The sequence below is a fragment of the Nematostella vectensis genome, chromosome 6 (genome assembly GCF_932526225.1).
Source record: "Nematostella vectensis chromosome 6, jaNemVect1.1, whole genome shotgun sequence".
NCBI lineage: Eukaryota > Metazoa > Cnidaria > Anthozoa > Actiniaria > Edwardsiidae > Nematostella > Nematostella vectensis.
In genome coordinates, this window is record NC_064039.1 from 10,303,788 (window position 1) to 10,410,284 (window position 106,497).

Below are 106,497 nucleotides of genomic sequence, written 5' to 3' on the forward strand. Positions count from 1 at the left end.
TATTCAGGTCGTTTCTCAGTACACTCCAGGGCGGCGACATGATCTCCTCTGCATTTGAATTTAGATGTTCCCACTCATTTACAAACTCGGCTGCTTGTCCTTCGTCTAAAAACTGTTTTTTCTAAGGCCAGGGTACCCTTGCTCCCGAACATAATTAATCATCCTTTTCACACACTTTACGCCGAAGACTTCGTCAACAGCTCTTTTTACTACGACCTTTCTTGCAGGCGCTATGTTTTCCTTGTTTTCTTCTGTATAGTGGTCAATAATATCGTTTAATTGTGCAAAGCTCTTTTTGCTCTTCTCATAATTTAGCATGACCCTTCAATAGAAATATAGATATCAAAATGTGAATATAAATATTCAAAAGTGCTTGCACAGGTTCGCACCATGTAACTGAAATACGAGTTTGTAAAGAATCACTCTTACCATGTTTTCGCTCCAGTAAATTCCTTCACGACTTCAGCCTTTTTGGAAGTAGCGCTTAACGTTTATCGTTTTCATTAGATCGTAAGGCCGCCAAGAGGATTAAGTTTAGACATTTTTTGATAATAGACAAGCTCAGGTATCGATCAGCCCAACGGATGTTTTGGTCAATTTCGGCAGAGCGCGAAGTTTGCTCTCTTGGGTAGGGAGGGTAAAATAGTTTGCCCTAGTTCCCAGACCGGCCGAGCGCGACATTTCCCCACCTGGCAGGGAGGGTAATATAGTTTGCTCTCCTTCCCAGCGCGGTCAAGCGTAACTAATTGTCCAACGGCATCGGTCAAGGATAATTGTGGCTACTTTCTCGTTTTAAAATACGGCTAGCGGCCAGGGAAAATAGTTTAGCTCGGATGTTTTGCCACATATCGAATGTAAGTGTACCCTGGCATAGGTCTTCGAGATAAAAATATTTAGTTTGTTGTTTTTTCCTCTCGAATTTCGACGGTATATGAGTGCTACCGAAAATGGCGCCTCCAACCTTTTATCCTTCTTTAATAGGGAGAGAGAAGTCATAAATTCCGTTGAGAACCCCCCCCCCCCCCCCAAATCGTTTATTACACGTGAATTTGACAACAACATGGCATGTTCTAAGTTCTAAGGCAATTTTATTGACAACATTTCACACAAAAAACGCTTTACTCGACCGATCTCAGAACAGCCGAATTCCGATCTACGACAAGCAACCATTGCCTGGGCTACCTGTGGTGATACTGCACTCTGGCACTACTGGACATAATAACCGAAATTTCCATTTTCATTAATATTATATAAGAACTCTTTATCTTGACTTGACAAGTGTCAAAAGATTTTATCCAAGACTAAACATGGGATAAAAAAGTATAAGCTTTGCTAAATTTGGTCTAAGACATCGTACGTGATGTACGTATGTCATATTCTCTTGGAAACATACGTATATCCATTTCGACGTAATGAACAAAACAGGTAAGTGTTTATGTGAAGGCGAGGTTGATGCTATAATTATTACAGCTAGAAGCATTGGATATCTATAACATACAAGCTTTGATAGATGATTTCCGTCGACAAAGCATTGATCTATTGATTGCAAGGTTTTTTGTGATTGGTCCTCCAACAATACCCACCTAGAACGACGATGATAAAAAAGTAATTTGAGCTACTCTTTGAATAGTGCTAGACTCCTTCCACTGACGAATACAATTATGATGCGGACTGGAGTATATTGCTATAAAAAATAACAGTGTGTGTGTGCTGGGCGAAACCTCTTCCACTGCTTCCGGCCTCGCATGCTTCCGATACAGTTTGTCAAAACAAATAATTTCATAAAAATTACTTATTGACGATTATTTTTACTAATGGCTCTGTTTAGTGCAGGTAGTGCCGCAAGCAGGTTGCCCCGTAGGGTTTGTAATAAGATACTCGCTGGCACTACAGCATTTTTAAGTGCTGTCAGAACGAGTGTGGTATCAAAAATGTTAAAATAAATTAAAAACTGTCACCCAAATACTCTTAGGAAACGGCTGAGAATAGCCTTTATTTATGGCGACCTAACTTATAAAAATAATTGCCATGTCGTTCGTTCAAATAAATGGTTATTATCTCTCTCACTTTAATCTTCCTCACAGCGGAAGTATGAACCATGAAATTTAATCCTAATAATTGAGAATGAAAAAATAATTATTTTTTAAGCCTGACATCACTCTTATACAATCCGATAAGATCTCTTCTCAGTGCCAATAGCAATTAAAAATCAATTAGCAATTGAAAAAAAATGGATTATTTGTTAGTTGTAAGTTGCTGATCCCGCTTTTTTGTGTTGTTGTTCGGGAGCGCAAAAGCCTTTGAAGCACAGGATATGAAGTGGATGAGATGTTTCCGTTAAGGGAGTTAAAATGGGATTACGTATCCATAGGGACGCGAGGGCAGTAGGAAAGATGGAAGAAGTGGAGGGAAGGAGGCTACGAGGCGTTAAGTGGCGCTAAAACGTATGCATGACACTTTTCCTTGTAAAAAATTAAATAATGAATGGCGCAGGTGGATCAGAACGGCAAACATTATTACTCGCTTATCTTGGACAAAAGAAAATGAATTTAATTAGCTTCTGTTGCGGTAGATACTCTTCTGCAGTCCGCACAAAAGTCATTGTGTATTTCCAGAAAATATCCATAGCCTTTCCCCCACATATCAAACATATTCCCCACGGATAGTGTCCTTCGTTTGTTTTGCCTTATATGGTCAATGATGCCCATATTTAGAAGAGCTAAAGTTTTTCTGCTCCCTGATCTCCAGAAAACATGGTGAAAAATGCTGATTCCTGTCAATTCGAGACTCGCGGCAAGAATTTTTCAAGAAAAAAATTGATTGCTTGGTCAAATGTTTATGTCACTAATCTTGAAAAGCCCTGAGACCCAGGCCTCTAAGAAATTGACCGAGCAGGTTTGAAGGTCACCAAAATATTGATATGCCCCCCATGGAGAGGATTGGAAAGTCCGGGGGGGGGGGGGTGGTCAAACGCCCAGGAATTTCCATAGGGGAGGGGGAATGCCGCCCTTTTTCCTTAACAGTTACTGCATTTTTTTTTCCAGGGGGTTGGAAATTCCATGGGGGGGGGGGGGGTATGGATATTTTCTGGAACTACACATGGTAAGAGGTAATGCAATCAAAAGGAAAAATAAAAAAGTGAAAACTCTGGTCCCTTTAAATCACCCAAAGATTGCTTGTATACTTTGGGAAAGACTAGCCTTCCCCCACCCTTGTTCAATCTAGCTTAGACCTCATTCAGGGAATTGCTGACAATTTCTTCCTGTTCAGGCGCGTAGTCCGTCCCCCGTGCTTTTCTCAAGTTCGCGCGTGCTGTTCGTAAAAAACGTTTTAAACTATCATGGAATCTAACTTATGGAGCATATGTGCCCTTATTATTACCTGGAAAAGACTGGTAGTGTGGAAAAACAAGCTTGCCGTATAGGGTGGTTTTTACTTCCGTCCTACAGGTGCTCATTTAGCTAATAAACTTGTACTTCAATACTGGACGGCGATCATGTTTATACGGAACGAAGTTCAGATAATTGTGTTTTAGAATGCGAGATAAGCGAACGGTGTAATTCGTTTTATTTTCCGGCTAGTTGACGAAGACTTGTCAGAAACTGAAAGAATAACCATTAAAATAAACTGTCCGATTCGTATGACTTCCGAAAGCAAAAACCATAATGTTTGTACTACTTGACATCTTGGCGAATAACATTTGAATACAAGGGCATCTGTATTTATTCAACGAAATTGGAATAGCTCTGAGTCCAAGATTGCCCCTCTTCAAATCCACAAAGCACTAATTTAAAGCATACGTCGTAGAATTGTTGTTTTGTTTTTGGTAGTCACACTTCGCCCGGAAGAAAAAATAACAAAGGGAGAAGTTTAATTTTTATATTCATTGTCTTTTTGGAACTCAAGGAAAAGCATGGTGCAATGATAAAGCCGAATATGAAGACATTATGGTAAAGTTTGCTAAGAGGAAGGAAATGGATCATTACTCATTTACTAGATAGAAACGGAATTGTTCACCGTGGGACCATTTCTTACAAGTAACATCAATTTGCTTGCCTTTGGGACAGAGGACTAAATCATTCCTGTGGATTTTAACGAGCCCCTAAGGACCTCCAGCATATTGATACCACTGTTGCAAAGGTGAGAGTTTTCTTATTATAGGGTACCTACTTAAATGAAAATAGAAAAAAAAATACCATAAGCTTCATTGTGAAAAAATAAAATGTGTCACTTATTTCGATAATTTGCAACTGTTTCGAAATTTTGGAAAAGGCGGGCAGGCGTAGGCCAATATCCAATCTAATATTTTTGTTCACTGTAGCTTTCGGCACTGTCCTATTGCGAGGCCTCAATAAAGTGGAATTACCTCAGGCTAATGGAACTGACTATTTATTAAACATTTTTTAAAAGGCAATCGTGCTGAGCGGAGGGAATAGCAAGCTATGCAGTTCCTTATGTGATAATTTTTCAAGTTCTCACCTTTGTTGGACACTATGGGAAACATTGTACATATATAAATAGCAATGAAAATGAAAGTTTTGGGCCAACAGCAAAATTCAAAATCAGTCTCCTTCAAACAATAAAAACTAGATAGAGCAATGCGCTATTATGCCGTATTTGCGGTGTTTCAAGGTTGGTTAGTAAAATTACTCACTGATTTAATTAAATGTAGTTCTGTTAGTTCCGCAGAGATAATTTGTTTCTATGAAAAAAGGTGTGAAGCCGACGAACAAGTAATATGCTCGCTAATGCAAGTGTATTGTGAGTACATTCATGAGGAAAAACATTGTGTTCATTTTTCCCTTTGTTTTGTGACAGAAAATGCAGTAGATGGTATCTCAATAACAAGTCAAAGGTAAAATTTATGGATATTACATATATAGACTTTTATTCTAAAAGAATAGAAGAAATGAAAATATTCAAGCAATTTTAATTGTCCTAGATCCTGCATTATTTCTTTTTCTATGTGGGAAATATCTGCTCTCTTTACATTAGCCTTTGAAATCTGTTTGATTTCGTGTATTTTCACTTTCAACAAACTATTTGCTAAACAATAAATTATACAAATGTACAAAAACTAAATTTAAACCCTGCTGAAAGGTAGATCTACTTGGCTATAAATATCGACATTTTAGTCTCGTTGGCACGAAAATCATTTGAAATTTGACTTTTTATTGTGAATGACAACTTTTCGCCAAGCCACCTGCAAACTTACAGACGATAAAATAGAACCTACCAGGGTGGGGGTGTGGGGGGATTTCGCCTGTACCGTTTATCAGAGAAGGGTTAACAAATACTACCCCATAAAAGTCAAAACAAAATGATAAATTGAAAATCAAACTTTGAAATTGACTTTTGACGACCTTATAATTTGAACTTGCCATTTGGGGGAAAAGGAGCAATTACCATTACTTCCTCTAAGCAATAACGTGTTTACAGACAAGCTATTTAGGTTAACATTTAGAGGAAGATGATATCCCCTGATGGCTTCGCTTGTCAAATTTAGGGCACGATGGCAATAACTAAATAGTAAAAAATTGTTTTGCTACTAGCAGGGCCGTAATAGGGGGTCGGGGAATGGGGGCACGGTGCCACCCAATATTTTCTTAAGGTTTCTGATTTATTCAGTTTTATCAATCATTAATTCTATTTTTTCTTGACTATCACGGACTTATATGTATTGTATCCTTTAAGAATAATGCTAAGCAATTAAACGGAACTCAAGTGTTTATTTGTAGTCTTACTGACAGTCATGTCCAGTATTCTGACATCTGATATGGTAGCAACGCATGCAGTGAGCTCCGACATTAAAAAACCCCATTGTTCACTAGCCAAAATGCTACTATAAGTGCACTAGGAAACAACAAAACACAAAATAACATTAAAACCGAAATATATTTTGAAAGAGGAAGTAGAACCCTTGCTGTTACGCGTCAGAGCAGGTTCAAGATCCGCAAACACTGAGACTTGATGAATAAATAGCAGATCAACTGACCTTCCGCTTTTTATAGTGCAGGCCTCGGTGCGACCGGTGCGCTTGGAGCTTTGACTATGAAGTCTTGCACCTTGTCCTGCGCTGTGGTTTTCGCGGTTTTTATAGTGGCAAATAGCGGAGAGTTTGTATCTGAAATCGAAGGTAAGAAACCGTTTCCTGTTTTTTTTTTTTTTTTTTTTTTTTTACAGCATCTCTGGTCATTATTTTCATAAATGTCTATGCAATTCCTTGCATAGAGAAAGAGATTATACCTCGATATCGCGATACATCAAAACGGCTTTTGAGGATTTATCTTTGCTGACCAAGCTGTCATCCTAATCTGTCTTTTTAATACGGGTAACATGATATTAAGTTTATTAAAAAAAATATTAAATTTTTCTAACCCAAGATTCATTATTAATCGAAAAAAGGCTTGACACCTAATAAAAATCTTGTTCATCGGCGTTCATCCTGGTTGTACCGAATTGGTTCGGTTCTCATGGCCCCGAAGCTCAAGACCCGGAAGCAACCTTCTAATAATTTCTAGAGACTTCTTATTCTTATGAGGTCTTATGCCAAGGTCTGTGGCGGAAACATGAAAACACATGTTTCAGACCAATCGATCTTTCCTATTATTGGATTTGTTTAGCCTGTTTTAAAGGGGATGAATGAGAATAGCACACATGCACATACACACAGTCGAGGGCCTTGGACCCGGGAAATTTCCAATTTTCTCGTATAATTCGAAAAAGGCTTGAGTGTTAATGGCTCAAAGCCTTCCTCGACCGCCAACAAAATGCGAACGAATTATCACGTCTATTTATGTAGCGTCTGACCCGCTATTCAACTCTAATGATACTGTTTAGAAATCTCTCCCTCTGAAAAGCTATGCTGTAGTGCTAGCTATTATTATCAGTTCAAAGCCAATATTAGACTTTCGCAGTCTCTCTCTGGTCGCTTTGCGACCGTCTGGAACTCTGAGAGCGGCTTTGAGCAATTGTTAGCTAGTATGGACCTCTGATCTAAAAAAAAGACGCCAGTAATCTGCTTCAAACCATCGTGCATTTCATTTATTCTTGTCTTGAAAGCCATGATAACGCTAATTTTTTTTAAACCAAACAGCCTCGGTTAGCAGCCATTTTGTCATTCTGAAAAAGACAATGCCATAATTTCGACAGAAGTTGGTGTATCGGCATGACGGAAAAACCTGCAAAACGCGCAATTCCAGATAGAGAGAGTAGACACAGTTTCTTACAATGGCTATAGGTTCCTTGTATTACGGACTGATTTTCAAAACACAAATAACGTGAGGCCGAAGTGCAGATAACCAGATTTTGGCTTTATTTTTTCCTTGATCATCATTGCCCTGTGTATCAGTTCAGGGACGAAAAGCTCAAATTTCAATTACACTTTAAAAAAAGTCGCATCAATTTAAAAAAAAGTCGCACTTGATATTTTGTTTGCTAAAAGTTGCTAAGTACTCAGAGAAATTCTTCGCCTTATTCGATGTGAAATGGGCTTATTTGAAGCGTCACGTCATGTTTTTTCGTTATGTCTGGTGTATCAGGTATTAAAGTTTGTTTCTTCCAATATTAAATGAAAACAATAACAAAGGCGTTCCTGAAAAGTGCGCTTTAATATTGCATAAATATCATATTATTATAGACTTGGACAAGAGCGGCAGAAAGTATTAATAAACTATGTGATTTTTAACGTTGCGGATTTCCACAGATAACCGAGGTCCCATTGTACTCGAAGGTGACGTCATCCTGGGCGGTCTCTTTAACGTCCATAGCCGATCCACGACGACCGAAAACGGCTGTGGGTCCATAGACCTCAACCCTGGGTTCCAGTATTACGCAGCTGCTGTCTTCGCCATCGACGAAATCAACAAGAACCCAAACATCCTTCCAGGCGTCAAGCTCGGCGCGCGCATTTACGACACGTGTCGAAGCCAAACGATCGGCGGCGACGACGCTATGGAGATCATCAAATACACATTACTGGACAGAACGAATAGCACCCCTCCCCTGGCGGGCGTGATAGGGCCGTTTCGTAGCGATGTAGCGGTTGCCGTCGCGAATCTCCTCGGGGTATTCAATATTCCCCAGGTCAGCTTTGGCGCCACTACCACCAAGCTGAGCAACAAGCAGATCTACAAGTACTTTTTCCGGACGGTCCCGCCAAATTCATTCCAAGGCCGAGCGCTTGTAGACGTGGTGCGGTATTTCAAATGGTCGTATGTGATGACAGTGCATTCCCATGGGGATTACGGAGAGCCCGGCATGGACGAAGTCAAGAGCGCCGCGGCAAAACATGGAGTGTGTATAGCCGGAGACTATAAACTCCCGCCATTTCCAAAGGAGGAGGATTTTGAAGCAACAATCAAAAGTCTACTTGGTAAGAAGGTTATTAGAATTTTTCCCTTTCCATATGTTTTAGCTTCAAATCTCAAATGCAACTCGACAACCAGATTGTTTATTCATCTTTACAGGCGCGCGTTTTTTCCTACCTTTCATTTTGCGGCAAACATTCTTTGTGGTGGTCTGTTAAAGCGCTTTAAAAGGATGTCTCTACAATCTGTGTTTTTCTATGCGTATATCTGTGTGTTTGTTTGGTCTGTGTTTCTTTCTCAGTGTTTGCCCATGTGTCTGTCCGCCCGCGTGTATGTCTGTGTGATTGTCCGTATTCTGTTTGTGTGTCTTTCAGCCTGTGTGTGTTCGTGTCTGTCCGCTGGCGTGTATGTCTGAGTGTCTGTCCTCCCGTGTGTATGTCTGTGTGTCTGTCATGTCTCTTTCTACCTCTGTGTGTGTCTGACCATTTCTCTTTCTGTCTGTATGTGTGTCTGTCCATGTCTCTTTCTGCCTGTGTGTGTGTCTGTCATGTCTCTTTCCGCCTGTATGTGTGTCTGTCATGTCTCTGTTTGCCTGTATGTGTGTCTGTCATGTCTCTTTCTGCCTGTGTTTGTCTGCCATGTCTCTTGCTGCCTATGTGTGTGTCTGTCATGTTTTGTTCTGCCTGTGTGTGTCTGTCATGTCTCTTTCTGTTTGTGTGGGTGTCTGTCATGTCTATGTCTGCCTGTATGTGTGTCTGTCATGTCTCTGTCTGCCTGTGAGTGTGTCCGTCATGTCTCTGTCTGCCTGTGTGTGTTTTGTTCTGCCTGTGTGTGTGTCCGTCCATGTCTCTTTCTGCCTGTGTTTGTCCGTCCAGGTCCTTTTCTGCCTGTGTGTGTCTGTCCATGTCTATTTTTTGCTGTGTGTGTGTGTCTGTCCATAACTCTTTCTGCCTGTGTGTGTCCGTCCATGTCTCTTTCTGCCTGTGTGTGTGTCTGTCCATGTCTCTTTTTTTGCTGTGGGTGTGTCTGTCATGTTTTGTTCTGCCTGTGTGTGTGTCCGTCCATGTCTCTTTCTGCCTGTGTTTGTCCGTCCAGGTCCTTTTCTGCCTGTGTGTGTCTGTCCATGTCTCTTTCTGCTTATGTGTGTGTCTGTCCATGTCTCTTTTTTCCTGTGTGTGTCCGTCCATGTCTCTTTCTGCCTGTGTGTGTGTCTGTCCATGTCTCTTTCTGCCCGTGTGTGTCTCTCCGTGTCTGAGTGTGAATTCTTTCTTCTGAATTCTTCCGTCTTTCCAGACCTAAGCAAGAAGCACTCTGACACCGTTCATGTCGTCGTCATGTTTTGCATACAGCGCGACAACACAGGTCTCGTCAGGGCCGCCAAAAAGCTCCTCAACGAGAACAACCGCTTCATCTTCGTCGCTAGTAATTCATGGGGCGAGAGACATCCCGTGACAAACAACAACGAGGAGGGAGGGGAGGGTGCGTTGACATTAAACTTCATCGATGGCAATGTCAAACGCTTTAAAGACCATCTCCTAAGCCTCACACCACTCGACGATAACTCAACATGGTTCCATGAATTCTGGCAAATTTCCATGAACTGTAAACTCAGCTTTGCAAAATGGCAATTCAACACGACAAAAGAGTGCAGATTAAATGAAATGCTACCTCGGGATTTCGGAATCGCTCCCGTCCGCGTTTCAATAAACGCGGTCTACGCCGCGGCGCATGCTCTTCACAACATGTACACAAATCTGTGTCCCAAACAATCAGGTATGTGTGACGAGTTTCGCAACCTCAAGCGCGAAAACTACCTCAAGTTTCTGAGAAATGTCACGTTCCCAGACGCAGCATCGAACGTGACCGTCAGATTCAACCGAAATGGAGAAGTCGATGGTAACTACAGCGTCGTGAATTTCCGTAAAGTCGATGGCAAGTACACGTACTTGAAGGTGGGATCATGGGGTGGCGTCCTCAAGCCGGACGATTCCATCGAGGGTGATGCTACTATTAATGAGAGTCGCATATCGTGGAAGCCACGGTGGAATATCGCACCAGACTCATACTGTAGCAGCCCTTGCAGCATTCGCCAGATCACTGCTCCCGCCATCGCGAACCCGACATGTTGCTGGCAGTGTGTGGACTGCAAGCACAAACAGTACATTTCTAACGACACGTGCCTTTTTTGTCCGGACGGACACACACCGGACGCTAATCTGACCAGCTGCTATAAACTCCCCGTGGTTTATGCGACCCCGTTTAATGGCAACACTGCACAGATAGTAACATTCGTGGTGGTGCTCCTAGGCTCTATTTCGACTATCTGCACCGGGGTTTTCTTCTTGAAGAACAAAGACAACCGCGTGATAAAGGCATCTGGGCGTGAGCTTAGCGCGATTCTGTTCATAGCCACCCTCTGCTGCTATCTCTCCGCCATTTCCTACATGACACGTCCAACCGATTTCCTTTGCGGAATGAGGCGGTTCTCCGGGAGTGTTTCCTTGACAGCCTGCTACGCACCCGTTCTACTCCGGACAAACCGGATTCACCGCATCTTCACCGCCGCCCAGAAATCCGTGACGCGTCCATCTTTCACGAGCCCAATGTCGCAGGTCATGTTCTGCCTGGGTATCATCGCGGTGCAGGTACTCATTACGTGCGTGTGGTTCCTGTCGGACCCACCACGAGCCGTAATGAGTTATTACGATGAGCGCACCTTGCTAGAGTGTGGCATGAGCGACACAAGCGTAGCCATGAACCTCTGCTACAACATCTTCCTCATGCTCGTAGCTACGGTCTACGCCTTCAAGACCAGGAATTTCCCGCGAAATTTTAACGAGGCAAAGTACATCGGGATCACCATGTACATCTCTTGCGCCGTCTGGATTATTTTCCTTCCCTGTTACTTGAATGCTGCCAACAGCATCTGGAAGAGTACCATGAAGGCTGTGGCTCTTGTTGCTATAGCGACTGTGACGTTGCTAGGGTTACTGGTACCGAGGATGTATCTAGTGATACATGGAGCTACCGTCGGCCCAGAGACACTAACTATGACTATGTCCCAGAATAGCAAGGGTCATGAGTTGCATTCTAATCTGTCCGGCTCAGGCAGGGCCGGGCGGTACCAGACACAAGCAGAAGAGGGTACGGTGAAGGAGGAGGTTTCTCCTCGTCCTAGGGCGAATTCTATACACCACCAAGTAGTAGACCCATCAGTATCTTTGTAAGGGAGACTTGGCCAAAATTGGCATTCTTTATACTGGCTCTGTTTTAAGAGCCTTGAATAGAAAGTGAAGTAAGGCCCGATTTCCAACTTGTTTCTACGAGCCCTTAATCTGGTAAGTGGGGCCGATAAGGCCTAGCGACAGCTGGAAAAGAGGAGTTACATAAGTTTATAAAAAATATGAATATTTTTTTGTTGATTGGAACCCGAGAGCGATAGGTAACTTACTTGTAGCTTGTAGAACAGCAGCATTGCGGTTATGCTTCAGTGCCTCAAATATTTCTCAATATACATCTATTTTCTATTTTTTTAAACAAACTTCATGCATGTTAAACCACAGGTATCCCAGGCTCAGTGCGTGATCATCAAAATATGGGGAAAACTCAACAGCGTAACTCTCAAATCACTCACCCAAATAGCTTCGAATTTCATCCAGACAACATTGAAGACACAACAATCAAGGAAGAATGTTATTGAGATTTTTAAGATTTTATTTCATATTAGTATGAACGGCTCACATTTGAACTCTATATGTTCATTATAAACTAAGTCACAACGTAGTGTGATAACACATTGCGAGCTTAGGATACCTGTGGTACAACAAAGAAAAATGATATTCTTTCTCTGGATCAGAGGAGACGAAGGGGGCGTGTCTAGAGAAAAACGCCGGGTGGGGTAAAGAGTAATAATTCACTGACCATGGATCAATTTGGTTCAATCAGCATTCTAAGGTCAGGTAAAAGGTCACTAGATCCATAACTAGAAACTTTTTCTATACAAATTCAGAGATAAAATTGACCATCAACTTAACTACCAACAAAGGGGTCAACTGGAGTCGAACCCATTTTGTCAAATGAGCAGGGTGGGGTCCGGACTCAGACACGCCCCTGAGACGACTAGGCCGAAAACAAGCTGCAAACCTTGGCTGTTTTAGATTACACGTTGACTGTCTTTGGGTTAGAATGTTATGTAAATTGTCTTTTGCTACAATGGGATGAGGAAAATATATGAGCACAAATACAGCAATCAAGCAACCAAAGGATAAACAGGCTTCTCTGTTTTCCCTGTATCAAGTGCTTACTTGCTTTTTTAAACTGTTAAATACTTTATAAATCAAAGAAAGATGGAGGAAGCATTGGTTATTTTAATAAAAGGTCTATTGTTTCTCCTGCAGGTTGCTTCGTAAAAACTGTTGTGTAGGATATTCCTTTGTGTAAGCTTGTTAGCACATAGACACCTCAACCAGCACGATCCGACTTTGAGAAGTACCCACAACCAAAAAATATCATAAATGCAAGATAAACACAACGAGATGAAGATACTCAGGCTTGTCTAAGGGATAAATGGTCTTGAAGATATAAGTCCATCCAAGGTGATGGCGACTACTCATCAAGCCAAATAATAGCACAGGTTCTTTGCAAATTACAAATCGAACAAGGAAAAACAGCAGAACCAGCCCTCTCAACAAAACGCGCAAAATTCCACACAAGAGAAAGAGATACCTTTTTTCTGATTCTCCAGGTCCATTTCCATGGCCTCAAAACACAATGTGCCTCCGTGAAGGTTTCTGAAAACATCTTTGTTGACATTACAGATCACAAAGCATTCTGGGAACTCCCTGGAAAAATTCACGAGTGGAGGGCAAGTCAACACTTCTCTCCCACAATCAGACAGCTTTTTTTTCATCCCAAAGCCAAACAAATCAATTCCAGGTCATACAGCCCCAGAATAGCAATAGTGTGAGTAAACAATTTTGGAATCATTGATCTTAAAAAAGAAAGAAAATTATTTTCTCGTCCAGGCAATGTCAAACAAGAAACAAATCCCCATAAGCCACCTTTGCTTGCAAATATCTATAAGCAAAGCACTCAATTATGCCCCAATAGACTTAATGATGTCCTAAGGCACCCTCCCAATATGCTCATATCTGTATTTTTTTATTAAAAAAAACAACCATACACCAACTTGTGCCCACATTAGCACAGCGACCAGGAATTAGAGATGGGACCACAAGGCACTGTTGGAAAGCTTGGATACAAGTGCAGCAGTGTTTGACTTTGATGGGCTGTGAAAAACACCTGGTGGTCCTCCCTGAAGATATTTTTGTTTGTCAATAAAGGATGACACAAGGCCTCAGGAAAGGAATGCTATGGTATCAATTTATGCAAACAGAGAATGTAGTATCCTTGAGAATCCAGCATTTCCAGGAAATGACCATGCAGACTGCTGGGTTTTCAAGTATGAGAAAACAGCATATCTTATATACTTCTATTTTATCAATTTCTTTATAACTTGTAATAAAAAATAAATAAATAAAAACATGTAAACAAAGCAAACAAATAAAGTTAAAAAGTTAAAATTTATAAGACTGTTTATTTAAAAAATGAAACAGAGTAAGTAGCAGTTGTCTGTGTGCTCTATGTGAATGCCACCAATCTAAAAGTCATCAAAGCAATGTACAGACAGCTGATTTAGATTTACTTAGTGTTTGTCTCTCCAGATTCTCATTCTGCTCACTTATTCTAGTGATAATTCTATCCTTTTTTTGACATTCAGTTTTTAGAGATTCGTTCTCCATCTGCAATACTTTAACGTGAGAATCACTGGCATTCTGCCGTAGCCACTCCTGGATTTCACTGGCACGCAGGCGTTGTATACTGCCATCTCTCCTGATGTAGACTACACCCTCTTCATTCTCATACAAAGAAGGGCACTTCTTAGGCTTGTCAACCTTAAGTTCAATCACTTTTAGGCTGGTCAGTTCTAGAATGACACCATTTCTATTGTTCAAACCACTAGGACCAGGCACACTTTCATTGTTGCTTCCAGGAAACATCGACTCTGTTAAAACCGGTGCTCCATTTTCAACTGTAACATCTGACAGGGATTTGTAAACAGACTTGAAGTTGACTCTGTACATGTTTGGTAGAACTGGGGGTTTGAATCGTTTGATGACACTGTCCAACTCCTGCCTCAACTGGTCCTCCATTTGATCGCTACACTCCACCCCACACACCTTGCAGTCGTCTTCAACACCAATGAGGAGTCTTCCTCCTGTGAGAAATATCGACTCATGTTTAATTTGTGTGTCTTTGTGAGTGCGTTGGCTCCAAAAAATTTATAATATATACTTTTATATTTCTTCACAAGACCATACATTCTTTTCTTGAAAAAAAAAACAACCAACCAAATAAAAAAAACACTATTATTTATTAACTGTAAAAAAATATACTATGATAATTATTTAAAAGAATTTGTATTTTTTAAGAACCAAATTCCTTCAGATTGTGTCCTTTGATTGGCTAGACTGAGGTGACCTGATCTTTTCTCAAGTAAGAAAAGAAGCTAGAGGTCACCCCACCCACCCATCCCCCTGTATCCACACAACCATATAATTTTAATGCGTCAGCAATAACGTACTACCATCTTGCATAAAATGTAGTAATTTTTTTCCAATAATCTTATTTGTTGCCCAGTTGGTCCTTGACCCACCCACTCCCGAAGTTTGATGCACATACATTTTTGGTTATATAAAAATCATAGATGTCAACCCAATTTGGACAGAAATGTTGTGATTTAAGGGTGAAATACAGGAAATATGTAAAAAAAAAACAAGAGAGCCAATGCAGGTGAATACAGAGAATGTATGAACATTCTCATTTGTGACACCAATAAAATATAATACAATACAATAAACTTTATTTAACGAGGGTTTCATATTAACCTTTTACAGTTTTATAATATATGGCCCTCCCTATATCTAAGGACCTATGATAATAATAAAAAAACTATGTTAGACATTTACGGAAATACAAAGGGGAAACTTGGAAATTAAACTATACAAGACACTAATACTACATCTTGATAAAGCAACTAAAAACTTGATAAAGCAACTAAAAACTACAAAACTAACGACAAAACAGGCAGACGTCAACATAGAAACAACTACAAACAGACAAACATTAAAATTAGCATGCAATAACAATTAACATGAGAATGGATAACCGGTTTTAGGAAAAGTAGCAGCGGCAGTCTATATAAAAACGGCATGTATGACAAAAAAGTTGTTCTAAGTGGGATACCGAGTTAAAGCCACATTGTCACCAGTTTACTTCCGGAGGTCCGACGGAAACCTCAACCGTTAAAAGACAAAAGAATCTATTAAAATCCGAGATATCAAACAGGCCATCCGATCTAAATTATCAATCACATCCTCAAAGAAACTTTTAATAAACACACTGCTTTCAATATTTTGAAATATTTTTCGCGTTTTCCGTTAAAAATCATCGGAGATTGTTACGTAATCGACCGGAAGTAAACTGGTGACAATGCGGCTTTAAGGTGAGAGTGGAAAATATCACGGACTTTTGCAGGTGACTAATGCAGGTGAGTTAACAGCTATAAAAAATGTACTTCAACCTCTGGTAACATGAGAACTCACCTTCACTATTCAAGAAGGCACAGACATATTCATTGATATATGACCTCATTCTCTTGACCAGATAATTTCCTCCTCCTCTTTTGTATTCCGTGAGCCTGTCTTCAGTCCCAAGCTTTTGACCAATAATATACCCTTCGCCATTATCTACTTTATTTGAATGCTTATGTTGAAGATACGGGGAAGTGTTTTGGCTAACGATTGGAGGAGGTTTATTACCACTTGGGTTATGTAGTGACATCATTTTTCTAGTACCAATAGATTGTACTTTGAGCTTTCCTTTTTGTTTTCCTTTGTTCCTGAATTTTTGCCTCTCTTTTGCCGCATCTTGGGCGTCACTGCCTTTCTGATCTCTTGGAGCTACTCGGATGATCTTGCCGTCAAAGACTAATTTCTGGTCGAATCTGTCCGCATTTGTTATAGCATTTTCCAAATCACTCTTACTAGCTAGATCGACGAATGCATGTGTTGGCTTTTTTCCATTTCTCCGGCAAACGTCAACACTGCAAACGAAAATTCCTAAGGATTCAAACGAGGCTCTTAGTTTATCTTCAAGCATTGTCTTTGGGACATCAGACCGCAAATTCCCGACGAAACATTGCGTTCGAACCGGAGATTGGACACTATCCATTTTGCAATCGTTCTACTAGTCCTTGGCCACCGTACACCGTTAACTCCTCTTTTATGCTAGAGCTAGCGCCATGTCATGATGAATTTCAACAATCTGCTAGTCAAATAATACATAGCATCTAAAAAAAAAAGATATTTTAGGAGGAAAATAAGCATCAATTACTTTCATCTTCTGTTTACATCCGCAGCCATGGTTGTTTTGTCAGCGGTGTCTCCTTAAAGAGTAAGCGCGGCGCCTTAGCTACGGAAACCGACTGCATAGCAACGATTGTTTCCGCGCGCCTGTGTTGTGTTTTCAGGTTGCGAAAACTATACACGCTATAAACAGGATCAAGCTATCAAATTTTCCTTGATCAAAAGAGAATATCATCCGTGCTTTATACTGAGAGCTTTCTTCAGCTCAAATATGAATCTAGAAGCTAGGAACGATTTACATTTGACATCAACGGGGATCGGTCACCAAGTTCGAAAAGGACATGTCTTCCCACCAGAAGGATTTACCGTAAGTATTCGAAGCTCATTAGATGGCTTTGTAGTTCAAACAAGTGCCTAACTTAAAAGTCTATAAATACTAGAAACAGTTCTTTACAACAGCTTGACAAAGGGGACTGAAACTATTAAGACTGACTGACGACCACTTCCACATTCCTTCGATGTTATCTTTCAATCGAATCATCCCGCGTTCCCTCGTGGTCCATAACTTCGAACCACAGTAAACTTGCCAATGTAGTTATAACAATTAAGTGTAACTAATGCTCATAACTACCTAATGTTTATGTGCAAACTAAACTTCCTTTATTACCATACCAGTACTTTGTCAACATAAACAATAAAACTCACTTGCTCGATTGACAGAGAACCATCGGAAAAGTGTACCCTCCGACATTAGCCAATCCCGACTGGATTCATTACGAGGAACATTTCAAGACCACCACTGGTACAACCCATGATTATAAGGCTCCTGGGGGACTTCTAAGCCATCCACTGTGCAAGAAGGCCCCTGGCAACTGGAAGGTCAAATACGTAGAGGACAACATATCACAGGTAATTTTGAAAATTATTACAGACACATTTCCATTGCATCCCCTTATTACTGCTGCATCGGCCATAGCAGGCCTCAAAATAATGGGATGGGGGTGGGGGCGCAAAAAAAAGAAAGAAGAAATCTAGATGGCACAGCCACTTCCCTAATGGTCCTTTCCATAGGGCATTGACCATATGGGGAATACACCTCTAGTCTACCACATCTGTTAATTAGAACTTTCACAACTGGATTTAGAGTTGATTAAATTCAATTTCAATGTAGCTTCAAGTCAAACCATGGAGACGAGCACTTACTATGGGCAATCAATGCAGTGAGATGAAAGATAACTACACTGGCCGACCAGGGGTGAATCTGACCACACAGTTCAATGCTGGAATACAGCCTTTCCATTTGAAAGATCATCATAGAGAAGGAAACAGCAAGGTAGGTTATTTTCCACACTATCAATACAAGCCTTGTTTTAAAAATCTCTCACTTGCCATATTTAAGAATAGCTGAGAATAGAATAACCAGAATACATATTAAAACAATTAATGTGTTACTTCAGGATCTAGTACCATCAACCAGAAACCAGGGAATTGCTGCAAAGAAGTTCTACCCAAGAGATCGCGGTGTCCTGACATACCACAGTGATCCATATTTAACAACAACTCAAAAAGATCACAGGGCATTTACCAAGTAAGTTGATCTCCTTGAAGAATAAAATATCTTTGGTATATTTTTGGGGGGTGACTGGTCATTTGTAACCACAACTAATCAACCAGAATTCTTTGTATTTCAGACTAGAGCAAAGCCGTTATCCAAGAAAAGACTATGCAACATATTGGGAGTGTGAAGGCTATCCCAAAGCATGGGGCCATGGCTCAAAACTCAACCCTTTACCACCTAACTCTGTGCCAAGACAGAAAGGCCCAATGAGAGATGAGATGGTTTTTAGGGAGGGAACAACAGTACCCAGACTACCCAAATCATTAGATCCTGTTCCTAACAAGTGAGTTAACCCTGCAGTCCATCAATTATCTGTCCCAAATCAAAGGTTATTTTGAAGGCCACAGGGACCTGTCGTTAATAAAAGGGTTCTAATTGATACCCTCAAAGAGCTCCCTGACCCTTAAACACAAAAAGCTCAAGAGGCTTTTGAGAAAAAAAAAAACAAATGATAAAGAGTTTTGCTTTGCCACTCCCTTCTAAGGTACCTAGATATGTTCTGTCTCGCCCTTTTTCTAACATTGACATTTTAAATTTTTCAGAGGTATGGTCAGTCTCATGAAGGAGACATACACCGACCCACCTGAGAGAAAACGCTGGGAACTGTTCACTTGTGATGTCCCTAAACCCTGGCATGCACCTCTAGAAGGTACAGTGTGATCCCTAACGTAACCTTTAGAAGACCTTGTCAGCCTCGCCTTTGTTATTGTTTTCATTGAATACTGGCAAGCACGTGCGCTAAAATCTTGTAATAGACAGTTTTCACAATGTGGCACATGCATTCAAAATGCCACAGACTGGCAGGCCACAGCTGATCGAAAACGTACGAAGTGGACTTTACAAATAAAGCTATAGAAATTGCTGTCAGTGTGCTTCTTTTGAGGAATTTTGTAGTCAAATTCCCCTTCGTCTTTGTTGGATCAGCAGTCTGTGGCATTTTGGAAGGGTCTATACCCATTAAAAAAAGGTTGATACTTTATTTAAAAAAATTCCATCAAAAAATTGCATTGGCTTTCCTAAATCAGCCTATGGAAATGAATGCTTGGTACTTTGCTAGGATAACACAATGGTGGCTGACTGATTCTGCTTATTAATGCAATCATATATTTTAATTCCTGTTGGTTTTTATTTTTCACTCTAAATGTGTGCTTGAACATATCCTAGCTCCACGTCCCGGGGAGACATTCAAGGTACCCAAGGTGTATTCAACAGAATATCAGTACTACGGCAGCGGGAAGACAATTACAGTATGACCACCAGCAGTGTAGATACATAACTTATGGTACAAACTCGTATACCACTGCATAACTCTGGGTGCAGAGAGTCTGCAAAAATGCAACTTACAAAACATGGTGCCAAATTGGATTTAACTACTGATTTGTATCTTTTGAATCAAATGTTTGTAAATATATTTTGTGATTTTTTTAATGAATGATATAATTGAGATAGGACCTCTTTTTTCTAAAATAAGTGACTGTAATTTTATGCTGTCACTTCTGATTTTGTAATCTGAAATTATTATTATCCTTTTCTTGGATAAATATGCTCATAACAAAATAATACCTTCGGTTCTTAAACCAAATCCTACATGCCCCGTTAGAAATACCTACATCGATTACAAACAATAAAGTATGAAAAAATGGGTCATGTAGTCTATATTACCAATCACTCATTGTCATTCCATGGTATAAGCTTAAAAAGAAAAGGTTAATTAAACTATGTTCTAATGATACCTACTCAACCAAAATTGATAATTGTAAATAAAGCATTTTATTTAAAAAAAAACGTTACGTGTTGGTGTTTTTTGGTTGTCAAAGATGTTGTTCCTAATAATGCTGATGTTGTCACCTGGCCCTCCTTGAGGTCCCGCCCCTTATGCGAGCTCCCCCCCCCTCCCCCATTAATAAGCAAAGGACAATTTATTGCACATATGTTTTCTGAAATGGATGTCTCGAAGAATATAACATTTGTGTGAAAGAAATATAATGGAATGATTTCAGAATCTATTTATTTTTAATTTATTAAATATGGTCTTTTGGTGATTTTTCCACTGTTTTATTTTGTTTGTAAGAAAAGGATAAGTTTTTAGAATATCTGTATCCTGTGATTACCACTATCTACAACAACGACATTTCCATCATTAGTGACTGCTATGCCGCATGGATTGCGAAAGTTTCCTTCTTCGTCACCAAACTGTCCAAATGCGGCCACAAACCCGCCTTCTGCATTGAATATTTGAACGCGATGGTTGTGATAATCGCTAACGAGAATATTGTCTTCATCGTCGCATGTGACCCCCTCTGGGCCGTCAAATAACCCGTTCTGCGTTCCTGTAAAAATGCAAATCACAGATCTTAGTTTATACAACGAAACTCGAGCATTCTGATTTTAATTGATGTATAAAACAAACAGATACCATTGTTTTGTGCGTATGTCCCCTAATAGATGCAGTCTCGTTGCGTACTTCTTTTTTAAGGCACGCTGTTACGTCATATGTACATCTATTAGAGGACGGACGCACGCAAAAATGAGATCTGTTTGTTTAATGAAGTCATCTTTGGGCGGGATAAGTGAAACACTTTGACAATTTCGACTGTATACAGATGAACCTCTATATTACGATTTGGCAATAGAAACAATGTGATTATTCACATATATTTTGCTATTTCCGATACTGGGAATCGTGATCGTTATACAGAGATATTCATTGAAAGTAAAACTATATTTGTATTCAAGTTCCACTGCATATGGAAGTGTGCGAGCAATTTTCACTCCTCCCAGCTAAAATTAATGTTTTCCAGTTCTCCTTCTACTCACGCACTATTCCCGTCTGGAATGCTTTACCGCAGGCAGTTTTTCCCTGTCTACCATCTGCAGCCAACTTTGTAGCGGCCTTACCTAGTGAGCTAATCCGATGATGGGCTTTCGTCCTGTTTTTCGTTTGTTGCCATTAGATGTCACGTTAAGTTATGCGCATCGCAAGTATTTTTATTGTATTATCATTGTTTTTGTATATGTTGTCGCCCGTTATCGTTCTCACGCGCCAGCCTCCGCTGAACGCCAATTGCCGGATTAGCTCGCTAGTGTCAATGAAGTTATTTAAAGATTAAAGATTTTCCAAATCTGATAAATAATATTTTTACAACGAAAGAAAAAAGGGAATGGTGCCTACCTTCCTTGCCGAAGCTGAACAAGCACTCCCCTTCAATATTGAACACCTGTATCCTATCATTGACACAGTCGGCGACCACTACCTTGTCCCTCTGTGTGACGCACAAGTGATGCGGATAGATGAACTGCCCCTTGGTGAACCCCTGGCTCCCGAACATCCTAATAGGCTCACCATTTACATCAAACATCTGAATCCTGTGATTGTCCTGTTCCGAGATGAGGATGAGCCCGCCGGGCGTGCACGCAACCCCACACGGGTGATTCATCGAGCCGGGTTCTCCACCCGTCCCATAGAATCCAAACTTGCGTAAAAAACGCCCATCCTCGTTAAAGATTTGCACTCTATGGTTATTGAAGTCTGCCACGACTATGTGTCCGTTTGTGAGTCGAGCTATCCCCTTGGGGTTCTTAAACTGACCCTTATCGATCCCTTCACAGCCAAACTTGAACATAAATACACCGTTGAAGTCGAACACCTGGACTCTGTGATTATTGCAGTCCGTGACGATAAAGCATTCATTCTCCTCGTCGATGGCGACCGCCCATGGAATACTGAACTCCCCACCCCCAGCCCCCTCGGAGCCAAATGTACGGATCGCTTTACCCAGCTTTTTATAGTTCATCCTTCCGGTAACGTTGACGGAGAAGGGACTTCCGCCGATGTTCCGGTTGCGGATCGTGACGATGATCTTGTGGTTTCCTCGCTGGTTGGGTTCGTACGAAACGGTGTATGTACCGTCACCATTGTCGATCACGCTCCCTAAGAATACAATAGCATTAGAAAGTAGTCTCCTTTGCAGCCGTTCGGAACTCGTAACGCTAGGCGGAGCTTTGGGCCTAGCAACTCTACTATTAGGAAAGCGGAGGCAAAATTTACATCGATTGATTAATTTCAGACGGCTAAAACTAAGGATATATGAAGATAAAATATATCCCAAGAAGATGGGGTCTTTTTAAAAAGGTGAAAGGCGAGGCACGTCGATAAGTGTAAAATACTCCTACCACACCATTACTATTTTTTTTAGTTTTTAAAAAACTCTCCTTTTCGACAAGTTTCCAGTTAGGAAAATAGAAACGGAATCATTTTTGTGCGCAAAAAAGTTGAAATAGAAACATAGTATATAAACAAACCAAATCCTAATCCTAATTAGCTCAAGCTTTAATATTTCCAAATATCATACAGTATATGACCAAATGATAGTATACCCTGTAACTCATATCTTAGTATACCCTGTATCTTCACATCTTAAAGACTCTAATCCCACCAATGAGGTTTACTGAGGTTTATACCCTGTATCTTCACATCTTAAAGACTCTGATCCCACCGATGAGGTTTACCATCGCATACTATACCTTCGTACTCGTCACCTTCGGGTGGCTCGACGACCACTTTTACGGTTTCTCCACCACCACTAAACACCTCGTTCATGCGATCTTTAGCAGTCACAAGAAACACAGCCTCTAAACCTATCTTAGCTCTCTGGATCCCCACCCCAGAGGCATAGCAGAACCTCGGGTAGGCGTGGTACACCTTTACTGTGCCCATCCGCTCAATTGCTTTTCGGAACTCGTCCGCGTTCAAAGTATAGTCTATGACCTCGTCTTCTAGTGGCTCATATTCAAGCTTTGTCTGGTTCAAGTCTTTTAACCTCGCTGTCATTTGCTTTCGGACAAGCATCACCTCTGCCTCGTTGCCATGACGAAGGGCGTTTTCGGTGAAGTCGATACTGCTATTAAGGTTCCCAAGCATCATGTCCAAGTCGTCGGATTGGATCTCGAGGGTTTTAGATTTCATGCGGTGGATGTTATTAACTTGGGTTAAGAGTTCTTGTTCGCGTTCTTGTATGACCTGGTAATGTGCAAAACGAGTTATAAACATCGGTACAACAGAGTATAGGTACACAGCTTTAAGAATCTATGGCAGCCGCCATTTTGTCATCCTAGCAAATAACCAAGTGTGAGAAAACATCCGTTTCCATTGGCTGATTTCGTGAAGCTGTTGAATTCGATTCAGGGGCGGATCTAGCTTTTCGCTAAACGGGGGGTTTGGCTCAGTGACAAAAAAGGGAGGGGGTTATTTTCTTTTGTTACATATGGCAGCCCAAGGGGGGTTAAACCCCCTAAACCCTCCCCCTAGATCCGCTACTAGCTGCGATTGAATTTGGTAATAAAGCATGCGATTTAATGTTAGGTCGTAACTTTGAGATTAGTCGAATAATTTGTCCTCCAATATCGGTTGAAAGCAATAACAAAGGTGTGGCTGACGAGGGCTCTTTAAGTGCGTTATTAATTTGTTATTAAACCGTCGCACCCTCTTCACTCAAGCGAAACATTATCATATCGAGAGCTTTCACTATGGGACAGCATTTTTCCATTTCATTTTTTAAACTTTAAAAACATGAAACATGATGTATCATTCAAAGTGCCAACCTATTATTTCAATCGCAGGCGCTTTTATGATTGCTACGGGGAATTTTGAATATCTGATTACACAGTCTTTAAAGTCAAGTAAAAGCAAAAGCTATTGCGACCCAAATTAAGTAAAGCAAGCAACGTACAATGCGTTCTAAGGAAGTTTGGCTTTTAAGGCAGGTTTTGGCTCAGTGGCAAAGGGGGAGGGGTAATTGTTTATTACATGGCAGCCAAAAGCAGCCCTACATCCGTTACTGCCCACCTCTATACAGCGCTGTGTATGACGCATGACTTCTTGTCGAATTTCCTCAGCTTTGCAATCCAATCTCTTTCGCGTATCTGTCACTTTGTCAATGGCTTCCTTGAGTCTGGCCAACTTCTTCTTTGTACTCATAACTAGTACCCCTACCTAAAGAATTGGAACATACCTTGGGTTACCAGGAGAGAAGAGACCCCCGATAAAACAAACAAACAATCTTTTGCATAAAAACCCAACCCTTAGTGGTCACGAAGGGAAAGGGGTACATAATCTAAGGTCATTCCACATCACAAGTACTTGATATAATAAATAATTAGACATTCTAGGAGATCCTTCACTCTTTTGGGGCGCGTTTTTCGCAGCCGAAAGAAGAAAGAAATGGAACCTTCAGCATTGAAATAAATCCTTAAAGTCATTTCATACAAGGCTACCACTAATGGCTTCTCAACATAGGAAACCTGGAGAATATGAAGGCCAAATAAACTAACGCAAACACGGGCATCCACATGGCCCACCTAATGCCCGGTCACACCTCCCGTACGCCCCACAGATGTGACTTACCTCTGATCGATGCTTCTTGTCGACGTCTTTCAGATATCCATACCTATGCTCACGATGATCGATTATGAGGCATTCCCGGCACACGGGTTCGTCACACGTCTCGCAAAAGTACTTGAGCACCTCATTGTCATGGACGCTGCACACCAACGGCCGGTGTAGCTTGTCCTGTACCTCGGGCTGACCCTGGAGCTCATTCAAGGCGAGTATCTCATGCTCCTTTGTGAGCTTTGTCCGCTTGTGGGCAGCGACGCACTGCTCGCACAGGAACTCCATGCACTCGATACACCTCGACGTAGCCGTGTTACGGTCCTCGCAGTTTGTACAGAAGATGGGTTTGGAGTTACTTAACGCCACAGAGAGGAAATCCAGCATGTTGTTGATGAAGAAGTTTGTGGAGAGTGCGGAAACGCCTTCCTTTGGGACGCATACTTCGCATCGGCATGTCGGACAGACAATAATGTTTTCACCTGACTGTATCATACCTTTCAGGCAGTGTTGGCAAAAGGTGTGTAGACATGGAAGCACTTTCGGTGTCCTGTACGTTTCTAGACATATAGGACATTTGAGGAGGTGCTCGGATAGCTTATCCACTTCTACTGATGCCATTGTTAGCAAATACTAACTGACATTTAAATGTTGACGCAACTAGAACGTTCAGATGTGGTACCACAACTGGTTTGACTGGAAACTCAGCATGTCTGTAACTGCGGTTCGGTCTTTCCACGAGTATGATCCTAAGATGCTGTCGATGATTTGTGAATCACTATCTTAATGCCCAAATAAGTTTCTTTAATAAGGCGATGAACTCCATCGACATAATTCTCTTGTCACGTTTCTATAAGATTGAAGAAGATAACATAAATATCACTACTGTTACCAGAAGTTTGGGTGGGTTTCCTTGAGTATGTAAACCACTTCGCTTTGCGCAGATAACAAATTTGGACTGTCACGGTAGCCACTTGTGTTATTACGCCCTGGATATATAGTTCTTTCGATAATTTCGTCGATGGCAATTATAATAACAAACAAACTGGAAGCACCTTAGAATTCACTGCCACCCGCTTGGTACCTGCCGACTTGTGCCAGCACTGTCATTCAGCGGTATTCTTAACAAGGCGGGCAAATTCGGTACTAATAATGGTCAAAAAGGCATCAATTTCACCGCGGAGGGGTAAATGAGAGAACATTTAGAATAAAACTGTGTTTGAAATACATCGTCGATTTGCAGTTCTAGACGAATTTCGTTCAGCAGAAATAAAAGCAAATCGTCAAAAGAGAATTTCTTCTTTCTTTGTACTAATTTCTAACAGCCTTGAAATATCACCTAGCATAATCAGATATCAGCTGAGCATATCTCACATAATCAGATATTTGCTATTATGTGAGCTATTAAGCCGCAAGCAGATTAAAATACAATAGAAATGCTATAAGAGCTGAGGATAAAATGGGAAAATTTGGAATACTATAAAGAAAATAGTTGGATTCCAGTTAAATCCAGCCACCTGCGACAGCAATACGTTCAATAGCCAAAGCAGTGAGTTTGCTAAGCAAATTTGGGGACCATAAGGGTAAGAGGAGAGTTTCAACAATATGAGGAGGGTATTTTTACAAATTCTGGTACTCCTGACTACAAGAACAACAGGTCGGTAAAATAAAAACACAGAACTATGACAGAGAAAAGAAGCAAAATTCAACAAACGGCGATAAACAAAATAACTTTGGAATTGCTTTAACAAACTGTGTACCTAGAAAAAGGGATAGAGACGGGATTTTTTGCTACATTGCAAATGGAAATTACCATTTTCCATTAGATTAACCAATGTGTCTCTTCACTGCCTTCACTCTTGACAGTTGTCATAGCAGCACGAGGACTCAAGGAATATCTTCTAGACCCTGAGCGCTATGACCCACAAGTTAGACCCTCCGATCGAGCAGACATGCCTATCAACATCACTTTCGGAATCTCTCTGAACGAGATTTACGAGCTGGTAAGAGAGGGGCGTACCAAGGGAAGGATTCTAGGTCTTCATTTTTTAAGAGAGCCCATCTTTTTTGCAACAGAAGGCAATAACGTTACGTGAAACCCTTAGCTCAATGCTGAAAAGCATGAAGAGAGAAGGGTATACCAAGGGGAGTATTCTAGGAAACCCCTTTTTTCAGAAATCTAATAATAGGCACCGAATACAAGCAACGTTAGGGTTTGGAAAACTCAACTCCATGAAAAGTATTAAAATACATAGTAGAACTGTTTTTGTGATCTATACAATTGTATAGATATATATTCTGCAATACCTGGTGCCGTGACCAAATATTATGCATGTATAGTATAACCCTTGATGGTTTATCTAGACCGACAGGACGCAGCTGCTCATAACTAAAGTGGAGATTCGAGAGGTGAGGTTAATATTAGCTAGTCGGTGTGGCTAGAAATAGGACTGGGGGTTGATAACTACTACAAACACTAACACATTGCACTCATAGGGATCCTCATCCACAGCAGCAGCATCGTCTAATCATCGTCATCATCATCATCGACACTATCATCATCTAAGTATCTCTCAGCACCACCTTTAAGTTTAAAACCTTTAAGTTTTAACCATCAAGATTCCTTTCCGATCAGTCGTGGGTCGACACAAGCCTGGCGTGGAATAAAAGTGACTTCGAAGGTCTAGCAAAGATCGTGCTCCGACCTGAATCCATCTGGAGACCGGACATTGTCCTCTACAACAAGTAAGAGCGTACAAGTATAAATACCAATAAGTTAGGAACCTACCAGAATATTCAAGCTGTATTTTTTTATTTAAGCACACATTGGAAGTCGACATGATTATCTATGAATTTTTTTATAATGCATCTCTCAATCAAAGCCTCAGCGCTCACCCTTATCCTGGGCACGATTCACCCTTCTTTCTAAAACATCTAGATCAGCTAGGACGGCGTGGTAGGGAAAAACTTTTCAGCATTTGACGATGAGTTTGGAACTAGTCTCATTTAATATACAAAGAATTTATAGTCAGAATCAGACAAAAATTAATTAGAGACTTTATTTCTAAAATAGCGAACAGAGTAAGGCCAGTTTATACTTCAAGCGTCCACGTCTTTGATAGATCGTAAAACTTTGTCGGAGAACAGTCGAAATCTATCAGACAGGATGCGCTTTCACGTGCGACCTTTAAATTATCGAATAAATTCCACAGTTTTCAACCGTCGCCGTACTCGTATCTTTAAGTCCCTATTGTTACCAAACAGTGCTGGCGAGGATTTCGGAGACGGTCAAACACGGACTAATGCTGTTGTTACGTCTGATGGCCTCGTGTCCATGACCATACCATCTATACTAAAGACCAGCTGTAAGATAGACGCCACGAGGTACCCTTTCGACAAGCAGAGCTGCCCCATGATCTTCGGCTCCTGGACCTACGACGGCAACCTACTTTCAATTAAAATGGAGGTAAGGGTCTGCTACTGGCGTAGAGTCGCAGACGTTCGCTACAAAATTAAATACCTTTGTCATTGTGTCAAGTAGATAGTTGTAGACAAAGTAGGTCTAGTCACATCATCATCATCATCTTCTCCTCCTCCTCCTCCTCCTCATCATCATCATCGATGGCAGCATTGTTATGAGCAGAATAATCGCCACAAACAATATTCAAACCATAATAACAACAACAAATATCAACACCATCGTCAAACCTATTATCAACCTCACGACCTCCTTTAACAGCAGTATTTAAAAATGCAAGAAAAATGTTCGTCTCGACATGACAACCACTTGTTTGCTTTAGTCGCATTCAGCAGACCTGAGCGAGTATTCTGAAAACGTTGAGTGGGAGCTGGTTAGCGCAGAGGCGAAATTCCACTCCAAGTTGTTCGTATGTTGCCCAGACACCCCATTCGAGGAAGTCACATACACCATCGTGGTCAAGCGGCGATCGCTATACTACATCATGTACCTCATTATCCCAGCCGTCGCCATCGCCTTGCTCACCTTGCTTGTGTTCCTACTGCCTCCGGAATGTAGCGAAAGGATGACAGTTGGTGAGTAGGATATGCACTTAACGCTATGCCTTACATGTGACCTCATATCCGGTAATTACAATCGCCGTACTCGACATCATGTCCCCACTGCCCTTAGAGTGTAGCAAAAGGATTACCGTTATTAAGAAGTTAGGTATAAAGTGTCACGCCATACATGTCCGGCAATCACAATAGTGCATTTGTCATTGCTGATGTTCCTACCGCCCCGAATGCAGGAAAAAAAGATCAGCAAGTGATGCACCTCCGTTCGTTATAATGGATCATACCAAGAAAGTTTGACGACCCTAGTCACAATAGATTTGCGTGTCGCAACTACAAAAAAATAATAAAACTGTATCGCGTGCTCGCGAAAGAGGTGAACAAATGCAACGGAGTATAGAACTTATACAACTTCATCCATAAACGTCATAAATTGCGTTTAAGGCCGATAAGTGTAATCCGCCAACTTAAATGCGTTTGATTATTACCTTTCGTTTATTATCCAGTACTCGCCATCGAACAATGAGTATTCTGTTCTTCTTCGGTTTCCCCTAACAGTTCATTATTGTAAGAGGCATTGATATTAAAAAAAAAACTTGTCCTCTCCGGGCTTCTCTAACGATTCTACGTTGTCATAGGTATGGCTATACTGGTGGGCCTGAGCTTCTTCTTCCTTCTCGTGGCGGAGAGTATGCCGGTCACAACGGAAGCAGTGCCCGTCATCGGCAGATACTACACGATCACCATGATTCAAGTGTCATGCGCCTTCTTCATGTCATGCTGGGTCCTCAGATTCCACTACAGTAAGGAGGACGTGCCCCCTTGGGTCAAGGTAAGAGAGGTATACAGTAAGGAGGACGTGCCCCCTTGGGTCAAGGTAAGAGAGGTATACAGTAAGGGAGACGTGCCCCTTGGGTCAAGGTAAGAGAGGTATACAGTAAAGGAGACGTGCCCCTTGGGTCAAGGTAAGAGAGATATACAGTAAGGGAGACGTACCCCTTGGGTCAAGGTAAGAGAGATATACATTAAAGGAGACGTGCTTCCTTGGGTCAAGGTAAGAGAGGTATACAGTGAAGGAGACGTGCCCCATGGGTCAAGGTAAGAGAGGTATACAGTAAGGGAAACGTGCCTCCTTGGGTCAAGGTATGAGAGATATACAGTAAAGGGGACGTGCCCCTTGGGTCAAGGTAAGAGAGGTATACAGTAAAGGAGACGTGCCCCCATGGGTCAAGGTAAGAGAGGTATACAGTAAGGGAGACGTGCCTCCTTGGGTCAAGGTAAGAGAGATATACAGTAAAGGAGACGTATCCCTTGGGTCGAGGTAAGAGAGGTATACAGTAAAGGAGACGTGCCCCTTGGGTCAAGGTAAGAGAGATATACAGTAAAGGAGACGTGCCCCAAGGTATAAGACAGATATACAGTAAAGGAGACGTGCCCCTTGGGTCAAGGTAGGAGAGATATACAGTAAAGGAGACGTACCCCCATGGGTCAAGGTAAGAAAGGTATACAGTAAAGGAGACGTGCCCCTTGGGTCAAGGTATGAGAGATATACAGTAAAGGAGACGTGCCCCTTGGGTCAAGGTAAGAGAGGTATACAGTAAAGGAGACGTTCCCCTTGGATCGAGGTAAGAGTGGTATACAGTAAAGGAGACGTGCCCCTTGGGTCAAGGTAAGAGTGGTATACAGTAAAGGAGACGTACCCCTTGGGTCAAGGTAAGAGAGGTATACAGTAAAGGAGACGTGCCCCTTGGGTCAAGGTAAGAGAGGTATACAGTAAAGGAGACGTGCCCCTTGGGTCGAGGTAAGAGAGGTATACAGTAAAGGAGACGTACCCCTTGGGTCAAGGTAAGAGTGGTATACAGTAAAGGACACGTGCCCCTTGGGTCAAGGTAATAGAGGTATACAGTAAGGGAGACGTGCCTCCTTGGGTCAAGGTAAGAGAGATATACAGTAAAGGAGACGTGCCCCATGGGTGAAGGTAAGAGTGGTATACAGTAAAGGAGACGTGCCCCATGGGTCAAGGTAAGAGAGGTATACAGTAAGGGAGACGTGCCTCCATGGGTCAAGGTAAGAGAGATATACAGTAAAAGAGACGTGCCCCATGGGTCAAGGTAAGAAAGGTATACAGTAAGGGAGACGTGCCTCCTTGGGTCAAGGTAAGAGAGATATACAGTAAAGGAGACGTGCCCTATGGGTCAAGGTAAGAGAGGTATACAGTAAGGGAGACGTGCCTCCTTGGGTCAAGGTAAGAGAGATATACAGTAAAGGAGACGTGCCCCATGGGTCAAGGTAAGAGAGGTATACAGTAAGGGAGACGTGCCTCCTTGGGTCAAGGTAAGAGAGGTATACAGTAAGGGAGACGTGCCTCCTTGGGTCAAGGTAAGAGAGATATACAGTAAAGGAGACGTGCCCCTTGGGTCAAGGTAAGAGAGGTATACAGTAAAGGAGACGTGCCCCTTTGGTCAAGGTAAGAGAGGTATACAGTAAGGGAGACGTACCTCCTTGGGTCGAGGTAAGAGAGGTATACAGTAAAGGAGACGTGCCCCATGGGTCAAGGTAAGAGAGATATACAGTAAAGGAGACGTGCCCCATGGGTCAAGGTAAGAGAGGTATACAGTAAACGAGACGTGCCCCATGGGTCAAGGTAAGAGATATATACAGTAAGGGAGACGTACCTCCTTGGGTCGAGGTAAGAGAGGTATACAGTAAAGGAGACGTGCCCCATGGGTCAAGGTAAGAGAGGTATACAGTAAAGGAGACGTGCCTCCTTGGGTCAAGGTAAGAGAGGTATACAGTAAAGGAGACGTGCCCCTTGGGTCAAGGTAATAGAGATATACAGTAAAGGAGACGTGCCCCATGGGTCAAGGTAAGAAAGGTATACAGTAAACGAGACGTGCCCCATGGGTCAAGGTAAGAGATATATACAGTAAAGGAGACGTGCCCCCTTTGGTCAGGCTAAGGGAGATGCCGATACCCGGGGTTTGCACCTTTGTTGAAAGCGTTATTTAAAGGGACAATGTTGACACGGTATAAGATCAGGATTAACACAATGTTCAAAATGTCAGGGCTTTTCGAGGTCAAAAGTATGTTATAGACTAGTGAAGTGACTCTGACGTCTTGTTGGGCACATTTAACATTCTCTCAATAAGTCATACCATCCTTAGGTTTATCTGCTTGGTTACGCTGCTCGAATTTTACGGTTTAAATTCGCCGAGTCAAATATCGTGAAAGACGCAAAAGAGCTAAAACAGGACGAAGTGACCAGGTCAGCCAAGGGCCATATCCTCTGTTCTGAGCAAGGTAAGTAAAGCCGCCGCCCCGGTAACTAGAATAATACCCCGACATGTCTACTCATTTATTGCTATGGGTCCCCTGTGGTGGAATTTGACAAATGTGAAACCCAATGTCTGAAAAGTAGTCAATAGGAAGGTTGCAAAATACACTTCCAATATACTGCTAGTTAATACAACAACACACCTTTTTTCACTGCTAAACCGCTTCCTGGCTTCCGTCTTTCAAACAAACGGAATCACATTTGGCACATTTTCATTGGACAGCGCCCTGCGGAGAGGTTGCCTTCTACTGATAACCACTTCTGTGCTGGTCAATGAAAACAATCCAAGAATTTTGAATAACGAAAGCCCGAAGGCGATTTAGCTGTTGTAAATAGTCGGCGAGCAGCTCTCAGATAATTGAAACCCACAGTAATCAAAACAGATAAAGCACAATAGATCTGTCGTCTTATTCTTTTGCGTTTCTTTACAAAATATGTGTGTGTACTTGTTTCACTAGTATGTTAACAGGGTTGAAACCGTTTACCACAGGAAATAACCTCCAAAAACCCAACCACTCTGACCCATGCCAAACACAGACAAAAAAGGCACAGGAAGACCCCAACAGATTACTGTGGAGAAACATAAGACAGCAGGAGGTCGTGGAAGCGAGGCAGGATGAGTGGCGCCGCGCCGCCCTGGTACTGAATTCTATCTTCATGTACTTGTACTTCATTGGTACGGTGCTGTCTGTAATCTGCATTCTGCTCATACCAGCGGTAGGACAGGACTAGCAGAAAGGAATGACTAATAAGGTCAACCGTGCCGACATTGTATGCTGCTGCACATTATCGAGTCACACAATGCATTTTTATTGGCCAATTCAAGCAAGTAAATGCAAGCAATGTAAACAATAAAAAAGAAATAGTAAAGGTAGAATCCATAGAGTAGAAGTACCTATAAATTAGCTGTTTCAATGCATCAGATGTACCATTTGCTTGTACTGTAACGGACAGACCTGTATACCATGGTGATTTAGGCATTTTGTCAGTACATAGTTATTATAGACCGAAAGCACGGGCTGTACGGTAACTTACGGACCCGATCATTTTTCCGTCTAATTTCCTCGAAATCAATCTCGATTAAAATCAACGCTAACAGTTTTGAATTTCCCCTAAAACCCAAATGCCCATGGTAATTTTATCCACAACTAAAGCTATGTATTATTCAACATCATTGAATTTGTGTGTATTGTAGCAAATACAATCAGACAAAGGTACAACCTGTTAGAAGTATTGGGATGCGTTCACTGTTTTCTGGATGGCAGCCAGCCTGGTAGCACCAGCTTATGCTTCTCTTAATAGCGAGATGTCGGTTGTGTTTCTCCTTCCAATATTTTTGTCATCTTTATTTGGTAGGTACATTCATTTATCACAGTGGTCCTGCCCTCAAAACGAGGGTAAGAGGGAGAGGAAGCTGGAAATATCGAGGAACTTGCAAATTGCTCCCAAAAGTTAAAACGTTAGAAATTAGAAAGTCATATTCTGTACAGTATTTTGAAAAACAAAAATATATACATGAATCAAATTTTGTTAGTTACAGTGTCACTTTTCCGCATATTATTCGAAAACAGAAAATCTTTGATTTCGAGTTTAGCAAGTGGTCTCCAACACCACTACCTCCATCACAATCATCTCAAAAGCACAAAACATCACCACCACCACACCACCATCATAAAGGACCTTATGCAAGGACGACGGCAACGTGGACGACGACGGCAGAAAACAATAAAATCTTATTCGGAATTCACTAGAAGCACGTGAAAATGCATTCTGTCTGATAAATATCAGCCTTCCAAACCACGACATGCAAACTCCAACTTTCACGGTAAATTGAGGACACTAACGTTTTCACCATAAACTTCTCTAACTACGTCAAGGGTTTTGCTTATTCAATTGTTCATCAAGCGCGCACGCATCTTTTTCGATCCTAGCCGTTTTCGTGCTCTTTGCTTATACAAGGTCCCTATTACCAGCACCATCATTATTACCATCATCATTACCACCACCATCATCACTTTTTCACAAGCTATCTTATGCACCGAAAGCAGTATGTTCAGTTGGAGGAAACTGTCTCATCATCGCTACAAATAACCTGTGGTATTCCTCAGGGTAGCTCGTTAGGACCGATCCTCTTTCTAATCTATATTAATGATATGGTAGCTGCACCGATGCTTTGACTTTTCGAATTTTTGCTAACACTAACGTGTTTGCGTCTGAAAGTGATCTCAAAACCTTAGAAAAGCTCATGAACAGAGAATTAGGAAAAGTCAAGGATTGGTGCGACATTAATAAACTATCCATCAACTTAACTAAAACTAATTGTATGATAATCATATCAGTTAGGAAAAAAGATGACGAGGTAGATATAAAAATCGGAACTCAACCTCCAGAGCGTAAGAAATATATTAAATATTTAGGAGTGCTACTAGATGAGACAGTCTCCTTCAAGCACCATATCTCCTACGTATGTACACGAATCTCTAGAAATAACGGTATCCTCGCGAAACTCAGACATTGTTTTATCTCTCATGCAAATGAAACAAATTTACTATAGTTTCATTTTTCCATATAATCCTATGCAATTTTAGCCTGGGGCAGTGCTTATCAAACACATATTAAAAAAGTACAAACTAAGCAAAACCACACAATAAGACTTATTTTCTTTGCAAAGTCTTTTGGTACTGATACAGACAGTGCATTGCCCCTGCTCAACCTATTAGAGGTTCTTACAGTAAAACATGTCTTTAAATTCCAAGCACTGAAATTCATTCACCTCTAGCATAAGGGACTTCTGCCTTATTCCATCTCTAATTATTTTAAATATACAAGCGGAATCCATGGTTACAATACAAGATATGCCTGTAGGAAAAATTTATACAAAAATAAAGCCCGAACAAACTCCGGTAAACAAACTTTAGAATATATATTGCAACAGATCTTTGGGCTGATCTCCCCACTGAGTTGAAAGAGCTTAATACTTACACATTTCAAAGTGCTTTAAAGCGTCATTTACTGGATGAACAATACTAGGTCACGACTTTTTCACTCTAGAACTCTCCTAATTCCTTACTGATTTCTCCCCTTCTCACAGTTCTATCAACAATAAATATTTAACTGGAATCCGGCTCGAAAACTACTTGTTATTCCGGATTCCAGACTCAATGTACTATTCTTATTTTCCCTTTAGTTATTAACTCAAACTGTGTAAAGTACAGAGTGAATAAAGTTATTATTATTTCACCAAACCATCATCACCACACCATTATTATCCTCACCACCATCAATAGCATCAAGATCAACAACACCACCATCATAAGCAGCACTATCATCATTACCATCATCGCTCTCACCATCAGCAGCAGCACCATTATCATCATCACCACAATCATCATCATCATCATCAGCACCATCGTCATCACGACCAGCAGTATCGTCACATCAACTCATTCACACCTTATAATGCGCCTAGGCTCTGACTTCGCGTTGAAAATGACCCCTGAGGATCATCTTATTCGACATCTGCTGAACACCACACGCTACTCGCCGCGGTTCCGCCCGGTTAGGGACGTTAAAGAAGCTCTCGTGCTTAGACACGGCATGATGCTGAAAACGATAGTCGCAGTCGTGAGTACAGAACAATTACAGTGGTCTACCCACAATAGTGGTTTACTTTCCAGTGGTTAATACCATCACCTGTTTTTGTTTCGTATTTGGGCATGTTTTCATCTCTTCCCTGGTGGTTAACAATTTGTTTACTCTTGGCACGGCTTGTCTCTTACAGGAGGAAAAGAATATGGTTTTCACGACCAATGTTCGCCTTCGAATGGTAAGATAATTGGAACTCATTTTAGAAGCATGCTTGTTTTTTAGGGGTCCTATCAAAAGTTCAAATATACACTGTAGTCTATAGAAGCCGCTTTTCCACTAAGCCGCGCAAGTTGCACTTGGCTTATGATGCGTTTGGGACTTTTTTTTATAAACTTATCTAACAACAACAACAACAAAATAGGCGGCAAGGGGTGAGGGTGAGGAGGTGGGTCGTATACGAGCTTATCTGATGATTATTGCCTGATTACCAGATTGGTGTTTTAAAACAGGGATGGAAAGATGCATTCCTCCAGTGGAACCCCGCTGACTATGGGGGAGTGACGCAGATCAATCTTGAAGCCTCCGATATTTGGACACCACCGGTGATCATATACAACCAGTAGGTAACCGGGCACTGGGAGAGTTCTCACTATACACACAAAGCCGAGGGAGGGGGACTTTTTACCATATACACCAATCATGCCCGTTACCTATTGCGTCATAAAATACAGGACGAGGGGCCATCTTGTGAAAAACAGACAAATCAACTTGTACAGATAGTCATGCAGTGCGTAACAGGACGGGCCATGTTCTACTTCAGTAACCATAATAGCATTTCTCTGCAATTTCAGGGCTGGCGACTTAGGAGAATCCATCACCTCGTCTAATACTCCTCGTCCGGTGGTCAGGTCGGATGGGACAGTGTTGTGGATGGTCCCGACGGTCATAAAGAGCTCTTGTGTTATCGACGTCAAGTATTTCCCTTTCGACCAGCAGGTAAACGCACAAGGGGCAACTGGTAATAACAGAAAAAAACGCGCGTGTCAGAACCTAGTAAACCTATAGACAGAAATTTTGGATTTTAATACCCCAAAATATAAGAACCTACTAAGTTAGAAAATTCAATGATGGGTTTCTCCATGAAAAATGAGACAAATTATGGAGCTTTGAAATATGAATTTGTTAAACATTTTTCTCTTCCTTGAAGATACTGAAATTACAAATATAAAATACATACAGTAGGATATCTCTATAGAAAAGTGGCTATGCATTCAGTCACACTTCTGTAGTGATGGATCCTACTATTGAAAGCAACTTGGGAAAAAATAAGAACCTATTTTGCCTTAATTGTTAATAAGTTCCCCAAAATATAAGAAATCTTTTCGCCAGACTTGAAAAAATCTAGGTTTTTACTCGCGGTTTTTTACTTTACCTTGTCTACTCGGATAAGGAAGTTATGGGGGTAATTCATTTAAATATTTGCAGAGAACATAGGAGCAGATTACCAGTCATATAAGAATCGGGCGGTAAGTATTAGTATAGGATAAAATATGTTGACACAGTGCTGAGGGTGCGGCGACACACAAGGGGGCCTTCAAAAGAATCTCAATCAGATGGGATTTTCAATGTCGGATAGCAAAAAGCTAACATCACAACCACTCCTTCACTCTGACTATTAGATCTACAAGCTCCAGATCATGTCCAATAGCAGGAGATAACATTATATGCACTCTTTTGCTCTGACTCAGCTATGCAAGATCATCTTCGGGTCATGGCATTATGACGTCAGCAAGCTTGACCTCCAGCCCTTGGATGGTAAAGTGGACACCACAAGGTACATCACTAACTCGGAATGGAAGCTGTTGAGTGCCACTGCGGTACGGACCCAAGTGTCGCACATCTGCTGCCGGCAGGAAGTAGCTCGCATAACCTACTCCTTGCACATCGAGAGACGGAGACTCTACTATAGCATGAACTTCATCTTGCCATGCACCATCATCGCGTTCCTGATGTTGTTGGTCTTCATGACCCCAGATAGTAAGCTATACGTTTCCGTCTGTCTTCAATTATACGTTGGTCTTCACCTTACCCTCACCATCATACCACACTTGTCGTAATCAATTATTATCCTCATCACATCATCCTAATTATTATTAACACCACCTAAATTATTATCCTCATCGTCCTCGATATTTTCATTATCATCACACCATCATCAACATTATCATTACACATCATCCTCTATAATATTCATCTACATCATCGTCAGCGTCACCCCCCCCCCCCCCCCCCCCGTCACCTTCATCATCAGAGCCCGAGTGTCAGGCCCTTTTATCGTTCCCTATGAAGTATATACCGCGAAGCGATAAAAAGAGGGCCTGTTAAAAATACTATAACATTTTCATGTTCGGGTCCCGAATATTGGGACCACCGGGATTGGCTAGACAACAATGCACATAAAAAAAGCGCGCTCTGATCATAACATCGAGCTACCTCACCGGGGGTGGTCGTTTCTGAAATTATTACCCTTGCATATAACACCATTGTAATTTGGCTTTACATTAATACTGTTTTGGGCATTTGATTATGACAATTTAACAGCCGATGTATTTTCACAGCGGCCTGGAAAAAGGCGGCAGGCGTCGCGTCTAGTATTTCTATCAGGCGTAGTTTTATTTTTCCACTCCGACTATTGAAAAATAAAATCGCCTGATACTCGGGCTAGCATGGTGACAGTGCTTTATTATGCTCTCCAGACACCGGTGAGCGAATGGCTGTGGGGGTCACCATTCTCTTGTCCCTCGCCGTCTTCTTTCTCATGCTCGAGACCATCATGCCGATCTCCCAGATGCTGCCCTTGCTCGGCAAGTATTACTGCTGCATCATCATCGAGGGTGCAGCCGCACTGGGGGCCATGAGCGGGGTGCTACGATACATCCACCACTCTCCCGACCCGCTACCACCATGGGTCAAGGTACGGACATAAGGATACAAAACATTTTCGATTTTTGTGGTTTTACTTATACAAAGCGGAGCCCATGTAAAAGATTAATATAGTAGATGCCCCCTCGGACTCAATTGGTTTTTGATATATGGGAGCTTAAAATGTACTACACCCAGAGCTTCTATCCCATTCCAGGGGCGTACGCAGGATTTTAACAAGTTGCAGTCAAAGCATTCAGAAGCTCAATAAAGGCGCGGCCCCTTATCCCGCATCCCCGTGAAGAATTTATAACTCCCGCTTTTGGGTTTGAAATTGGCGTCAATGCGTCAGACTTTTCAGAATATAACACGATCCTCTGTCATCCTCGATCTGAAATAGGACTTCATTCGTCGCGTGGCACTGAACGACATATCAATATGTTTTGAAATCATCTGTAGACTACCATGATTAAGAAAATTATAGTTTTTATCCTCATCATATATATAAAACTACGTACATAAAAATGAATGAGTAAGCATTTGATTTTTTCCCCTCTTAATGCAAATATGATCGCCAAATTCTTTTGCAGTCCAGTGACTGCAGGCCTATAGGCTGCGTACGCCCCTGCTTTCCCCTAAAAAAAAAAAAAAACATAAAATGGATCCTTGGAACACCAAATATCTCACGGTGATGTTCGAAATAGCAGCAATTGACATAAGAATAAAAAGTCCCGATGTTTCAATCATTATACTGTCTTTTATAATGCAACTAATATTAGAAATACATCTTGGGCCATCTGGCAAGGCTGATGTTTTACGATATGAGCCCCGCACCCCGAAAAATACAAGTACAGAACTCAGAGGAAATAGACCTGAATGAGAAAGACGAGAATACAAGACAACTGAAGTTTGCGGTCAAGTGGAGGAAACGTAAGCTAGATTTTGAAATTATAGGCGACATCATCACCACCACTACATCATACCGTAAATGATCTTATAAACGCCATTATCTAAAGAACGCCTCCTATCTAATCAACCCCCCCTCCCCCCTAAGCTTACAAATTTGTATTGAGCGCCCCTCTCTCATAAACGGCCCCCTCTATTTAACGCCTCCTCGTCGTAGTGGTGACCATCATTCATTAGTCATCGCCATCAGAATCATTTTTATGCTATCTAGGTGTGAGGGAGAAAAAGCAAGAGGCCCTTCCTTCGCCTGAGACCCGAGCCATTATCATAGTGGCGGAGAAAATTAAAGAACAGGGGAAAACCGCTGAGCTGCAAGGACAGTGGGAGCAAGCAGCAAACGTGATTAACCGGTTCCTAACCTGTTTATTTTTGTTGTCGATTCTCATTACGATAATTGCGGTACTGGTACTCGATGTACCCCGCTTTGATTTTTCAAAGCAGTAAAAATAACTCCCCTTGTTAGTCCGCACATAAACTCCGAGAGTAATAACATGTGGACATCCTGTGTTATAATACATTATCTTCTTGTGTTAGCCTTCCTGTATTATCATATCTTGGCTGCCTGTGTCACATTGATAAGTTATCAATAAGGTTTTAGCAAAACATGAGGCAATTGTTTATATTCAACGCAATATTTATTGTTACCTGCACTAATAATATCTTGCATTTCATGCAAAAAAATAACCAAAAAGCACGTTAGATGGACAATGTATAAATATGTTACCGGCTATAAATATGACTTTTAAAAAACGAATGGAATAATTGTTTTTATAGTGACCATTTTCACTTTTAAATTGTTGGTGTTTTTATTGATCAAGATGAATAAATATCTTTCGCATGCAATATTGATTGAATTAATAAAATGTATGTTAACTTGTACTAATAGTGATCATTAAAATTATTAAAATTATTGGTGAAATCGACAAAACTTTAAAAGCTCCAAACTTCCGCCAGGTTAACATTTTGACATGTGCACTCCTAATAAAGATGTGCACTCCTAATAAAGATGTGTACCCCTAATAAAGAATGTCAGTGGGTAGTTAGGTGCCTCTGGGGCGTAGCCAGGGGGACGGCCCAGCCCTTCCCCTTCTAGCAGCCAAAAATACAGTAAATCTACAAGACAATATCTAAAATACAGCAGAAAATGCATTGAAAGGGCCTTTTGGGCCCCCTCCCATAAAAAATCCTGGCTACGCCGCTATGCCTCGCAAACAAGTACGTGTGATTTATTGTCTGTTAATAGAGTTATCATTACTATTCGAAACTCGCATCTATTATCTTAGATTCAAGCCAATGAATCTAGCTCCGTGCATCTTGCTATACATACTATAGTATCCTACATGCTAAAGCTGAGTTAAGCAATGCTACGCGCGCCGACTCACTTCCCCAAAAAGCTGGGCGAATGTTGTCTCGTGGTGTCAAAGTAGTCACAGTAGAGAAGTTCATTACAACCAGGTGTCGTATCTGAATCAAAAGAAAAGAGAAGGATTCAATACAAATGAGTTATAAAGACGAAAAGTTTGTTGAAAATGTTTTAACGTTTTATTAATAAACGGGTCTCTTATTTAGCTTGTTTTAGGTCAACTTGTTTTAGTTCAAAAGTTTTTTAGTTTAGCAAACCTGCTATTTCATAGGGAGTCTACCCTGGAAACCAGATTCCCTAACATTTTCGCTATCGAGCGAAGAAAACGGGGATATTAAGGGAGAGAGGGAGAGGTTTCGACGCCGCTTCGTACTTTTTAGCCTAACATGGAGTGGGTAAAACAGGCTTTAAACTTCTGTGAACCAGGGTAGAAAGGGCTATGCGCCCTTCAAGGAGCCTTTGTTCAGTGTGGTTTCGACTATTTCGTATTATAGATACCTTAAGCAGCTATTTGTAAGGATATACGTGTAAACGGAAGATCCGCTGTTAAGTTACTATTAGATAGGTTACTATCAGAAAGGATCGCAAACTAGACCAGGGATATTCTCTACTTACATTTCGTGGCCAGACTTGTCTGTTTTTATCTTGATAACACCGCGCCTTCTTGGTTGATCTCCTTGTTTGGACGGTGCCAAAGCGACAACTAGATCGAGTGATTCCTAGAAATCAATAAAACAGCCAAATCAAGCGACCACTAAAGATCAGAAATATAATTAACGATCGGAAATACCACCAGATCAAACAACCACATAAGATAAGATTTACAACCAGATCAAGCGACTCCATAAGATCAGAAATAAAACCAGATCATGTGACCCCTTAACATCAGAAATACAAACAAATCAAGCGACCCAGTAACATCAGAAATACAACTAGATAAAGCGTCCCAATAAGATCAGAAATACCAACCAGAACATGCGACTTCTAAAGATCAGATATACAACCAGATCAAGCGACCCCCTATGATCAGAACTACAACCGGATCAAGCGACTTTTAAAATTAAAAATACAACCATAGATAAAGTGACACCTTAACATCAGAAATACAACCAGATTAAGCGACCCCATAAGATCAGAAATACAACCAGAACAAGCGACTTCTAAAGATCAGGAATACAACGAGATCAAACAACTACAAAGATTAGAAACACAATCAGATAAGCGACCTCATACAGTAAAATCGGAAATACAACCAGATTAAGCGACTTCTAAAATCAGAAATACAACCAGATAAAGCGATTTCTGAAGATCAGAAATACAACCAGATTAGTAAGCGACTTCTAAAGATCAGAAATACAACCAGATCTAGCGACCCCTTTACATCAGAATTGCAACCAGATTCAGCAACTCTTAAAGATCAGAAACATCATAAAGTCCGTGATAAAGAGACTATTATCGGTGTCTCTGCCAATGGTTTGTCATTATAATGGGCTATTTACGAGGCAAGACAGGCCCGTAGACAGGATTTTGAGCGGAGTGGTTCGTTTTTCCATTTTAGGGGACCAAATTTCCGGTATAACCCTCTACTCGCCTTATAACATTAGGCAATCAATTAATAGAGTATTTTTTAACATATAGTGATAATAATTAAGATATTTATTATAAAAAGTTTTTTTATAGTTATTTTAAAGACATATTGATGTGCACGGTATGTCTCCAGCCAAACGTTATATATTTTTCTTTGCTCTGAGCGGACCTTTAAGCCAAGTGGGGGGGGGGGGGGGGGGTCGTCCGAACCCCCCGAACCACACCCCCCCTGGCTACGGGCCTGCAAGATTTGAATGAAGTGTGTCAACTTCGTGCATCACATACCGATCGTCTTTCCATGGCTTCTTTGAGCTCCTTGTGCGCTTGCGCCAAGCTGATGCCAATCAAACTCGTGCCCTCCACATTCAACAGTTGGTCCCCAGGGTAGAGGGCACCTGTGGAGAATTAATGAGTAGTCAGCTCGTGGTCTACGATGATTCCTATGTGTTCTCATAACGTTGGAAGCATGTCCGTGGCAGTGGAAGAAGGGAGGGGAGGGGGGGGGGGGGTAAAGCAGACGATGGTGCTCCCTCTTACCCAATATATAGGAAAATCATGAATAAGGAAATGACCAGCAGGTGCTACGGCCATAAATAGTGCATGATGAGGGGGATGCAGAAATAGTGCACACAATGGATACAATATATAGTGGACCCATCCATATTAGGTGGTTTCTGCACCTACTTGTCTCAGCAAGGAAACACTGGCATCTACAATAAAAGTAAATCATATTGGATGCCTACATAGATTATATTATCTGGATTTCCACAAGAAGGAAACCAATATGACAAACTATACATATAGGCTCAGAACCCTACTGGCCTATAAACTGTACACTGGAAATACACTCACCTCTCTGTGCTACTGGTTCATCAAATGTACACTGGAAATACACTCACCTCTCTGTGCTACTGGTTCATTAAATGTACACTGGAAATACACTCACCTCTCTGTGCTACTGGTTCATCAAATGTGCAATGGAAATACACTCACCTCTCTGTGCTACTGGTTCAACAAATGTACACTGGACATACACTCACCTCTCTGTGCTACTGGTTCATCAAATGTACACTGGAAATACACTCACCTCTCTGTGCTACTGGTTCATCAAATGTACACTGGAAATACACTCACCTCTCTGTGCTACTGGCTCATCAAATGTACACTGGAAATACACTCACCTCTCTGTGCTACTGGTTTATCAAATGTACACTGGAAATACACTCACCTATCTGTGCTACTGGTTCATCAAATGTACACTGGAGATAAACTCACCACTCTGTGCGGCCGAACCCTCGGTATTCACGTGATTCACGTATATGCCACCGTTACGCTCCTCAATAGCAATCCCGAGATCAGAGACCTGACAAAAGTTCACTCGTTTATCATTTGTGTCAAACGTGGCAGTGATGAAGGTAGGTTTTTATCAATCAAAAGCCAAATCTATCGTACAATTTCACTAATCAAGGACTACTGACAAAAGAGTTCATTCGTTTATCATTTGTGTCTAACGTGGCATTGATAAAGTGAGGTTTTTATCAATTAAAAGTCAAATCCATCGTGCAGTTTCAGTAATCAAGGACTACCTACCTTATCAATGGTGATAAGACTGGATTCTCTACCACGCAACACGTCTTCCCCATACTAAAACGCAAGAAAAGACGCTAGAAATGGCTTATCTAGTAATAAGTATCTTATCAGACAGACCTGTAACAGAGTGAGGGGTTCTCGGTTTTCTTTCATGGATTTGAGCCATGCCAAATATCTGCCTTTCTTTTGTTAAACCCACTTCATCTGGTATAACAGGAGTGGGAAAGAAGCAAAATAAAGCTAGCAGCGTACTTACGTCACAGTTACTAGGGTTGAAGATTGGCAAAGGCAGTTCTGAGGGTGTGTTGGTATTAGACACAGATAGTGGCTCTATCATTTGTATTCTGCAATATAAGCAAAAAGGAAATTACAAAAGACACAAGGCCATATAGGCTACAGCAAAAGGCATAAATAGGCAGAAGACATTGTTCTTAATATATAATCTACCTTTCAGTAAACAGCGCTTTTTTCCTGGAGTTTGGCGTCATCTCAGACAAGGAAACTCCTGTCTTGGTAATGGGTGTTTGGAAAGCATCAGTTGCTGTCGGGTTGGTAGGTGATGTCCGGGACGATGATGATGAAATAGACCCAGATGTGCTGCTTTCTGTTTATAAAAGCTAACTTTACAATTGGGGAAGAGCCATGTTGGTGAGTCATACTAACGTTAAATAGTTTGATTAGTGTGTGAATGTGACCCAAATGAGCATTTGTTACTTATGCAATCAGGAAACCATTGGAAGCCAAATATAAATGGCAGCTTTGCAAGAAGCTTTTGACCACCAAATAATGGCAAAATATAAAAAAGCACCTCCCCGGAATAAGCATGTTGCACTTTCTATGATCTCTAATGACTAGGAAAGTAACAAAAACGGACAGTACTACTTGCCGCAATTTTTTTATAATATTATTGAAAGCTTGTTTTGTTATGGTAATGAGAGGAATCGTGCACCTTTGTAACATAATTTGAAATAAGCGCCTCACCTGGAATGTGAGAAATTACAATTGATAGTCTTTGGAATGTTCCAATGATACAGATTTGACCAAAATCTGCTTTGCTGTTACTGTGCTTGCTACTTACTTGCAGATCTGGTAGAGATCTCCTCCTTGTCCAAACTCTCTTGGGACTTGACCTTGGCAAGAGTCTCAAAGTGCATTTCCTCTTTGGCTTTTTCCCGCCTCTGTTTCTCCTTCTCCTCTGCTTTCTTCATCAACAGCTGTGTTTTGAGAGCAAACTCAGGTACCCTTTCCTGGTCATTGCTTGCTTCCTCTTCACATATAAAGTCTTCAACTTCCTAAAGAAACACATGCACACATTAAAAAAAAATACTTTCAATTGAATTAAAAAACCTTTACAGGACTTGACCAAACTAGGCATGAGAGCCCTTGCTTATTCATTAAATTTTTTACCTTTGAATGTCTCAGAACAAGGTTGAGCTGCTTTAGAGTTTTAAGCAGGTACACAGCCTATGGAATAGATAATTTTCATTGTAAACAATCTTTATTATAATAATAAAAAAATATTGATTTAATAGGATGACCAAATTTTCAGGTTTACCTCGGAATAAGAAAAATTGACAGTATGTTGATCATTTATTGCAATTATCTCATCCCCAACCTGCGACAGAAGTAAGGCATTAAGTGCTTAATAATGTCATAGAAATGTCTTCTGTTAACAATAACAAACTAAGTAAAAGTAGAAGAGAACTCAAAGCAATTAACTGGAACACCTTACCCTAAGACCTGTTCTGTCAGACAAAGAGCCGGGATTAACTGACACCACGAATAGGCCGTCTTTTCCAGGGATTCCATTCCGGATGCTAACATAACAAGAATAAGACAAGTGAATTATTTCGACAAGACTTTTAAAACCTTAGTTTTGGAAAGTTTCAAAAAGCATTTTGAGTTTGACATGGACGAAAAAAAAATATGAATTTGAAATAAATACATGTGGGACCACTTTTTACTCCAAAAATACAGGATGAAAAAAGGTAACAAAAATACTCACATTTTCACATCAAATAAGCAGAATTAATTCAAGTACTTACTGTAGCAAGTAAAAGCAAACACAATATCATATGGGACTTTTTCAATTTTTATGCAATTCAAAGGGTGGCATCAAAATTGTCATTTTGAAATTTTGTTTTTCTTTACCTGCATCCGATCCCCTTGTGCCCGACATGCATGAAGGCACGCTTGTCACCTGGGGATACCTTGAAGGGCTGCTCAGTACTCAAAGTTCCTTGTTGGACCAAGTGATCCTGTTCAGGAACAGGAAATTAGAAGAAAAACTAGATAATGTGTAGTAAGAGTGTAGGCATTTTTTAATCAACTTTTGTCCTCATTACCAGTCATCATAGTTTTTATCATCATCATCATCTGCAGCATCAACATTACTGACTCATGTAGGCTTAGTAAGGCTTCCTCACAAGTAAATCTTATTAGAACACATCAACACCACTAACATCACCACCACACCCTTATTTTACATTTGGCAAGTGTGTATTTTCCTTACAAGTAAATCAGGATGGTAGTACACTTCATCTTTGTCCTCAACTGCTTCCCAAGTCACAGCATCATTTCTGGTATCAGAATCAGTCTTACTCAAAACAAAGGCACTTCAGAAAACTTCAAAAATTAAAAAAAAAAAGAACAAACTAAAAAAATCACAAGACTACAAGTAAGACTTACATTTTACAAGGAACTTTGCCAATACCTGTTAAAAGTGAATTCACAATTAACAATTAATATGATACATATGGCACTCTTGGGGAGCAAGGGATACGATTAATATGATACATATGGCACTCTTGGGGAGCAAGGGATAGCAAATATGCTGGTGTTCCCTCTAAAAATAAATTCTTCTAGTCCTTTCAGAGTCTAGCTTTAACTAGATTTATTTTATTAAACAACAACCAGCATAAGATCATGATAATTAAAATGAAAAGGACCAACACTAGCTCTGTCCATGAAGTTTTTTTGCTTACTAAACTTCCCTGAAAGTGTTCACAATAGTGCTTACTTTTGACTTTAAGCAGTAACACCCTTCTCGAGCGTAATAGGTCAACAACTTCATCATGAGTAGCTTCTGACAAAATCATGTTATTTACTGTCAGTATCTCATCTCCCTCCTGTAAAACAGAGTACATTTTTAAGATCCTGATCAATCTGTTTTTAAAATAAACTATTTTTTCCAAACACAGCACACACCTTCAGCCCAACTATATCGGCAGGTGATCCCCTTGTGACAAGAGAGACAAATATGCCAACACAATGTTCTTTTCCTGCAAGTAATAAATCATTTCTTATAACAACTTTACAGACATTGTGCATACTGTACAAATAGCCAGCAAATGAATAAGACATTCTCATTTCTGTATGGTACATACCTCCTCTGATTGTGAAACCCATAGGTTCACGTCCCGTTCTCTGGATCCGGACCATGTGAATACCATCACTAAACAAATTGAATAAAATTTATGGCTTGTTTAGGCTGCAAGATTGATAAAATGTCCAGAAGTGTGGACTAAAATGTTGGGGATTACGTGTAATGTGTAATGGGGGTTGTGCTTTTATGTTATTTACCTTACTAGGGTGCATCTTGTGTAATGGGGGTTGTGCTTTTATGTTATTTTCCTTGGTAGGCTGTATCTTGCATAATGGGGGTTGTGCTTTTATGTAATACAATTTGGTAGGGTGTATCTTGTGTAATAGGGGTTGTGCTTTTATGTTATTCACCTTGGTAGGATGCATCTTGTGTAATGGGGGTTGTGCTTTTATGTTATTCACCTTGGTGAGTTGGGAATCATCTTCAGGTAAGCCTCCACATGTTCTGGATTGATCAGGTATCTAGAGGCAATGTACATTAGGCTGTTACAAGAAGCTAGGATCACAGCTACTGGAACAAGAGAATTTGGACTGGAGCAGTACAGTAGGTATTAGCAATGGCATGGCAAGTAAGTGATGTACCGTACTGTAGAATCCAAAGGAGTCAGGGGAAGAGGGTGTTTCCCTCAGTTTTTATTTTAATTACAAGGAAATGACCAGCAGGGGTGCAGCTGTACTTCAATCCCCAGTTTCCTCAATGTCTCCATACCTATTTTGGCATAGGTAAAGGCTCTACTTGTGGATACTTTCATAAGAATCCAAGTTTACTGTTATGGTATCCCTGTGTTATAATGTTATGGTATCCCTGTGTAATAATTAACATTGACACATGTAAACGAGCCAAGATGGCGTCTTAGTAAACCTCAGTTTTGTGTTACATCTCGAGTGAAATCTTCTTGCATCTGAGCCATCCGATATCAGAAACATAACATTTACTTTTGAACAATTGCTTCATAATCATGTTTGAATTTTCTAGTAAAGCCTCTTGCAAATGACTTTTTCTGCAGACGACAGAAACCAGTTTTTAATTTACCGTATTTGCTAGAAAACACTTAAAGAGTCAGATTAAAATTAACCAACACTTCAAGGTTACTCTTCATCATTATGCAGTCTTAAGAATTCAAGGTGATTTTCTAGTTTGATGGAGCACAATTGGTTAATTTTTCAGATGAGCGCTAGGCAGTAACCTAGGCCCTGATCCCAGCTCCATTCCTTGCATCCCTCCCAATTCTTCTCTGACATAAAAACAATGCGGAGTGAAGGCTTGTGAGGAAGGAGGAACTGTAGTAGTAATGCTACCATTATCAAATACACTGTGTCTACTTGCACGGCTTCCGGTAAAAGAGGAAAAAAAACAGCTGCACAGCTGTTTCCCATTTTCTCGATTTTAAGCCTAAATGACAAGTTTCTGGGTTTGAAACACTTTCGCGATTATTAAGAACAGCCAAGAGATGTTTTTAGCTTGAAAAGCTGTGCATCGAGTGACCCGCAAATGCTCTGCACAATATGAACAAAGCGACTTTAAAAACCTCCCACCGTTATTTAGAACCGTCAAACGATGGCTTCGAGCTTGAAAAAATTCGCAAAAGGCGACATGCGAATGCTTGGCACATAATGAACGGTGCATGAAACCTCGAACTCAATGCTTCGTTCATACTTCGCCAAGCATTTGCGGGCAGCTTGTTGCATAGCTTTTCAGGCTAAAAATCGTCTCTTGGCTATTCTAAATAATCGTAGATGAGTTTTAAAGCCAGAAACTTGTTATTTAGGCTAAAAATCGAGAAAACTGGAGACAGCCGTGCAGCTAGTTTTTTTTCCTCCTTTACCGGAAGCCGTGCAAGTAGACACAGCTTATCAAATATTGCACCTGATGTCTTTGTACAAAGGGTATCTCTTTGGTGTGTTGATAACTGACTTGATGTCATTGATAAACTGAGTTATACTTCCAGACCTAGAAGAAAACAATGGGTGAATAAATAGGCAATACATTTTTACGTAAACTTAGTAACACTCTTCCTACTATAGTCAATGGCATCTACATCGTCTATGGTAATATTCTCATACTGAGAGTGTTATTACTGGATTAGCCTTAATCCTGGTTGTCAAAAAGTATTTATCCTTAATCTAAGGCAGGCAAAACGCATATAAGTAAATTATATGTTATTAATGTTTAAGCTTAAGTAGCCAAGCACCTAGTCATAACAATGTTTAATACTTAAAGCATACTCACTCGTGGTATGTTTTCAGGGCCTGGTAGAAACCAGATTTTTCTTCTTCGGTATCGATCGACACGTTAACCTGTGGGGATTATTGAGTACCAATTATTCTTAATAAATATACTTGAACGCATTCTATTTGATGGCATGAATATTTCAAGTATCGAGTTTCCATGGGTTTGTTTTAGTGACGACTTTTTCTGCAAACTTTCAAACTTAGTCATAAGTTACCTTGTTCTTAAATTCCTCGGCATGTTGAGTTATTGTGTAAAGGCTTTCTTGTTCGTATCCACGCTTCATTTTGACATTGAAGTTCTATTAAAATCAATAGGTTAGAGACGCCGTTCTACAGTTCTAGAAGACTTCACTCATTCAATCCCCCCCAACTTCCAAAACATGAGTCCGATTGGCGAAAAGGACTGGGTAAGAGAAAACCATGCACAGGGAGCCCGGTTCTACGTGAATGCTTTAATTTTTGCCGAAGCAAGTTATTTATTTGAGTTACAAATAATACCATATGAAAATAAATTATTTCTTTCGTATTTTTATGCATCATAATTGTATTCTGCGAAAAATCTTGTGTAGAAAAATATATTTATTCTTCAACTTATCTGAGCCCGCGATAATTGACCATCTGTACCTCTCTCCTCATGACGTCACCATTTCTCGTTGAACGCCGAGCCAAAACAAATTCGCTTCGAATGTGTTCTAAAAGCAATCTAGAATCCTTCGAATTTTCCTAGATTTTGCCATATTTGCATTGCATTTGACGAAGTTAAATTCAACAATGGAGGTTGATTGCGATGTGGATCAAGATCTCATGGCAAAGTTTAGCAGTCTAGGTACCACGGATCGTGAAGTCCTTATCATGGAGCTACAAAAACTGCTGGATTTTCAACTCAACCAGTCGGGCTGTGCATTTTTTCTAGATATGGCCAACTGGTATGAACGGATTTTAATAAGTACCAATTAACATTTCGTTGTATCCTCTAGAATATCTGTTTATTTGTATGTTGATTATGTACTGATTGTCTTGTCTTATTTTATTTTCATTCCTCGTTGATCCCCTTTCACAACTAGGAATTTGCAGGTAAGATTTTAAACTTCATACTACGATTTTTTTCTTTCTTATACCCTTACATTATCGTAGTTCGTAATTTTTCATGAATGAAGACGTCAAAACCACGGTCCAATCTCCGAGATTATCGTTACTGTTTGTATATTTTACACTCACTGTTTTGTTGACACCTTTTATTTTGATAAGTATTCTAGTGGTTCTCCAACCACGACGGGTATTTTGTTTGTGTACGCAGGTGACACAACCACTGGCTTGCCCCTGATGCCAGCAAATTACATTAGAAACCCTTGTAGCAACTTGATACATCGTACGATTAATTTGAAACTCGCAGATCCTAACAAAATTGCACTTCATTTCTCAATGGCTTGTATTATGTAACTGATTTCATAGTACAGAAAATCACTTGTCATTGGTCATTCCACTGATCTCCTTGGCTGTGTTGTCAATGACTACCACTAAGGCCAAGTATAAAAAAGACATGTTAATAGTCCTGGCCCGCATCCTTTTTCGGGGCCGCATCAATATTTTTACATTTAGTTATTTCTGCTGCTTTTTTTTATTGTTTGTTCCCCAGAAGTTCAAATTTCGTGTGTTAGCCATGCCTGGGCACTGAAATAAAGGCAGATGTTTCCATTTCAAGGCTTTTCAAACTTTTTTTTTTTTCACCCGCTCGCAACATTGTGGGAATTTCCTTTGTGAATTGTACAAATCTTTGATAAACCAAGTTAAAAAAATAAATAAAAAGTGCTGCATGCTCCCAATTTTGATCTTATCAGGACGATAAACATGTTTTTATTTTTACTTGGTCTCACCATAACTATCCCATCAACCGACATAGTGTTCTGTTTTTTTTTTTTTATAATACTTATTTGTCTTTGGCATTGTTTGTGCTTATCATGTTATACTGTAGATATACCTTTTTTTCTTTTGCATTGTTTGCATGGTTTCATATTGTCAGAAGTTAGAAATGCATCTCTTCCTGTTTTCTATCTTTTCCTATGGGAGCTCCTTCCAGGTCAAGGAGAAAGGGTATTACCATCAAACTCTGAGAAAGGACCTATGTAACAATCTGAGCACATATACTGTAGTTACCCTTAGATGAAAAAAAATAATAACTTGTAACAAAGAGTCTTTTTTATCTCTTATGCAAATGTATGTCACTCTATTGATTAATTTTCAAAATGAGATAAATAAGGCTGGTCCAATCATTGATTGATTTTGAGTTTAATTTGAATTAATATTTATATCCTGTTGATTTTAACCTATCTTATTTTTTCAGGCTGCTATTGGTGCATTCTATGACTTCAACTGTTCCAATGACAAACTTCCAAGCATGTCATTTGTTCGAGATGTCACCATTGGTGAAGGGGAGTCAGTCCCTCCTAATACAGCCTTCGTAAAGACATGGAGGTTACAGAATACTGGTAAGAGAGGGCAGTGTGTGATAAAAACACTATTTATAGAAAAGGGATCTGTTTTGACATGTAGTGGGATTTTTTTGTGATGTTTTCATGAGCTTTATTTCTTCTCAGGTACTGAGAAGTGGCCAAATGGTGTTTTTCTAAAGTTCACTGGGGGTGATCAGCTTGGTCCTGTTAGCTCTGTCACAGTCCAGCCTCTTGATCCGGGAGAGTGTGTGGATGTTAGTGTGAACATGTTTGCGCCTGACCGAACAGGGATGTTTCAGGGTCAGTGGAGAATGTGTACTCCAACAGGATCAAGCTACTTTGGAGGTGAGGATTAGGTTCCCCTGAGGAATCTGTAGCCCTTTTCACCCAGAGGTGAGGTACAGGTCTCACCAACAATGCTTGGCAAACTGCCCCACCTTATGGCTCCTCCCTAATCTATAAACATGACTTTTTTTTACTGTCAAGAATACACTTCAAAATATATTAGGGTTACCATTTCCAAACAGCTTACTTTGTACATGTGTCAATTAATTGCTTACTCTATTAAGTGGCATGTGTAATGTAACCAATTGCTCAACAAGCAACTTGCTTTTTCAGATGTTATTTGGGTAATACTTAGTGTAGATGTTGGTGGACTTCTTGGGGTCACTCAACAGCTGTCTCATCTTGGCGAAGAGTTTGGTTCTCCTGAACGTGCTCCTCAAGCCACCCAGGCAAATCCTTTCTCTCCAACTACCCCAGTAGGACACTCTCCACAAGTCAACTTCACCGTCCCACACAACAGCCCCTGCAGTATACAGGGATCCCCTTTTAGAAGATCTTTATTTGATAGTACAGTAAGTATGCCAAGCCTTTGAGTTTAAGCAATATGCAGGGTTCAATTTACCTTGACCCAAATATTTGGTATTTGCCACTGACAGTGGCAAATGTATTTAAAATAATTAAAATTAAAATAATGTATTTAAAATAATGGAATCATCATAAACAGCTATCAGCAGCATCACCGCAATTACAATTATCAATATCAGTATTCTAATCATGTACAGCATTACACTACTGCCGTCACCATTGTTATTATTAGGATCTAGCCTCGTTCCATGGCTTCTATTGTCTAAGTGGCTTCTTGATTAGTGATGTCACTTTAGATTTGCCTCTTGCCCTGAAGCGTGTCAAAACATTTTAAATTGACGTGTCCATGGGCTTGTATGGAACTAGGTTGAGATGTCTATGGCTTATAAGGAAAACTTATAAGGAAAACTATCCGAGGGTTTTAGCATGAATTCAGCATCAGTACAGTACGAATATATATCTCACTGCTACTGAGATTATCTACTTCAACTCTGCCTGGTTTTGGTAGATTCTCAAAGCATAAATAATTTAAATTTAATGTCATATTTTGCGAGTTGGTCCGTAACACACACAAAGTCTAATCCATGAAGTACATGTGTTGTTTACCACCACAGCTAGTTTTACCGATCTAATAAGAGTTTATAATATTTGCTTATGCCAATCAAATAATAATATTCAAATATTATTAGTTTCTCCTTTTTAAAGTTAAGTCCTAGTTTTTTTTTGCCAGGTGACAGCTTATTGCTGAGGATGTTTGATAACAGAGGGCTGTCACAAGACCCCTGAGGTCAATTAGGATTATCAATATCACTATTAACATCATCACCATCATTGTTGTTATTAGTAGCATGACCATCAATAATATTACTAGAATCATAATAATTATGAACATCATCAGCAGCAATATCGCTATCATCATTATCTCCATCATTGTTATAAACATGGTCGCATCATCACCATCTTCAGTGTTGTCATTATTATTATCAGCATAATCAATATCACTATCATCATCATTATTATCATGGTTATAAACATGGTAGCCATCATCACTATCTTAACCATAATCACCATTGTCATCATCATCAACAGCATAATTATATAATTAATCAATATACCTTTCGTCATTATCATTGTTATAAACATGTTCGCCATCATCACTATCTTCACCATCATCACTTTTGTCATCATCATCATCATCATCATCATCAACAGAATAATTAAATAATTAATCGATCGTGTCGTCTCAATCGTGTTGTCTTTACAAGAAACATCGTGTGATCCGTTATAAACATGGTCGCCATCAAATGTTACTATCCTCATGACTTACAATGTTATTGTGATCCCAACCAAGTTATTGTTAGTAAAAGCTACATCAACATTTTGTCAACTTTTTCGGTTTTTTTTTTTTACTTTGAATAAAGTGTTGTATTTCCTTTCAGCCAATTAATCAAGACAACTCGTTAATTACACCATCCACGATGTTATGCAGTAAAGACGACGAGCTCTTAGCTACTCAGCTTGACAGTACGTCCATATCAAATCCGCACGGAGACTGCAGTCAATCCTGACAATTCCACCAACGCCACAGACATTAAAATATATGTAGATATTTGATTATCTCGAAGGCTGATTAAGAATCCAGAGAGATAAACTTAGAGAGTCGTAGATATTTGCTAGACAATGGATGAGATCAAATCTTGATGGGATTTTTACCATCACAAGGGAGTGATTGGACGAGACATTTTTTAGACCACAGGAAGACAGGTAATAGTCACTAGACTATTCATTTGAAGAATAGCTTCTCACATCACGACCAGAAGAGATCTACAGAGCAAAATTCCTAAGTGCCTTCAACACTTGTATGGGATTTTTGTCGAAGTACAGAAAAGAAGGTGTACCCAAAAGCATGTATGTGAAATTAATTATTTGGACTTCAGATTATACAACACGGCAATAAAATAACTTTGGGAACCAGTTTAGTATTTACGTCCACATATTTGCAGTTGGTTCCTTTTCTGCTTTTAACCCTGGCGGCTTAAACCTTTGTTCTCTGTGACCTGGATCCCGTAACCCCCGGTTCGCGACAAAGGTTAAATCCCGTTTTCTTTATACCCCTTCAAGACCTTGCAGGCTGCGTGAGCCAGTTGCTACAAGGGCGCGTGAGACTTAGCCTGTGTAGCAAGCCCAATGTGTTGGGAAAAACGAGATGGACACAAGTCGCGCGCGCAGTCCTTTTCTTCAGCTGGCGCGTGGGGTCTATCCCCCATCTTCCCCAGCCCTTTGCGGTTGCTACGCAGGTTACGTGAGACTCTAAACTTACCGCGAATCGCATTGATTTCGATTTTTGAACTCTATATACGTATAGCAGTGTCGTCGCATTTGCATACGAAAGCTTGATTTCCTAGGTGCGCTGATGAAAGAAGGCAATATAGGTCAAAGCATCGTTACATCATTGTAACGGTTTTTAGATTCTCAGAAAATGAACCTGGAATTTTTTGTCTATTTTGTCTTAGTCAATATTTTACTGGTTTCCCCCCTCGGTTATAAGTTATAATGTTGCTGAGATAGGGAAGGTCGGCCTTAACTTTTTCGCACAAGAAGGGGGGGCTTACTTAAATTGACATCAAAATTTTCGTTTTACATCCAGATTAATCAGTCTCACTAAGGACCGCTCTATATATCTCTCAACACTCGGCAAAATGAGCCCGTTGTTTTTCTTGGTGTTCCCCAGTCGCCTGAGGTCAAACTCGGAAAGCATCCATATTCTAGCGGCCACAAAAGGATAAGATTTGTCAGGAAGGGGAGGTATCTCTTAGATGAAAAAAAAAAACGAGTCGCCGCGTATAACAACCTCTGGTCTATGTGGCCTGTGTTAAACCTATTTTCGATAAATATCACTCAATCCATTTCAATTATTAGACAGAAAGAAGAAAATTCTCAAGAGAAAGAAATAATTCTTCAACAACTGTTTCCAGTATACGCCCCCTCCCCCCTCTCCTGCTGATAATTATAATTATCTCACAACCCCTTATTGCAAAATGCGCGAAAAATTCTTAAATTAAACGAAACTTACCTGGAAGTTGAAGTTTGATTGGGATTCTTCTAGTCACCATAACATTGAGGGATTAAGTGAGACAGCAACGATGCGCATGGGCAACTTCAGTCTTTAAATAAACAGATTGTAGGCATCTTCAAAAACTTGAGAAATAGCCAAACAATACTGGGAGGGACCCTCTAATACAAGGAGGGCACTCAATCCCTCAATGTTATGGTGACTAGAAGAATCCCAATCAAACTTCAACTTCCAGGTAAGTTTCGTTTAATTTAAGAATTCTTTTACGTCACCACATTGAGGGACCAAGTGAGATTTTGCAGCCAAGATGACTGCAATCTGCGTAAATTCCCAACACACAATGTGGACAATATTGTTGTAAAAACAATGCATGTATTTACTCTAAAAATAATAGCTAACGCTATAACCAAGTCACATGTGAAAATTGAACATGTTTCAATGAAAGTGGTGAAGACAAAAATTCCACTCTAGTACTGTAGTCTATTGCTCAAACAGTTATGAATCATTTGATACAGACAGTACTGCTTTAACATAGTCGTTGTCGCTGACAACTGGCATGTTGTAATGTTTGCCAAATGTCCTCTCACTGGACCATCCGGCCTTTGCAAGGATATCTGTGACATGCACACCCCCTTTCCTGGCTGCAGATGTTGATGCTGCGCGGGTACTATGAGCACCAAATGCAACTGTGTCAATCCCAGCTTGTTCCATACATGACTTAATCCATCTCCTTAGAGTATCCGCACTAACAGCGTGATGAGGTTTGGAGTGGGTTATGAAAGCTTTGTTTCACTCCCCCTGAGAGGTTTAGTTCTTGCTCCAAAGTTCTAACTGCAGATATCTTTTCTTCACTTGGATACTTTGTCAGTTCAATGAAGGTAGATTTTACAGTAGGCCTGGACTGTTTAGGAAATCAAGCTTGAATACAATGCAATCTGCTCTTCTTTCCATTGATGAAATGTCAAGTAAGTGGAGTGATTGCACTCGCTGTGCTGTAAAGAGTGCTAGCAGCAAGACAGTTTTCAGTAAGAGTTCTTTCAAGGAGAGCTACCCATTTGCCACCCATTGTACATCCCATACAAATGCATATCTGCTTTCTGTTGGCCGACATTGAAAGACTCCTTTCATAAATCTTTATATCAGTGGGTGATTACCAATTGTAATTCTGCTGCCACAGTCCAAGCACGATAGGGCACTGCGTGCTGTATTTATAGCGCTATACTTCAGTCCTGAATTGTAAAGGCTAGTAAGAAATGCCAAGGCATTTTCTACAGATGCCTCAGTTCTATCAATCTGTCTCTTACTACAAAAGTGTTCCCACTTTTTAAGATATGTTGCACATTGCTTCTTTGTTCCCGTTCTCCATGACTTAAGAATAATCGTCTTAGCTTCATCTGGAATGCTTTTTGTTTGTAGGCACTCCCAGAGACATAACAAGCCATCGGCCACAACTTTGGTTTGAGTGGATGCTGTTCCATGGAGTGAGGTAGAATCAGCAGGTTCTCCCTCTTTGGCAAAACCCGTGGGTGATCTATCAGCATGTTCAGAAGTATGGGGAAGAATGTCTGAGTTGGCCAAACTGGAACAAGTATTACTCCTTGTGCTTCCTCCTCTGCTACCTTCTGAAGGCATCTGCTGATCAAACAAAATGGGGGAAAAGCATAAAATATTCTGTTAGCCCAAGAGATTGAAAATGCATCAACAAATGTTGCCTTTGGGTCTGGTCTCCAAGAGACATAGGTTGACAATTGTTTGTTCAACCTCAATGCAAAAAGGTCAACCTTCATTGGCCCCCATAAGCTGTTAATTTCTGTAAAAACAGTATGGTGCAATTGCCATTCTGTTTTATCATTAAACAACTTGGATTCCTGATCTGCTGCGACATTATCTTTTCCTGGGAGATGTGCAGAACTCAGCCAGATTTTGTGCTCAATTGCCCAAAGCCATATTTCTCTAGCAATGGCGTTACATGATCTAGATTTACTGCCACCCATATTATTAACATAGCATACTGCTGTAGTGTTATCACTTTCAATCCTGATCTGGGCATTGTAAACATCTTTGCTAAAGATTTTTAGGCAAAAAATATCGTTTGGGTTTCTAGGTCATTGATGGAGCAGCTGGTTTCTACAAATAACCAGCGCCCCCCTGTTCTCATATTGCCTAGTTCAGCACCCCATCCTTTTTTGGATGCATCAGTTCTGTACTTGGGCCTGTAGATCGATAATGCCGTTGAGCTGTTTGGTGAGCTCGATTACGCCTTTCACAAGCGCACTCTGTGCAGTTTGTGCGCGTGAATCAAAAGAGCGTGTTTGTGGGCGAAGACGATCCCAGATTAATTCGTCTACTTTAGTCGCCACTAGCGAGCTGCAATTCTCTGGGCGGATGATTTTTTCCAGGTTTTTCAGCCTTAAATATAAGGTTGTTTACCAACTCTGCGAGTTGTGCATTTACTGACTTCTCCGTCTTTTCCTTCATGTCCAGTCTCCCAGCAATGGCGCTTAGCACGTTGTCTGAGGACGTTTTTCCCCCGCTAGGGCTTGCTGCAGATTTATCTGTGGGTTGGTCCGATACCCTGGCAGCAGTTTCCTGGCCCACTGGTGAGGCACCAATGCGAGGTCTCTTGGAGGTTTTGGGCTGATTTTCATCAGCACTTTCATCTCCGCTCGATCCGCTCTCACTTATTTGATAACGCGAAACCTCTTGTGGACCCGAGCCGTCTTCGTACCAGGTCTCCTCTATTGTGGTCCGGAACTTTGAAAAACTATCTTGCATAGTTTCTTGGAGATTAATAATGGAGTTTGAGATCAAACTGCCAAATTTCATGAGTTCGCTCTGCTCATTTGTCGAGGCTGGTGGCGTGGTTTCGGCCGTTTTCCCATTCATGGCCGCTGGCCGGTGCGCCTTGACTTCCCGCCACTTCTTTTGTGGCGCTTTGTGTGCCTTTTTTGGCTCCACTCTCCTTCGCCAAAGGAGTACTTGCCTCGCTCATGTCACTGGGAATGAATCTCCTTTCTTTCCCTTGTTTTTTATCTCCATTCGCAGACATGTCTTTCCGCGAGATTTCTCCACGGCCACGCCGTGAAGTTCAGTCACCGCTCGCCAAAGTTTGTGCGGGAAGAAAAAGGTCGTAGTTCTTTCCCAAAGTTTTTGGCGGTTGATGCGTTACTGTTTATCACTATATACACTTCTGCGAAGTGTCTAAACTATTTTTCACTTCTACGAAGTGCAAATATGATCAAGGACACGTCCCTGACAAACGTTTGACTGTCGTTGCACCGGAGGCAAACGTTGCCCATGGGCATTGTTGCTAGCTCACTTGGTCCCTCAATGTGGTGACGTAGAAGAACTCGATGTAGTACGCTATCACTTCCTGTGTGTAGAGAGCAGAGAATTTGCGCATGCGCTAAAGGCAGTCAGCGGAAGTTGTCATTGAAATGGGCCTGACACTTTATTTTGAAACGCGGGAGGGCATTTCCTCTGTATTTCTGAGTATTATACTATATTTAACTATAAGGATGTAGCATCTTCCCTTCATAATGCTACAGAACTAAAGCCTACATGATGTTGGAAAAACACAGGCATCTATTGATAAAATTTCGCCAAGACATATCAAGAGATTTGCTGGTGGACGACGTCCTACCCTATCTGCAGAGCAAGTTGGTTTTAGATTCGTACGACAAGGAATGTATATATGTCGAGAAAACCTCTAAAAAGAAAGCCCAGAGGCTCTTGGATATTCTGCCAACTAAGGGCTTTGATGCTTTTGAGCACTTTTTTACGATTCTTGGGGGAAAATACCCGCAATTGGTTGGACTTTTGAGAAGTGGTGTTAGCGACGAAACCTATGGCGATGCAATCGACTCTGTGGATTCCCCGGACCAGCGTAAGTTTGTCTTGTTATATTTTGTCTTGTTGTTTATTTTCATGTTAAGTCATTATCAGCATTAAAAATTCAGATTCGAAAGGGCAATCGGAATTACGATATTTTATTTTGATTAATTTCAGTGGTGTTTTGGCACCATACTTGGGTGGGTTCCTTTCAAACCACTACGGTAGAGTTGAATATTTTTGGTCATGTCTGGACACGTCTTAAATAAACTAATGATGATGCAAAAAAAGAGGGGGTGTTAGACAAATTATGATTTGAAATCATACATGAAGTGTACATTTTGTAATGTATATTCTAATTAAAGTATATTGATACTGTATGTCTGGACCTGTCTATTTCAGCTTACAAAGTAATAGAACAATAATTATTTGTACTAGAAAACATGTTGAAATACATATTCTGATTATATATTGATGACTGAAAGTATTCTTTTATAGTACAACAGATGTCCATTCTTCATCGCCGCATGATTACAGTCCAACGTGTGGAAATAGTCACCGATCTCTTGGTTGATGATGTATTAAATCAGCTACAGGCCTCATTTGTGTTTGATAGCGATGACAAAGAACAGATCAAAGCTGAAAACACACCCCGGCGTCAGGCTGAAAAATTGTTGGACCTGTTATTGACCAAAAGTGATGCAACATTTTATCATTTTAAAAAAGCTCTTGATGAGCCGTATCCACACTTGGCCGAGCTGCTGGAAGGAGAGGAAGTGATACCAAGGAAAGAGTCAGATGTAAGGGAGCTCCAGGAAAGAGGTCAGAAACAACGCTTGACTTAAACAATAGAAGCCTTCATTCGGATTAGAGTTTCTAAACCTGGTCTGAAAGTACAGTAGCCATGTAGATAAAGACTTTCATTACTATAAACCCCCCCCCCCCCCCAGATGTCGGTAAAATAACTCCAAAATGTCAGAAATGCAAACTAAACATTACCAGACTCATGGATTCATCCAAGGCATAAACGACCTTCAAAAGCACATACAAGCAATGTAACATAATTGACACCATTGTCAAAATATCAACATTGATTTTTGACTAATACGTAAATAAATGCTTAAACTCAGAAACATTTCTTACCAAAAAAGACAAAATTCCCAACTACAAATAATGACAAGCAAACACAGATTAAGTCACAAATAGATACCTTAGTTTATTGTGCTCCGTCAGGTCCCATTTTACGGCCATCAGCCACAATAATCAATGCCAAGACCTCCATAAGAAGCAAGTGGCCATCTTTAGGCTATATTGCATGCCTGCACTGCATCATGGAAGTCTCGGAAACACCTTCACAGAGAGGCAGGCAAACTCCTCCCCCATAATCTTAACAGTTTTTTTATAAGTCTCTTTGCCCCAAAGCAAAAAAAAACATATCCAGGTCTAAGGAACACAGAATAAGCCTGAAAACAATTTTTGAAGTAGGTTGGTAGCAAAGATGTTCCACATTGAAGAGTATTAGGTCATTCACTAGAAAATTCCTTTCTCTCTGGGTGAAACCCAAACAAGGAATTATCCCATTGAATCAACCTCAGCATGCAAACATCCATAAGCACAGCATAAAAGCCCAAATAGAGTTCATGATGTGCAAAGCTGTAATTTTTAAGCAAATTATAAGCAAAATTGTTGTAAGCAACAGGCTGTAGCAGTGCCATCACTAGACAGAAAAGACACCGCAGTGCATTGTTGGAAACTTCAAGGCATACTGTCTTGGGTCAGCAGTAGCTTAACTGGTAGTGTAGGACTTGAAATAGGGGGAGGTTTCTATTTTCAGTCTGTTTTTTTTTTTTTACAATTTTGCTCAAAAGTACCCAGGAGTTGAAGGGTTAAATTTGATTATTTAACCCTGTATGTATATATATTTTTGCAGTTGAGAATGTTTTGCTCGAGGGAGGTGTTCCCCAACGACCAGATATATTCACCAACAGGGCAAGAGATGTCCACAAAGTCAGGGCAGCCCTGCGATCTCTAAAAGAACATGACGGCTGGGTAATACTTCACGGCATGGCAGGATGTGGCAAGACTGTCCTTGCTGCTGAGGCGCTGCGAAGCCCAGGCCTTCTTGATCAGCTATTTCCAGGTGGAGTCTTCTGGATTAGAATTGGTTCCGTCAGTCAAGCAAAGCTTTTGATGCAAATGCAAAATCTGTGCGTCCGTCTTGATCATGATCATTCCCGTGCCCCACCTCGGAATCTCGAAGAAGCCAAGGATAGACTGAGAATGCTGTTTGCTCATCAATACCCTAGAAGCTTGTTAGTTCTTGATGACTTGTGGAATGCAGCAGATGTTAAGTATTTCGATATTAGATGCCGTACTCTTGTCACTACCAGAGATGCATCAATAACTGATTCCGTTGGTGGATCCAAAGTAAAGGTTAGGGTGAGCGAAGGGTTCTCAGACAAGGAAGCGCTTCAGATCCTATCCTTGTGGACAAGAACATTTGATTTACCTCCTGAAGCTATCAAACTTGTTAATTTGTGCAATGGATCTCCTTTAGCAATTTCCATGATAGGAGCCATGTTAAAAGAGCATCCAAATAGATGGAAATATTACCTCAATCAGTTTCAAAAAAAGAAAGTAAGCAAGTTGAAGACTAAGTTTGCGTATGAGTATCCAAGCCTCAGTGAGGCAATTTTGATGGGGATCAATAACCTATCAGAGGAAATGCGCACTTATTACATTGACTTTGCTCTGTTTGACGACGGCTCCAAGGTTCCTGCTCAAGTACTGTGCATTCTCTGGGATGAGGAGGTATGCTATCAAAAGGTTCAATGATTACAAACAGATAGCACTGATCTTGAAAAGGCTGTCCACATTTATCTGAAAATGTTAGAAATGTCAAGAGACTCAGTCCACTGTAACTGTTGCACCTGATATTCTACTTGCTTAAAATATGATGCATAAGGTATTTCCTCCCTCCATTGGGAATGCCTATCTAGGTGGATAAGCTTTTCGTGATAAATTGTATATGAAATAATCTCAACTACAGCAATAATGATGCCAGTGCCAAATTGGGCCAGAAAGCTCATCAAACACTTTTGGATTAGGGCTTTGATTCTTTCTCATTTTTTTTTTTCGGGTAAACACGCTTTTGTAGACTTCTATAACAGTAAAAATATATCAGTGCCAACTACCATAGTGTGAATGTTGATATTGGTCAGGAATGTCCTTTCTGATATTTTAATGTAATGAAAAGGACAAAAATACTATTATGTAAAACACTTGAAGTTCTTGCTTTACTTTGGCAGCTTGAGATTGTGGAAGACCTCATGGATGAGCTGGTCAATAAATCTCTGGCCAGGAAATGCGTACAGTCCCAAGATGCTCTTGGAATCTCTTACAGCATCCATAACCTGCAGCTAGCATTCTTGCAGGAGCTTTCTACTGATAAGGTTGCACTGCATGCCAAGATCATAGACAGATACCGAGATGTTTATGGAGGTACTGGAGGTGTTCAGTGAAAATAAGTCACCTCTGTTTATTCAATTTAAAGAGCCTCTGTCATCAATTTTTTTTCTCACACAGTAGTTTTTCTCACAATATTGATTGAAAACAATAGCTCAAGAATGTGGATGACAAGGGCTCTTTTAATAGTGGTCACTAGCTGTGAAACTTATATAACTAGCAATGTCATTTATTGGGATAGGCTCCCTATGTTGTATGACCTTATTTGGAATGCCTCGTGGGCATGTCGTGGGTTGTTCAGAAATAAAATGGAATTCAGTTGTTGTGTTCAACGAGCTGTGTATTTGTTGGTTGTTGGGAAAGAATTCATGTTATTCTAAGGTCTTAAAGAGAGATAACATCTCTCTATTTTATTTATTTGGGGCATAATTTATTCCTTTATTATAAATTCATTACTGATAATTCTTTTCTAGGTAAGTTTGATGTGATGGAAGATGACCATTATATCCACTGGAACTTGATTCGCCACATGCTTAAGGCAAACATGGTGGAAGACACTTATACCCTTATCACATCCCTGTCTTGGGTCGTCTCTAAATTAAAGGTTACAGGACCTTCAGATGTAATCAGTGATTATATCAGTGTGAGGGACAGCATCAAAGCAGAGCAGGTACAAACTTTAGAATTCCTGGATTGGTCAACAACATCTATTGCTCACAATTCATGTTTTCCCAGGAACTTGAAGTCCTTGACAACTTCCACCACTTTGTCAGCACCAATGCGCATCTTTTTGTTGCTAAGATGATGCCAGATATTGTGCAACTGGCCCTTCAGCAGCCTTCGTTGTCACAAGTGCACACACAGGCAAAGGCACAGGCATCTATTTTAACAAAGCAAGGCAAGATGTATATTGAATGGTGGTAAGTAACATGCTGTATTACCATAACAACATCATGAAAGTATTACATCTCAATAGTAAGACTCCAATAGTCTTAGTGCACTTAGCCCTGCTAAATATTGCCACATAAATCATCATGAAAGCATTGCATCAATAGCCTGAGTTGACTCAGCCATGACTGTCTATCATATATTATTACACCACATAGGGTATAAATCACAATGAAGTCTTTACATTTAGTTGACTAAGTCCTGACAGCATCATGTGTATCATATATCAGACCACCCTGCAGATGTCACTGAAACTATTGTATAGAACAGATAAAGAGCACTGTGCAGTTTTAGTACTGTACTAACTTAATAGCTGAGTGGAGTGCATGCTCAATTATTTCACTGAACCACTTGACTGAGAAATTAGAAAAAAACACCTTTTGATTTACCCGTTTTTCAAAATAAAGTTGTTTCTTTTTTAATTAATTTTTGTTTCTCAATAGAATAGATCCCTGATGCAGAATAACCAATATTATTATCCTTAGCTGTGGGAATACTCTTGCTCAACAACTCCACTTATTTTTCTAGCAATCAGCGTGCCGATACTCTTGACTCACGGTTGCTGATTACTGCAAAAGTTCACTGTGGTGCAGTTTACTGCTGTAAATTCTCCAGCGATTCATCCAAAGTCGTGTCTTGTGGTACCGATAACCATGTCAAGGTATTCTTGATTTTCATGTTTCCATAAACAAAGGCATCCACTACTCACAGTTTAAGATTTCAATTGCTCACCCACAAGCATACCTTTGTTCGTTTTGCCTTCCTGTGGGATGGCTGCAAAATATCAGTGGTTTCTTGTTTAAAAAAGAATATATATTTGCATGCAATGCTGAACTTATTTGAATTCCAAAAATGTAATCTGAGGATTACTACTTCCAAATGTCAAAACGTCTTTAATATCTACCTATTTAGCAATCTACAGATCTATAGTCATAATACTTTATCTATTACCAACTGCTACCAGCCACCTACAAAATCCTATATTTTTATAGGTCTGGGACAGCCAGTCAGGCCGACAGATGTTATCCATCAGTGGCCATGGTGATGTAGTCAATTGTTGTGCCTTTTCCCATGATGATTCACGTATCATCTCCTGCTCTGCAGACCAGACTGTTAAGGTAAGGTTGTCAGGATGAAGTCAGCTTTAAGAGGCATTTGTACAACTGAAGAGTGACTTGAGTGTAATTTCCATTATGTTAAAATCGTGCGGAGTAGCCAAAAACAGCTATCCAGGTTAATAACCTTCCACACTTTATTAACCTGTAATCGGGGATGTAAGATAACCGCTGGGGACCCTGGCTAATGGTACCATTTTCATAAACAGTGCTTACACACACTAACACTCAAGTTTGTTACACACTAACACCCATGTTTGTATACTGCATGGAGCAGTCCAAGTTAAGTCTAATCACATGTGAAGCACATTTGTCTTGTGAGAATGTTTGACGAGATGACTAAATTACAAAAACATTTTTCATAAAATCGTGTCAATTTTTTCCATTGTGGTTATTCAAGAGTTGTGCCATTAAATATTTGTTTGGTCTTACTATCAGGGTAAAGTAAAGTTGTCTCTTTGTTGTTCGCCAGATATGGGATGCTAGCAGCGGTGAAGGAGTTCTGTGCTTCGTTGGTCATACCCAGGAAGTGTTCAGCTGTTCCTTCTCACCGGATGATACCAAAGCAGTGTCATGTTCTGCAGATAGGACCGTGAAGGTGAGAGGCATCAGTTATACGTTTCCGGTACTGCGACCCTTTCTCAAATATTACTAGTCCAAATGCAAGTACGTTTGTTGTTATAGCTGTCAGGCAGATCGTGTTGTAACAAAATATAACTTCTTCTGAATTGGATCTAATTGGCATCTAAGATTTGCCTAGATGTTCTTTTTTTTTTCGGTCAAGACATTTTTTATTCTTGGATGTTTTTTTAAAGTATGTCAACCCTGTTGCACAAAGCATTTATTTCCATCGAGTACTTCTAACTAGGGTAACTAAGGTATTTGTTATCAAGTATTGGCAAAAGTTTAAGACTTCTTTCGTGCATGACTTTTTGAAGTTTTCCTGAAAACAGATCGCATCCTCAAATGTATAAACAATTAGAATGGGGTGGCTGATAGACATTATTTAAGTCATTTGTTGTCTTTCTTGCTTTACAGGTGTGGGACAGCAAGACTGGAGTGTGCTATCATGTGTACATGGCCCACACGGACATCGTCAGGTGGTGTTGCTTCTCTCCAGATGGTGGCAAAGTCGCTTCCTGCTCTGATGATAACACTGTTAGGGTAAGAATGATCCAGCCAGCTTCTAGGTGTTCTTAATCTGGTTACTGATCAGGTTGGCTGTGGTTGGTAAGAGTTGTGACAACTTCCCAATCTCCCTTGTGGGTGAGCTCGTCCTAGACCCCAAGCTGCCTCACAGTTCATCTCCTAGCACAGGGAACCCAGTAAGAACGTCTGTGCCTAGGCTGGATAATCTCGTTTCATCCACATCATTTACTCCATCAAGGCCAGCCAGCCAGCTTCTAGGTGTTCTTAATCTGGTTACTGATCAGGTTGGCTGTGGTTGGTAAGAGTTGTGACAACTTCCCAATCTCCCTTGTGGGTGAGCTCGTCCTAGACCCCAAGCTGCCTCACAGTTCATCTCCTAGCACAGGGAACCCAGTAAGAACGTCTGTGCCTAGGCTGGATAATCTCGTTTCATCCACATCATTTACTCCATCAAGGCCAAAATTGACAAATGTCCTAGCCCCCTTAACTTTGTAAAGGAAGTTGAGCTCCTTGTCTCTGCCTCGTTATTTTTTTATTCATTTTTACTACCCTTTACTGTTTTGTAGATTTGGGATGCAAGCTCTGGTGAAGATCTCTGCCTTCTTGATGATCACACAAGCTCCGTTTCGTTTTGTTGCTTCATGAATCAAGGAGAGAGTGTCGTCACAGTGTGTAGTAATTGTATCAAGGTTCGTACAACGCTCACGTGCTCCCAGCTCAGCACTATATTTGCTTTTATGAATCGTATTATATTTCATGAATTTTGGGTTGGGTGAGTACAGCTGTTACAAGTGTACAAATATAACTGCATACCATATTAAACATCCAGTTATCAATTAATCTAAATACTCCATGCTGTGATTAAATTATAATGATTATTTTTGGGTGGTTTTCATTAACCTGTGAAACAAAATATGATAGGCAAAGTGTAATAGTCACGGAAACACAAAAGAGAACAATGGAATTAGTGTAATGCGCTAAAGTGTACTTCTTTTGTTAGTAAAAATTACCCTATAGTGACTATATTAAGAGAATGCTATATACAGTATTTAGATTATATCACGGGAATAGTATTAGGATCCTAACTCTGAATTTTGTTTTTCTGGTAGTAGAATCATGGTATTTGTGAAATTATGAAATTTTGATATGAATTTGCTTTAGAAGAATATTGATATGTCCTTATACGTATACTTATAAAATACAGTTTCTTGATTCGAATGATATTCCAAAATATTTGCGCTCTCACAGGTGTGGAGTTGTAGCAGTGGCGAGCAGACGTGGGTGTACAATTCTTCCTCTACTTGCCTGTCACTGGCCTTCTCTCCCGATGATAGCATTGTAGCTATGGGCTTCTCCGACACCACCGTTCAGGTAAAAGTACGTTTTATTTCTGACTTTGGCATAAGGCGTATATCGAAGGCTTTCGAGTGCTGCTATTTGCCATTCGTTGTTTGTATCGATGCAGCATTCTTTGAAATAGATACATATTGTTTTGTGATTATATGCTTCCTGGTTCACGTATCTGTTTGCTGTTTGTATGTTTTGTAAGTTTGTTAGGCTAGTAGATGTGTATTGTATGGGATTGTATGCTGTCGTTCTGCTGTTCTGATCGCTATTTTTGTAAGGCTAGTAGATGTTTATTGTATAAGATTGTATGCTTCCTTGTTCTGCTGTTTTTGATCGCTATTTTTGTAAGGCTAGTAGATGTTTATTGTATTCGGATTGTATGCTGTCGTTCTGCTGTTTTTGATCGCTGTGTTTGTAAGGCTAAGTAGAAGGCTTGCTTGTGATAATAACTTTTCCCCGTAGTTATGGAACTCTAAGACCTTTGCCAGATTGGGTGTATACAAGGGCCATAAAGGCTGGGCTCATAGTGTCGGCATCTCCAAGGACTCTTCCAAACTTGTATCGGGATCAGAGGACGAGACGGTCAAGGTATCATTATTTGTCTGATAGCTCATGTATGATATTTAAATACTCCCACCCCTCGCCTTCCCTAGATCTCCCATATTGTACAAACAGTATGTAGAGAACGTCGAATTCATCACAGGTGGTTGAGTGTGTCTAGAACTTCAGCGAATGGGGGCTCTGAAACGTGCTCGAGACATGGGGAGGTTTCTGTTTCTCGGCCCTGGCTCTGACTTGCTAAATTCTCGTGGGCTGATAAGAAGCTTGTGTTCCTCAGTCACAACAGTTTTTTGTAGTGGCTCTTGGATTTGTTTCACAAAAGTAAATAATGCTATGTCATCTCTAGATCTGGACTATCGATCGAGATGCAGCCAAAGACGCCGCAAAGCTAAGACGAGTGTTCGATGCGCACTTCGGCGAGGACTCTTTGGGTGTTGCTGTTGCGGACTCCTCGGACCGGCTTCTGGTATGGCCCGACAACTTTAGAGTCGACCCTTGGATGTTAGTTCAAACTATTCGCCTGGCTTAGGAGTTTTTCTACCCATATCAGGCTAACAAAAACTATATCCTGAAGTTTTTAAGATCATTCTCATCAATCCTTCTGCCCAAGCCGAGATGGTCCTCATAATCACTCCACACCCTCACAATCTCACCCTGTGATCCAATTCCAGATTACGCAAGACCCAAAGGGTCGCAGTGTAGGATGAATTGCACGAATAAATGGAGACGAAATATAACAATGCTATTTAAGAGAAGAAAATAAAGACAAAGCATTGTTATATGAAGTCGACAGTTACGAAGTGCAATTGCGCTTGGCACATCCTGTGGAGGGACCCCTGTGTCCCTAGACAGGAAATGATAGTATTATGGTCCTTACGTGGTTGGGCTCGATTTGATCATTCATGCTCAGTTCAAAGTTATGGCAAAACATGTTGAGCGTTTTCTTTAGATTTTCCAAGGTCAGGATGGAGTCCTTACTGCAGAAGGAGAGGCAATGGACAGCAAAATCCATAGTGTTACCTTTTCGCCACGTGGAGAAGCCATTGCTGTCGGCTGTGAGAGTGGAACAATAAGTGTAAGCTGAAACCACTGTTAATTCCTTCCTTGCTTTGTCCATTGGTACTGATGGACTTGTTGAAAGCTTCAATACCTCATGCAACTGCGAAATTCTTATATATTGGTGACTGGACTTATTACCCTCTGCAACTGAAAAAAAGCATTTCTTGTATCTCTAGATCCAAGACCGCTCTTGCAAAGTGCTGCAATCATTTTCAGAGCACAAGGGTGCGGTGAGAAGATGCTATTTTAGTCAAGATGGGCAACTACTCCTTTCTGCTTCGGATGATAAAACAGCAAAGGTGTGTAATGAAAATGCTCGATTCGCACGTATGTGTTAAAATACACATTAAAGCTTTTATGCTCGTGTAGATTAAAGCTTTTGGGGAGTTGAAGGACCTGGCTGCTAAAGTCAAGTTGTTAATTTTCGTCATGATTTCTTTAAGGTCTTCAACCTTCAGGAAGCTCAAGTAATGTACACCCTCGCTGGCCATACAAACAAACTCAGGCGTTGTATGTTCTTCAACAATGACACGCGCATCCTGACGGCCTCCCTGGACGGCTCTCTGAAAGTCTGGGACGCCAAAACAGGCAACTTGGAATTCACCTGTTGCCATAGCAGCACCGATTATGTTTTGACATGTGATGTGTCACATGACTCACAGAGGTTGATTTCAGCATCTGCAGATTGTTTTGCCAAGGTAGATGAACCTTGTTTAGACATTCAGTATATAACATACTCTGGTTGACAAGAAAATTATTTTTGTTCTTGGTTGCAGGTGTGGGATGCCAGCACAGGGGAGCTTTTACTCTCACTTGGACGGCATCCTGATGTTGTGCGGTCTATATCATTTTCTCCTGATAACATGATCTGCACTGGCTGTGATGATGGGATTGTTAGGGTAAGACCTGGTCTGAAAGGAATTACAAGCTCTTTCGGGGGAGGCTGTGAGGATGGCGGTGTTACAGTGAGGTACTGAAAGGGAGTACAAGCTCTTTGTTGGAAGGCTGAGATCGTATTCTTTGAGTAAGGCCTTGTCCGTACCCAGTGGAATTTCAAGACTGTAAGGGAAGGTTTTGTTTCAATCTCATTTGGGAAAGGTTAACTGCTGAGGGCCAGATGAAACGTTGATTAACCAATGTAGAGTCCGTACTACACTGGATATGTTGATTATTACGTTGCTGGGTAAGCCGCCTCCTTCCCTCCCCCACCGACTGTCCAGATGAATTGCTATGGTTTTGTTATAATAACGACCTATGCAAGTTGGAATGATAATGGAATCGTAAGGGAGAGCCCTTTTCTGGATTTGTCAAGGTATTGCCTGATTTAGTTCACACTTCTTTTCTTAGATCTGGGATTCAGTGTCTGGGAAGGAAGTAACATCATGTAAGAAAAACGAAACATGGATTGCTGATTGTCACTTCACTAGAGATGGCAGGAATATAGTTTCTGTCAGTGATAACATTCAGGTCAGTTCATGTTCGGATATATTGCCAATTGATTTTGAAAATGATATCTTATAAATCGCTTTCTTTTACAGTGGTGGAGTAAATCTGGGCAACTTATTCAAGAATTCTTTATCAAGGGGGGATTTGCTAAGGATGTGAAGTGCTCCTCAGACTTCAAGACATTTGTAACAGTTGATGATACATCAACCTTGTACATTTTGAACCAAATTTAACACAGCATGTATGCCTGAATAGATTGGATAGACTGAATAGATTGGATACCCACAGTGGATATAATCCACTGTTGCCAACCCGTCCAATGGAATTGTTGGCTTGATTTGGCGTCTTGTTGTACTGTTAATACTGACAAGTGATACCATGAGCAGAAAGAATAGGTGCTAATTCGAATCATTACAATACATGCAATGAATAGCTTGTCCCCTTTTGAAATAAATCTCACCTAAATTGGAATGAACATCCCATATACAAATGCAGTAAATGTTGTTCAGTTATACTGGTCACGCTACAATCAAGTTCTGTTTAGACTAATGAAATGCTTTCATGTTTTAGGAAAAGAAACTTTTAGAAACAAAAATATTCAATTTTTTCCCAACTATTTCAAATGATATATTTGTAGAGAAGATACTAGGAATATATACCATTAGATCATTAAAAATGCTTTATTTGTTCAATGATTTGCTGTGTTTGAAAAATACGATTCTTTGGTTGCATGTGTTGGAGCCATGCCCATTGAGCGTAGTGCAAGCATACTTTCCTTTCTGAAAGGAGAGTAGTGTAATATTGTTTTTGAAAAGTATAAACCTTTTGGGGCAAAACAATGTCCTGCTTGAAGATATTGCCACAGTTTGAAACTGCTTTAAGTGAATGCCTAAAAGTACACACACATAGTCACACACTTTCAATTCTGTGGTTTTATTAGGTTATTCACAGTAATATCTATTGTGGTGGAGGAGCACCAAATCCGCCACCTGCACCACGACCGAATCCCTGTCTGAACTCTGGCTTGAATCCAGAGCCAGCACCACCCTTCCCTTCTACACCAGGGGGTGGGCCACGCCTGTAAGACTCACGGTCGCGGTCTCCGCCCTCACCAGGTCCACGGGGTCCATCCATGCCTTAAGACAAAACCACAATTCAGTTTAATACGACATAAGCTGTGGTGGTAAACAATACATTTTGTGGATTAGACTTTAAGTAGGCATCTTGAGAATCTACCAAAACCAGGTTGAGTTGAAATTAATAATCTTAAAAGTTGGGAGATATATGTGAATTGGCTGATTTCATGCTTAAATGTAAAATAACAGTTTCTCTTATGAGCCAAAGCACCTAAAATTTGTACCATAGTATCCCATAGACACACGGATTTACAGATCAGAAGTGTTTAACTAGGCTTCTTGAAAAGAGCAAATTAAAAGTTACATCATTAATCAACAAGCCACTTAGCCAATAGAAGACAGGGGGTGAGGCAGAGAAGGGGTGAGTAGTTGAATGTTGAAGATACCTTTTCTCAATTAAAGCTGCATTGTCACCAGTTTACTTCCGGTCGATTACATAACAATCTCCGATGATTTTTAACGGAAAACGCAAAAAATATTTCAAAATATTGAAAGCAGTGTGTTTATTGGAAGTTTCTTTGAGGATGTAATTGATAATTTAGAGCGGATGGCCTGTTTAATATCTTGGATTTTAATAGATTCTTTCGTCTTTTAACGGTTGAGGTTTCCGTCGGACCTCCGGAAGTAAACTGGTGACAATGTGGCTTTAACTCCAAAAAGTGGGACAAAATGAGCTTATTTAACTATTAACTATTAGAATTGTCTTTTTCCCCACTCATAAGCACATTGCTAGCTCAGGTTCCCAAATTTTTTGGCAACGTGACAACCGCAACACAAATGAAAATTGTTGTCCAAAGAACCGCAGTACTATGCACCAATAAATATTGAACCATTAAAATAACCATGTAATACATGATATACAATTCAGCATTTATTGAAATAGGTACACTTAATTTTTTCATCACTTTAATTTTGAAAGATTCACAAAAATAAAGTGATGAGAAAATTAATTATCAAGTAAATTTTGAATGCACGAAAATAAAGTGAGTAAACCAGAAGCCATTGGGGTAATATTGGCTGTTTAATAAGCTTTATGGAAACACCTTGTCTATTTAGTCATCCAATGAACATATAGTACCGTAAGGGATTGAGTTGGACTTGTATTTATAGATTTTTTAGCCCACACATCTTTTTGTTACAAATTGTTTCAGTTTTGATGCTAACAGCACATTTTAATTCCACTTGTTTTGCTTGATTTTATTATCCCAAAATCGTGAAAATATGTTTTTTTATGAGAATAGGAAAATCGCAAAATTGAATCATTAAATTTTGACGTCGCGAAAATTAAGTGTAAGAAGGTATACCCACGTAGCACAATAAAGTTTTCTTGAGATAAGGACATGCTAAGCTTTGAAACTATGATTCCTTTCGTAAGCATAAAAGAACCCTGAGATTCACATATAATGCAACGTTCTAGCATCTGTAAATTAGTTAGCCAAATTTCTTACCCTTTGGTCTGGGTCGTGCAGTCTCGGCTCTGGTAACCTGTCGCCTGAGTGTGGCTGGGACGATCTCGGTAGGGAGATGGAGGAAGTCTCTCAGGTATGTGATACCTAGTGAGATAAAAATTAAGGAGTATCAGTGAGATGCCAGGAAGATCATCCAATAGCTACAGACAGGCAGTTACAGGTGTTGAAACAAACAATCTTTTACTATTTATACGTGAAATCTACATACCAATACCAATACATACAATACATACCCATAAAAAATTGAACACACAATTAAACTACTGGCTAAAATCTAAACCATCAGCTGATAACAGTAATAGAAGCTACTTCTACTAGACAAGAATCACACAAGTAACAGTCACCTTACCCTCGTTGGTCAAATTCCAGTAGTAGTGTTTCCAACAGAACTTCTCCTCAACATAACCACGGGACTTCAGAGACTGGGGGATACAAAAAACAATGTTATTATGGAGCTCAGAGTTTCTCCTCAACATAACCACGGGACTTCTGAGACTGGGGGATACAAAAAACAATGTTATTATGGAGCTCAGAGTTTCTCCTCAACATAACCACGGGACTTCAGAGACTGGGGGATACAAAAAACAATGTTATTATGGAGCTCAGAGTTTCTCCTCAACATAACCACGGGACTTCAGAGACTGGGGGATACAAAAAACAATGTTATTATGGAGCTCAGAGTTTCTCCTCAACATAACCACGGGACTTCAGAGACTGGGGGATACAAAAAACAATGTTATTATGGAGCTCAGAGTTTCTCCTCAACATAACCATGGGACTTCAGAGACTGGGGGATACAAAAAACAATGTTATTATGGAGCTCAGAGTTTCTCCTCAACATAACCACGGGACTTCAGAGACTGGGGGATACAAAAAACAATGTTATTATGGAGCTCAGAGTTTCTCCTCAACATAACCACGGGACTTCAGAGACTGGGGGATACAAAAAACAATGTTATTATGGAGCTCAGAGTTTCTCCTCAACATAACCACGGGACTTCAGAGACTGAGGGATACAAAAAACAATGTTATTATGGAGCTCAGAGTTTCTCCTCAACATAACCACGGGACTTCAGGGACTGGGGGATACAAAAAACAATGTTATTATGGAGCTCAGAGTTTCTCCTCAACATAACCACGGGACTTCAGAGACTGGGGGATACAAAAAACAATGTTATTATGGAGCTCAGAGTTTCTCCTCAACATAACCATGGGACTTCAGAGACTGGGGGATACAAAAAACAATGTTATTATGGAGCTCAGAGTTTCTCCTCAACATAACCACGGGACTTCAGAGACTGGGGGATACAAAAAACAATGTTATTATGGAGCTCAGAGTTTCTCCTCAACATAACCACGGGACTTCAGAGACTGGGGGATACAAAAAACAATGTTATTATGGAGCTCAGAGTTTCTCCTCAACATAACCATGGGGCTTCAGAGACTGGGGGATACAAAAAACAATGTTATTATGGAGCTCAGAGTTTCTCCCAAACATAACCATGGGGCTTCAGAGACTGTGAAATAGAACAATGTGATCATGGAGTTTGGAACTTGTCGTCAGCATAACAACAGGATTTCAGAGACTGTGGAATACAACACTATTATAAAAAAAAGTTGAGAACTTCTCCCCAACACAACAACGGGACTTCAGAGACAGTCAGATACAACAAACAAGTTTATCAAGGAGCTCAGAACTTCTAAGCATAACAAGGTTCCTGCAGCTAAACAGCCAACAAATTTAAGACCTTTAAAAGGCCTAGATTTTAAAATTTACTAATACTAGTTTGGACTTGCTCAAATATTACACTGGGGGTCACAACAAATGGATTCTCAAGTGTAGCCTCATTTGAAATGGGTGTACAATACATTAAAATGTAACAGTAACCTGAGTATCAGGCCCTCCTATGTTTCTATCGCGCCGGCGAGAAACAAGACAAGGGATTGATACAAGTACTGTTCAAATCACCTGTTCTCATGCCGGATTCCGGCATGGCTCCTGATTGGTAAAAAAAAAACAAAGGATACTTGAATGGGACGCACTGATTGGTTCAGCTATATATAGTACCCTAGCCCGTCGACTGCTCGTTCTCAGAGTAATGGCGGACTCCAAAAGTGCTTTTGACCTGGCATTAGCAGAATCAGAGAAATCGTTTTCTTTAACCCTTTCACTACTGAAGCCCAATGTGTGTCACATCCTGCTGTTCCTGGAGCCCAATTAGCATTCCCCACTAATTTACACACCAAAACAAAACATGCATGCTCAGTAGGTTTTGGAGGCAGATTGTAAAGAATAAAGCACAGAAACAAGTAGTGCAGATAATGAAGTTTTTAATGAACCGAAATATTGGCGTTTTTGCCACTATTGCATAGAGCGATAATGATTTGAATTTACAATTTCATACAAAAATTCAAATTTCGCGCCATCTTCTCTACCAATGATCTCAAATTTTGCATCATTTACAAGATTATTGTTTATCTTAGACACAAAATATAAATAGAACATATAATAAAGGTAGTTGTAAGCATATAGTCATAAGAAATAGTGTAAAAATAAAGCCTGTACTATGATAGTTTATGCCGTGCCATGGTCCATTTCATGGAATGCCTGGTGGCAACCTTTACGGCAGAGACCGACTTTGCAGACCGCGCACTCATAGTACGTCTCGATCTTGTAGCCTTTCGGGGTCGTTTTTCCCTTCTTGCTGCAAAGAACACATGCCCCCTTCCTTCCTTCTACATGAGTGGCGACATGAGCTGAGGCTGGGATGTTCTGGGGAGTTGGGGGAGCAGGGACTCGTGGGCGCTTTCTCGAGTTGAACTTCGCAATAAGCGATTGCGCTAGTTCTGTCTTGAAAACGATAACAGACCTCTTCGCCTTTCCTTGTAATTGGCGCTTAAATCCTTCAAGGACGAATGCGTTTGTCACTGCCAGATTGAACAAAAACCAAAACACGTATTTATACCATTTACGCGATTGCCAGCCCGAGGAATAAAACGATCGGAGCTGGTCCGCGCGGTCAACTCCTCCCATGTGCGCCGTGTAAACATCCGTCACCTTCGGCTTTTCGATGTCTATTTCTTCGCGGCTGCGATACTTTCTTCTCACTGTGCGACCCGGCTCAAGAGGGGAAACATTTGTCGAAAGAAGACTGACATCCCTCTTGTCGTGCCATTTTGTGAAGAGGAGCTGGCCTCGCTGACGCTGAAGCATTTCACCGGGCTTCAACTTCTCTTTGGCACATGGCGGCAATTCCCTGCGATTCACGCGCACAGTCCCGCATGCATAGGTTTTTTGATCTAGCAAGTGGTCAAAAAGCCGAACAGTTGTAAAAAAATTATCACAGAAGATGTGTCTGTAACTGTTAAGGAAAGGCTTAGCCATATCCATAACCACATCGTAGCCGAGTCCATGGACACGCTGTCTGTTTTCTTGCCCAAGGTAAACTTTGTAGTTGCACACGTAACCGTTGTTCGCGTCGGCCGCCATCCACACTTTTATGCCGTATTTCGTCGGCTTTGCAGGCATATATTGGCGAAAACCAAGTCTTCCCTTGAAGGCAATCATTCCCTCATCGACTGATATGTCCTTTGAGGGCTCGTAAGCTTGCTGGATACTTTTTAAGACATCGCTCAGTACCGGGCGAACTTTAAAGAGACGGTCGTAATCGGCGTCCCCACGTTGTGGCTCGTTGTTCGGATTGCTGAAGTGTAGGAATTGGGCGATCTCTTCAAACCTTGTCTTGGGGATCACGTCCTGAATCCCAAGGTTTCCAAATAGGGGGTTTTGGGACCAATAAAGGGCTTGCTGTGGCAAGGAATTAATCCCCATCACGAGCGCTACCCCAAGGAACATGCGGAGTTCGTCGGGAGTGACGTCCTTCCACTTCGCCAGCCGTGCCTCTCTATCGGCCTTCTGCCCGATAATAAATTGTGCATATCGGTTAGTTTCGTCAGAAATTAAACCAATAAGTTCATCCGAAAACATCAAACTAAAATAGTCTTCAGCTTTTGCATCTTCTGATACCGTTTTCTTCAACCGTTGTTGCCCGGTGAAGTCCTCGAGGTCGAAATGCGTGAGTTGCTCCGACCAATTTTTAACACTATCTTCATCCCTCTCGTCTTCACTTTCTTCCTCAGAAGAACTGCTTTCTTCCTCAGAAGAAAGTTCAAAACCCTGAAACTCATTTTCAGAATTGTTTACATCGTCATTCTCGTCAGGATTAACACCAAAAATCGCTCTAAATTCGCTCGCATCGATCGCTAAAGATTCCGCCATGTTTGCAGTACAGGGGTGACTGATAAGTTTTCGGTCGGCGCTCACGCAGCTTATACAATGAAAAATTATGCGCAGTTGGTGGGATTTGATTGGCCAATGTCGTAAGAACAATAGTCCACGTGTTTTCCTGCAGCATGAATTCCCTAGGGAGGAGGGGGACAATTGTTTTGAGTTGTATGCAAATTGGCCGCTTTTGGCCGCTCCAGGAAAAACGTCACATTTCCGTTTGGCCGCTTTTGGCCGTTTTGATAGTGAAAGGGTTAACATTTAAAAAATATATTTTCCTGTCTTTATTTTCTTCGGAAAAATTGCGCCTGATACTCAGGTTAGATGTTCAAATGTTTTGCCAAGGCCGGTCATTGCGTGTGTTTATTTCTCATTGGTATCAATTTTCGAAGCGAACATCTACTAGTAATACCAAAAGCGCTGGAAATATTGATGTCATAGAAGCTGCTTAATACTACGGACATCAAATTTTTAGACAGACCAGGCGCCGAATATTCAAGAAATTTGTCTGTGAGAGCAGGAAGAATGCTTGGGATTGTTTGCGGTACTTCCTGCGAGTTGTTGATCGAGTGAGCTTATCAAATAATGGAATTTGTGTTCAAGCAGAGGTTTGTCTATTTAGACGAAAAAGCCTGTAGGAAATTGGGATGTGAAAATCTTTTAGTAATTTAGTGATGTGTGGATCGGCAGCTATATACTTAAATTGTAAATCTCCTGAGCCGTCAACTATCTTTGCGTTTAAAATCATTTAGCATAAAGTTACTCTCACCGGGGTTCGTCGTTACTAAAATTATTACCCTTGCATATAACACCAATGTAGTTTTGATTTACATAAATGCTGTTTATAATTTGATTTGGGTATTAGATTTTGCCACCACGCGAGTCTTTGGAAAATTGACAGCTGACGTATTTTGACAGTGGCCTGAAAAGGGGCGGCAGGCGTTGCACCTAGTATTTGTGTCAGACGTACTTTTATTTTTCCTCTCCAACTTTTGAAAAATAAAATCGCCAGATACTCAGGCTAATGTAACAGAGCATCTGATTAGTTGCTTTAATGGAAAACGTTTAAGCAAATGTTACCAGGCGGAAATCAAATTTTTTGTCATAACCATAAACATTATCTGGAATAACTTAGTTTAGGTTGATTCTTATTATATTTACATACTTTAAAATGCATTTGCTTTTGTTTCACTGATATAAACAGTTATTGCAACAGCATTGAGAAACAACATTCACAGACACCTAGCTACACTAATGCAATGGAAATGTTATTTATATAATTTTTCAGATTTTACAAGACAACATCTCTGAGATGGAACTAACCTGTAATGCTTTGATCACGTGCAGGTTTGGCACATTTTCGATTTGAGTGTGCTTGGGGCTGTTAAAGTCCTTCTTTGCTACACAGACACCCTCCTTGAAGAGGTACTCGTAGATAATAACCCGATTCTTCTTAGGAATCAGCATGCTAAGACACAGAAGAAGAACGCCACACATCAACTAGCTTGTCACGAGAATCTCGAAACAAATAATAAGAATCCAGATCTTGTTCTATAACAGGGAAAATCGACCAGTTCATATACACAAATACTATATCCAGGTCATATTTGCGCGGATAGCGGCGTTTTAATAGTTTTTTATTACGTTCATGTTGATAATTTTGTCACCAAATAACAGGACCAAGTTTTAAATAAAACTTCCACAACAGACAGTAGAGAGGCTATCGGATCCGGGGAGAAATATACTTCAGTTTTGATTCATTTAAGAAAATAGCGAGCCATATTTACTAAACAATTATTGCTTGTGCTATACAGACTATAAAACGAGCGTCTTTTGAGAAGATGGTTGCGATATTCGATGGATTTTATCAACAATTTTACTTACGCTGCTGCTTGAAGATGGCCACCACGAAAGAGACCGATTGGAGCATGCGCGGCATCAAATGGCCTGGGAACGACCTTGAGGAATATTCCACAGGCAACCCAAACAAAAAACTAGATTACAGGAGAGTATAAGAAAGACTAAATGACATGACTAAAATCAAAAGCAAGTTAAATCTAACAACACAGCTCTTGAAGCAAAAATAGAGAACAATGGGGTCTCCCCGGTAGAACAAGGAGAAAATGTGAAAAAGGCCGTATTCGCAAAAATAGTGATGACGAGAAAGAAAAGGATGGGCTATTATCGAAAGATGATAATAGTTTTTAGATTCGAGACCTTAGGGGCATTTCTTTGCTCAGCCTTTCTATTGCGTCAAAGCTTAACTGAGCAAACAAATCAAATACCCCTTATCCAAGTGTCAACATAGGTTCCATAGCTCAGCCTCTTGTTAGTTTTGGAGGCAGCTGAATTTGCGGTGCAGTTTTTAGCGGGTTCTAAAACTCCACGCAAGAAAAATATTTTCTCTAAGCTTAAAGCTTGATTTTGCTAAATAGACGACTGTTTTGGTCTATGAGAAGAGGGGATGGGGGTAAGTGTTCACATATAATAAGTTGCACTTTAAAACTTATTTATTATGGCAGAAGTAATATTAGGCCACTTTTAACACTGTCAACTCGCCTATGAAAAAAAAACTACATATGATGATGCGTTTATTAGTGCTTTGGAAATGAATAATGATAATGATTTCTTTAAAAATAGAAAGAAATAGACTTTCTTGTCTATTGTTTCTGCAATCATTCTTTTTCATTGCCTACATTCCTTATTCACCAAAACCATTGACATAATAATAAGGCAGAAAGTCACCATCTTGTAAGTCTAACAATCATCACATGCTTAAGATGAAAATTACAGCCTCCTATATATGTTTAAATACACTGCCGAAGGAAAATACACGTAAGCACGTTCCATATACCTAAAACATTTTTGAAAACTATTTCCCCAACTACATATTCGTTTGTTTTGTTGACAGAGTAATAGCCGAGCAATAGGAGTTGTTCTGTTTTCAATAGCATTTGTTGCTATAGCTATTGAAGCCTCGTCGGTAACTCATCGTGATCAAATAGCCAAAGACATGCACTCGGGAAAGGCCCGGCCACCCGTCGGACTCGTGACGCGTTCGGGAAAGGCTCGCGGAATCACCCAGGATCAGCATTCCGATAATGACCACCCGTGTTACGAGACTTGGGAGAATGTAACTGTCCCCACCCCTAACGGATTAGTGTTTTGCTCGGTTCCGTCGGATCATCAGTTAGAGGAAAAGCTTAAGACAGTCGGGGGATACAACAGGCACTATGTTGCGATCACCGAGGCCGAAGCACAGAACTTCGAAAACCTCCTAACGCCGAAACCAACTCCTACGCCCGCGCCAAACACCCACAGGACAGGGCACCCGGTGTTCCGCCGGCGACCTTGGTACAATGGAAAGAAGCGGAGTGCTGCATCATGGGAAGAAGACGACAAAGAAGACGCGGTTACCAAGGTGCTAAAGGGTGACGATGAGGTCGACGTATCGAATGCCGAGATTTCAAAGCGCGCCGAGGCCACTGAAGGTATAATCAGTTCTAAGAAAATAAGCTGTATCACAAGAGGCCAAGAGAGCAAATTTCCCGGCTACAAGCACCTTTGTGATGTATGTCAGCGGCAGAGCGAGCTTTCGATTGGTCGCTTCCCGCGTTACCTGAACGAGATCACCTGCGAGTCCGCGAGCGGTAGTGGTCCGGTCAGCGGTGTATCGTCCTGTCATATCGGCATAGGCAAGTGCTTTCAAGGTTATATGCTGATTGATCTGCTGTCCCGAACGGAGAAGTACGAGCCCTTGGAGCCGTCTCCTGTAGCCGGTGCTACGGCCTACGTACAGGTGTGGGAGCCGTACACACAGAAAATACGAAGTTGCTGTGACTGCCGCTCTTTTTACTAAGGGAAAAGCCTGCTTTACTTTTTAATTGGAGAAACCTACACATATAGGGCTCTTACTTTGCATGAACTTATCTAAGCTATCTTTAGGATATTAATTAGGCTGTAAAAATTTGCTTCCTAGAATATAATGGACACGAAGCCTCTCCAAAATGTATACAGATGGTGCAAAGTATAAGCATCTAGTTCGGTCAGATACTCCTTTTGAGTGTCAAGGGATCCTAACCTGGCTTAGCTCTTGTTCTTATTTCTAGGTTTTATTTAAGTTTTCTCTTGTGTGACAACTGGAGTCTAGGAATGAGCGCGCCTCTCGCGCTTACACTCTAGGGGCACTTGGCGACGACATGTTCAAAGCAGATTCCTCGCAAAATAGTACTGCTATCATAGTGTTTTCTAATTGATAAATAAATAGGATGTGTGATTGCTCATTAAATGATAATTGTTACTTGCGTATCAGCTGGTAGGACAGCTGCCATCCGGGCGTACGCAGGATTTTAACAAGTTGCAGTCAGAGCTTTTAGAAAGAGCTGAATGAGGGCGTGGCCCCTCATCCCGCATCCCCGTGAGGATTTTATAGCTTCCGCTTTTGGGTTTGAAATTGGCTTTTTGACTTTTGAGAATGTGACACGATCCTCTGTCATCCTCGATCTGAAATAGGACTTCAATCGTCGCGTGGCACTGAACGACGTAACAATATGTTTTGAATTCATCTGTAGACTACCATGATTAAGAAAATTTTAGTTCTTTATCCTCATCATGTATATAAAACTACGTACATAAAAATGAATGAGTAAACATTTTATTTTTTCCCCTCGTTATGCAAATAAGATCGCCAAATTTGTTTGCAGTCCAGTGATGACTGAAGGCCTAGGCTGCGTACGCCCCTGGTCATGCAATATCATTTTTATGTTGACTCTAGCTTTTCCCATCCTTGCTTTAGCATAGAATGTAGCCCCCTCCCACGCTTCCTTGTCTAGTCTTCCCTGTAATACCGTCCCCTCCCTTTCTAATGATAATACCCCCCAACATAGGCCAGTCTCGCTCCGAAGCAGTCTCCATTTAGTGTACAGGCCTTAGAGCCAGAGGCACCGACGCGTGCGAAGGGAAAAGGTTTTGAAACGGGATTGGCGGCGAAGGCATAGGATTTGTGTCGAGGAGGGGAGGGGGGGTTTATGACTGATCTTTTTAGCATCCCAAAACACCGGCCATTCAATTGGAAATACTACTCGTTAGCCAAACAATTATTGTGGAGCTACATCAAACCATCCTGGGAGGTACATATACATGTCAATATGAGCCCTGACTCAGGTAACGCGTGGCCTCTCAAATGTAAACAATTCACCTATATGGTCGATATAGATAGCTTTAAGCACAATACAAACAAATCGTTCATCAAGACAGATCATCGTAAGCAAGGGAGGGGCACCAATTAGAGACGATCTTAACAAATCTGTATGCTTTCACTTGAAAAGAATAGAACAACAATAGAAAAAGCTTTCGAGATTATTCCCCAATAAGCCCTCAGTCAAAACGCTGAGGTTTAATTATGAAGGGATTAGTATTTCTGACAACTGCATTTGGATGAAAGGCCAGAGGATTTTAAAACTGTCTGTTTGTTTGTATTATTAGAGACTAAAATGACAACAAAAGATTATCAGCAGACGTTTGCGTGATCGCGAAAGGCACGTTTGCGGTTTAATTGCATGGGAAGTTTAGTTCAATACTCATTTTAAATTAGAGCGTTGTTCCACAAGATCTCAAAACTCGATTTACTGCACCTTCAACCCCAAAAGGTAATGTGGGAATGAAAGTCTTAAATTCAAGTACATTAGCTTAGAATATGACAAAACTCGTATCGACTGCACAAAAAATACATAATTGTTTGGTAAAAAATACTGGCACAGTCATTTAATCTTTGGAGTCATTTTTAACATACAAGTATGCAATATGGAGTCATGATACCTCTAAGGCTGTTACTATTTATTAAATAGTGCGGCGTAAACGGTAAACCATTTTTATTGAAGAACACGATTTTGCCGAGGCAATAAGCGACTGGCATTTTTAAGCGCGCGGGGGGTGTGATACTCGACGTTCAAAGGGAGGTGGGAGAGGCGAAAATCCTGCAACTAATTGATAAAATAATGTTAGTCTATAGTTGATCTAACACAACTCGAAGCACTTGGAGTCATTTTCGTGATGAGAGGCCGTAGAGTTGGACTGTGTGAGACTCAAACTGAAACGACCAGAGTGGTTCTCTTGGGAAAAGAAGGAGTCGGAAAATCAGGTAGACGCCCGTGATCTTTCAACACACCCTATCCCATATTTCAACACGCCCTATCCCTTATTTCAACACACCCTATCCCTTATTTCAACACACCCTATCCCTTATTTCAACACGCCCTATCACATCTTTCAAAACATCCCAATCACCAAAAACAAACTCACTCGATCGCTTTGGCCCGTATCTTTTACACACACGTCTGTTCTATTTAATGCATTACAGTTTGGACCGTAAAATGTGGCCGCTTATGAAAGGTGACCGCTTAACAGAGGTAAAAATAACAACCCACAGTGTTTGTGTGACCAGTTTCAGTACCTAGGAAAGTGGCCATTTTATGGAGGTACCATTGTGTATTAGGGGGCAAGGTTCCCTGGGCCATGCCTCACATTATCGCTGGTGGCCTATGCAACACTTAGAATACTGTTCCGTCCCATACTTTCCACAGCTTTTGCAGTAAGGTTCCTTACTCGAAGATTTATCGGTGAATACGACAAGGACTTGGGTGAGTCAAAATATCCGTCCCTTGGCTTCAGACTGGTGTACCAATCTAAATACTTTTCCCCTCTCGTGTTCGGACAGAGTCATCGCATCGTCAATTCCTTGACTTAGACAAGAGACGATGTATTCAGGTACATGACACTGCAGGCGAGGTAAGAAGTGCATTGCTTTAGCAGGGCCGTAGCAGAGGGTGGGACACAGGGGCATGTGCCCCCCCCCCCCCCCAATATTAAAAAATTATAAGGAAATGACCAGTAGGGGCGTGTCTGTCCCCCACCCACACCAATATTTTCTTAATGTTTCTGAATTGTGCCCCCCCCCCCAAAAAAAAAAATCTTACGTGGCCTGCTACGGTTCTGTTTATTGCTGCAATTGTTATTGTAATCTTTACTACTACTTGTTGTTGCTATCACCGCGAAACCATTGTCGTTCCCACATTGCGCGACGTAAGCTGCCTACCAACATCGCACTCGATAGTGATACATCTAAATATACATGCTAGCGAAGCCTATACTTACAGGGTTTCTTTCGACCGGGTCTCCTGTGGTCGGTAAGAGCTGTGACGTCACATGGTGCCAACACACCCTGCCTCACGGTTCATCTCCGAGCACAGGGGACCCGGATGAGAACGCCTGTGATTAGACTGCTGCTAGTTTTAACTACCGTCGTTTGTTAAGTTACCCAGATGCTATTTTAGCCAGTCCGACATGACGGAAAAACATGACTTAACGCTTCAAATAAGCTAATTTCAGATCTAATAAGGTGGAAAACCTCTCTAAGTACTTAGTGAGTAATAGCAAACAAAATATCAAATGCGGCTTTTTTTAAATTGATGGGACGTTTTGTAAAGTGTCATTGAAATTTGAGCTTTTAGTCCCTGAGGTCATAGAAAGTGCAAGGATGATCAAGGAAAAAAATATCTTAAAAAGCAAAAATCTGGGTATGTGCATTTCCGCCTCACGTTATTTGTGTTTCAAAAATCAGTCTGGAATACAAGGAACCGATGGCCATTGTAAGAAATTGTGTCTTCTTTTTTATCTCGAATTGCGAATTTTCCAGGTTTTTCCGACATGTCAACCAGGCCTAAGTGTTAACTTGACGTCACTTTGGACTCTGTCATACTATGGTTTCAATCCCTCTACTCTCAGATTACTAGTGCAGCCATACAGAGGCTCGCTACCCAAGCGGATGTGTTCATAATCATCTACTCCATCACGGATAGACACAGCTTCCAAGAAGCAAAACGCTTTGTCTGCACAACAATCAATAGTAGGAACCCTCATAACCTACCGCACATATTATTGGTTGGAAACAAAAAGGACTTGGAGCACCTGCGAGAGGTTAGCGACTTAGAGGGGGCTGAGCTGTCAAGGCAATTTTCTTGTTCCTTTCGCGAGATTTCTGTATCAGAAAGAGACGGGTATAGAGAGGTGAGTGAGGTGATGCGGACGGCATTACGTGACGTCATGTGCAAGAATGTTGTCACGCAATCTCAAGGCCGAAAGTCTTCCAGCTCTGGCTGGTATCTAACCAAAATGAAGGAGGGAATCATAAAGAGGACTGGGTCCATCAGGAAAAAATCTTTGACTCAGTCACGCGATATTGCGTGATGTGTGCAAGGTTGTCACGTAACTTCCGAGCCAAGCTGGGTCGTTAGTTTAATCATTTGCATCCAAGGCAGCCACCTTCAATTGTAAAGTGACAAAAGGCAAAACGACAATACACAAGCCCTGTTAGGAAGGAGGCCAAAACATTGCTGCCTTGTTTTGGGCGGTATGGCTCACCCGTCACCACCAACCTCTTGATGAGAGAGGGGGAGGGATACTCGGTAATATGTGGCACCGCCAAACTCTGGAAAGGGAAGGGGATATAACTTTGTAGCATCAACAACCTCTGGAGAAAGGGGGTGCTATGTTCCACCTACCACCTCTGCACCACATGGTTAAACACTGTCCGCAAAGATGCAAACTACAAAAAGCACCCTACAAACAATGATAAATAACTGGTAGTCGACAACTGGTATTCGACAAATATTCGTCTTTAATAAGACTTTACCACCTGTTCACGCCAGACTTCTTAAAAGTCGAATATTTGGTCGGCTACTAGGTTTTGTTGAAGTACACCCAATCGCTATTCAGCTTATTTACAATGAAAAGTAGTCTGCCATGAAAGAGACGGGCAACGAGATTCATTGGAACACAAAAGTAGTAGGCTAGTATTAGTGAGGGTGGAAAACTAAAGTAGTTAACATGAACTCAAAACGAGACGATGCTATACATTTCTAGGAAAGACGACTAAATTAGTGAGAGTTACGGTGAGAGTTAAGGTTATTATCGAAAAAAGGTGCTTCAGTGCCCGTACATGCGTTGGACAGCATTTAGTGACAATTTAACAAAAGATACAATGTCAATTCCATGACATTTAAATTTGGATGAACTTCAGAATACCCTTCTTCAAAAGGGTTCACAATGAGACTAGTGCGTGGGCGCATTTCATTTTTTACCTCTTACTTACATTTTTTACATTTGTCAAATACTACTTGAATATTACGCTCGTTCTTACAACGTTTTATGTGATAAGTTGATGTGTAAGACAAGTTCAACTGTAGACTTCATTTGTGATGCGTACTTTTCAGGCCCGTAGCCAGGATTTTGAGCGGGGTGGTTCGTTTTTCCATTTCAGCGGACCAAATTTCCGGTATACCCCTTTCCTCGCCTTATTACATTATGCAATCAATCTTGTATTTAAAATGTTATTAATAGGGTACTTTTTAACATATAGCGATAATAATAAAGATAATTATTATAAAAAAAATTTTATAGTCATTTTAAAGACATATTGATGTGCACGGTATATCTTCAGTCAAACGTTATATATTTTTGTTTGCTATGAGCGGACCTTCAAGCCAGGTGGGGGGGGGGGGGGGGGGGGGGTTCGTCCGAACCCCCCGAACCTCCCTGGCTACGGGCCTGCTTTTCGCGATACTTTTAAAACAAATGAACTAGTGACCATGAAGTAGTTTACTGATGATTCGGGTTCGGGGGCATGTGCTCTCCTGGAAATCATCACATTTTAGAACTCTGAAACGCTAAAATCGCACAACATTTTATTCATTAATCCCCAACAGAAGTGCGTAAGAGTAATCTCAAATCTTACTGCAATTGTATATTTCGACCATGTGCTATGTTGTACAAAATACGCCCACCGTATAATTTGTATTGTCCCCTCCATAGAAAGTGAGCCCCTCTTGAATCTGCGAACATTATTAAATGAATTGTACATGCATTTATTTTATTCATATTTCATGTTTCTCCTTTAACTTAAAAATTAATATATATATTGTGTGGTTTCCATGCTCTGGTGTCTACCGAGCACCATCTCTTCTATGATGAAAAGGGCTAAGTACAAAAATAGTATGTTTCTTTCTTAAATTCCACCTTCTAACACAACGAAGATCCCAACTTGAATATAAAGATGTTTATCAAAAATATTGATGAGTGTCTCATATGATATTTGTTTTCAGTTTCTGCCAAGCGTCACAAATCGCCCATTCTTTTTAGATTTGAAAATTTACAAAAATACAACTTAAATACTAGAGTCTGCATGCCGACTGAATTCACCTAAATGTAAAGTCGCTTTACGTATCCATAAACCGCGTAATGCAAATTGACAAGTTGACTCTTTCAGTCTGTGTTTATTTGCATTTTCAAGCTGATGGATAATGCAATGTTTAAACTTGGGCTATAGTAATATGGATTGCATGGTATTATTCTTTAAATATTCGAGGGTGTTTTAAATTGTAATGTTTGGGATTCCTGTTTGTATGACCGCAAGGTTTTCTGGGTTACAGCAATAAACAACGAGAGTCCGCCATTACTGTTTATTCGTTTTGATCCTAAGGTTTTTCTCAAATACATTACATTTTTTGGCGACGAGGATTTCGGAAATGGCAACCTACGGCAAAATAGACGAATTCGACAGAGATTCTGATTCATGGGAACAGTATATCGAGCGTCTAAACTTCTATTTTGAAGCAAATGGAGTAACTACGTCTGACGATGACTTGAAAATACGCCGTGCAATCCTCCTCAGTTCGGTAGGGAAAAAAACCTACAAATTAATGTCTGATCTGCTGGCCCCAGCGAAACCTGGAGAGAAATCTTATGCTGACTTGTGCACCTTGGTAAAGAGCCACTTCAACCCAAAACCGAGTGAAAGCGTGCAACGGCACAAGTTCAATAACCGTTTCAGATTGAGCGGGGAGAACGTGTCTGATTTTGTAGCGGCTCTACGAAACATGGCAGAATACTGCAATTTTGGTGGCAGTCTGGAAAATATGCTGCGTGATCGTCTGGTGTCTGGAATTAACAATGAAAGAATCCAAAGGCGTTTGCTATCAGAAGAGAACTTAACTTTCAAAAAAGCTTACGACATTGCTTCGTCTATGGAAACGACCGCACAGCACATGGCCGAGCTTCAATCTGCTCCTTCTACGTTAAGTTCAACGTCTGCATCTGTAAAAAAGGTCAGTTCTTCGCCCTTATCGCGTTCTAAAAGCGAAAATAAAGAGTGTTATCGTTGTGGAAAAAATCACCACCCGTCAAAATGTCGTTTCAAGGAGGCCACGTGCCATTATTGTAAAAAGAAAGGACATATTGTTGCCAAATGTCTCAAAAAAGCAAAAAAGTCGTCCGAGACAACCAAGCCAAATTCAAACCACCATCCAAAACAAGGGAAACCAGCAATTCATGTCCTGGATACTGATAAAGAAATAGAAGATGAAGATATATATCCATTGTTTGCTGTCAGTCAAGGCAACCGCCAAAATCCGTATGTAGTAGATGTTGAATTAAATGGTCTTAAAGTTCAAATGGAACTGGACACTGGTGCATCACTTTCAGTAATCGGAGAGGACATTTTTGATCAATTGAAGAACATTGAGGGTTCATCTCTCAATCTGCAAGATACCAAGCTAACCTTGAAAACATACACCGGGGAGACAATTCCAGTTTTAGGAAAGCTTGTAGTGGAAGTCAAGTACAAGGACTTCTTTGAACACTTGCCAGTTATAGTTGTACAAGGCAAGGTGCCCAGTCTCTTTGGACGAGATTGGTTACAACATGTTAAGTTGTCATGGCCAGAGATTTTCCTAGTTCAAGTTGTATCCCCTGATGTGTCTGACCTGCTAAAGAAACATGAAAATTTATTCAAGGAAGGACTAGGGACAATTCAAGGAGTGAAAGCAAAGATATACGTTGATCCTCAAGCCAAACCCAAGTACTTCAAACCTCGCACGGTAGAATATGCACGACGTCAGAAGGTAGAGAGAGAATTGGACCGTTTGTTAGAAGAAGGAACAATTCGTCCAGTTCAATTTTCGGAATGGGCAACACCCATTGTGCCCATTGTCAAATCTGATGAGTCTATACGCATTTGTGGAGACTTCAAAGTTACTTTGAACCAAGTTAGCAAACTTGACAATTACCCAATTCCTAAAACAGAGGACCTGCTAGCTCAACTTGGAGGTGGAGTGCAGTTTACAAAACTAGATCTGAGTCAAGCTTATCAACAACTTGAGTTAGATGAAGAATCAAAGAAGTACACCACTATCACCACTCATAAAGGCCTATTTGAGTACAATAGACTGTGCTACGGCATTGCCTCAGCCCCTGGGATTTTCCAACGCACAATGGAAAATTTACTGCAGGGTATTCCGAATGTTGTAGTACGAATAGATGATATTCTCATTGCCGGGAAGACATCAGCAGATCATCTCAAAAGTCTAACAGAAGTCCTGTCACGTCTGGACAAAGCTGGCGTCCGTCTTAAACGTTCGAAGTGCATTTTTCAAGCACCTGAAGTCACTTACCTGGGACACCGCATAGACAAAGATGGTATCCACCCCCTTGACGAGAAAATCAAAGCAATTCAAGAGTCACCGAGACCTTCTAATCTGAAAGAACTGCAAGCCTTTTTAGGCATGCTTAACTATTACGCTTGTTACATACCTAACATCACTACAATACTATCTCCTTTACATCAGCTGTTAGTCAAAGACACACCTTGGAACTGGAGTGAAGCACATGAAAAATCTTGGAACCAAGCCAAGTCCACACTTCACTCTTCACAACTTCTAGTGCATTACAGCTTGGAAAGAGAGTTAACCCTTGCTTGTGACGCATCACCATATGGTCTTGGTTGTGTTATTTCACATGTGATGGATGATGGGACTGAACGTCCTATTTCATATGCCTCACGTACTCTGTCCCCAGCCGAAAAGAACTATTCACAGCTCGACAAAGAGGCAGCAGCCATCATGTTCGGGGTGAGGAAGTTCCACTCATACTTATATGGACGGAGTTTTACCATCTACACTGATCACAAACCCCTGCTGGGTCTGCTACAGTCAACTAAACAAATACCGACCTCAGCCTCACCACGCATATTGAGGTGGGCGGTATTCCTGTCAGGCTACTCATACACTTTAGTATATCGAGAAGGCCAGAAAAATGGTAATGCCGATGGCCTGAGCCGGCTGCCATTGCCAAATGAAACCAGAAATGTTCCAGTGCCTGGCGACATTATGTTTGTAATGAATCATCTTGAAGTCAACACACCCGTTAAAGTCAAGGACATTGAGCGTTGGACCTCAAAAGATCCTATTCTTAGTGCAGTACGACACCAAGTAATGTCCGGTTGGCCCAATTCAAATGATCGCATTGAGTTCAAGCCCTACTCTGATAGAAAGCACCAACTTAGCTGTCAGGATGGCTGTCTACTCTGGGGCTCTCGCGTAGTCATTCCTCCTCAAGGAAGAGTCAAGCTTCTCCAGGAACTACATGATGGACATCCTGGAATGGTTCGCATGAAAATGTTAGCCCGAAGCTATTTCTGGTGGCCTGGCCTGGACGCGGATATTGAGCAAAAGGTGAAAGATTGCACAAGCTGCCAAAGTAATGCTAAGGCACCTTCTACTGCACCCCTACATCCGTGGGAGTGGCCGTCTAGACCTTGGTCCCGCATACATATTGACTATGCAGGACCTTTCGAAGGACACATGTTCCTGGTGATCGGTGATGCCTATAGTAAGTGGATCGAGGTATTCAAGACAAACTCCAGTACTGCTGCAGTAACCATCCAGAAGTTAAGAGAATGCTTCTCAGTACATGGACTGCCTGATATCATTGTATCTGATAATGCAACTGCCTTCATAGGTGAAGAATTTGCCCTTTTTATGTCTGAGAATGGCATAAAACACATCACTTCAGCACCTAAACACCCAGCATCCAATGGATTTGCTGAAAGATATGTTCGCACTTTCAAGGAAACAATGAAGAAGATGGGAGGGGAAAAGGAAAACTTAGACACGAAGTTAAGCAGATTTCTACTAAGCTATCGTACCACACCTCATGCAACCACTGGTAAAACACCTGGTGAGCTATTAATGAACCGGAAGCTGAAGACGCGCTTGGACCTGGTCAACCCCCTTAGTCAGGACACAATTCGCACTCGTGTAGAAGATAAACAGCTCGCACAGAAGAAACAACACGACAATCTAGTGCCACTCAGAGAATTTCAAGTGAATGACCCAGTATTTGTCAAGAATTTTTCATATGGTCCAAAGTGGTTATGTGGAACAATTATTCAACAGTCAGGACCGGTTTCGTATGTCGTTCAACTCAGTTCAGGTGGAGTGTTTCGACGACATGTTGACCATCTTCGCCTGAGGACAAGCACACCCACAGTCGCCAATGATCTTCAGAGTTCAACAGAATTGGCCCAAGTTCCAATGCAAACAACTGTACCCAAGCAGATTCCAGAGGAATTTAAGGAACCTGAGATCACAGTTCCAGAACCTTCATTGGAACCGAAGAAGACAGAGCTTCCAGCTTCTGAACCTGCAAGTACTCTGCGAAGAAGTACTCGACTCAAAACCACACCTACTCACCTCAAAGACTATGTATGTTAATTTTAAGCAGCATATCACACACTGTGTACATTTTTCCGGATCTGATGGATTGACAACTTGTCAAGAACTTGTCAAGAACTTGTCATGGACATTGTTGTTGTTTTTTACTTATTGACATGTTGTGTGTATAAATTTGATAGTTTTACTGGCCTCAGCAAGCAAGTATCGTTTAGTTGTAAACTTGGGTGGGGCAGTATGTAATGTTTGGGATTCCTGTTTGTATGACCGCAAGGTTTTCTGGGTTACAGCAATAAACAACGAGAGTCCGCCATTACTGTTTATTCGTTTTGATCCTAAGGTTTTTCTCAAATACATTACAAAATCTACGAGGCTGGCACCAGGACGCTGATTCGCGCACGTTCAATTTAGTGTTCCTGCTGATTTCCGGCGTCGATTCCAAAAGAGGACGTGAGAAAGCATAGGAAATGCCGCCCTGAACATGACACGACTCGGGAAGAAATACTTGATCTCGTGGATCTAAATCATCCTACTATCGCACTTTTGGCCCCTTTTCCACCTAGCTGAACTATTACTAACTTAATTTCCTTTGATGTCATGCTTTATAAGACAGCAATGGATTTCCGTCTGAACGATGGTGTCCTCCTTATAATGCTGTCTTTCATTTTTAACAAAGACATCGAATTGTTTCCTTTTTCTTTCTCCTTCTCGATCTTATCCCGCTTGATAAATCTCTTGATTGAGCTGTGCAAGATACGAGATACATCCGTAAAGCCATTACTCTCTGATACTGAAATTTCAAAGAAAGTAGCCTCGAGTTCCTGCGCTAAGTCGCTTCCCTCGGTTTCTTGCACTATGCGAAAATGTTCCAAGTCTTTCTTGGTCCCCACCAATGTGAGTGTCATGGCGTCCGAGCTTTTTCTTTCTTTGATGTACGTTCCTATCCGAGACGCCTCGTCAAAGCTGTGCCGACTCGTGATCGAGTACAAAACAACGAAGACCTCGCCTATTTCTAGACACCGCTCGAGTTTTGCAGGCGAGTTCTAAAAAAGAAAGTAACTGTTATTGCAACAAGAGGAGAGATATACGCAGGTATAACCGTACACGATGTACATGTACGCAGATACATAAAGGCAGATTTACATAAACGCACATATAACACGCAGATATATAACGCTCGATATACATATACGCTGATACACATATGTACGGAGTTCTAAGGAATTCACATTTGAAATGCTAATGCACATTTATAAGCACATACTGGAGCTTATGCACACTATAATGTTACGCCGGCAAGGCGGTGGGGGTTTGAACATTTAAACTTGTCGGTAGGTAGGAATTTTGACGTTCGTGTTTTCTCGAAATTTGTCCCCAAAACTTGGCCCTGGGGTGGAGAATTTGATTGAAAAACATCTAAAAAATGTCAAATTCCACCGCCACCCCCCCTAGCTTGACATTGATAGGTGCATTAGGAACACATTATGAATACCTGTGGTAAAGGGCCCCATACGCTGACATGCTAGCACACTGGGCAACCTGTGGTGAGAGGTCCCATACGTTGACACGCCAACACACTTGGCCACCTGTGGTGAGAGGCCCCATACGCTGACACACCAACACACTGGGTCACCTGTGGTGAGAGGCCCCATACGCTGACATGCTAACACACTTGGCCACCTGTGGTGAGAGGCCCCCATATGCTGACACGCCAACACACTGGGCCACCTGTGGTGAGAGGCCTCATACGCTGACACACCAACACACTGGGTCACCTGTGGTGAGAGGCCCCATACACTGACACGCCAACACACTTGGCCACCTGTGGTGAGAGGCCCCATACGCTGACACGCCAACACACTTGGCCACCTGTGGTGAGAGGCCCCATACGCTGACACACCAACACACTGGGTCACCTGTGGTGAGAGGCCCCATACGTTGACACACTAACACACTGGGCCACCTGTGGTGAGAGGCCCCATACGCTGACATGCTAACACACTGGGCCACCTGTGGTGAGAGGCCCCATACGCTGACACACCAACACACTGGGTCACCTGTGGAGAGAGGCTCTGTACGCTGACACGTTAACACACTGGGCCACCTGTGGTAAAGGGCCCCATACGCTGACACGTTAACACACTAGGCCACCTGTGATGAGAGGCCACATAAGCTAAAACGCTGACACACTGGGCCATACACCTGTGATTTCCCTATCGTCTTTAAGGCGCGCGCATATTGTACAGGCACTCACCCTTGTACCATGGTCTGCACGCTCGATAGTGACTACCATATAAGACGCGAGTACCTATATGGGTCTGCACACGTTATAGAGGTATCGGACAAGCCCCGCGCATATTGTACAAAAGAGGTGCACACTAGTACCAAGCGGCACTTACCTCTCCCGCGATGTCTATGAGCCCTATATAGTGGCTATAATGGTATCATACAAGCCTCGCGCATATTGTATACAAGGCAGTTACCCTTAAGTACCACTCACCTCTCCCGCGGTGTCTGTCAGCTCTATGGCCACTACCTCCCCGGCGACCTCCGCATCTTGACGATACGTCGACTCTGAGAGGAAAGAAATGTCTCAACGTCATTGTCAGCATTCTCGAAGAACTTGAATTCCGTGTGCATGTGAGTCAAGTGCACCTAGTCGACCGTAGATCAAGGCTTCTGCGCGATGTTGCTGCAGGCGCCGTACACAGGGGGATGGCCAAGGTGTGCGCACCCCCCCCCCCTCCAAAAAAAAAACAAGTAATTGGATGATTGTCAAAAACTATCCTTGTTCCATATGATACCTATGACTGCGCACCCGCCTTTCAGCAAATTCTGGGTGCGCAACAGTGATACGTAAAAACGTAATATTCCTTCAGAGACCAATACATTTCACCATGCTTATACCATTTCCCATTCTCCCTTATCTAAGAACACCTAAATCAGCCAATTTATTGTTTTCTAGCCAAGCAATTTATTTCTTAAAGAGGGACCGCTGGGCCTTAATATGGTAGATGTGATCGATTTGAAGGGGCTCGATTGCCCGTTAGACATGGGGGCTACCCTCGGGGTCATACCCCCTTAAAGCCGCATTGTAACCAGTTTACTTCCGGTCGATTACGTAACAATCTCTGATGATTTTTAACGGAAAACACGAAAAATATTTCAAAATATAGAAAGCAGTGTTTCTATTGGAAGTTTCTTTGAGGATGTGACTGCTAATTTAGAGCGGATGGCCTGTTAAATATTTCGGATTCGAAGAGATTCTTTTGTCTTTTAACGGTTGAGGTTTCTGTCGGACCTCCAGAAGTATAAACTAGTGACAATGCGGCTTTAACGTCTCTTGCCACACCGGCTCCGAAGGGCGGTCTAACCCCTTAACCTGAAAAGGCACGTTAGGCAAGCTTGTTGCCCAAAGATTCATACATTAATTGTAGATCATAATTGCGTAATTATAGCGCAGACTGATTCTACTTCTGGGTTGGTGGCCAGACTGCTTTATCATATTGCTACGGTGCTACGCGCTGTCATTGGTTGACTAACGTACTACGCGCGCTCTTATTGGTTCACTAGCGTACTGCGCGCGCTCTCATTGGTTGATTAGCTTACTACTCGCGGTTTTCATTGGTTGACTACCGGGCCGTACAACGGCAACACTCCACACGATGAAAATTTTTCAAAACACTGTATAATAAATATCTATTTCCCTGGTTTCTTTTGATGGTACAAAAATTAAGGATACGCGACTTTTTCCACCGTTTTATGGTCTACGAGTTTAAGCTATAGAACAATGTAGAAAACCTAGGGCCAATTAGCTCCCTAGGCTCCTGTGCAGCCGTCCTTAGTGTCAGTCTAAAATTCCTCTCCCCGGAGGAGGGAGGGAAAGAGAAATTTCTTACTGACACTTAGAGCGGCTGCAGACTATAAGTTCTCGTACCGTACGCGCGGGTGCTCTTTCAATAGGTTTTTCTTATAAAAACAACTCTCTATAAAAACGTCCAGCCTGGGATTTCGCACAATTCTAAGACCATGCATATTTATATACATGTAATTAATGTAAGAACATAGGTCAGAACATTTACAGCCTTAGAATGCTCCAAAAACGGTCCAGCCTCAACTGAAAATTATGAGTTCTTATAATTAAAAGAGAAGAATACACTATAATACTAAACACACACACACATAGGTCTCGCCCGATTTTTGTGTCATCCCTGAGGGCGCAGACCTCTAACTTTCTTATCTAGAGCCTTCGAAGTGGGGATATCACAGACTTTTGACCACTGTAGTATGCTACGAATTCTACGTCACTGCCAGATTATTATCTAACCTCTGTCGAAAAACCAACGTTTGTTGATAAACAAGGTAAAGCCGCTCGAATAATAAAAAAAAGTACGTGACAGCACTACCCATGCGATAGCCATGCCTTCGGGTTGCTTTTTAGACAATCCAAGTTTTAATTAGATGTTTGCGTATGATGAGGAAGACTTGGCTATTATTCCTAGGGACTCACCAAGTGTGTCGTCATATTCGCCAATAAATCTCTTGGTCAGAAACCTCACAGTCAGCGCTACAATGACAGAAAAATATTAGACAAATAGCAGCTATTTGTAACACTATTAATGGCTTCAATCTCGTTGAACCCAAGGTTATAGAACGCATTTCTCAGGGGTAGTTTGCGCATGGAAGCTTGAGGGTCGGGAGTGATTAGCGCAAACCTTACATAGAGAAAAAGTTGCCTTTGAGTTGAAGAATACGACTGGAATGCAGTCATCTTGGATTAACATTGCCGATGGAGAACTCTAGGCTGGCGCTTCGGATTGTTTGCATATCACAGTGTGACAATAAAAGAATAAGATCTGCTATCAAATTTCCCCCCCCCCCACAACTTTTAAAGCAAATCAAAGGAAAAATAAAATGCTTGGTGTGTGTGTGTGTGTTTTTTTAACCGGCGCCACTTGTTAAGTTTTGAATACCCTATGCTTGATTAATTCGGAGTTTTCTATTTGTATGCCAGTTTCCCTATAACTGCAACAAAATGACATCAAAATTATCGTGTACAAAGACAGGACAACGATGTGCATTGTGAAAAATGTCATAATACAACGGAATAAAAATCTTGTCAAATCTTGTCTTGTTCAACACTACGAGCTTTGCACTTAAACAAATATCAAATCGGCGTGTACTGGCCACCTTGTTTCAAGAAATTTGAAACAACAGAAATGTGTTAAATTGTCGCTTGCAGCTTAAAATACTTAATAGATTAGTGAATAATTACACGGTCAAGGCTTAACGCATAGAACTGGCCATTTTTCATGGCTAATTTATTGAAACCCTGGAAATGCGAATTTGAACAGCCCCGCGCTGTGGACTACAAGGTACACATTACAGCTGAATATTACTCTACAGACCTGATTTTCCGACTCCATCTTCTCCAATGATCACCACTTTGACTATTCTTCCCTGATGCGATGACGCTTTGCTCCGGTTCTTCTTTAACGTGTTGTTATTGTCTTTTCGTTTCATGGCTACTAGCGGAAGCAAAGCGCAGTTGGGTATGGTTCAGCCGAGAACAGACGTCCTCCAAGCATTCTGCAACCGGAATAACCCCTAGAGCCCCTAATTCGTCTTGATTTCCTAAGCTCTCATTAGAGTCTTATCAAGAGCAACCGTTGGATCAGTTATTAGGTCTGCCAGCTCGCCGAGGACCTCAACCCAGCTCTTTGTAGACATATCATCGATTTAATAACTGCTCTAATTCACCCCTGATTGGTTGTTGTTGACCCTGAATATTGGACTTATTGTTTTCAGGCTGCGGGTATTTTGTAATAGCGTAGTAAGGCGTCTTTTTTAGTTCAATGTTGCCCGAGAGGACTGTATAAAAATAGCACACGATTGAGTGACTGATGAAACAAAGCAGCACAAAATCCGACCAAGTTCTCGCTGTTGGCGCTCATCCGATTATAACTTGCTATTCCAGAACACTCTATTAGCAATAAGGTTGGCTATTTTTACGCTTAGGGTAGAACAAGGCGGAAAACCTTATCGCAAATTAAAACCCTTCAAGAAATGATTTGGACTAGATTGACCAAGATTTCTATTCAAACGACCGCAAATATCGATTTTTGATGGACAATATTGTTGAATTGATGATTACCATTCTAGCGATGAAGGACATACGATAGCGAAGAGCAGAGGACGAGAGTATTCCCTTATTCCAATGACGTTGGTAATTAGCTCTCGCGCTTTAATCTTAGGATTACACGCAATAGTCGGAAAACCGAGAATAACTTTAAAGATTTTGGTGAAAGACGTATGTAAAATGCGCCAATCTAGACTTATCAATTTACACGCTTCTTTTTTGCGAGTCCTGTGCGTCTGAAAATAAAACTTACTTACAATCTATTTGCGATCGACATGGCATATGGCCTGACGTCCAAAGCCTCAAATCTTGATTTTTGGGGTTTTATTTCAAGTAAGTATTCAGGGAATTGAAAGGCGTGGGAGTGAAGAGAGTGCTATCTCCCCCGCCCACCACTAGGCTATCACACCCTGCCATCCGCCATTTTGTCATCCTTGCAAAAGTGTGGAGACAGCATCTAGTTTCATCGAATGTTCTGGAGAGCTGTTGTGATTTATTGATTGAATTTGGTAAATGAAGGATATATTTGTTTAAATTTCTTTGCAAACTTGTCTTACCAACATGAGACGAAATACCCTGGGTATACCAAAGGCTCCGAGCTTCGCGGCGACAACGATTTGAGCGAAGCGAACGTATCGCTCAAATCCTTGTCGCCGCAAAGCTCGGAGCCTGGTACCCAGGGTAGAGGAAACACTAATAACAAAGGTGTGGCTGACCATGACACTTTAACAGAGAGATTTCCCTTTTTCTCGCCGACATTATTATAATTACGTGCTCCTAAGGAGCATACACTTATTTTAATACATAAGAACCTTTTTTTATAAGAACGTCCAGCCTGAGTTTTCACCCAATTGTAAGAACATGCCGATACACTCAGATATTAGCAAACTTTTACTTTGTTGGTCTGCGTTCTAAAATTCAAAATCAAATTGTTTACATAATAATAACAACCTTAGATATTATTGTTATTGATCATTTGTGTAATTCTCTACCTAATAATATAATGGGTATTGTATCTTTTTATACAATGACACTCGTAAATCACGCGCTCTGATTGGTCAATGGTCCATGTATTATTAGATGACACACGCACGCTTGGGGTCAGCAAAACTTGATTGTAACGTAAGAAAACATTTCCATTGCTGTATGAAACAAATAGATCTCATTTTTCTGGTTCGTCTGTCCTTATACATATGCACAGAAGATGTCACAGCGACTGCGTCTCGTTGCGCACTTATTCGTTCATTACTCACTGTGACGTCATCTGTGCAAATGTTAGAGGATACACATACGCACTCAAAAATAAGATCTATTTGTTAAATACATAACATATAAGTAAAAAATTAAAATTTATCTTTAAAAACACTTCCAGCCTTAAAATGACTACAAAAAAGTACGGCCCAGGCTCAAATTTAAGAAGACGTTCCTACAAAAAGGATTTTACTCGAGTTTGACGCATTTTAAAAAGGCCAAGGCCACCTCTATCGGACCTGCGGTCAGCCCCGCCCACAACGCCTTGGTGACCAGGCAATCAGACACTTCTCGGTTACTCGCGTTGGTTTCGAGAGCACAAGAATTCGATTCGGGAAAGTAAGGTTGATAAAAGGAGGTAAGCAAGAGTCCTTATAAGGTTAGGGTCGCTGGGCGGACAGCCAGTTCATCCGATTTGCGTGACGCGTGGTTTTGTAGGCTGTGAAAACCCCATGCATGTGAATTAAATCCGTTTGAATCATGCTGAAATTCAATCCGTCCTACAATAAAATCGACTCGATTATATTTCTATGATATCAAACAATGCTGGGTAAGTTATATTTTTCAAAATGATGGGAGCTCTAAACATTCAAAACAAAAGCAAAACAACAGTGTCACGCAAGTCGGATTTACGGACTTTAAAAGCGCGCAGGGCATACCGCAAATGCTCTCGAGTCCAATCTCGCTGTTAACTGCCTTGGTAATATAAAACGCTGCAACGTAACGCACGCTAGGACGTTATCCTAAAAGGTTACTCTATCAAAAACCCGTGTGTCGCAACCCCAAGTAGCACATGGTTTACGTATAGATAACTGAATCTTGCTCTCTTTAAAACTTTTTTAATTTGGACGATAAACGCAAAAAATAAATACATAATAAATACAAAGATATTGTATGTAAAACAAGATTGTGTCCTGGTATAGTACCAACTCTTCTACCAAGTGTGTTAAACACACATATTTATCTATAGCTCTGTGGAGTCCAAGTACTTTAAGGCCTAGATTAAACGGCGTGCCAGAGTCGCACCGTTCTGGTTCGGTAGAGGTTCGTCGAACTTTTTGTTTGTTAACTCCCATGGGTATGGAGTGTAACAATATAGTCATTAGGCACAAAATACATGCTGCTTTGTCTTACGACGCTAAAATGGAGGACAAAACACGAAGACTAGAAATCACTAGAAAAGCCTTCTTGGTCAGAGCAATATGGTCTAATAGGAATAAGTTTATTACATGGCGTAATAGATTGGATAAAGAAAAGGCGACGACTCCTGCTGCGTCTTCTGTTTTTTTTTTTTTAATTACAAGACGGCATTTCGCATGAAATGCACATATTTTGTGTCCCCGAAACAAGAGCTGCACATCTGTACCCGACCCGTCGAGTCCTCAGGTAATGGTTTCCGAAACCCCGCCATTTTCACAATTGCCTGAAAAGTGCGAGGCAAGGGGGCTACATACGGGGTCTCAGGCTACATACGGGGTCTCAGGAGTTATTGTCGATTTGGCGCATGCGCGAAGAACGGGGGAGTCAATAATATTCTGCACGGGTAGCTCCTTTTTTTACTTTTGTTCAACCAAAACGATTCGCATTGATCATAAACTAATCTACTTAATGTAATCGTTATGACTGGTGCGACCTTGGAGCACCGTTTCATTCCTCGCCGTACCAAAGTCGCATTATCCGACTAGCCCACTTGCGTCAGAAAGTTGGTGCGACCTCCTCATTAATTCCTCGTGCGCAATAAACGTCGCGCTAACATCGCATTATCTTTCGAACTTTTCTAGAGCCGCACGATAATGCGACCCTGGCACGCCGTTTAATCTAGGCCTAAGCTTGTGTTTCAACGAATTTTTGCGACTTTATAGATTAGCGTTTACAGGCCTCAGGAAGGATAGGAATAGCTCTCAAGTGTAACAGCCGGATAATCAATAAGGCGTATGTTGAAACCAATTTTGTGATTGCCTACTCTTAGATAGGACAAGGTAAGCCCTTGAGTGAAAGAGCCGGGTGTTCGCCTATGTTTTTACTAGTTTCTCTGATTTCCTAGTGACAGGCCAAGGATAATCCTTTAGTTAAAGAGCGTGATTGCTTTAAGCCTCTGTTCTCACAAGTTTTTCTGATTTTCTATTTGCGTCTATAGGCTTAGAAATGCCATGAATAGCCCTGTAGTGAAATAGCCGGTGGTCGGAGCGTTTAAACCTCTTTCTACACAACCCGCATGGGTACGGTTTGACTCCTGTGTGAACGCGGTAGTGGCGCTGGTACTCGTCCGAACGACGGAATTGTTTTTCGCATCCCGCCCATTGGCACTGGTACGGCTTTTCGCCCGTGTGAATGCGCTTGTGCAGTACCATGAAGGAGCGATGACGAAACGACTTGTAACATCCTGGCCAATCGCAGTTGTATCTAAGGGCAGGGTCGGGTGAAGGGCTTCTCTTATTAGAACCGGTTAGATCCGCACAGTGAACCTCTTGGTCTCCGCGCTTTGAGCTTCGGTCAAACTGGATACACGGACTATATATCTCATCATAACAATGCATGTCTTCTGCACGCTCTTTCTCTGCCTGGGTATCTTTTATAACTACATAGTTTGACTCTCCTGAACTCAATTTGATCTCCTCTCTTGTGTCGATATCTTTTATAACTGTTGACCTAGCTTTCATATTGACTATTACACTCTCGCAAACACTCTCTCGCTCTTTGGTAGTCGGTACTCTGTCGAAACAAGAACTATTGGACACTTCACTGGTGCGGCCACGCCCTGTACCCCTCCACCCCTTATTCTCAAATGCGCGCGCTGTGAGGCTCTTATTTTCAAAGAAAGTACTTTGTCTTCCATGTGATTCAACGGGCGATGAGTCGCTGAGCCCCTGGGTAGGGAAATAGCGGGGACGTGGGTCGTTATACTCGGCCGAGATCACAGTGGACCGGTCTGCAGATGCAAATTGTCGACTTGTGTCTGTATATCCAGCTGAATTCACAGTAGACAGACTTGCATTTGTACACCTTGACACAGGCAGGCACGTATCATATCTTTCAAGACTGCCACCAAATAGGTTTTCCAGCTCAATAACTCCAGCATAACTATTGTTTTCGCAGACTGGAAGAGTATGCTGATGACTGTCCTTAGGGTACGGGCCACAGGTCAAGTCCATATACCCATCGTTGCACCGGCCTTTTGTATTAGTGACATTATGGAGCGCTTTAATGTTGATGGCACTAGAAGGACTGATACAATGGCCGTTTATTCCGCCATTTGTGCCCGCTTTGAATGAGTTTGGGATCTGACCTTTGGAATCCAAGCCGCTGTTGGGTCTCAAGTAATCACCGGCATCAGACTCGATCGAATTCCCCAAATAACCCAATCCATTTGGTATACTTGAACCAGACACCGTTACCATATCACGGTGTAAGTCGTTTCTACCGTTATTTTTAGTATATGAACTGCGTTTGGATCCAGAACGATAGTCTACCCGTGTCGGAATCATTTTATCTCCCTCTAAGCATGAACTACGCGGCTGAAGACCGCGGTCGTATCTCATATACACAAAGTTCTCCTGCTCCGTGTGTGAGTACTGTTTGCATTCAGCAGTCCCACTAGCCCCCGAAATAGCGCTAGATATATGAACATCACGGCAATCACTTAACTGTGAAATATAACCAGTGCCCCCTGAGTCGTGCGCATTGATTTGACCATACGGCTGCGGCAATGTCTGAGTTTGAACATCTACTCCATTAACGATTACATTCATTTTTTCCTTTTTCTTGATGTCCGATTCTCCTAGATTCTCTGGGGTGCGCGGTAAAGATTGATCAGTGATGGATGAGCTGTCGATTATGCGAGATGGCGTTTTGTCACGCCTGCTGTGCTCATTGCTTACCCTTTCATCGTTTCCAGACGAACGATCATCGCACTCTAAAGACGCATTCACAACCTCACCATTCGCGTGGTCTACTGTTTTCTGGACCAGCACTTCCTTTTCTATCTCCTCTGCTTCTTTGCCAATGCTCTCTGTTAATGTTTTAAATGCGACAGTTTTGTTATCGAAAGAAGTAAGACCCCATTGGGGTTTAATCATGCGTGTGGTAGCTTGATTTTCGTGTTGTCTGGAAACCTGCACTTTCCCTTTACTATCCGCAAAAACGTACAACTGGTCGGATTCTTGGTCACTGTACCCTAAGCCACTGTCCGGACGGACAGCCTTGTTCAGATTATCATTATTATCTGTTTGCTTTGCCGCTTCCCAAAGTGCACAATCAATATGGTTTTCTGTATTACCTTTCATTAGCAATTCGTGATATTTTCCCATGGGCATAGCGCAACAGATATCTTTAGATCTTCTCGGTTTGGGCACAAAGTAATTATAAACTTCCAAAAATTTCAGCGGCTTTGAATCTCCTCCATGCTTAGTTCTTCTGGCAAACATAGGGTTCAACTTCAAGGGTCGTGAGGCCACCCGTTGGACTTTTTTATGAACTTTGTTGACTGCCCTTCCATCGGGCTCCAGCATAAATCTTATCTGCTTTTTTGGGAGATTAAGTTGGTTACCATTTCTGGCTAGGATAGCCTTTTCCGGTGACGACTTGGCTGTCGAAGGAGCTGCCATATCAAAGGTCTAACTCGAGTTGGATTTTTATCCTATCAAATAATACTCTCAATTGCCTACAAAAGGAAAACGTGGTCACTAACTTGTACTTGCATGATCACATTCTGTCGTACCTAAATTGTGTGTGTATAAACAAATGAAAAGAGCCACTAAAATGTCGGCTCTTCTAGCTATTGGTGTGATGGTTATTGCTTTATATCAACACTAAGGTTGTTTTGAAACAGGGTTCACTGCCTTCTAGAGTGCACACCGTAAACTTTACAACAGCTTGCTCACGAAAATGTCGATTGAGTTCTTACCGGTTCTATGTCGCGTGTTCTTTCGCTGCCGAAGAAAACAGTTTCTTCATGTAAGATAAAAGGCCTGAAACCCGACTGTCGTACCTCTGTGGGAATGCGTAAACCATAAGCCATGAAGATTAGGGCGTGCAGAAATGTCACATGTTGTTACGATCGGATTATTTACAGGATAAGTATGCGTTGTTACTTATTCGCGGGAAATTGCGTTATTTATACTAGCGCAAAATTCAGATGGACTAAAAAAGGGTAACATTCTTTGTGAATTATAGGCGTAAAAAACTGATGGTAGCAAAATGTACAGCGACTTAAAAAACTGCCCAATTCTTTAGCAGCGATCAGGCGTAAAGGAAGCCCAAGTCGCCTAGCGTATCATCGCCTTGTCATAGAACGAGGATAGATAACAAGGCAGATAGAGGCTATACCATATGGGATGGAAATCTATCGAGCTCTAGTGTCTCAATGCACTGCATTTTAATGGATAATTTTCAAGGGACACACAAACACAATACAAAACAACAGAATGCAAATGAGGTACGGATGTTGTGCTAGAAAGCCACGACATCTTTCTGGTTCATGTGACCCGTGACCTTTTTAATGCAAATGATATATTTTTTCAAAGTCAGCACCCAGGCCCGCAGGGTATATGAAGTGTTTTGGTGTATCGGGTATAAAAATAACTCTCCTTTATATCTCTCGGTATGGAGTCATCATCCAGCCGTGTTTGGTCTCTGCTAACGGCGGAGAAAGGGAGGAACATAGGAAAAGGCGGGGAGGTGGGTGGTTGGGGGGGGGGGGGGGGGGGTGCGGATTACTGCTCGGTGTGCAAGATATGGCTAGCCATTAGTTATCCAAATAGGCTGTTGCGGATAATTGTTAGTGATACAAATGTTATACATGAAAAGTTTTTCTCCATTGTTTTAAAATATTAGGGATTTACTTACTTGCCTCACTTAGCGTGGCTTAGCTCGGCCAACTACTTCACCTTTTATCGCCGGCTACTTTTGTCTGAATAACAGAGCTAATTTGGTGTCAGTCCTCTCAGAATCGGCCGCTTTTTCGAGCAACCTTCTACTTCATTTGACAGCCCGGAGATACTAAAAAAGGTATTTAATAACTAGAGATAACTTATGCTATATCCTATACTGGAAACGCGGATATTTTCAGGGCCGTAGCAAATATTTAACTTAATGTTTCTGTATCGTACCCCCCTCCCCTCCACGTGACCTTCTACGGCTATGATATCCGTTCGCAGTGATGTCAGCCCTAGGGTTCTTCACAAGCATCTCAAGCGCGCACTCAGGGAGAGCGCGAAAATTATAACCACGCCGTAATTTGCATACCAAAGGAACCTATTTTAGACATGGACACAAGCCAACTTCGATTAACGTTGTTCGGGGTTTATAATATAGGGTTGTTCGGGGTTTATAATATAGGGTTCTTCACAAGCATCTCAAGCGCGCACTCAGGGAGAGCGCGAAAATTATAACCACGCCGTAATTTGCATACCAAAGGAACCTATTTTAGACATGGACACGAGCCAACTTCGATTAACGTTGTTCGGGGTTTATAATATAGGGCCCGATTATTCTCTTTAGAGAGGAAAATCTCATCGCTTAGTTAACAAAAAGCTAAAAGATAAATCAATATTCACCAGAGCAAGAGTAAGATAAAAGACTCGTATAAATTATCTCTGAAATTTT

At 41.1% G+C, this 106,497-nt stretch overlaps 16 protein-coding genes and 2 long non-coding RNA genes across 38 annotated transcripts; 10 read left to right on the forward strand and 8 right to left on the reverse strand.

Moving 5' to 3' along the window:
- Positions 1-252: 252 nt before the first annotated feature.
- Positions 253-511, reverse strand: LOC125567865. Its single transcript, XR_007311845.1, has 2 exons — positions 430-511; positions 253-322 (listed from the first exon to the last, which is right to left on the reverse strand). It is a non-coding gene; the product is annotated as an uncharacterized LOC125567865 (long non-coding RNA).
- Positions 512-1,159: 648 nt separating this feature from the next.
- LOC5519820 (metabotropic glutamate receptor 3) lies at positions 1,160-13,301 on the forward strand. 11 transcript variants are annotated; one of them, XM_048728611.1, is made up of 6 exons: positions 1,163-1,425; positions 4,068-4,140; positions 4,819-4,855; positions 6,012-6,136; positions 7,706-8,374; positions 9,603-13,301. In XM_048728611.1, the coding sequence occupies exons 4-6, from the start codon at positions 6,052-6,054 to the stop codon at positions 11,534-11,536; spliced, it is 2,688 nt and encodes an 895-aa protein (XP_048584568.1). In that variant the 5' UTR covers positions 1,163-1,425; positions 4,068-4,140; positions 4,819-4,855; positions 6,012-6,051; the 3' UTR covers positions 11,537-13,301. The 11 variants fall into 11 exon arrangements, 10 of the variants coding, with proteins under 10 accessions (XP_048584565.1, XP_048584567.1, XP_048584568.1 ...); XM_048728612.1 differs by having other exon boundaries at positions 6,017-6,136; XM_048728613.1 differs by lacking the exon at positions 1,163-1,425 and adding an exon at positions 3,080-3,950.
- A 149-nt stretch (positions 13,302-13,450) lies between these two features.
- On the reverse strand, positions 13,451-16,601 carry LOC5519905 (schlafen-like protein 1). The gene is made up of 2 exons (XM_001639727.3): positions 15,974-16,601; positions 13,451-14,586 (listed from the first exon to the last, which is right to left on the reverse strand). The coding sequence occupies exons 1-2, from the start codon at positions 16,599-16,601 to the stop codon at positions 13,979-13,981; spliced, it is 1,236 nt and encodes a 411-aa protein (XP_001639777.2). The 3' UTR covers positions 13,451-13,978.
- Positions 16,602-16,965: 364 nt separating this feature from the next.
- Positions 16,966-20,138, forward strand: LOC5519906. Its single transcript, XM_032364671.2, has 7 exons — positions 16,966-17,102; positions 17,456-17,644; positions 17,907-18,068; positions 18,193-18,323; positions 18,427-18,636; positions 18,896-19,002; positions 19,518-20,138. Exons 1-7 carry the CDS (start codon positions 17,007-17,009, stop codon positions 19,604-19,606), a joined length of 984 nt encoding a protein of 327 aa, XP_032220562.2. The 5' UTR covers positions 16,966-17,006; the 3' UTR covers positions 19,607-20,138.
- Positions 20,139-20,392: 254 nt separating this feature from the next.
- Positions 20,393-25,846, reverse strand: LOC5519821 (E3 ubiquitin-protein ligase TRIM71). Its single transcript, XM_001639728.3, has 5 exons — positions 24,757-25,846; positions 24,199-24,345; positions 22,878-23,373; positions 21,526-22,284; positions 20,393-20,683 (listed from the first exon to the last, which is right to left on the reverse strand). Exons 1-5 carry the CDS (start codon positions 25,360-25,362, stop codon positions 20,439-20,441), a joined length of 2,253 nt encoding a protein of 750 aa, XP_001639778.2. The 5' UTR covers positions 25,363-25,846; the 3' UTR covers positions 20,393-20,438.
- Positions 25,847-26,288: 442 nt separating this feature from the next.
- On the forward strand, positions 26,289-33,322 carry LOC5519823 (neuronal acetylcholine receptor subunit alpha-10). 2 transcript variants are annotated; one of them, XM_001639643.3, is made up of 9 exons: positions 26,289-26,398; positions 26,608-26,744; positions 27,106-27,150; positions 27,377-27,486; positions 28,006-28,207; positions 28,542-28,794; positions 29,412-29,605; positions 31,938-32,073; positions 32,598-33,322. In XM_001639643.3, the coding sequence occupies exons 1-9, from the start codon at positions 26,347-26,349 to the stop codon at positions 32,837-32,839; spliced, it is 1,371 nt and encodes a 456-aa protein (XP_001639693.3). In that variant the 5' UTR covers positions 26,289-26,346; the 3' UTR covers positions 32,840-33,322. The 2 variants fall into 2 exon arrangements, with proteins under 2 accessions (XP_001639693.3, XP_032220715.2); XM_032364824.2 differs by having other exon boundaries at positions 26,307-26,398; positions 26,568-26,744.
- Positions 33,323-33,362: 40 nt separating this feature from the next.
- On the forward strand, positions 33,363-40,426 carry LOC5519824 (neuronal acetylcholine receptor subunit alpha-10). Of its 2 annotated transcripts, XM_001639644.3 has the most exons (9): positions 33,363-33,459; positions 35,577-35,731; positions 35,889-35,933; positions 36,205-36,314; positions 36,547-36,691; positions 37,444-37,732; positions 38,452-38,669; positions 39,397-39,547; positions 39,795-40,426. In XM_001639644.3, the coding sequence occupies exons 1-9, from the start codon at positions 33,366-33,368 to the stop codon at positions 40,025-40,027; spliced, it is 1,440 nt and encodes a 479-aa protein (XP_001639694.3). In that variant the 5' UTR covers positions 33,363-33,365; the 3' UTR covers positions 40,028-40,426. The 2 variants fall into 2 exon arrangements, with proteins under 2 accessions (XP_001639694.3, XP_032220714.2); XM_032364823.2 differs by lacking the exon at positions 35,577-35,731 and having other exon boundaries at positions 33,374-33,459.
- LOC5519908 (harmonin-like) lies at positions 35,093-50,139 on the reverse strand. Of its 3 annotated transcripts, XR_007311844.1 has the most exons (22): positions 49,955-50,139; positions 49,738-49,805; positions 49,375-49,458; positions 47,910-47,969; positions 47,510-47,577; positions 47,331-47,404; positions 47,143-47,251; positions 46,812-46,836; positions 46,636-46,702; positions 46,275-46,381; positions 45,856-45,940; positions 45,679-45,738; positions 45,531-45,587; positions 45,202-45,415; positions 44,571-44,730; positions 44,380-44,467; positions 44,124-44,177; positions 43,809-43,896; positions 42,819-42,928; positions 41,562-41,665; positions 40,966-41,047; positions 35,093-36,710 (listed from the first exon to the last, which is right to left on the reverse strand). XR_007311844.1 is itself a non-coding variant. In XM_048728615.1 (21 exons), the coding sequence occupies exons 1-21, from the start codon at positions 50,021-50,023 to the stop codon at positions 41,029-41,031; spliced, it is 1,770 nt and encodes a 589-aa protein (XP_048584572.1). In that variant the 5' UTR covers positions 50,024-50,139; the 3' UTR covers positions 40,200-41,028. The 3 variants fall into 3 exon arrangements, 2 of the variants coding, with proteins under 2 accessions (XP_048584572.1, XP_032220713.2); XM_048728615.1 differs by lacking the exon at positions 35,093-36,710 and having other exon boundaries at positions 40,200-41,047; XM_032364822.2 differs by lacking the exon at positions 35,093-36,710 and having other exon boundaries at positions 40,200-41,047; positions 44,571-44,727; positions 49,955-50,138.
- Positions 50,140-50,369: 230 nt separating this feature from the next.
- On the forward strand, positions 50,370-55,033 carry LOC5519909 (protein ILRUN). 2 transcript variants are annotated; one of them, XM_032364825.2, is made up of 7 exons: positions 50,370-50,665; positions 50,804-50,813; positions 52,081-52,225; positions 52,334-52,534; positions 52,808-53,046; positions 53,790-53,846; positions 54,499-54,740. In XM_032364825.2, the coding sequence occupies exons 1-6, from the start codon at positions 50,511-50,513 to the stop codon at positions 53,805-53,807; spliced, it is 768 nt and encodes a 255-aa protein (XP_032220716.1). In that variant the 5' UTR covers positions 50,370-50,510; the 3' UTR covers positions 53,808-53,846; positions 54,499-54,740. The 2 variants fall into 2 exon arrangements, with proteins under 2 accessions (XP_032220716.1, XP_001639695.2); XM_001639645.3 differs by lacking the exon at positions 53,790-53,846 and having other exon boundaries at positions 54,499-55,033.
- Positions 55,034-56,484: 1,451 nt separating this feature from the next.
- Positions 56,485-59,033, reverse strand: LOC116603512. Of its 4 annotated transcripts, none has more exons than XM_032364827.2 (2): positions 58,591-59,033; positions 56,485-57,764 (listed from the first exon to the last, which is right to left on the reverse strand). In XM_032364827.2, exons 1-2 carry the CDS (start codon positions 59,016-59,018, stop codon positions 57,401-57,403), a joined length of 792 nt encoding a protein of 263 aa, XP_032220718.2. In that variant the 5' UTR covers positions 59,019-59,033; the 3' UTR covers positions 56,485-57,400. The 4 variants fall into 4 exon arrangements, with proteins under 4 accessions (XP_032220718.2, XP_032220717.2, XP_048584520.1 ...); XM_032364826.2 differs by having other exon boundaries at positions 56,485-57,767; XM_048728563.1 differs by having other exon boundaries at positions 58,563-59,033.
- A 525-nt stretch (positions 59,034-59,558) lies between these two features.
- LOC5519825 (apoptotic protease-activating factor 1) lies at positions 59,559-71,745 on the forward strand. Of its 2 annotated transcripts, none has more exons than XM_032364820.2 (20): positions 59,559-60,018; positions 60,462-60,785; positions 61,894-62,774; positions 63,272-63,464; positions 63,902-64,098; positions 64,164-64,348; positions 64,905-65,037; positions 65,369-65,494; positions 65,964-66,089; positions 66,530-66,655; positions 67,207-67,329; positions 67,889-68,017; positions 68,450-68,575; positions 68,895-69,014; positions 69,498-69,623; positions 69,784-69,906; positions 70,051-70,305; positions 70,384-70,506; positions 70,955-71,074; positions 71,146-71,745. In XM_032364820.2, exons 1-20 carry the CDS (start codon positions 59,694-59,696, stop codon positions 71,284-71,286), a joined length of 4,002 nt encoding a protein of 1,333 aa, XP_032220711.2. In that variant the 5' UTR covers positions 59,559-59,693; the 3' UTR covers positions 71,287-71,745. The 2 variants fall into 2 exon arrangements, with proteins under 2 accessions (XP_032220711.2, XP_032220712.2); XM_032364821.2 differs by having other exon boundaries at positions 67,889-68,011.
- A 225-nt stretch (positions 71,746-71,970) lies between these two features.
- Positions 71,971-79,949, reverse strand: LOC5519910 (40S ribosomal protein S10). Its single transcript, XM_048728564.1, has 5 exons — positions 79,828-79,949; positions 79,267-79,411; positions 74,008-74,080; positions 73,638-73,742; positions 71,971-72,189 (listed from the first exon to the last, which is right to left on the reverse strand). The coding sequence occupies exons 2-5, from the start codon at positions 79,408-79,410 to the stop codon at positions 72,011-72,013; spliced, it is 501 nt and encodes a 166-aa protein (XP_048584521.1). The 5' UTR covers position 79,411; positions 79,828-79,949; the 3' UTR covers positions 71,971-72,010.
- A 315-nt stretch (positions 79,950-80,264) lies between these two features.
- LOC116603499 lies at positions 80,265-82,226 on the forward strand. The gene is made up of 2 exons (XM_032364792.2): positions 80,265-80,413; positions 80,855-82,226. Exons 1-2 carry the CDS (start codon positions 80,408-80,410, stop codon positions 81,800-81,802), a joined length of 954 nt encoding a protein of 317 aa, XP_032220683.2. The 5' UTR covers positions 80,265-80,407; the 3' UTR covers positions 81,803-82,226.
- Positions 82,227-83,464: 1,238 nt separating this feature from the next.
- LOC5519826 (ras-related and estrogen-regulated growth inhibitor) lies at positions 83,465-87,184 on the forward strand. The gene is made up of 5 exons (XM_032364793.2): positions 83,465-83,591; positions 83,947-84,082; positions 84,525-84,581; positions 84,659-84,729; positions 85,726-87,184. The coding sequence occupies exons 2-5, from the start codon at positions 83,995-83,997 to the stop codon at positions 86,185-86,187; spliced, it is 678 nt and encodes a 225-aa protein (XP_032220684.2). The 5' UTR covers positions 83,465-83,591; positions 83,947-83,994; the 3' UTR covers positions 86,188-87,184.
- A 1,198-nt stretch (positions 87,185-88,382) lies between these two features.
- Positions 88,383-92,701, forward strand: LOC125568003 (uncharacterized protein K02A2.6-like). The gene has a single exon (XM_048729231.1). The coding sequence runs from the start codon at positions 88,524-88,526 to the stop codon at positions 92,544-92,546; it is 4,023 nt and encodes a 1,340-aa protein (XP_048585188.1). The 5' UTR covers positions 88,383-88,523; the 3' UTR covers positions 92,547-92,701.
- A 109-nt stretch (positions 92,702-92,810) lies between these two features.
- On the reverse strand, positions 92,811-98,756 carry LOC5519827 (ras-related and estrogen-regulated growth inhibitor). 2 transcript variants are annotated; one of them, XM_001639732.3, is made up of 4 exons: positions 97,913-98,756; positions 97,015-97,071; positions 95,005-95,078; positions 92,811-93,547 (listed from the first exon to the last, which is right to left on the reverse strand). In XM_001639732.3, exons 1-4 carry the CDS (start codon positions 98,025-98,027, stop codon positions 93,107-93,109), a joined length of 687 nt encoding a protein of 228 aa, XP_001639782.2. In that variant the 5' UTR covers positions 98,028-98,756; the 3' UTR covers positions 92,811-93,106. The 2 variants fall into 2 exon arrangements, with proteins under 2 accessions (XP_001639782.2, XP_032220596.1); XM_032364705.2 differs by lacking the exon at positions 97,913-98,756 and adding an exon at positions 97,225-97,871.
- Positions 98,757-100,035: 1,279 nt separating this feature from the next.
- Positions 100,036-103,452, forward strand: LOC125568004. Its single transcript, XR_007311992.1, has 2 exons — positions 100,036-100,252; positions 102,991-103,452. It is a non-coding gene; the product is annotated as an uncharacterized LOC125568004 (long non-coding RNA).
- Positions 100,718-105,342, reverse strand: LOC116603475. The gene is made up of 2 exons (XM_032364704.2): positions 104,798-105,342; positions 100,718-104,554 (listed from the first exon to the last, which is right to left on the reverse strand). The coding sequence occupies exon 2, from the start codon at positions 104,496-104,498 to the stop codon at positions 101,982-101,984; it is 2,517 nt and encodes an 838-aa protein (XP_032220595.1). The 5' UTR covers positions 104,499-104,554; positions 104,798-105,342; the 3' UTR covers positions 100,718-101,981.
- Between the last annotated feature and the right edge of the window lie 1,155 nt (positions 105,343-106,497).

What these genes read in the sequence shown, in the direction of transcription:
- LOC5519823 (XM_001639643.3), top strand. Translation starts at nt 26,347, where the DNA reads ATGAGGAGGGTATTTTTACAAATTCTGGTACTCCTGACTACAAGAACA. An exon ending in TGAACGAGATTTACGAGCTG is followed by an intron (nt 26,745 to 27,105) that starts GTAAGAGAGGGG and finishes TGGTTTATCTAG; the next exon opens with ACCGACAGGACGCAGCTGCT. An exon ending in CTAAAGTGGAGATTCGAGAG is followed by an intron (nt 27,151 to 27,376) that starts GTGAGGTTAATA and finishes CTTTCCGATCAG; the next exon opens with TCGTGGGTCGACACAAGCCT.
- LOC5519821 (XM_001639728.3), bottom strand. Translation starts at nt 25,362, where the DNA reads ATGGCATCAGTAGAAGTGGATAAGCTATCCGAGCACCTCCTCAAATGT. An exon ending in ATACACAGCGCTGTATAGAG is followed by an intron (nt 23,374 to 24,198) that starts GTGGGCAGTAAC and finishes GCACATTACCAG; the next exon opens with GTCATACAAGAACGCGAACA. An exon ending in GTTCAGCTTCGGCAAGGAAG is followed by an intron (nt 20,684 to 21,525) that starts GTAGGCACCATT and finishes GCATTTTTACAG; the next exon opens with GAACGCAGAACGGGTTATTT.
- LOC5519824 (XM_001639644.3), top strand. Translation starts at nt 33,366, where the DNA reads ATGGCAGCCAGCCTGGTAGCACCAGCTTATGCTTCTCTTAATAGCGAG. An exon ending in CGCTACCACCATGGGTCAAG is followed by an intron (nt 38,670 to 39,396) that starts GTACGGACATAA and finishes AACTAATATTAG; the next exon opens with AAATACATCTTGGGCCATCT. An exon ending in TGCGGTCAAGTGGAGGAAAC is followed by an intron (nt 39,548 to 39,794) that starts GTAAGCTAGATT and finishes TATGCTATCTAG; the next exon opens with GTGTGAGGGAGAAAAAGCAA.
- LOC5519820 (XM_048728608.1), top strand. Translation starts at nt 4,599, where the DNA reads ATGCGCTATTATGCCGTATTTGCGGTGTTTCAAGGTTGGTTAGTAAAA. An exon ending in ATCTCAATAACAAGTCAAAG is followed by an intron (nt 4,856 to 6,011) that starts GTAAAATTTATG and finishes CGCTTTTTATAG; the next exon opens with TGCAGGCCTCGGTGCGACCG. An exon ending in GTTTGTATCTGAAATCGAAG is followed by an intron (nt 6,137 to 7,705) that starts GTAAGAAACCGT and finishes GGATTTCCACAG; the next exon opens with ATAACCGAGGTCCCATTGTA.
- LOC5519910 (XM_048728564.1), bottom strand. Translation starts at nt 79,410, where the DNA reads ATGCTGATTCCTAAGAAGAATCGGGTTATTATCTACGAGTACCTCTTC. An exon ending in CTGGAATTTGACCAACGAGG is followed by an intron (nt 73,743 to 74,007) that starts GTAAGGTGACTG and finishes TTATCTCACTAG; the next exon opens with GTATCACATACCTGAGAGAC. An exon ending in TGCACGACCCAGACCAAAGG is followed by an intron (nt 72,190 to 73,637) that starts GTAAGAAATTTG and finishes TTTTGTCTTAAG; the next exon opens with GCATGGATGGACCCCGTGGA.
- LOC5519908 (XM_048728615.1), bottom strand. Translation starts at nt 50,023, where the DNA reads ATGAAGCGTGGATACGAACAAGAAAGCCTTTACACAATAACTCAACAT. An exon ending in GATCTCTACCAGATCTGCAA is followed by an intron (nt 44,731 to 45,201) that starts GTAAGTAGCAAG and finishes AGCTTTTATAAA; the next exon opens with CAGAAAGCAGCACATCTGGG. An exon ending in GTCTTATCACCATTGATAAG is followed by an intron (nt 43,897 to 44,123) that starts GTAGGTAGTCCT and finishes AACTTTTGTCAG; the next exon opens with GTCTCTGATCTCGGGATTGC.
- LOC116603512 (XM_048728562.1), bottom strand. Translation starts at nt 59,018, where the DNA reads ATGAATGGGAAAACGGCCGAAACCACGCCACCAGCCTCGACAAATGAG. An exon ending in ATGCACAACTCGCAGAGTTG is followed by an intron (nt 57,768 to 58,562) that starts GTAAACAACCTT and finishes TTGTTTGATCAG; the next exon opens with CAGATGCCTTCAGAAGGTAG.
- LOC5519905 (XM_001639727.3), bottom strand. Translation starts at nt 16,601, where the DNA reads ATGGATAGTGTCCAATCTCCGGTTCGAACGCAATGTTTCGTCGGGAAT. An exon ending in TGCCTTCTTGAATAGTGAAG is followed by an intron (nt 14,587 to 15,973) that starts GTGAGTTCTCAT and finishes TATTTCTCACAG; the next exon opens with GAGGAAGACTCCTCATTGGT.
- LOC116603475 (XM_032364704.2), bottom strand. Translation starts at nt 104,498, where the DNA reads ATGGCAGCTCCTTCGACAGCCAAGTCGTCACCGGAAAAGGCTATCCTA.
- LOC5519825 (XM_032364820.2), top strand. Translation starts at nt 59,694, where the DNA reads ATGATGTTGGAAAAACACAGGCATCTATTGATAAAATTTCGCCAAGAC. An exon ending in CTGCAGATAGGACCGTGAAG is followed by an intron (nt 66,090 to 66,529) that starts GTGAGAGGCATC and finishes CTTGCTTTACAG; the next exon opens with GTGTGGGACAGCAAGACTGG. An exon ending in CTGATGATAACACTGTTAGG is followed by an intron (nt 66,656 to 67,206) that starts GTAAGAATGATC and finishes ACTGTTTTGTAG; the next exon opens with ATTTGGGATGCAAGCTCTGG.
- LOC5519827 (XM_001639732.3), bottom strand. Translation starts at nt 98,027, where the DNA reads ATGAAACGAAAAGACAATAACAACACGTTAAAGAAGAACCGGAGCAAA. An exon ending in CGAATATGACGACACACTTG is followed by an intron (nt 95,079 to 97,014) that starts GTGAGTCCCTAG and finishes CTTTCCTCTCAG; the next exon opens with AGTCGACGTATCGTCAAGAT. An exon ending in TGACAGACACCGCGGGAGAG is followed by an intron (nt 93,548 to 95,004) that starts GTGAGTGGTACT and finishes TTTCTTTTTTAG; the next exon opens with AACTCGCCTGCAAAACTCGA.
- LOC5519909 (XM_001639645.3), top strand. Translation starts at nt 50,511, where the DNA reads ATGGAGGTTGATTGCGATGTGGATCAAGATCTCATGGCAAAGTTTAGC. An exon ending in AGGATCAAGCTACTTTGGAG is followed by an intron (nt 52,535 to 52,807) that starts GTGAGGATTAGG and finishes TTGCTTTTTCAG; the next exon opens with ATGTTATTTGGGTAATACTT. An exon ending in GATCTTTATTTGATAGTACA is followed by an intron (nt 53,047 to 54,498) that starts GTAAGTATGCCA and finishes ATTTCCTTTCAG; the next exon opens with CCAATTAATCAAGACAACTC.
- LOC5519826 (XM_032364793.2), top strand. Translation starts at nt 83,995, where the DNA reads ATGAGAGGCCGTAGAGTTGGACTGTGTGAGACTCAAACTGAAACGACC. An exon ending in AGAAGGAGTCGGAAAATCAG is followed by an intron (nt 84,083 to 84,524) that starts GTAGACGCCCGT and finishes TACTTTCCACAG; the next exon opens with CTTTTGCAGTAAGGTTCCTT. An exon ending in TACATGACACTGCAGGCGAG is followed by an intron (nt 84,730 to 85,725) that starts GTAAGAAGTGCA and finishes CTCTACTCTCAG; the next exon opens with ATTACTAGTGCAGCCATACA.
- LOC5519906 (XM_032364671.2), top strand. Translation starts at nt 17,007, where the DNA reads ATGAATCTAGAAGCTAGGAACGATTTACATTTGACATCAACGGGGATC. An exon ending in ATAGAGAAGGAAACAGCAAG is followed by an intron (nt 18,069 to 18,192) that starts GTAGGTTATTTT and finishes GTGTTACTTCAG; the next exon opens with GATCTAGTACCATCAACCAG. An exon ending in TTAGATCCTGTTCCTAACAA is followed by an intron (nt 18,637 to 18,895) that starts GTGAGTTAACCC and finishes TAAATTTTTCAG; the next exon opens with AGGTATGGTCAGTCTCATGA.
- LOC125568003 (XM_048729231.1), top strand. Translation starts at nt 88,524, where the DNA reads ATGGCAACCTACGGCAAAATAGACGAATTCGACAGAGATTCTGATTCA.